Source organism: Danio rerio, chromosome 25, assembly GCF_052040795.2.
Source record: "Danio rerio strain M-AB ecotype USA chromosome 25, GRCz13ab, whole genome shotgun sequence".
NCBI lineage: Eukaryota > Metazoa > Chordata > Actinopteri > Cypriniformes > Danionidae > Danio > Danio rerio.
In genome coordinates, this window is record NC_141045.1 from 18,540,805 (window position 1) to 18,665,000 (window position 124,196).

Sequence of the window (124,196 nt, forward strand, 5' to 3'; positions counted from 1 at the left end):
AAATATATATATTTTCTTAATGATAAATCACATAATAAATTAGTATTTTAAAGTTTTTTTTTTTTCAAAATCTTAAAGAAAATGTTTTGGTACATCAAACATGACCAGCTATTTAAACAAAAAGGTGCTTAAAATATTAGAATGCAGTATTTAAACCTCATAATGAAATAGAAGATGAGGCGAATAACTGCAAAAGGACTTTATGAGGGGAAAAAAAGAACCATCGTTATCACCACCAGGCTGGCTATGGGCCTGCATTCAGTATACACTCGATGTATTACATCAATAAACTGTGTTTTTTAGAGATATGTTCTTGTTTAGTAGAAAAAAAATAAGCATCTTCTTAAAAATTTCCGTTGTTGTTGTAAATCCGTTCACACAGCAACAGGTGTGTGTTCGCATCTGCGCAGATCTCCGTCATTTTATAGTGTTTGTGCGCACAGGGAGAGGCGGGGCGCGGTGGCAGCGCGCATCACTTCATATGTTGCGTAGTCGCGAGCTCGTGCGCGAGCTCAATAAGCACCGCACTGGGTGCGCGCGCGTGCCGTGACAGTCGCCATTTTATTTTGAAAAATCCAAACCGAACCGAGGGAGAAAGCGACCTTTTATCCGTCAAGATCAGAACGAAGAAACACGACGAAAATGATCATCCGCACGTAATTTTTCCAGGATCGAGGTAACGCGTCCACTCTCTGCGCTCGGCGCTGCGCTATAATCCCCCAAAGCGCTGGGGATATAAATTGGTTATCATATGTTGTCTGCTCGGCTAATTTAACGTTAGCTTGTTAGCGTGTAGCTTACCTTGCTTGTTTAACGGCCAAAAACTCCTAAGAAGCTAATTTGCCCTACGCGCGGGATGGTGGAAATATCTGTAACGGCCTGTAGGAGTTCGGTTGGTGATATGGATAACATTAATTGTGGAAAGCCTTCTAGTCCTGACCAGGGCTCGTGTTGGTGCTTCATGATCACTGGTGTGATTTAGACTTTGGTTTCTCCAACCACATTAATGTGTTGAGTAAGGCCCAGTAAACAGCAGTATGGCTATATGCAAAACTGCATGGCTGCTAATGTTCACTAACACTGCTTTACACAAACTTCCATGTTTACTATCATGTAGTACACCACTAACGTTACCAGTGCATTTATTACGCCTTTACATGAGTCAGGCTGCCAGATATTCTTACTAGAAGTGGACGTGTGTGCCAGTGTTTTACTAACACTTGACTTGCATGAGATCATCATGGGTTGAAGATGCATAAGAATCATTTTTGTGTATTTCTAACGTTAATGTCCTAAACAAACCAGAAGCCAGGTTCCTGTCAGTTAGGTGAGCATGTCGGGAACAGGCTAAGTGCTCGTCACCGTTTGAAACAATGAGGTTTACGCTGTTAGCTTAGCCTAGCTGTTAGCATGCTCTGGATTAGCACGACTGTTAGTGAATCTGACAGAAATTGTGGTTTAAAATGCCGAGAGAGTTTGTTTTGAGATGATTAGAGCCATTGGCTGATAAACGCATGTAGATTGTGTGTTTTAGGGCATAACTGTGTACATTTTATATGTGTAAACAAAAAGTTTGGTTTAAGATGAGTTAGCACTAGGATTGCTAACAGTTAACGGTGTTTTCCACAGTCGAGCTGGGAGTGTTTGAGTTGAACTGAAATGTTAGTTACGAGCTTGTGAATATAACCTGATAATTTGTTATGCAGATTGATTTGTGTTTATATTATCTATTAAATGCGTTAGTTAGTTTGGTTTTGTGTTTACCTTTTGCAATCAAAACTATAACGCTAGCTTCTGCTGTTCTTAGCATTTATTTGAGTTTATTTGATTTTATTGCTTTTATAAAATGTTTAAAGGAAGTACTTTTTGTAAAAAACTCATTTGAGTTGTACAGTTCACACCTGCTTATATTACTTTACTAAACGCCACACTTCAGTTATTATACTCATTATTGTACAGCTGTGTGAGTTAGTGTTGCATGAACCACAAACACTTAAAGTTTATTTACTCGGTTTGTTCTACTTGAGGCCTGTGAGCGACTGAGGGGGTATGACTTCCGGTTTTGCAGCTGTATCGTTCTGTTCCTCCTAGCACGAGAAAAATAAAACAGAAAGTGACTTAAAAGTGAAAGGATGACATTTTCTGCAGTTGACTGTTTCTCTGAGATTTTAATAAATAATGTAGTATGTTGAGGAAAATAAATATTGACAATGTTTACTAACTCGCATGTCATTACATTTATGCTTTATTCTGTGCTATTTTTCATGTCAATAATGTTCACACTGGAAAAGTGTTATTTAAATGCTCTGAAGATGCACTTAATTAACTGAAAGAAGCGTGAGGTGTACTTTCTGAGTGTAGTAATGATAGACATGTAAAATAAGCATGTAAAATTTAACATGTATTAGACAGGGAATTACATGGTGCTATACTAAGAACAAATCCCAATTCTACCCCTTAGCCCTTCCCTTTACCCCTCGTTTTGTACGTTCCCGTGAAGGGGTAGTGGTGTCCCAATTCTCTTTAGCTTGAAGGCGAAAGGCTAAGGGGAAGGGGTAGATAGCCCTTCGAACGTAGATTTTTCAGAACCACCCTCGAAACCAAGGGGTAGGAAAATTTTCCAGAATACAAAGGATAACTGCACCCGTAAATAAGGAGATTTACAAATTTCGCTATCTATAATCCAAAATAATAACTCTTGTACAGCAGTCCTGCAACATTCTGTCACTCGATGACACGGATAGCCTCTCAGAAAAGTCTAGTGGTTTGGAATGGGCTTGCAACAGTGTCTGCTACAATGTTGTTTTTGTGTGTTTACGTAGATGAATATGGCCACTTTGTAAATGCGCAGTATAGTTACGATCTTATTGCCACATTAGATCGTTATGATAGCATAGTATACGGCTTCAGTGATTTCCTGAAGATAATTACCAAAAAATAACGCAACTGGAATAACTACAGCAGTTGCCATCGTCGATCTCATGAAGCAAAAGATCGCAATGATATATGATGACGTGTGCAGGTGCTGTAGTGGTGTCCTATTTCATGCTAGTAATTGCGTAATTAAATGTCAAATAATACTGCATGGTCTTTGTAGCATAAATAATTCAATAAAAATAATTGTTATTACGGTTACAAATGGTACTATTTCTTATGCCTAGATGCTTTTAAGCTCCTCATGGGGTCACAGGCATCCAAAACACATGCAATTGATGAATTATAATCCAGATATTACATATCCTACGATGTAATTTGCGAATGATCAAATTGCGACATTGATGCTGAAGCGATATAATATGCAGCCCTATCACTGGAACATTATTTTTGTTATAGGACAATAACAGACTATGTGTCGTTTTGGTGCATTCTGTCCATTTCTCAGCTGCCTTTGTCATGGGTGATTTAGCCCTCGTTTTTCTTCATCCAGTTGCATAATTTATACATCTACATAGCATGTATTCTTTTTTTCATGACATACAATGAAAACCCAACTCTTATTCTTCAGTTGTTGATTTTGTTGACTATCATACTTAGAAACATAATTTTACCTTTCATATTGCTAGTGGCAATGGAACCAGTAAAATGGGAAAATTTAGATTTTGGTAGACCAGTCTGCTGGCTAATTTCTATAACTACCTGGTGCAATTGCTTATTATGTTGATGACCAAATGAATTTTAAGTGTATTTTATTTTAATTTTTTAAGTGGAAAGATTAAGGGCTGTTTTATGGCTCGTTTCCACTGAGTGGTATGGTTTGGTACACATGTCCGTTTCCACTGTCATTAGGTACCAAAAAGTGAACCATATCATACCACCTTTTAGGTACCCTTTGCAAAAAGGTACTTGGCTTAACAAAAGGGTACCAAAAGGCAGAGCTAGACGCGCAGCTGAATTCTATTGGTTTACAGAGAAATGTCACTAGCACATGCACAAGCAGGAGAATGAAAACAAAGAAACTGCCATCTTTAAATACACAGTCGAGACATTACACCATAATATATACATATAATGACGAGCCATGGTCGATCGAGCTTAAACAAACCTTGTCTTTGTTTTGATAAACAGCCACAAAGCTAGGAAGAACAAAATCTACTGTGTGTAGTTTTTGTGTAATTGGAGACTATAAGGGCCTGTATATGTTCATATATTTTGCAATTATTTTATTTATATTGCAGACATTACAGTAGGTTATTTTGCACTGTCATTGATCTGCAGTTATAATCAAATTGTTCATAGAAAAGCAGTAATGAACATTTACACAAGTATTCATGTCACAAAACAGATGCTTTTTTACACAAGTGCTTCTCACGATATGTGAACGACTCATGCAGCTTTACTTTGAGCGAGATTTCCTCAAGCGAAAATGACTTCAACTGAAACTTTGTCATTCACCACACCATTGGTACCCTTTTGGCAGTGGAAACGCAAGCCTGATAACGGTGAACCGTACTGTACCAGTCAGTGGCAACGGGCCATTATACTTCTGCACTTCGTGCAGTCGCATAGCCCTCTCTTTGGCTTATGCTGACAGGCAAATTTAACTACACGTCGCAAAGACACGTATCGGAAGCTCTGTGATTGGTCGGCTTGGTGGCTTTAACGAGTGTGGGTGGTGCTGAGAGCCGCAAGACCGATGGAGTGACAGTTCATTCTTTCGTGGTGGGATTAATTAATCCCGCCACGGCTACATTACAGCTTCTTATTCAAAATATTCTGTAGTTTTTTTTTAAATAGCGGGTTAAGATTGCACCGAAAAGGTAAGTGAATAATAACAGCGCAAAATTTTCTGTGACCGTAGTAGTGCTGTGCGTTCTGTTTAGCCCTTCAAGGTAGGTGACGTACTGACTGGCAGACTGACAGGTGCGTGAGGCCAGCAAACATGCCGTAGCTTTCAGTTATAATGAACACAGTTTCCATAAATATACTTTATTTATAGGTTAAGGTCTGTGGCTCTGCATATAATGACTTTATCTTGCTGGAGTTTATAGCCGTTTCACTTTACTTCAGGACGCATTAATGCCGCGGCCCGCTCCGCAAGTCTATCAGAGACATTCTTAAATAGTTCTAGCAAATCTAATAAATGATGGAGACATACTCTGTACATAAACACACTAACACTTCAGCCGCGTTTATTTGAGGGCGCACAAGAAGTTTTGTGCACGAACAGAGGAAATCGGCGCTCAAGCAGAGATTGACATGCTCGTAGGCTATTACATGAATGCGATCTCAACTTAATACTGCGCCCATCACTTTTGTCAATAAAATAATGACATGACATATAGGGCTAAATCTGTGTAAAATGGCCAACAGTTTGCCACCACAGCTGGAAAAAATCCTAGAGAAAACACTGGTTTACAAATGTTGAGTCCCATGAAGGAGATCCAGATGGCAACTTTTGTGTTGTGTTTAGCCTATTGATTAAAGTTGTTGCACGTCCGCCTGGTTCCCACCTCTGAATAAGCGAGTTTTAGCAACTTGTACATTAAGGTAGCATTAGAAAAAATACACCACAAAGAAAACTCAACACAGAGGAATATAAAAACTTACTGCCAGCTAGCTTTTCGGAAGTGTTATTGCAGAGCAACACAAACAGCATGCAGCTGTATAAATGCATGACTAGGCGCAAGGCAGGTGCTGTGGGTCACGCAGATCACTCAAAGCAGAAGTATAAATCAGCCTTTATTCAGCAAAGGGTGTAGTGCTATGCATGTGACTGTTTAACTTACTGTGGGATATTGTACACTGACTTATTCTGTACTGTCTCTCACAGTTTCAAGTTTGTACTGCTAGAGTAACAATTTTTCCTTGGTTATTGTAAGCAAAGCAGCTGGTACAGGGCTTGATGTTTGCTTTTTTCAGAAGGAGCACATGCGCCAAGTTGAAAAATTTAGGAGGACAATAAAAAAATTTTAGGAGCACAGTGAAAATGAATAAAATAGTCTTTTTGCCTAGTAAATGTACACGAGGAGATCTTTATAAGCAAAGCGGTTTCATTCATTTGAATACAGTAAGTGCAATAGGTTTTGTTTTACTGTAACAACAGCTTAAATAGTGTATAAAAATTATTTATAATTTAAGCTGTATGGAGTTTAGCTAGTGGTTCACAGCAGGACTGGGATCAAATTGCTCTAATGAAGGCCTCTCTAAAGTGATCGAAATCAAGTCTTCAGTTGTGGACATGCCCAGTCAGTTTCTTGTTAATTTTTTGATCCAGTTTTGAGCTGGAAAATATCTTTCACACTGGCCAGCAGAAATAAGGATTTATTACTAAGTTAATAAAAATGTGAAGTTTGACCGATTCACGATTTTGATTTTTTTGTGTGTGTGTGTGTGTTACTAGTCTTTTCAAAACATTACATTCTCTTTAAAAGTAACTTAAAAACCCTCTGGTTAAGGAACATTGTATTTTTAATGGCCATGTCATACAAAAATCGGTCAAGGTGTAAATAAATGTAAAACAAATAAGAAAAATTTGTGTAAATATTGCAGTTGCAGGAATACAGAGGTATTTTTTGCAAGTTTAGCTGAGCCTAGGAAAGATTGGCTGTCAGCTCGGCTTTGACTTTGTCTTCTGATTTAATGACAGGTTGTAAAGCTGCTGCCTTTTTTCTTAAAAAAATACAGTGGAGGAAAAGGACTGAACATGGAAACTGTAAAGCCTAATTTAACCCAATTTGTGAAGTTGTAGACGTATAGCAGGAGCAAATACAAGCAACAGATATGTGTCTAATATAAAATAATATATTTAATCTATTTTTCTTTTTTCCCCTTTTAAATACCGATCATTTGACGCGCTTTGCTCCACCCTCTCTGGTTTTCAACTAGGTCCGCTAAATGACGTCACGGGGGCAGGTACTTTCATTTTCACTGCTACTGGCCCTCACCTCTGCTTGTGTTCAAACCAAAAGATCGGCACAGTTTTTCACATGGCAGGCGTTTACGTCCTTCATACATGTTGAGATCGAGTTTATCGACTTGATGAGGGAATGTCTTGACAATCCACACAGACATGACTCAGGACTCAGTCAAGCAGGTCGTACACCAGAAGCGCCGCGACATGGCGCGCACATGACAGTTTAAACTATCACACACCAAACAAGCACATTCGCATGATATTTAACATGAAACTAATCAGATGGCGCTCTGTGGCGAGGCGGCGCCAGTGTGAGTTTATAATCCTTTTTAGAATTCTAAAATCCATGGCGCTGCCTGGTGCTGTGCGGTGCGTCGCCGAGAGGCGCTTCTGGTGTGCTTCCTGCTTCATAGAGTAAACCAAAGCGCATTGGTGCCATTATAATGTATTAAATATATATATATATATATATATATATATATTTTTTTTTTTATAAAACGCGATTTCTCGATTTGATTCAAAATTAAATCGTCTTAAAACGTAAATTCGAATTAATCGAAAAAATCTGAAAAATCGCCCAGCCCTAGTGCAGTATAGTAAGTGCAAACATTCACATGACCAGAGCAGTTTAGTCTGTGTTTGTATCATAAGAACATTATGGCCATATCAATGATCCCAAACAAGCATTTATTTTATAAAAATTAAAATATATATTGCACATATTTTTATATATTTAATATAAATATACTTGTAGGAGCTAGATTGAAACCCATTTTCCCCACAGCACATAAAATAAAGTGACTTTTAAGAATGTTTATCAAAATTAATTTATTTGCGTAATATATTGCACAGATTCCACTCTGCTTCTCACATGGGAAAAGTAAAACAATGTAAAGGAAGACACAACTACAAACTCATGTTCAAAGCTGACACTGTTTATCAGAGCCCTTTATCTTTCTGGGCTTTTTTAAGATGAGCGGAATATGGGAGTCCCTCTACGAATTAAATTTTTCTTCTGACACAAAGTTATACCATCCTTTCTATTAAACTTTAATGGCCCTCAGCAACAGAATGATTTCTTATTCTTATTTAACAGACAATTAAAAACAAAAATGTTTAGCATTTAACACCTTTTACACATAGACTGTAAAAGATATGGATGATAATTTGTGACGTCACCCATAGGTTTATAAAGAACACAAAAGAAACTACCAGTAGGCCTGGCCAACTGCGACATTTTGTTCGCGTGTCATCGCACCAACCGGGGGATACTAAATAAGGGCAAAGAGGTGGAACGTGAGCAGAGCTATAGACGCCTATTGACATTCTGCTTAGACTGGCTTTCCTATGGGAGAAACACTTAATACTTCATTACCTGCGGCTCGTTTGTGTTCTGACCACATGTGATTGGTTGTACACTATATCAATAAAGTGTTTAGACTTTTAAAAACACTGTTGTAATACATTGAGCCGCTAAGCATTAGTCAAAACGTACAAATATTTCAGATGTAGTCTGTGTTAGTAATTGCAAGACTATCGATGAAATCCAGGCATAACACTGTATGACAACGCTTCAGATGACTGTTCTAGAGCCTACAGCTAATCAATCTGTCGGGTTCTAGAGTGCATTACAGCTCTAAAGAAAAATATAAATGATCTTAAATGAAACAATTACATTTATAGATATGGTATAAAATATATAATTTCCCTTACCTTCCAAATGGAGGCCACGTGAATGGTTTGTGGGCACAGTTAAATGCACACAGCATGCCATATCATCTGCTAATTGTAGGAAATAATTGCAAAGAGCAGCTGACTGTAAAGCCACATAAAACAACACAAAAATATGATGTAAATGCCGAGATCAGCGGCTAATCTGCCGAGTCAGCTGAGGTGAAATGACGGAGACCAGAGCGACCTGACTATAAACCAGACTATAAACATATTTTTTTTATGCTGTAAAGTTGGCCATTTTAACAGTGGGCTCAAAAGAAATTTGCTCCATATGGAGCCAGGACTAGCGGAATTTCGATGAATTGCAATTTCAGTTACTTCCGTATTTGCTTCCTGAAGCAGAGCGGGAGATTGCTGCTTGCTTTTACGTGACACTGAAAAAATAAATAAATAAATAAATCCACAATTTCACTCCTATCCATGTGAAGCGCTCTCTTTCTCTGTTGTAGTCTTGGTGCTGCTGAGAGATTGAGATGCACTGGCCAGTTTGCGTATAAAGTAATGCAAATATGCAGCTGTAGAAAGCGAAAACAAAATCCGGGACATTTTAGGCGATTTAGAAATCCTGGCTAAATGCATTTTTAAGTCCCAAATAGAAGACATGTCCAGGAAAAAGATGTATTGTCACCCAAAATAATGAGCTGGTCAGTCTATTTGGTAAAAAGCTTTTCCTTTCCGCGTGTCCTCATGCTCTTATCAAAGCTACTACCAAAGTCAGAACAGGTAGTTTTGTATCCGGCGTGTCTTTGTGGGTCTGCATCAGGAGAGCATGCAGGTCTGTGGTGGAGTATTCTGTTTGTCACGCACACAGAACCAGGCCACCCAAGTAAAGTTTTATGTATGGGAAGCGCTGGTATTGATCTGGGTATCACATTGGATGCACCACGATATGCCATGACCGAATTACAATCGTTTTCTATGAGGCTAGCATGTGCGACACAGTGCCATTCGGTGCCGTGCGTTGGTTAGCAGCGTATACAAAACAATGTAAAGACAGACTGACGTGAAGCAAAGAGCTTAGATTCTGTGCTCTTTGCATGAAGTAAATAAACAAGAAGAGACGTGCGATTGTTGATGGCGTCATCGTGTGCTACCGTCCCAATAGATTTCCAACTTAATACAACATAATTTAGTGTGAAAAGCATGTTGTTTTACCATGGCTGAGTGAATTAAGTCTTCAATCAGGCTTATTAAAAAAAAAATCGGACTTTTGAGACCAAATACATTTCCCAGTTCGCGCACATCTATTTTTAGTCACAAATGCAAGTGAAATGGTAGCACTGTTGAGACCTGTGGTAGTATTTAATATGGTTTATGCCAAAGACCATAGGATTAAACCATCTAAGGGCATACTCGCACTATGCTATATACTATGCTCGCACTAGCCCGGTGGGAAGAGGTGTGCCAGAGCGCAGTTCACTTAGGCTTTGGTGCGGTACGCTTGTAGTGTGAGTGCAAAGCGCGCCTGAGTTATTAAAGATGCAAACCCCTCACTGCACAACAGCTGCAACTTTAGCAAACCTCCTAATTCCTGCAGCACGAGGGCTTTATGATTGTTTATCAGCGTCAAAAGTGGCTGATCTGTTCGGCAAAATATTTAACTGCGTGTCACTGCATATCAAACGACTTAAACGTTATAACTGAAGAAATCTCCACTGTGCTGAGCGAAAGCACTTACTGAACAGCGCATCATCTATGACGTAAGCCTGTCCAGGCCCGTATGTAATGTAAGTGCAGGCTGTCGGGGGAGATTGAAGGGGGGCACAAGCTAGCTTTGGCCCGGTTCAAGGCAACTGTACATAGTGTGAGTACGCCCTAAAGTTTTATCATGTTAGTAAGTTTCATTCATAAATGCATTACAAAAATATTATAGATTTTCCTACAATATTTTACTCAATGTGCCAATGTGTTTTACAAACAATGTCTAATTTACTATAATCCATACAAAATAAAAATGTTTGTTTAGATGCACACTTACATTAAATGAGGCCTCTGTACATTAGGTATAGATGTTTTATCAAGCTTTACAATTTGAAATCTAAACTCTTGATCGCCTAAATGAGCTGTAAATAGAACGGGTCTAACACACACATGGCACACCGTATTTAATATTGAAAGTATTAGGGAATTGCGGAAGATTAAAACAAATATACTGTAACTAATGTTTGTTCAAATGATTGTGTTTTTCCATCAGTGTTTGGCTTTTTTTTTTTGAGCTGTCACTTGTACTCGTACATCATTAATATCATTAAAAAAAATTACTAGTTTTTATTATTTTTATAATTTAAGATAATAAAGATTTTTTATAACCATTAACCAAAATCAAACTTTGATGCATCACTTGCTTTTCTTCAGTTCAACCTTTTAAAGTTAAAATATTAATGACAACAGATCATGGGTTTCTCTACGAATATATTTTTTATTATGGCAAGAATAATAATAAAAGTACACTTGCTAAAAATATAGACTTTTTTTATTTAACCCACTCAACAATTCACACATTACTGTCTGGCTAGTTTATCTTCTACTAGAGTTGTGAATCTACACTAGTCTTATGGTTCGGTTATGATTATCATGCCATCGATTCGGTTCAATTCGATATCTCAGTGCATTGACGATGCTTTCCATACACAGTTTTATATTTCACAGCACAGCAATTCTTGTATTAAAATGTATAACTATATTTGTATACTATTTGTAATAAAATTTTGTCCTTTAATACAAACAGTCAGATATATAAACTGTATCTTTAAACAACACGAGCATTTACATTATAGCAAATAAACTAATATAAATATCTCGCTCGCTTTCTGAGTCCTGTCTAGCAAGTCTTTCTTACACCGCTTTGATTGGTCACACGCTCGACAGAAAGGGCTGGCGCTCTTCACAGATGAAGGACACAGATAAATGGCAGCGGCAATCACAGCTGATCCATGATAGACACAGTGGAGAAAACTCGCTCTGCAGACACGCACTAGTGTCTGTATCCAGAAGTGTCACTCTAACAGCCGAGAGGAGAGGAAAAGTGACGCCAGCAGGTCAAATGGGCCATAGTGAGAGAGAGAAATGGAGTTTACTTTCATTCTCTCAATCGCAGTGAAATAGGGGCTTCTGTTGTAAAAGTCAGTGAAAGACTGTCCAGTTAAATTGTGCACAGTTTCTGCGTGTTTAAGTAGTTAGAGCGTTGTGAATACCCCAGCTCGCCTCACTCGCCATAGTTAGCTACGGCAACATAGCGAATATGAGATAAATGACATCAGTACATAAAAACCGGTTATGATTATTACTGAACCGATACCGAATTGTCCGCATCTGCATCGCGTTGCACCGAAGGAACATTTAATTTTGACACCACTCAGTCTTCTACTGATATTCTAAAAAGGTAATAATGGTCCAACATTCCTGACCATTATCACTAATAAAGCCCAGAAAAAGGGCATCTGTATATTATAAACCAATAGGTTCAAATATTCCCTTCCAGTTATTAAAGAAATAATTTGTGACCTAATTTTAGTTTTGTAACTATTAAATTTTTTTTTCTAAATTGTAATGTATACATCAGTGTAAAACCTATGAATGGTGGAAAATACATATTCTGTAATATTAAAACCACCTGGGTCTCCACTTTTGCCATGGCCTGCCTTTTTCGTTTTAACAAATGTATCGCTCAGGTTTTTTTTCAAACTTTCAAACAAACTTTCCTCCTTTCCCACGGCTATAGCTATTTCTAGCCAGGTATAATTGGTCATCTGGTTAAAATCTGGTTTAAAGTTGTTACAGTGCAATTTGTATACAAATCCAGACATGGATAAAACCAAAAAAAAAAACTGCCGATTATTTGTTTTTAACAAAAAATGTCTGGTTTGTTTTTTTGGCTGGTTGATTGGTCCATTCCCAATCACAGATAGAAGTTCGACTCAAATTATGGCCCAATCCCAATACTATCTTTATACCCCTTCTTCTTGGCCCTTGAAACAGAGTGTGAAGTGGAAGGACTTCAAAATTTACCTTCTTAGAAATAGGACAGGATTACACCACTTGCACATGTCATGATATGTCATCATGATTTCTTGCTTCACATGAGATTGACGATCACGACTGCTTTAGTTATTCCAGTTACGTTGTTTTTGATGAAGTCTCCGAAGAAAACAATGTCATGTTATCATAAGGAAATAATGTGGTTTGTAAATGTACTGTGCATTTACACCATGGCCTTATTCATCTACATCAACACAAAAAAAACAACATTAACATACTAGACACTGTAAAAAGGTAATTCTCAGCCACTTGACTTTTCTGACAGGGTATTCAAGTGATCGAATGACATGTGAAAGTATGTTGTGGGACTGCTATACAGGAGTTATTATGAGTTATAGATAGCATTTTTTTTTTCAAAGCATGACGGTTAAACACAAATGCGGTTATTAAAACATATGCTTGTTTGTTGTAAAAAAAATTGTGATATGATAATGACAGCGATGCTGCATGTGTAGCTAATTTATTCCGGGAAATTTTTCGTACCCCTTGTTTTCGAGTGTGGTCCTGAAACATTTCTGTTTCTAGGGCTTCCCCTTAGCCTTACACCTTCAAACTAAAGAGAATTGGGACACCCCTACCCCTTCATGTAAATGAGAAAAACGAGGGGGAAGGGCTAAGGGGTAGAATTGGGATTGGGCTTATGAGTGCTCCAGTCGGTGCTTTCCTCAGTTTCATGAGCAACATTTCACACATACTGCAAACAAGTTAGCTACGCCCATTTATTTTCATGTCGCAGTATAGACCAATGACTGTAAAAAATATGGACGACGCGGCAGCCCTTTTCCCCATTGAACGCCTTGAGGGCAAAACGCCTGCTTGACGGGCACAAACTGACGCAAAAGACTGCTGAAATTGGAGCCTTGACATGCACAGAAGGACTGTCTGATGGAGCCAGAGGAGGAGCCGTGAAAATGAGCGGAGTAGAGCTTCCAACCAAACGCTTTATGTAAAATCAACCACGCCCCCCGAACTTCTCAGCATGCGTTTGCTGTCATATCAACACAAATGGATGTAATAACGTTAACAAATATGAGGGTTTTATATATTCAATTGCGCCAGCTCCGGACCGCAGCGCATAACCTACTCGCGGCGTCGCGGGCTGATTCTGGCTGCTCGCATGCGGCAGCGCCGGCTCGCTCGGCCGCCGCATCTGGCTCGATTGACTCAGGCTGGAATCGGGTAGTGAGTCCAGGCATCCGGAGTAGGTCCAGCAGAGGTAGTCAGTCTGAGCTCTAAGGGATAAGTCTCCGGCTGGCGAGAATCTAGCAGGAACTGTGTTTTGCTATCTGGGTGGTTAGGCGTGTATCAGCTAACTAATAAAGCCCGAAAAAAGCCCTGAACTTAGCGAATAAACAGTGTTCCACCAGGATCATGTATGTCAGAAACTATAGTTTACTGCTGAACTCATTTTGTCATGGTAAAATAACACAGAAATGGAATAATAACATTTCAGTCTCCTGCCGAAGCTCAGACGCCGCGCTTTGAGAAACTGTCAATCACAGCTGTCAATCACGATGACACGCCCAGCATTAAATTACTGCTAAAAACAAACTGTTTACAAAAATGAAGATCTGCACCTATTTCAGCACAATAACCAGTGCCTTAATTGACCAGAACCATCTTTCGGGACATTTTATTGCAAGTGTAATATTTTTTTTTTATTTGGGCTCAAGTCTCCTTCATTAACACGGAGGAGGCGGGCTTTATAACTTGTACTGCAGCCAGCCCCCAGGGGGCGATCTAACGGCCGTGACCTTTACTCAAACGCAGGCTTGCGGCACACTTGGTATAGACAGAATAAAAAGTTTATCTGGCTGTAACTATATATAGTCATGCTGCCCAGCCCTATTGTAAATGACTCTTCATTTGTTTTGAATGTTACATTTAATTAGACCAAAGCTCTCATCAGCATAGGTTTCTCTGGTGTTTGCAATCTTTAGTAGTTTATTTCATCAGCTTTTGGCAATTTCTCTTGACACCTTGTGGACAAATTAAGTAGTTCAAAGCGTACACTGTGTTTGAAAAATTGGAAACATCTGTTTGTGCATTTACTGTTCTCTTCAAAATATGTTCTAGCAATGTTGTCGAATGTTTAATGCTTCTTTAATGCTTGTTCTATCATTGTTTCCCCAGATGTTACACTAAGAATTGCACTGAAGGACCTTACTTGGAATCAGCATCTACACAGAGACTCAGCTTGTTGGACACCGGACACTTTTCACACCTTTTGGGGGGGGGGGACTGACAGAAGTAACCTATCACTGAAGTGACTAAAGGGGAATAATGGTGATTTTGCGCCGGGCTCGGCCGCCTGCTTCCGCCCCAACCAGCAATGAATCTTGACTCGCTCTCGCTGGCTTTGTCTCAAATCAGCTACCTGGTGGACAATTTAACTAAGAAAAACTACAGAGCCAGCCAGCAGGAAATACAACATGTAAGTTCAGTGGCAGCAACACATGCTTACTTTTTCACTTTAAACCTAGAATAAGAATTTAGAATTGCTAGTTTCATCAGCGAGCTGAAAGTGCTGACAATTTGATGCATGACTTTTTTTTCCTCAGATTGTGAATCGTCACGGCCCTGAGGCAGACCGGCATCTATTACGCTGTCTCTTTTCCCATGTGGATTTCAGTGGCGATGGTAAAAGCAGTGGCAAAGATTTCCACCAGGTTTGTGGAATTTGTCTTGAGAATATGTAGTTCTTTTATCAGTTTGAGGATTTGTTTAATATTATATTTTCCTTTTCATTTTCTTCAGACACAGTTTCTGATCCAGGAGTGCGTGTCTCTTATTACGAAACCAAATTTTATTTCAACGCTTTGCTACGCCATTGACAATCCCCTGCACTATCAAAAGGTATGTTCAAGTGTATTTAAAATGTTAAGAGAACTTGAACCAGTGACTTGTGTAGCTAATGTAAAGTGAACTGCAGCTAATAGTTTGTTGCTCATCTTCGCACTCATGCATGCACATTATACACAAGACTGGACATGATTCAGTAACCCATTATAGACAAGGCTAAAGGTCTTTGCACACTGAAGTCGGAAATGTTGGTATGCGTTATTTTCGTAATCATATGCAAAAAATTTGTCATGTAAACAAACCTTGCACACTGAGTCAAATGCGTATTAATCAATCCATTACGAGAAAACGCAAAACATTTTCGAAGTCAGTTTAAGCAGTGATACGTTCTCCTCTCTTCTCCAAAGTAGAAACAGAAAGAGGGATAGACTGCATATTGTGTTCATCCAATAGAGAAGAAGGAAAGTTCCGCACATTATTAAAGGGGGATTGTCGCTGGATTGTCCCGAAGTTTATTTTGGAAAATCAGTGGAATTTTGATACATTGCTAGTAATACTTCACACATTCGCGAATGTAAAAAAATCGGGCATGTTATATGACATTATAATTTATCAGGGTATATGCAGGAGTCCTAAAGATAATTTCAATACCTTTTTTAGACTTTTTAAAAGACTTTCTCATAATATTTTAAGACCTTATCACCACTTCAAGTTTTAATCAGTATCAAACCTTTAACTTTATAAACAGCTGTTAACAGTTGTAGTTAAATCAATGGAGTATAACCATAAAACAGAACTCGGATAAGCTTGGAAGAAACAAAGCTTGAAAGAATAAGTTACGTAGTTGTTTTCTGCAGCTTCAGCCATTGTTTAAACTCATCTTTTTCCAACCAGGAGTATGCAAACTTTCATTTTCCCATTTTGTTGTCTGTTTTGCTCTCTGGGTTCGCTACATGTGGAGAGCGTCACATTACCTTCCCTTGTTTGTCGCAAATTATGTGAAATAACCCAGGCGGAGGAGCATGGCTGGTCGCACCCTGGCCTCCTGAATTAAGCACGCCGTTGTTAATATTAGGAGGAAAATATATATTAGGGATGTCCCGATCCAATATTGATATCAGAAATTCGTCCGATATCTGTCCAAAAAACTATATCGGACCGCGTTAAAAATCTTTGATATAAGCAGTCCGATACTCTCTAAACTCCGTTACAGCTATTCTATCCAGCAGAGTCCAGAGCCAGCGTGCAAAGCCCACGTGATCACAACACTGCTTGCTAGCAAAGTCTCTTAAGATTTCACATGCTCTTTACATTAAGTTATGGTGTATTACGATAGAAATCTATTGTGACGGTAGCACACACTGACGCTAGCAACAACAGCACATTTCTAATGTTACTGGTTTATTTACTTCACGTCAAGCGATCTTTACATTGTTTTGCATAAAGTCACGCTGCTAAGCAACATAAGGCACCGAATGGCAACGTAGCACACATCGTGCAAGCCTCAATTCAGTCATGGCACATTGTGGTTCATCCAGTGTAATACCTAATTCAACACCAGCACTTCCCACACATGACTTTACCTCAGCGGCCCAGTTCTGTATGCGTGAGAAAAGTCTCCGCCACAGACTTGCGGGCTCTGCTGCTGCAGACCCACAGAGATGCGCTGGATACCTGCTCTGACTTTAGCTTTGAGAAGAGCGCGAGGACACGTGGAAAAAAAACCTTTTTAATAAACAGACTGATCATGCTCATTATTTAGGGTGACAATACATCCTCTTTTTCTCAGACATGTCCTCTATTTGGGACTTAAAAAATTGCATTCAGCCAAGTTTCCAAATAGCTGAACATGTCCCGGATTCTGCTTTCTTTAGCTGCGTGTCTACATTACTTTATACGCAAACTTTCAATCTCTCAGCAGCACAAAGACTAGAGAGGGAGCAGATTTGACCTGTCAGTGGTGCACATGGATAGTAGGAGTGAATTATTGGATTTCTTATTCTTTATTTCATTTTTTTTTTTACTTGAACACTCTGAAAGGAAACAGTGTCATGTAAAAGGTGTTAAATGCTAAACATTTTTGTTGTTTTAATTGTCTTTTAAATAAGAATAAGAAATCATTCTGTTGCTGAGGGCCATTACAGTTTAAAACAAAGAATGGTATTACTTTTGGGGCAGAAGGACAATTTAATTAGAGGCATTCCTATGTTTAACTGTTTTATTAAAAAAGCCCAGAAAGATAAAGTGCAGTTCTGTCTCGATTTACATTATCTAATTTTCCCATGTGGGCAGTAGGGTAAAATCTGTGCAAATATATACAAATATGATGAATTTTGATAAATAAAATAATTCTTAAAAGTAACATTATTGTATGGGCTGTGGAGAAAAGGTGCGTTTCAATCCAGCCTCTGCAAGTATATTTGTTAAAGATAATATGCAAAAATTTTGCATTCAGTGTGCAAGAACCTTCAGTTCTTAACTTTGTTTATTAAAATGTTATTTAATGCAAAAAGTGACTAATACGTGAAAATTCTTAAATATAGATACTTATGTTCAAGTTGCCATTTTTGTGCCTGTAATGCTTTGTTCATTGGTTGCAAATATCTGCTTGTTTGTAGAGTTTGAAACCGTCACCTCATTTATTTACTCAGCTGAGTAAAGTTCTCAAGCTAAGCAAGGTTCAGGAGGTAGGCTCAATTTTGCAGTATAATCAACATTTCTATTAAATCAGTGCAAGATTATCAGTTTTTGACTTTCTGGCTTTCACCAGGTGATTTTGGGCCTTGCTCTGAGCAACTCCAGCAACGCAGACCTTCGAGGGTTTGGTAAGTGTTCACTTCCTGACTTTTCATTTTGTGTGTTAGTTTCACTTCTGCAAAAAGTTTTCAACACCGCAAACCCTGGCTTGTTTCTTTTACAGCTGCTCAGTTTGTGAAGCAGAAGCTCCCTGACCTCCTCCGCTCGTACGTGGACGCCGACCTCGGAGGGAATCAGGAAGGTGGCTTCCAGGACATTGCCATAGAGGTTCTGCATCTGCTCCTCTCCCATCTTCTGTTCGGTCAAAAGGGCTCGAGCGGAGTCGGACAAGAGCAGATTGACGCGTTCCTCAAAACACTGTGCAGAGGTTAGTGGAAAACTCCACCAGATGATTGCTTCCTGCATGCTATATTTGGATTGGAATTGTTTCTCATTCTTGTTTTTATTTGTGTCCCAGATTTCCCGCAGGAGCGCTGTCCTGTGGTGCTTGCACCACTGCTGTATCCTGACAAACGGGACATTCTCATGGACAGGATCCTGCCAGACTCTGGAGATTTAAATAAGACCATGATGGAGAGTTCTCTTGCTGACTTCATGCAAGAAGTTGGCTATGGCTTTTGTGCAAGGTATTAACACTTTAAAATGAACTCAAAGTTTGTTGTTAATGTAGTCCGTGTATATGGATTGCAGTGTTTTTATCTGAATTACAACCAGAGTGTTGACTGATTGATTTATACTTGTTTCTCCAGTCTTGAAGAGTGCAGGAACATAATCCTGCAGTATGGGGTGCGAGAGGTGACAGCCAGTCAGGTGGCCAGAGTGCTGGGCATGATGGCCCGCACTCACTCAGGGCTGTCTGACGGCATCAGCCTTCAGGTATGTTCTCTTTAGCTGTTATTGGCAGCTATGATGACTACTAAAATAGTACTTTTCATTGTGAAATTAATTTAAATGAAGCCTAAAATCAATTTTAGACATTAAATGGAACTAAAGGGAATAACTACTTTGATCATTGTATTAAAAAATGTATACTAAGCTATTTGTAAACTACTTTATATAATTTAATAATATATAATAAATATGTAAAAGAAACTTAAGGAACAAATCAGCACTGTTTAAAGTGTGATTTGGTTTGAATGACTTTTTTTCTGTTTATTTGTAGACCATCACCAATCCAGTGGGCGGTGGTGGGATCTGGAGTGACGGGAAGGACAAAAGTGACAGCTCTCAGGCCTGGAATGTTGAAGTTCTAATTGATGTGGTCAAAGAAGTGGTAAGTTTCTGGTTATTTTGAGGAGCTTTCATGTTTAGTTTGTTTCTGAAGCTAAAACATTTTCTCAGTTTAGTTAGTTTAGAAATGCGAGGTATGCAAAGCAGCAGTGATCGTTTTGCTAATTCCTTTCAAAAGGAATTTTAAATTGTGGATTGACCTGGTCGCGCAAACAAAGCTGATGATGAACAAACATATTTCAGGACTTTTTCATTTTAGCTATGTCTGACGCTACTTATTCCCTTTAGAACCCTAATCTGAATTTCAAAGAGGTGACCTATGAGCTGGATCACCCAGGCTTCCTGATCCGGGACAGTAAGGGGCTTCAGATAGTTGTTTATGGGATCCAGAGGGGTCTGGGAATGGAAGTGTTCCCGGTGGATCTCATTTACAGACCATGGAAGCATGCAGAAGGACAGGTAAATAATGCACCACTCAGTTTTAAAATAATCAAATCAATTGTATGAATTTTTTAACTTTGCAGTGAAAATGAAGTAGCTTATTTACATTTGGCTGTAATTAGTTTTGTGTTTTATTTTCAGTTGTCGTTCATTCAGCACTCTCTATTGAGTCCTGAAGTGTTCTGCTTTGCTGACTACCCTTGCCATACTGTTGCTATTGACATCTTGAAGGCTCCACCTGAGGATGACAACAGGGAGATAGCCACATGGTAAGTCTCAAACCAATTAATGTTACATCTAATCTTTACAAAAATGCTCAGTCATGAATGGTTTTTATACCTCCTTCCATTTTGGTCAACAGGAAGAGCTTGGACCTTGTAGAGAGCCTCTTGCGCCTCTCTGAAGTTGGGCATTATGAACAGGTGAAGCAGCTTTTTAGCTTCCCCATCAAACACTGCCCGGACATGCTGGTGTTGGCGCTCCTGCAGATCAGTACCTCCTGGCACACCCTACGTCATGAGCTCATCTCCACCCTCATGCCCATCTTCCTGGGCAACCACCCTAACTCTGCTATCATCTTGCACTATGCTTGGCATGGACAGGTGGGTGAATTTGACATTGGCGGGAAGTTGTTATTGCATCACTGTGTACTGATATGTGCCTGGGTCACGTTTCTAGGGCCAGTCCCCATCCATTCGCCAGCTGATCATGCACTCTATGGCCGAGTGGTACATGAGAGGGGAGCAATATGACCAGGCCAAGCTATCTCGCATCCTGGATGTGGCTCAGGACTTGAAGGTACCAATCACATTAACTCCTGCACCTGTGGTTATTTGAGTAGTACATATTACGGTCTTGGTTAACTGGTATGCCAACATTTTGAATGCTATTGTGTTTGTGTTGCAGTCTCTATCGATGCTGCTGAATGGTACTCCATTTGCCTTTGTTATTGACCTAGCTGCACTTGCCTCTCGCCGTGAATACCTCAAACTTGACAAATGGCTCACTGACAAAATACGGGAGCATGGGGTAAGTGAGCATTCATGGACGTATTGTTTGTAATTGAACTAAAGCAATACAAGAAATGACATGTTCTATTCTTGTCCATTAGGAGCCATTCATCCAAGCATGTGTCACATTTCTGAAGAGACGCTGCCCCTCTATTATGGGTGGTTTGGCCCCTGAGAAAGACCAGCCGAAAAGTGCTCAACTTCCTCCTGAAACACTGGCTACCATGCTTGCATGTTTGCAGTCTTGTGCTGGGTATGTATACAGCCAGGTTCAGACTACCAGTCTGATTTTGGTTTTGTTTATTTTTCTTGGTGGTTCCTAAATAAGTGGCCATCAGTATGCAGGGATTGATTTTTATTTTTTTTTTTTTTTGTCATGTTGGGTGTAGGGCTGAACAATAAATCAATAATATCAAAGTTGTTAATTAGCAAAAGCAGCAATTTGTCATTTGAGAAAAATGCGGTGATGTGATCAACAGTAAATTTCCTCCAAAGGCCAGAGGGTGCTTTCGCAAATCTGAAAGAACAGCTAGATATCAGACCGCCTTGTTTTCAACGATCGCTAAATCAACAAATTTTCATGATCCTGCTAAATTTTTAATTTGAACACAAAGTTATTGCAAATAACATACATCTCATAAAACATCCAATTCCAAACCATATAATCAAATTAATATTTTTTTTAGCTTTCAGTTAGTTGTTTTTCATGACTTATAGACGTTGCATATGCAGCGCACGTGATGTATTTGAGTGTCTCAAAAAATGACATCTGACTTGCACACTCACAATCCAAACATTACATGAGAGTGGGGAGGAGAATGTTTTGCAGCAAGTGCAGTAAGCAGAAGCAGATGAAGTGCGAGTGATTTACATGTGAAATCAGTGCAAAGATGCGATTAGACATCCTACGTTTTGTACATTTGGCGTGCTTCAGGCTCCAAAAGAAAGTTAGAGCAAACCTCTAAACCCTTAACAAACTGTGCAGTGGAACAAATAAAAAGCAAGCAGCTTGCAATGATTATGGTGGATTCAAGGATGACAGCCGCTGGACAAGATCAAATTAAGGACATTATTTGTGCTTTATATGTATGGCTGGTGTTTTCGTTTGACTGCAGTTAATGAGAAAAAATGCTTCTATGCTATTGACGAGTTTCACGGCAATCCGTGTTTTAGGCGTATTAAGATATGGAAAGCCATAACACATGTCCTGAGTGAGGTACATGATGTCAGATGTTCCTGAAATCTCAAATAAAGTAAGATTGTGGATAAAAATAAGAGTTATAAAGCCTTCCTTTAGCCGCTTTCACACAGTGATACCGGTAAATATATGGAAAATTTCCGGAACTACTTTACCGGTAAAGTCAAAAAAGCGCTGTTCACACAGACGAGGACGTTACGGAATTTTTCCGGAAAAGAGCATTCACACATCCATTCCAAATACCGGTAAATTCTGACATCATTAACCAGAAATGAGCTCTAAAAGGCTACGCTTGTATTTGTAAACATTTGACTACATGTCAAACTCTGTGGATGGATCAGTATTGTGAACAACTTCGATGAAAACATATAGAGAAACACTTTCGCATGTCGAGATGTACATGATATGGGTGTGTGCTGGCGCTCATGGGCTGTTTCATGGGCACACGCAAAGCTTGAAGGTAAACAAACAACGGCTTATCATAAGCATCTTATCGATAATTACACAGTTGGCATTAAGATGAACTTATAAACGTTATCTGACTAATTTCTAGCAGCTAAATGTGTCTGGAAAAATATTCAAAGGCTATTATTCTCATAAACCACGCGGACGTGAATGCGTCTGACTGTTCTGATTGGCTAAAGCAGACATCTCACGTCAGCACGTTCTAGACGTGCACGCGCTCTTTCAGGTAATCTTCCTTTTGCATTCACACAGCGCAGCATTCCGGCAAATTATCTGTAATGTTACAACTTCTCTTTCTGGAAAATAGCCAGAATGAATTTACCGGTATTTTTAAAAAGAGCCTGTTCACACATACACACCTTTCCGGTAAATTTCCGGAAAGGTGTGTATGTGAGAGGGGCTTTTGGCTCAATCACTACCGCTTGTTATTATTTAGATTATTTATTTAATTTTTTTTATCGCAAATTGTCTGCAAATTTCTGGGAATTACCACTACAAAGGAAAAAAGCCAGGAAATGCCAGTCTGGAAAATCGTTATGGCGTTTGTAAGATAAGCAGACACAATCAAAATCAGACAATCAAACACATGAGCATGACAACGTGTTTTTTTTTTTTTTTTTTTTTTTTTTTTTTTTTTTTTTTTGAGTTCTTGTCATTTTTCTCATGATGTATGTAATTATGCAACGCTTGTCACTGCTTAGAATGCTTTTGTGAAATATGTTTATTGTATTCTGTGTAAGAAGATGCATCATTTCAGAAAAGCACTTATTTACTTTAAAGATGACTGCGCACAACAATCATATGTCATTTATTGTTCAACATTTATTGTGTGGTGTGTCATAGTAATCAACAATTAATATCTGTGGTGCTTCGCGTTGTCCTAAGGAGCACAGAGAGTCCTGCAACACAAGAATTGAGTTTAAATTGCATAATTGAACATGGTGACTATCATAACTGACAGAACACAGCATTAAGCATGTACACATTAAAAAAGTGCTTGGGTTGAGGTTGAACTTTTTTATTTTTATTTTGAGCAGGAGTGTGTCTCAAGAGCTGTCAGAGACAATCTTGACCATGGTGGCCAACTGTAGCAATGTGATGAACAAGGCTCGGCAGCCGCCACCAGGAGTCCTGCCAAAGGGACGAGCGCCCAGCACCAGCAGTTTAGATGCTATCTCACCTGTGCAGGTAACCATGCCTGTACCAACTGATTGAATATCGATATCAGTGTCAAGATTCCCTGATGGTGGTGTTCTCAAATCTGTCCTGTTGTATTCCAGATGGACCCTCTCTCTGCAATGGGCTCTTTAAGTCTAGGTGTCTCGTCCACCTCTCACACCCCGAGCATGCAAGGATTCCCCAGCCTGCAGGGCTCTGCCTTCAGTAACCCCCAGTCCCCAGCCAAAGCCTTCTCAAACCTGCCCAACCCAAACCCCAGCACAGCTTTCCCTGGAATCAACCCCCTCTCTTCACAGCTCCAAGGTACCATAAGAGCGCTGTGTATTAATGAACTCTGATTCCAATCATAATGAGGCTGTGTGTTATTGGAATTGAACACATTACTTGAATTGCTTCCTTAGGTCCTCTGAGCACAAGCTTGTCTGGGATTGGCTCAGGTTTGGGCATGCCCACTGTCAGCAGTGATGTCTTCAGCGCCAGGAAGATGAGCACACCGGGGCTAAACCCCCCAACCTTCCAGCAGAGTAAGATTAAGGCGTGCTAGTGGTGGTGTAGCTGAGAGAGGTCTATGTGCCTCAAGCTGTGTTTCCTTTTGAAAGTAGCTCACAGTCCTTATGACATTTCAGAGTCTGTTTATTCTAATTTTCATCTCTGCACCAAAAAAAAAGTAAATTCTAAGAAATCCAAGAGGAAATACAGGTCAGTCTGCATTACTGCATGATGTTCTTGGCAACTAGTTTGGATACTAAATTATGAAGGAAAACAGGCTATTAGCCAGGAGCTTCTTTTCTGAATTTGCACTTTATGCATTTAAAATCAGTTTATAAATAGATGGAGGTGTGGTAACCGGTTTTCCCTCCTCTGTTACAGCTGACCTCTCTCAGGTGTGGCCCGAGGCAAACCAGCACTTTAGTAAGGAGATTGACGATGAAGCTAACAGCTACTTCCAGCGCATCTACAACCATCCGCCACATCCCACAATGTCTGTGGACGAGGTGAGTGTGCTAATTGGAGCTTAATAAATGGAAAAGTTCACTCTGAATTTTCAAGCTTTTTTTTTTTTATAGGTCAGGCTTTTTAAGTTCATTGCTATTGTTTCAATGCAGGTGCTGGAGATGCTGCAAAGATTTAAGGACTCAAACATCAAGCGGGAACGAGAAGTTTTTAACTGCATGCTGAGGAATCTGTTTGAGGAGTACCGATTCTTTCCTCAGTATCCAGACAAAGAGCTGCACATCACCGCCTGCCTCTTTGGGGGAATCATTGAGAAGGGCCTGGTCACATACATGGCGCTGGGCTTGGCCTTAAGATACGTGCTGGAAGCCTTACGCAAACCTTTCGGATCAAAGATGTATTACTTTGGGATCGCTGCACTAGATAGATTTAAAAATAGGTACTTATTTTGGTTCAGCAAAAATAGAGCAGCTTTTATTTAAATTGTGCTTTTGATTTATATTAAATCTGAGGCACTTTCTTCCTCAGACTGAAGGACTATCCCCAGTACTGTCAGCACTTGGCATCAATAGCCCATTTCCTACAGTTTCCACACCATTTACAAGAGGTAACCTAGTTTTTCATTTTATTTTCCTATTTTGCACTGTGGTATTTAAACTTTTTCAGCTGATGAGTTCCTGTTGTCCCTTTTTGTGCGCAGTATATAGAGTATGGCCAACAGTCAAGAGACCCTCCTGTGAAGATGCAAGGCTCCATTACCACCCCAGGCAGCCTGGCTCTAGCCCAAGCGCAAGCTCAGTCTCAGCCCCCTAAAGCCCCCCAACCTGGCCAAGCCAGCACCTTAGTGACAACAGCCACCACGACCACCACCGCTGCCAAAACCACAACCATCACAAGACCTACAGCTGTTGGACCCAAGAAGGATGTGCCAGTGCGTAAACAAGTTACTTTTGCAATGTAGCAATGGTCTAAAATAAACTGATGTTTAATGTTTTAATTTCTTCTACAGCCTTCAATCAACACCACAAACATTGACACCTTGTTAGTGGCCACAGATCAGACCGAAAGGATCGTGGAGCCCCCAGAAAATGTTCAGGAGAAAATTGCTTTTATTTTCAATAACTTGTCCCAGTCAAACATGTCCCAAAAGGTGTTTATTTTCACTAATTATATCATTGGTATTCAATTTAATAACTGGTTTGTTTTTTGTTTTAAACATTCTAAACCATGTCTTTGTGTTTAAAGGTGGAGGAGCTAAAAGAGACTGTGAAAGAAGAATTCATGCCCTGGGTTTCTCAGTACCTGGTAATGAAGCGTGTCAGCATTGAGCCCAATTTCCACAGCCTGTATTCTAACTTCTTGGACACACTGAAAAACCCAGAGTTTGTCAAGATGGTTCTCAATGAGACTTACAGAAACATCAAGGTGAGGCATTTTAGAAATTAATCAATTTATAGCCATAAATGAGTTATAAAATCTTGATGTGAGGGACGACGCGGTGGTGCAGTCGGTAGCACGTTTGCCTGGGTCAGTTGGCGTTTCTGTGTGGAGTTTGCATGTTCTCCTCATGTTCGCGTGGGTTTCCTTCGGGTGCTCAAGTTTCCCCCACAGTCCAAAGACATGTGGTACAGGTTGAATTGTTTATGCTAAAATTGACCATAATGTATGAGTGTGTATAGATGTTTCCCATGGATGGGTTGCGGCTGGAAGGGCATCCGCTGCGTAAAACATATGCTGGATAAGTTGGTGGTTCATTTCTCTGTGGCGACCCCAGATTAATAAAGGGACTAAGCCGAAAAGAAAATGAATGAATGAATGAATGAAAAACTTCATGTGGTCTCTCTTTGTTATCGCAGGTCCTCCTTACCTCGGATAAGGCAGCTGCTAATTTCTCAGATCGATCCCTGCTGAAGAATTTGGGTCACTGGCTTGGAATGATCACCCTAGCAAAAAACAAACCCATCCTGTATACAGTGAGTTCATTTATTATTCATCACCTTTGTAAAATGTGTAGAGCATGTGTTGTTTTACCAGCATTAATGTACTGTGCTCATATAGGACCTGGAGCTGAAATCTCTTTTGTTGGAGGCTTATGTGAAAGGCCAGCAGGAGTTACTGTATGTCGTCCCTTTTGTGGCCAAAGTCTTGGAATCAAGTCTGCGGAGTGTGGTAATAATGAGTTCTGATAATCATGACATATTTTTTTATATCAGAACATAAATTAATTGGTGCTGTGTTTTGTAGATCTTCAGACCGCAGAACCCTTGGACAATGGGCATCATGAATGTACTGGCTGAACTCCACCAGGAGCATGACCTAAAGGTCAGTAACCTCTCTTTGACGCTAAATGTATAGTGCACAGGTTTTTGATGAATGGTTTTCACTCAGTCCCACAATTCTGTCGTTGCAGCTTAACCTCAAATTTGAGATTGAGGTACTCTGCAAGAATCTGTCTATGGACATCACTGATCTTAAGCCAGGGAACCTGCTGAGAGACAAAGATAAGCTGAAGACCTTGGAGGAGCAGCTCTCCGCACCAAAGAAAGAGACCAAGCCTCCTGAAGAATTGCTGCCTATAGTTACAACAGGTATTACACTAAACTGGACACATTGTAAATGACATGCTGTTTGCCATATTTTCCAGTTCTGGTTTAACCAGAAGCAGACTCTGTTCCTTTCACAGCTGCTCCCTCAACTCCGGCCACCACCACGGCCTGTACAGCCACTGGGCCACCTACACCTCAGTTCAGCTATCATGACATCAATGTGTATGCATTGGCTGGACTGGCCCCACACATAAACATCAATGTTAACGTTAGTTACTCACTCTACCAACCAATTCATTACCCCTTTTCAAATAGCGTTAATTAAGACACTAACAATTTTTACCTTAACGTTTATAGATCCCACTGCTACAGGCCCACCCTCAGCTGAAGCAGTGCGTGAGACCAGCAATCGAACGTGCCGTACAGGAGCTTGTGCACCCAGTGGTGGACCGATCCATCAAGATCGCCATGACAACCTGTGAGCAGATAGTCAGGAAGGACTTTGCTCTAGACTCAGAGGAGTCTCATATGCGTGTGGCTGCTCACCACATGATGCGTAACCTGACTGCCGGCATGGCCATGATCACCTGCAGAGAGCCCCTGCTGATGAGCATTGCCACCAATCTGAAGAACAGCTTTGCTGCAGCTCTTAGGGTACTGGAAAATTTAGCTTTGTTCTCTCAAATTGATATCCATTCCCAAACTTAGACTCACTGATCATGTCCTCTTCAGGCTCCCACACCCCAGCAGAGAGAGATGATGGAGGAGGCGGCTGCTCGCATCGCACAGGACAACTGTGAGCTTGCATGTTGCTTTATCCAGAAAACAGCAGTGGAGAAAGCTGGCCCGGAGATGGATAAGAGACTGGCAACTGTGAGTGCATGGTCACAGTTTAAAAAGCTCCAGTCAAGCAATATCTTCTGGTAAGGTCTCAGAGATTAAACACAGTTTTTCAACCTCACAGGAATTTGAGCTGAGGAAGCATGCTCGCCAAGAAGGAAGACGCTACTGTGACCCCATGGTGCTCACCTATCAGGCAGAGCGCATGCCTGAGCAGATCAGACTGAAGGTGAAAGATCTTTACAAATGTCTCAAAGGTCATTGATATACTATTCTGTATGACAATATTTGATTCTGTTTTGCTGCTCCTCTAGGTTGGTGGAGTGGATCCTAAACAGCTGGCTGTTTATGAGGAGTTTGCCCGCAACGTTCCAGGCTTCCTACCAAGTAATGACCTGTCTCAACCAACTGGTTTTCTTGCTCAACCAATGAAGGTATAAACCCCTTATTCTAGAAGAGATCTTGTTAGGGAATCACATAATGGAAGCAACTCACAGGTTCTTTTGATGCATTGCAGCAACAGGCATGGCCCACTGATGATGTGGCTCACATCTATGAGAAGTGCATTTCTGACCTGGAACAGCACCTGCATGCAATTCCACCTGCACTGGCCATGAACCCACAGACCCAGGCCATACGTAGCCTGCTGGAGGCAGTTGTCATGGCAAGGAACTCCCGTGATGGCATTGCTGCCCTGGGACTTTTGCAGAAGGTTAGATAATCTATAGCACATTGTATATTTCTGCTTCTTGAGAGCTACTGTTCTGCAGAGTTTAGCTTCAATTTAAATGAAACCTAATCGAAAAGATTACCTAAGGTCATGAGGATCACTTAAAAACCTTTTGGTTGATATGTTATGTAAGCAAAATGCGTAAGGACTGTCTCAGCTTAGATCTAAGAAACCTCTCATTCTTAGGCTGTGGAGGGTCTTCTTGATGCCACCAGTGGTGCTGATCCTGAATTGTTACTAAGCTACAGGGAGTGCCATCTGTTGGTGCTGAAAGCCTTACAGGATGGCCGTGCCTACGGTCCACAGTGGTGCAACAAGCAAATCACCAGGCCAGTACTACCACTGTGATACACACTTGTATCTCAAGCATACATGTGCCACAAAGACCCTAACCTTTTGTTCTACACACCCTGCAGATGCCTGATTGAGTGTAGAGATGAATACAAGTACAATGTTGAGGCTGTGGAGCTCCTCATCAGAAACCACCTGGTCAACATGCAGCAGTATGATTTGCACCTAGCTCAGGTGAGGATAGCGTCTCAAGGACTTCAAAAGGGATCATTATAAACAAGCAAATTCTTACACTCCTTTTTTTTGTAGTCCATGGAGAATGGCCTCAACTACATGGCAGTGGCATTTGCCATGCAGCTGGTGAAACTCTTGCTGGTTGATGAGCGCAGCGTGAGCCACATCACTGAAGCAGATCTTTTCCACACTATCGAGACACTTATGAGGACCAGCGCCCACTCCAGAGCCAACGCTCCTGAAGGGTAAGACCCACTTATCCTGCTGGTCATACAACTGAATGTCATTCCTGCTGAAAAAACTAACATGTATTACTTTTGTGTAATCCATAGTTTGCCACAGCTTATGGATGTTGTCCGCTCCAACTATGAGGCCATGATTGATCGTCACCATGGTGGACCAAATTTCATGATGCACTCTGGAATTTCTCAAGCATCGGAGTACGATGACCCACCAGGCCTTAGAGAAAAGGCAGAGTACCTGCTGAGAGAATGGGTCAATCTGTACCACTCAGCAGCAGCAGGAAGGGACAGCACCAAGGCCTTCTCTGCATTTGTTGGCCAGGTCAGAATTTTTTTTAGGAGCTCTCAATATGCAGAAGTCCCAAGTAAGTTTCTCTTTAGGTTAGAATTACCACACCTTATTCTGTTCCATCTGCTTTTTTCCCTGTAGATGCACCAGCAGGGTATCCTGAAGACTGATGACTTGATCACTCGCTTTTTCCGGCTATGCACAGAAATGTGTGTAGAGATCAGTTATCGCGCTCAAGCTGAACAGCAGCACCCAACCACCAGTCCTGCCATTATTAGGGCCAAATGCTACCATAACTTGGATGCTTTCGTTCGGCTTATTGCCCTTCTGGTCAAACACTCTGGAGAGGCCACCAACACAGTCACTAAAATTAACCTGCTCAACAAGGTTTGAATGCTTATATGGATTGAGATGGGTTAATGTTGAGTTGTTTCAGGGGACGTTTTAGTTAACGCTGTGCCTCCTGTCCTGCTGTAGGTTTTGGGCATTGTGGTGGGTGTGTTAATCCAGGATCATGATGTGAGGCAGACAGAGTTCCAGCAGCTTCCATACCACAGAATCTTCATCATGCTCTTACTGGAGCTAAACGCACCAGAGCATGTGCTGGAGACCATCAACTTCCAGACTCTCACTGCCTTCTGGTTAGTAACATGACTTTAGTCTTTAGGTTTAATCATATGTACCATTGTTTACCAGTGAAAATGTAGGATGTTTACCAACAAAGTTTTGAAAGTGACTTCAGCAAAGCTTTTGCTTCATATATCGCTACAGTATAGATGATGGACATTTGTCTCTTTTTAGCAACACCTTCCACATCCTGAGGCCGACTAAAGCACCTGGTTTTGTGTATGCTTGGCTAGAGCTCATCTCTCACCGCATCTTCATTGCCAGGATGCTTGCTCACACCCCACAACAGAAGGTCTGTATCTGCTGTGGGAATTGTCATTTGTCAGGGGTGTACAGTCATGCTTCAGGGGGCCATTTCTTGCTGGGGATTTTTCTGACCTAGAGAGAAGCCAAGGTCTTTAGAAACAACCAGCAGGTTTGCTGGAGCTTAGCTAAAAATGAAAATTGCCCCCCAGGAGCAATATTAGACATCTCTGATATCCCTGCTAATCTCATATCCATGTCAGTCTATTGCAGAGACCACCTTCTTCCTTTAACATCTGTGTCCTCTATTGCAGGGTTGGCCTATGTATGCCCAGCTGCTGATAGACTTGTTTAAATATCTTGCACCCTTCCTAAGGAATGTTGAACTCAACAAACCTATGCAAATTCTCTACAAGGTATGAACTTGACTTCAAAAGCATGTCTAGCATTTTTGGTTCGTTTTGTGACTATGCATTTTCTTTCCTCCAAGGGAACACTTCGTGTGCTGCTTGTCCTGCTACATGACTTCCCAGAATTCCTGTGCGACTACCATTACGGATTCTGTGATGTCATCCCACCCAACTGCATCCAGCTGAGGAATCTGATCCTGAGTGCCTTCCCCCGCAACATGAGGCTTCCGGACCCCTTCACCCCTAATTTAAAGGTAGTGATAGTGATGCGTTGATGTTGTTGTAATTTAGGTTCAAAAGACTTGCTTCATGTAGACTTGAGCATGTCCATTAAGTCCACGAGACAGTAGGGTGTCCAAGACTTCAACACAACAGTGAATGTAGCATTTTGTGTCAAGTAGTTTGTGGTGTCAACTGGGACTGGGTTGTTGTGGAACCTGTAATAATTTCTACATGTTCTCTAGGTGGATATGCTGAGTGAGATCAACATCGCTCCCCGCATCCTCACAAACTTCACTGGTGTGATGCCGTCCCAGTTTAAGAAGGATCTTGACTCCTACCTCAAGACCCGCTCTCCTGTCACCTTCCTCTCTGAGCTGCGCAGCAACCTGCAGGTAAGAGATTGCCAAGGTATCTCGATACCTCTGTTTAGTATTCTTTTTTTGAAATTTGTTATGCGGTAATGCCACTGATTTCCTGAAACAAACTTTGCATTCCAGGATAATCCCATGCAGCTCTTTTACAGAGATACCTTTTCTTTGCTCTCCTTGCAGTGGATTGGTTGAACAAGATATTTTCTCTTTAGTTTTAGTGAATAATTAATAAGAATTATTCCAATAATTTTTCCAGGTGTCCAATGAGCCAGGCAACCGCTACAACATTCAGCTGATCAACGCTCTGGTGCTGTACGTTGGAACCCAGGCCATTGCCCACATTCACAACAAGGGCAGCACTCCCTCCATGAGCACCATCACACACTCGGCACACATGGACATCTTCCAGAACCTCGCAGTCGATCTAGACACTGAGGGTGAGTTGCAGAATGTGATCTTCCTTTTTTTTTCTTATTACACTTCCTCTGGCTTTAACTTACTTGTGTCCAAAACAGCCTACTACTCAGTAGGTACTGCATTTGAATTTCTACTCGACCGTTAAAAAAGTACGTTCTATACAGTATGAATGAGAGTAGTATGAATGAAACTCGGACTTACTACTTCCAACATTTTGTAATGATGACCTACCTGTGAGTTGCATTGCTCCACTCCTATTCACGAATTCTCTCGCGGGGCATCATGGAATAGCGCAGCCTGCATCGGATGCAAACTTCAGAGTCTCTCAAGAAGTAGTAGGTCATCCGAGTACTTCTTGCATACTGATTCATACCTTCAGCCTGTTTCACTGGAACATACTACTCAGCTCGCATAATGATTTTAGCGTGCTATATTGTATGAAAGAATGTGATTTTGGATGCACCCATAGTGAATTGCTCTCCTCCTCCCAGGTCGCTATCTGTTCCTGAATGCGATAGCCAATCAGCTGCGTTATCCAAACAGCCACACGCACTACTTCAGCTGTACCATGCTGTATCTGTTTGCCGAGGCCAATGCTGAAGCCATTCAAGAGCAGATCACCAGGTATATTGAGTTACCTCGATTTTGAAGTGCTTTTAAGTACTTGTCTGTTAGCTAACGAGTGATGGTGTCATTCAGGGTCTTGCTGGAGAGGCTGATTGTGAACAGGCCACACCCGTGGGGTCTGCTCATCACCTTCATAGAGCTGATCAAGAACCCTGCCTTCAAGTTCTGGAGCCATGATTTTGTGCACTGCGCCCCAGAGATCGAGAAGTAAGGGGTCTAGCATGACATGTTCACATCGTTTGTATTTTATGAGACAAGAAATACATTTTGTTGTTGGTCTGTCTGCAGGTTGTTCCAGTCAGTGGCTCAGTGCTGTATGGGGCAGAAGCAGGCCCAGCAGGTGATGGAGGGAACCGGTGCCAGTTAAGCTGCAGGACTTATTCTCGTGCCCAGAGAGAGAGATCTCCCTCTTCCCAACCCTTCATTTGCCCCCACCAATGGCCCTGCACGTCTGATCGACACACAGCCAGCACTGGATTCTTGCTTGCCTGCCACTGGGTGGTATCCGAAATGAGGAGTTTTGTTTTTGGTTTTCTTTTTTCCCTCCCTCAACAAGTTAAAATGTTCAATGTAAATATTAAAAAGGGACGTGTAAGAAGCAGATTGAGTTATTTTGTTGAAACTGAGGCACAAGCTTGAGCACATTTCACTCCTTGCTCTTTGGCTCCCCCTAGCTCTCCATAAATTATTTTTGCCTTCAAGACTGATTGACTTTTGTTTGGAAGCTTGGTAGTAGTGGCTGAGGAAAGCGGTCTTGTTTTATTTCCTTTTATTTTTCCTTTTGTGGTTTGGTTTTTAAGGGGAGAGCTATCAGTGTGGTGAGCTGATAGGATCGGACCGACGTCCTGGACTGCAGGGAGGGGGTTGGGGGGTCACTGGTTTGCACCTGTGATGAAACAAATCTTGGGTTGGAGGTTCTCCCTGGCACTTGTACAATTGTGGAAATATTCAATTTGTTGGTAAATTGGATCTTCGGAGTTTGTACAAAGATTCAACTTGCAGAACAAAAAAAAAGGACCAATACAGCTCATTTTGTAAGGATTTCGAATGTTTTGTAAATGTATTGGTCCGCGTGTTGTATTTTGTAGTACTTTGTAGTTGCCTTTAGTTCCGCTACTTATTTCCTGTATGTATGCATTCTGTAGTTACTGCATTAAACACTTGAACTGCACATTTGCTTGCTAGTTATTTGATTTTGTTTTCTGTGCTATGGTTTTGAACAGATCTTGTAATGCAGATTACAAAAAAAGATTGTGATGGACGAATTATAGATTCGGGCAGTCCAATGCACTTGTTAAGTGTGATGTCATATGAAGCAGCTTCCAGGTCAATGCACTCTATCAATCTCTATGGGGAGACTAAACAAATGGTAATAATAAACGTTTACAAAGTGATCTAATACATCCAAAAGTCAGGATCGACCTGTTGCTAATATTAGATGCCAGAAAGTGAATTGTTTTTTATAAATTGTTAAAATATTGGTCCAGAACATATGTTTTGACATAATTATGTCGTGGACAATTTTATATAAAATTCACTTTTATGTGTGATATGACTAAAAAGTCATAGACTAATATTTTCTCAATTCAAATGAGTAGCGGCTTGGACCCGGAAACAGTACTCCATACGTCACGACTTAACAAGCAGATAGGAATTTATATTATTGTGAGTTTCTCCTGTGTTTAAGGAACACCTTTTTTTCCTGTAATGGGCTAATTTTACAAGTTCCAAAGAGTTAAAGTTAAGATTTACCATTTTGTAGCCCATTCATCTGATTTCAGATTTGGCGGGATCACTTTTAATTTGGCATTAATGATTGAATCACATTTGACCAGTGGTCTTAAACTCAATTCCTGGAGGGCCACAGCTCTGCATAGTTTAGCTCCAACCACCTCCAACTTAAACCTGCTTAATATTCTCTTGTAGCCTTGAACACTTCGATTATTCGGATAAGCTGTGTTTGATTAGGGTTGAAGCAAAACTGCAGAGCTGTGGCCCTCCAGGAATCAAGTTTGAGACCTATACATTAGACCAGGAGGGTTTAACCCAGGTGTGACCAACCCTGTTCTGGAAGATCGACCTTTCTTCAGATTTCAGTTGCAACCCATATCAAACACACCTTGCCTGTAGCTATCAAGTGCTGTTCAGGTCCTAATTAATTGGTTCAGGTGTTTGATCAGGGTTAGAGCTTAACTTTGCAGGATGGTCGATCTCCAGGAACAGGGTTGAGCACCACTGGTTTAACCCTATTCCCAAAGATCTACCTTCCTGCAGAGTTTAGCTTCAACGCTGATCAAACACAACTAAGAAGGATCTGAATGAGCACTTGGTAATTATAGACAGGTGAACTCTGCAGGAAGCGAGATCTCCAGGAACAGGATTGAGCGCCCCTGCATTAGACTATTAGCATCTCACTCAAAGTTTGATCATTTTCCAATTTAAGGTTTGACACTTTTGTATTAAAATTGTGTAGTAAGACACAGAAAGAAATGAAAAGTTGCTTTTTTCCAAGTTGACATGGCATGGAACTTTACTCTCATTCCAGCGTAATAATCAAGGGACTTTATTGCCTTACTATCATATGATGACAAAGTTCCTTGATTATTACACCACAATGAGAGTACAGTTCCTAGCCATAACCACTTAGAAAATAGCAATGTGTCTTAGTACACAATTTAAATACTGAAGTCAACCTTTAAATTGGAACATCATTATTAAGAAAATATTGCAGGATTGTATTAGTCTAATTAAATTCAAAGCTCTAAGCTAAGTGTTCCTGCCAGACCCAGAGCGGCTGAATGGATTCATATTTCTAAAATGGGTGACTTTATAAAATGTAAATTATTTCCCCCTGAAAAAAAATTAGTGTTCCTTCACTTTACATCAGGCCTTCTTGCATTTGTAATGTTGCTAAAATTTTATTAATGTGTCAACTCTTTTCAAAAGGGGTAAAATGGTTGTCTTGATCACAACAGTGGAATTTTACCAGAGTTCATCTCAAGAGTTCACACTTAGCTGATGATTTATAATATGCTTGTTTGCAATACTGTCCCGGGAGAGCCCTGAGCTCCATCCCGTTTGCAGGGTGAGAAGGGAGATTGAGCTTGGGTAAATGTTAAAGCTCCCCCGCTGATGTGGGTATAGGTGAACTGCTTTGAGAATTAAATACTGATGCTAGGAGCTAGACTATGGTGCCAATATAGCCTAGTCGGTTTGCGAATAACACGTCTTTGGACGGTTGGAGGAATCTGGGGGAATTGGACATGGGAAGAACATGCAAACTCTGCCCAGAAAATGAAGACGAAGATGGTTGTGGAGTATTCTAGAATTATAGTGACTTAGGAATCATCTGATTGGAGAATCATGTATTAGCTACTGCAGGACCGGCTGTGGTCAATCATAAGCATGTGATCCTCTCGAAATTAGTTTATAAATTTCACTTTAATCAATCCAAATCTGCCAAGTGTGAACACCCTTATTCCCCACAAAATACAGATCTTTTTTTATTTTTTAACAATGCCTGCCAGATGTAGATGTAAATGGACTTTAAGCAAATTTTATGCTAAATATGTTTCACAACAGCTCAGAATTATTCAGCATTTGCAATTGTTACAGTAATGTTTCTCCAACACGATGTTTCCCAGAATGCAGTTTCAGCACTGTATAAGAATGTTTGTGGAAAGCATACTTTAAGATGCAGGTTTGGTGAGCTGCTGTATTCGCTGCAGGATGTTCTTCTGACCGAGGCGCACATACAAAGCTCTCCTCTCTCTACTGCTGAGTTCAGCCAGAGCTCTCTGATCCTCCATCAGCCTCCTGTCTGTCTCGACATCCTCATTATAAGAGTCCAGCGTCTCAGTAGCTGCCACATACAGGAGACGTTTCCACTCCACAGACAAACTGGCCAGTCCTTCAAAACTCAGATCCTGCTCCATTTTATCATCGTCGTCCTCATCATCCTCCTCCCAGCCTTCGTTTTCACGAAAGTCCTCAAAAATGTGTGAAGACATACACAGGACCTAGACCAAAAATGTAGCATTACAATTTTGCAATGGGATTATTTATTATGTTATAACGTACACTGACTGGCCACTTTATTAGGTACACCTTTCCAACTGGCTATGACAGGAGCGCAAGCACAAAGCGCATTGAAAATGCTGAAGGAAACGGATTTCCACACGATCTTAGACACATGAACGGCCCCTTACTGTGTTCTTCAAACATTTATTTTTATAAGAATAATCTTCAAAATGAAACGCTAATTAGCAAAGCAATAGTTTGGTGTAACTGTATGTAATTAATAAAGCATTATAATTTCAGTCTCATTCTGTGCAAAGCCATTTTAGTGTACAGAAGAAAGTTCCAATACTTGATTGAACATTTAAAGTGAGTGTGGAGTAAAATATGTCTATTGTATTCTCATGCTACGCTAAGCTATAAAAAGATTAGCATTTTAGCTTTTATTAAGCGTTTTTTGTTGTTTTATGGATGCAGATTTAAATTGTTGGCCAAAAAAAATCGATCAAATTAAAAATAATTTAATAAATGGATATTTTTGTATCTCTGAGTATATTTTGTAGTTTTATTAATAGTATGAATGTATTTAAAGTTCAAACGTTTTCTTGAATTACAATTGCATCCAAAGATGCTTCTCCTCCATTCACTTTTTGTGAATGTAGCCTTGGCCAGGAATTATCCAATGATCATTGGGTTTCTCAATCCTAAACCGCAGCACCCTCAATATTGTTGGGTCAGGAGTGGTGGCCAAATCACTGCCCATCAACTCCCTCTGGCTTCCAGCTAAGCTCCTCTCTCCTGCTCCATTTCCAGCAAGAGGCTGAGCTCTCTCTTCAGCCTCTTCCATCCTGAGAACATCTTTCTCTCCCTCCCCATCACCCCAAACGCTGTAAGCATCCTCCATAGCTGGGCAGGGAATCCTCTACAGCTGACCTCTACTGGGATAACTCATGCCTGCCAACCTTCAAGAGGTTCTGGTATTTGGCGCTCTTCCTCTCAAACGCTTGCTCACAACCCTCTACCCATGGGACTGTAAGTTCGATGAGAATGATATTTGTCTCTTTAGACCACAGTACTGCATCAGGCCTCAGGGTTGTCTGGACAACCGGGGGGAATAGCAGTCTTTTCCTCAGGTCTACCTCAGGTCAGATTGGTTCTTGAAGTTATTGTGGTTAGTGGCTTTTAACCTGCTCTTACAAACTTGATTAATGGTATTGCTCTCCCATGTGGTTGGTGTTTCTTGCATCTCTCTTGCTCCAAAGTGTTAGCGAGCATCTTGACATGGCGCCACCTGTCTCCACCTTGGGCAAGTGCTGTTTTACACCCTGACAAGATGTGTGCCATGGTAGCTCTCTCCCCACAAAGCTTGCACAACCTTTTGAATGTCATCGCTGTCTGTTGTAACAGAATGAAATGTCTGTCACTTGAGAGACACCTATAATGTATAATAGGTGAGTGGGGGAATGAAGAAGTAGATTCAGTTGTGGTAGAGGGAACACATGGGCTGTGTCCGAAACCGCATACTTCCATACTATACAGTATGCTAAAATCAGTATGCAAGCTGAGTAGTATGTCCGAAATCGTAGAATTCGAAAATCAGTATAAGAGAGGTACCGCATCCCATGTATGCTGCGCTATCCCATGATGCCCCGAGAATTTATGAATGGGAGTGAAACAACAAAATGGCGGATGTAGTAAGTCCGAGTTCCATTCATACTTTTCACGTTCATACTGTATAGAACATACGGCCGAGTAGTACGTTTAAATTCCAATGCAGTACCTACTGAGTAGTAGGCGGTTTCGGACTCAGCCATGGTTCTTTGGAGCTACTTCAAACTGTAGGTAATTGTGAAGTCTTAGTTGGGAAACCTTGAGTTTTTAGCTCAGCCTGTGAGTATGTTTAAATTATTTCTTCTTTAAATATGTTTGAAATTCTTATGTTTGTTTATGGTGTTTTTTTGTTTCTTTTGTTAGAAGGACTTTCTTATTGTCTTAATGGTATGCTGTCTGATTAAGATTATTTATTGTGGATGCCATCATGAAGTTTCATTTATCCATTATCTGCAAGTCTGCAGGTCTTTCAACACACTCAAGGTTTTTTTTCTCGCTCAGAATAAGTGACCATCATCCAAAAGCTAAGACATTTTTTTTTTGTTTTGAGAGAAGTTTCAAAGACATTGGGGATTTCTTCATTTTATTTTTTCTACATTATTGATTAAGGGTCGAGGCAATGGCGCAGTAGGTAGTGCTGTCGCCTCACAGCAAGAAGGTCGCTGATTCGAACCTCGGCTCAGTTGGCGTTTCTGTGTAGAGACTGCATGTTCTCCCTGCCTTCGCGTGGGTTTCCTCTGGGTGCTCCGGTTTCCCCCACAGTCCATAAACATGTGGTGCAGGTGAATTGGGTAGGCCAAATTGTCCGTAGTGTATGAGTGTGTGTGAATATGTGTGTGGAAGTTTCCCAGAGATGGGTTGCGGCTGGAAGGGCATCCGCTGCGTAAAAACTTGCTGGTTAAGTTGGCGGTTCATTCCGATGTGGCGACCCCGGATTAATAAAGGGACTAAGCCGACAAGAAAATGAATGAATGAATGAATTATTGATTAATCCAACATATTTTCCATTCAAGAAATAAAATATACATATATGCATAGAACAGATATTTGTTGGTACTGGTATTTCACTGTAATCCTAGTGGTTACCCTTTTTAACGTGACTACTTTGAGTAAAATAATGAAAAGTTACACAGTCTTCGCAACCTTTCATTCAATCATTCATTTTCTTTTTGGCTTAGTCCCTTTATTAATCCGGGGTTGACACAGCGGAATGAACAGCACATAGTTTACGCAGCGGATACCCTTCCAGCTGCAACCCATCTCTGGGAAGCATTTATACACACTCCTTTACACTCATATACTATTGACAATTCAGCCTACCCAATTCCCCTGTACTGCATGTCTATGGACTGTGGGGAAAACCGGATCACCCAGAGGAAATGCAAACTCCACACAGAAACGGCAACTAACCCAGCCGAGGCTTGAACCAGCGACCTTCTTGCTGTGAGGTGACAGCACTACCTACTGCGCCACTGCGTCGCCTCTTCACAACCTTGTCTATTTAATGTCTTAATTAGGTTAAATCAAAGTGATTAAGTATTTTGAACAAACAAATCTTGTTTCAAACTAAATGTAATAACTTTAAAACATGTTAAATGTTTACCTTCAGTGTGGTGTAGAGCTCATGATATGTTAAAGAGCCAGACTGGCCAAATATGAAGACTCCTTTCTCTCCCACAACCTCCATCTCACACAACATCTTCCATTTGTCCTCTAAGAGCTGCTGATTTGCTTCACTTCGTGCCACTGCAATTGTAATTAAAAAAACATTACGCTAAGAAGCTTCATTCTGTGCTCTAAACAACTTTATTAACATTTGAAAGCATCACCTTGCGCTGCAGCTTTGTACACACTGGCCATCTTAATATCTGCTGTCTCGTTGATATTATTAGGAAATGGCTCCGCAAATCCATACATGTGGAGGAGCTGCCAGTTTGCCATCTGCCCGTATGTGTTGAACACCTCCTCGCCCTTCCCAATACGCCGTATTGACACCATCTTCAAACACTCCTAAAGACATGAGCTGTGAGAGATCGAAGCATCCACCACAATAAACAAACACAAAGATAGAAAATAATAATACAGGAGTGTATTCCAGATTGGCATTGTGCTTGGAAATGTGATTCAGCATGTCGGCCATTGGCACCATCATTGGAAGGATTGGCTTTTTTTCATCATCCTCTTCATCTTCATCATCATCTTCTACAGGCTCTTGGAAGCTGAGTTGAGGAAATGTTAGCAAACATGATGCCTGCTAATGTTTACATTCAAGCTAATTCTGCTGCCTGCTGCTGATTCCTCACCTATAGGCCATAACAAATGCAACAAGGCTCTTGTAGAGCTCCAGGTTGTGCTTCTCAGGGTCCCACAGGTCAGGATGGGACTTCATGAAGGGGAGGACCACGCTATTGTACTCATCCTGGAGTTTTCTCAGGTCAGTGATGACTGACTCAGGAATTTCTGTGCCTTTTAGGAGTTTATCACACTCCTCTTCAGACCTTCAAAACATAAGCATTGTGACTCCAATGAACTGAATGTGTTTTAGCATATGGCTAATGTGTTTAGCTTGTTTAAAGACATGTTAATTAACATGTTAATGACAATCATCAGACTTTCAAAGCAGTCTATAGAAATTTGAACCTGTTTTAGCAACACGTTTCTTGTTTATAGTATGATTAGCACATTGCTAATGTGTTTAGCATGTTTCTATCTTAATTAACGTGTTATTACCAATCCTCCGGCCTTTATAACACAGTCTGTAGAAGTTCTAGCAACATGTAGCAACGTTTTTAGTATGATTAGTATGTTAAGCATGTTTCTATGTTAATTAACGCGTTGTTACCAATCCTCAGGCCATCATAACAGTATATGGAGATTTGAACCTGTTTTAGCAACATGTAGCAACGTTTATAGTATGATTAGCACATTGCTAATGTGTTTAGTATGTTTCTAGGTTAATTAACGTGTTATTACCAATCCTCAGGCCTTCATAACAGACTATAGAAATTTGAACATGTTTTTAGAAACATGTAGCAACACGTTTTAAGTATGATTAGCACATGGCTAACGTGTTTAGCATGTTTTGAGGTTAATTAACATGTCATTATTACATTTCTAATAGGTTTTAGTGCATCGCTTTTAAAAGTTGCTGGAATTGATCACACTCCTCCTCTGACCTTTTCTGTTAAAGGTCTAAGCATAGAGGCACAGGAATTCTAACAACATGGTAAAACATGTTAGCCATTCATTGAAACCTGCAAGCAAACAAGGTCAGACAAGAACTGTGACAAATTCTAGCAACTTTGTTAAGAGAAATGCACTAAAACCAGAACTAGAAATGTGTAATTACATGCTAAACATATTAGCTATGTGATACAACATGTTGCTACATGTTGTTTAAACATGTTCAAATCTCTTAAGACTGTTTCGAGCATCTGAAAATCAAGACACATATATTCTAACAACATGTCAAAGCATTAACTTTTTGTTAAAATCTACAGGGTGGGCCATTTATGGATACACCTTAAAAAAACTTACTGGAAATTTCACAAGAAAAACAATGGTGTGCTTGGTTTTAACGTAACTTTATTCTTTCATGAGTTATTTACAAGCCCCCTCACATATACTAATATGCCACAAACAGGACGTTAATATCACCAACCATTCCCATTTTATTAAGGTGTATCCGTACAAATGGCCCACCCTGTAGATTTATGTACATGTTTTAGTAAGATATAGCAACACATTTCATTCATGTTTTAGCATATGGCTAACATATTTCACCATATTGCTGGAATTCCTATTAAAACGCAAATATCATGACTAAGAATTGAACGTTTCAGTATTAACATGTTTTGAGCATGTTCAACAAATGGCTTACATGTTTTGCTAACACATTTCTAACATGTTTTAGCGCCTGGTTCAACTTAAACATGATGACCATAATAATCAGTAGGATCCGTGAAGGATATCTGAAAGGTCTCACCAGAACATGGGTTGATCCAGAGTCCTAAAATCTGGCCAAAGAGACAAATATGGTTTCCAGTGGGATGTTGAAGAGGTGTACTCATACATGAGACTCAGAAGAAGAGGTACCCAGCCTGACGCACTCTCCAAACACTTCTTTCCTAGAAAACACACTTGAATTCAAGATATGGAGGCTACAAAACTGCTACAGAAGGTGTTTTTTGAATACATCTGAAAGTTTCCATACCTTCTTCCAGCACTTTTTTGACTTTGGTAGTGCCCTGATGCAGAAGAGCATCTCTGGGAATGGTGAACAGGACGTGTCCCTCTTCAATGTCCTCTTTGGCAAGCATACCATATTCTGCTGCTGTACCCTCTTTACTTAAGTACACCTATAGAAATTAAAGTAGACTATGGTGAGTAAATATCTTAAGTTTATCATCTTGACAAGAGCTTGTATAATCAAGCATTTTATACTTAAAGTGGGTTCACAATCCCAGAGATTAATATTGCCTCAGCATTTACTTGTTCCAAACATGGTAAAAATCCACAAAATAAGTAATTTTGAAAAATGACATCCATAGTAGAAAAAGAAAATACTAAAAAGTCAATGGCTAGTGCCATCCGGATTCCAACATTCTTCAAATTATATTCTTTTGTGTCCAACAGAAGAATGAAACTTGAACATGTTTGAAGTAAGTGGATGGCGAGTAAGTCATGAAATACTTAATTTTTTTGGTGAACTATTCTTTCAAGGAATAAAAGAAAGAATAAAAAAATAATTTAAAATTATTAAGATATAAACCTTACATTAAAAAAGTATACAATTGTATACAAAAAATTTAAAGTAATTTTAAAATAATAAATATGAGTAATATTATTATTTATATTATAGCAATAAATATTATATAAACACTAAAATAGCCCGGATTAATAATAACATTTACATATTTAAAAAAAACATTTAAACTTTAATATATTTGTTTAAACTTTTATATACATTGAAATATTAAATTACAAATATAAAAAAACTATTTAAAAATATTAATACAACACAAAATTTACAAATAAAGCTAAAATAACTCTGACTATTACAGCGTTTTACTAGCAATATTTTATTATAAATTTAATTTTGTTTATTTAATTCATTTTAATATACGAAACAATATGAAAAAATAATATTTTATAATATAATGTAAATCTGAATAAATATTAGGTATAACGTCCCAAGAATCGACATAACATTAACACATGCATAACATCATACATGCACACAACATTATGATATGTATATCAAATATACACACATTATATTATTTGTGTATTTAATTTAATTATAATAATTATCAACACACACACACACACACACACACAAACACTTACCTTATCGCTGAGAGTGAGCTGCACACTTTCACACCACAGCAAGAAGTTGTTCAGGGGCTCCAGCACACTCTTTTCATCACCTGTCTAAAGGCACACATTATAATAAACATAGAAACTCTAAAACATCTGTGTCCCAATATCAAGTATATATTAATAACTTGTGAACTGTCACTATACTGACAACTTAAGAAAAAATCTAACTTACCTTTGGTCTTTTTGCTTCCGTCGCCATTTCTTTAAAACGCAAACCCGTCGGTGAGTGATAAAAGTCTATATTGTTATAGTGACGACTGCACGGAAAAACAACATAAAAATATAATAATATATTTTCCTATAATGCCTCCATGTGATAAGCAGCGCTGGTCACTTCTTCTTCTTCCAGTGTGTGTAAAAACAAACACAGTACTGTGCACGAGCGCCCTCTACTATGCTTGCATGAGATAACCGCAGAAAAACTAATCAAAATGAATAGATACAATCCGCGATGTTTTACTTAATATTAAGGTTTTAGACTTTAAAATCAACGTACAAATCGAGCTATCGGTACATTTTCGACAAGAAAGTCAATCTATCAGTCCTTAGTGTTTGTAGCACGTTCCACATGTTTTTTTTTTTGTTTTTTTTTACCATAGCCTACTTCAGTACTTAAATTAATCTGTTGTTGGGATTATATAGATGCTGTAGTAACACAACTATAGTTATAAACAAATAGCCTAATACGGTAGTTTTCTATTGGGTATATTATACTACAATACACCACAGTTCTGTTGTAAAAACTAAAATGTATTACTGTATTTATTATAGTTTATCATATGCCTCATACTAGAGCACACTGGAGTTTTCATTAGCTGGAAATCATAACATGCTTTATAAATCATTTTCAACTGTACTTTTGTTGCTATATAACCTTGAGCAAACAACATTGTTAGCAATTTCTAATTGCACAGTATTTAACTTTAATATTAATTGTATTTTACTGTATTTTGACAGGTATGCAGTGACTGTATTTTAAAAATGCATTGTGGGAAATATGTTTTTGGTGCCGTTAAAACAGTATTTTTTTAATTTGCTGCTAATCGGATGACCGTAAAAAGCAAATAAATAAATGAGTGTGAAACCTGGCCAATCATAGGAAGTACAGTAATTTACCATTTTAACTGTTTTACAGTAAATAGCTAAATAAAAAAATTACTTAAAAGTAATTTTTTTATTGTATAGAAAGTTTTACAGATGAGAAAACTAAAAATAGTGTATATTTACTGTAAAAATATACAATACTGAAAATACACGAATTAGCAACCTGCGTCTCACGGGTTCAGCCGCGCATACCAATTGCAAATAAGACCAGTTGCAATAGCAAACATGTCGTGTTTTGCTGTAAAATGCCAAATTTGAAAGTCCAAAAATAGAAAACTTAAATTTACTATGTAATGTAAATTTACAATTGTACTAAATTTTACTGTACACCTCACTGCTTTAATGCCAACTGCAGAAATCTTTGGCTGACAATCATGTGAATGGAGTGAGGGCCTAACTAAAAATGCTGGACTGTGCAGTTCTCATTTCATATCAGGTAAGTTCACACTATGCTGAATCATACAGCATAGCATTCATAACATTTAGCAAAAACAGTTAAATATGGTTTTTAAACTCAGGACACTGAATTCTAAGAATGAAAAGTAAAAATGTAAGTTCACACACCCTGCCGTACAGCTGCAGTTCGATGTCAGAATGCAGTTTTGCTTGTTGATGATTACCCAGGCCTTGGACAGCTCCCTCTTCCTTTCTTGTCTTTGGCTAGGCAGAATCTCAGTTTTTAGCACTAGTACATAGTTTTGAATGTGGCAATCATGGAACATTATTTCTTGCACATGATCACGCAGAACAACATTGTAGGCATACAAAGACTTGTTGGCCTTTAACTTCTCTTGTAACATCACTTGGACTTTCAATGAGTTTTGTATTTGGGGCTGGATGCTTGGCCATTTCATCTTCTCCAATATCCATTGGGAGGATGCTTTCGCAAATGGATCTGTCAGATGAACGCCGCTCACTTTAACATTAATTTCGCAGAATCACTGTGCTTATCACTAAGTGACAAGCTGTTATAATACGCTGAAAGCATTATGTAAATAACATATATAATATAATATAATCAATTTAACTCATCTCTAATACAACATCAAACTCTGTACCGCATCAGATGTCATTCTCTCGCTGTAAATGCTAGCGCTCCCGTTTTTTTTCTGCAACCTCGCTGCGCACATCCTAAATGTTTACAATCTGGTAATTCATCTATAGCAACATATGTAGTACCGTAAATGTCATTACAGTATTTTGCTGTAAGTTTGAGTAAATACAATTTAAAGAATATTTCTGAAAAAATAGGCCTGTTAAAGTGAGAAGCATAAAAATGACAAATTATATTTTCTTATTTTTTGGAGCAAAAGAAAAACATTAAAAAGCATATTTAAATCAACTTGAGCAAACATCAGAAGCAAAATGCAGAAACACAACAGGGTTGATCTCCTTCCTCTGCAAGACAAGTATGAAGAGATTTATGACATTCCATTACTCGCGTCTCTTTAAAAGATTTGCAGAAGCAACACAAATCGTGTGTGACATAAATCTACAACGACAAAACAATAATGCATGTAAACACAGACAAAGTTATCTTTTCAAACAGAATTCCTGCAGCTGGTCCTGTTTATTCTGGACGTCTGCTGGATTCAACACGAGGAAGTTTCCACTTGTCCTTGTCGAACAGCACTAAAAAAAGTTGTACCCACACACAAAGTTTTAGTGAGATCATTTCAAAAACAACAAAAAGAGCATAATATTGTTTGGGCAATATCTCATCAACTTAAAATTACACTGCATTACACAAAAGTCTAAATATATGTTTGACCATACTAAACTAAAAAAATAATTAGGTATTGTAAGTATACCTGGCTTGTAGTTGTTTCTTTTTATACCATTCTGTCTATTAGTTTAGATTATTAGTCGTCTGTTAAAGGGATAGATCACCCAGAAATGGAAATTCTGTCATTATTTACTTCCCCTTGTTTCAAACTTTTATGAGTTTGTTTATTCTCTTGAACACAAAAGTATATATTTTGAAAAAAAGCTAGAAACCTGTAACTATTGACTTTCATAGTAGGAAAAACAAATATGGATGGTTGCAGGTTTCCATCTTTCTTCAAAGTAGCTGATAAAGAAACTCATGTGGTTTGGAACCACTTAGAAGCCAGTGTTAAGTGAGTTCATTTTCATTTTTAGGTGAACTTTTAAAAACTAATCCTAAGAACTGTTTGGGTGAAGTAAATAAACACATGCTAAATTTTAATTGATAGTGTACAGGTGTATTAAGGATCATATTTTATAATCCTAACTTAGGACTTAGATCAGGGAGGGGTGTCCAAACTCGGTCCTTGAGGGCCAGTGTCCTGGAGAGTTTAGCTCCAACCCTAATCAAACACACCTGAACCAGTTAATCAAGCTCTTACTAGATACTTCCTGGCACGTGTGTTGAAGCAAATTGGAGCTAAACTCAGCAGGACACCAGCCCTCCAGGGCCGAGTTTGGACACCCCTGATTTAGACAATATGTGATACCTTAAAGAAACAGTCCACTCAGACTTAAAAAAAGAAAAAGACTCATTTTACCAGTTCCTCAGAATTAAAGAGTTTTACCTTTTTTAATTCCTTAAGTTGATCTCAGAGTATGGCAGGAGCACTTTTAGCTTAGCTTAGCATAAATCACTAAATCAGATTAGACCATTAGCATCTCACTACTTAAAAATAATAATAATAATAATAATAATATATATATATATATATATATATATATATATATATATATATATATATATATATATATATATATATATATATATATTTGAGAGGGTATATTTAAAATATTAATTTGAATACCTATGAAAACAGTGTACTTGTGTAATTTAGTGGTTTCTGGGACTCACCAACTTTCATAGTAGAAAAAGGTACTATGGAAGTCAGATACAGGACTTTTCAAAAAATCTTTTGTGTTCAACAGGACAAAAAGATTTAAAAAGTTTCATTAAAAGAAAAGAGCAAATGACGACAGATTTTTTTGTGCCTTTATTGCTTTAATATAAATGCGCATTTCAAACTGAACATCTGAGATGTGCAAAAAGATTTATTTCACAAAACTGTGATGTTATTTAGAAATGACTCAAAGAAATGTCTCAGATTGATTAAACTTTTATGGTGTTGGTGGAAAAAAGACAAAAATCACAAAACTATATTTGAATGCCACATCCATTGTCTTGAAGTTCACGGTAAATCCATTAAGAAAGATTACAATTATTAAAAAACAAAAAAAGTTTCTCTATAGAAAAAAGTCAACAGACTTTATATACAGCAGCACTGTCAGCATCACGATTCACTGTTTAACTGTTTCTCTCCGCCTGATGTGCATTCTGTAGGGTTTGGGTGTCAAAGTGAGCCCAAATACAGGGGTGTAATCTGGTTTCCCAGCATCTACAGGCCACTCAAACTGAAAACGCCTCAACAGAGCGACAAAAATCAAGAAGAGCTCCATACGGGCCAGACCTTCACCCAGACACATACGGAGACCTGGAAAAAAAACAAAGTTGCATAAACTAAAGGTGTTCAAGTACTTAAAGGCCTCATATCAAGAATTATTTTTAGCCATATCTGGTCATTTCCAAAAGAAATACACCAGACCCTGATTTTGTGAAGTTTCGTTTAGGAATTATAAGTATTTTTTGATATATTTGGCCACAACAAATTGGCAAATGATCATTCTCAAAGCTGTCCAATTGGAAAAGGTTAACTTTTCAGATAATTGTTGACCTACTAGAAAGCCGATAGCAATGCAGTGGTGTTATCAAGTTTGAGTGACAAAATTAAGATTTAAAAAAAAAAGGAGGTTTCAGAAATCATCTCTGATACTTCACTGGGCGATTTGACTGATGTCTGTGATCCTAAGTTCGATATGGTATGAACAAATATTCATGTGAGGTACAAACTTTTAGAACATTTATAAAAATTGGTGGCAATATACACTCACCACCTACTTTATTAGGTACATCTTACTAGTACTGGATTAGACTCCCTTTTGTCTTCAGACCTGCCTTAAACCTTTGTGGCATAGATTCAACAAGATACTGGAAATATTCCTCTGAGATTATGCTCCATATTGACATGATGGCGTCACGCAGTTGCTGCAGATTAATCAGCTGCACATCCATAATGCAAATCTCCTGTTCCACCACATCCCAAAGGTGCTCTATTGGATTCATCTCTGGTGACTGTGAAGGCCGTTTGAGTACAGTGAACTCATTGTCATGTTCAAGAAACCAGTCTGAGATGACTCATGCTTTATGACATGGCGCATTATCCTGCTGGAAGTAGCCATCAAAAAATGGGTACACTGTTTATAAAGGAATGGACATGGTCAGCAACAATACACAGGTAGGCTGTGGCATTAACACATTGCTAAATTGGTAGTAATGGACCCAAAGCGTGCCAAGAAAATATCCCTACACCATTACACCACCCCCACCAGCCTGAACCATTGATACAAGGCAAGATGGATCCATGCTTTTATGTTGTTGACGCCAAATTCTGACCCTACCATTCAAATGTCGCAGCAGAAACCGTGACTCATCAGACCAGGCAACGTTTTTCCAATCTTATATTGTCCAATTTTGGTCAGCCTGTGTGAATTGTTGCCTCAGTTTCCTGTTCTTAACTGACAGGAGAGGCACCCAGTGTGGTCTTCTGCTTTTGTAGCCCATCTGCCTCAATGTTGGACGTGTTGTGCGTTCAGAGATGCTCTTCTGCATATCTCGGTTGTAACAAGTGGTTATTTGAGTTGCTGTTGCCTTTCTATCAGCTCAACCCAGTCTGGCCATTCTCCTCTGACCTCTGCCATCAACAAGGCATTTGCGCCCACAGAACTGCTGCTCACTGGATATTTTCTCTTTTTAGGACCATTCTTTGTGAACCCTAGAGATGGTTGTGCATGACAATCCCAGTAGATCTGCAGTTTCTGAAATATTCAGACCAGCTCGACTGGCACCAACAACCATGCCATGTTCAAAGTTACTTAAGTCACCTTTCTTCACCATTCTGATGGTCAGTTTGAACTGCAGCAGATCGTCTTTACCATGTCTACATGCCTAAATGCATTGAGTTTCTGCCATATGATTGGTTGATTAAACTAGGACAGGTGTACCTAATAAAGAGTGTATAAAAATGATAGCAACTACAACAGTTTCATGCTGTGCTTGAATACTTAAAACTGTTACCTGTGGAGAAGGGTATGAAAGCCTCAGGCTTCTCAAACTGGCCCTGCTCATTCAGGAAGTTTGCTGGGTTGAACTCATAAGGAAACTTCCACTGACCTTCTTCTTTTAGCACCCTGGTAAGGTTGGGAATGATTATAGTTCCCTGACAAACAAGAAACAATTGATTACAGTTTATTTTGAAGTATAATAGTCTTTAAGTCGCTCCAAATGTTTCCTCACCTTTGGGATGCTGTAGCCCATTAGCTCTGTGTCTCGTGTGGTGGAGTGAAACACACTTAGCGGTACAGTGTTAGCGACACGCTGAACCTCATGAATCACAGCCAGTGTGTACGGCATATTGTGTCTGTCTTCATACATCACCTGATCTTTACCCTCCAGAACATCATCAATCTCTTGCTGGCATTTTACTGGTTAGAAAACAAGGCTGTGTTTGAATGTTCAAGTTTCTTTTGACATGCTAGCTTTGCTAAAATGCTAACATCCTTCTGAAAGTTTTGAAAACTTAACATATGCAAAACAGTAATGAAAAAACATCACACATTTAGCTTCTTCGGTGCAAAGTACACATAAAAACTGTATTTATTTATTCATTCTTACTTTGTCTGGTTAAATTCAATTCTGATTTAAATTGACAAAATGAATGTGTGCTTTTTAATCACAAACCTTGCACCTCAGGGTGGTTCATGAGGTAGAGGAAAGCAGTGAGGAGGGTGTTAGAAATAGTGTCAGTCCCTGCAAAGTGCAGATCCATGATGCTCATGAGGAGCTTGTCTTCGGAAAAGGTGGAAACACAATTTTTTCCCTGTAGAATGTAGAATACATTTCGGTCTGAAGTGGTGGTATAAGCATTTATCAATTTCGGCATTAATAAATGTACAATTCAGATGTGCAAATGTACAGATGTGTTTGTCAGCAGAAAGTGGCACCTTATCAAGCTCATCCAGATAGCAGTCAATAAAGTCTCTCGGCTCTCCTGGGACTCTTGTGCTCTTATGTTCATCAATCAGCTTCAGATTCATACTTTTTATTACTTTTACATGATCAAATGCTTTTTTAAAAGGCAGGGGCAGGATTCTCAATAAAGGAAATGTGTCGTATATCTGGTAGAAAAGAACATACAAGAAAAAAGTTATTTTTTAAGGCAAACTAATATCTTACATTTTTACTTGTCATGTTTATTAAAATAGAATAAATAGTATTTATTTTGAATAAAATTTAGGTTTCTATTAAATCCAAAGGTTAAAGCTGAAATGGCATTTTGGCACATAGGCCCTATCATACACCTAGTGCAATAAGGCGCAAGATGTGTTTGGCGCAATTTGTTGCTATATTCAGAACAGGGCAACAGTAATTTTCACCTTTTGCACCATGTTGTTTAAATAGCAAATCCATTTGCGCCAGTTTGTGGACTCATGGGAGTGCTGGTCTATAAAGGAGGTGCTGCTAAGGCACTTTCTTGGCCTGTTGTTAGTTATGCGCCTGTCCTAACAATTACACATTGCTTAATACACACAGAATGTACAGCAGGGGTCAAACTTATTTTAGCTCAGGGGCTACATGGAGGAAAATCTATTCCCAAGTGGGCCGGGCCGGACCGGTAAAATCACGGTATACATAACTTAAAAACAACAATTTCAGATTGTTTTCTTTGTTTTGATACAATCAATATAAAACATATGTAAATATCTTTTCATGTGAAAAAAAAGGATTAAAATGTTACATAAATTATTATTTTCTACATAAATATAAATACCACTACCTCCATGCTTATTGAGGGACTTTTTTCAGTTTATTCATGACAATCTGCATTTTTATAATGTTATTATAATTATCAGTATTATTTATTATATACATATTCATATTTGTTTTAATAAAAACAAGTTTAGATTCGTCCCTCTGACGGGTTTTAGAGACGTATGCATCACCATAGGGGGCATAAGAACAGGATGTGTGTTTGGATATAAATCAGTTTTTTGACCACGTTTTATTATTAATAATTTTTTTCGTTTGCTGGAAATTAGAACTGAATTTAGAAACAGTTTTGAGACCTATCTTTGCGCTTAAAATTAAATATGTAGGCTAATGAATGTCTTCAGTGGAGAGCATACAATACCGTTTCCTTATCCACCAAACTAAAGGAGTAAAGAGAAAGTAAAAAGGCTGAATGGAGGAGACTCATTTTTTATCCTTGTGCTGCATATGGTCTTTTTAACTGTTTTTTCGCTAGTGAAGCATTCAGTCTATTCACTTAAAAAGTCAACCATGTAAATAGCAAATGCACCATGTCACTAACTGAATAGGAGATGCGACTCTGCTTGGTTTAATGCACATTATATTCAAAGCACACACGTAACTCATTAAGAGAATAAGCACAACCCTGTTAGACCATGCACCGGGGTGCAAAGCTTATTTTTCCAAACTTAAAATAGCAAAAGTGGATTCAGACACACCCTTAATGCTTTTACGCCATGGCTTTTAGACTTTGTGTCTAGATCGTTAAAATAGAGCCCTATATCTCACTGCAGCTGATTGGTGGAATGTTTCTAACTCATTATAGGTAATGTAGTTTTTTCAGTATAGATACCACTACTGAACATGGCTGTTTTAAAAAATGAATATGAACACCTCAGAGCTCACTACAACTCGTCTTTGGGTAAAAAAAAGAAAACTACAGTGTCAAATGATTTCATAAGCTCTTTTGATCTGAGACCTTACCATGTTCCAGGGTCCATTGATGATCTTTGAAATCTCATTAATGAGCTGGATGTAGCACTGAAGAAATTCACTGTTGTAATCAAAACGGCATCCAAACAGAAGCAGACTGATAACATTTGAAGCAACATTGTGGAACATAATGTGAGGATCCACTCTTTTTCCTGTAAAAAAAAAAAAAAAAAAAAAAAAAAAGGTAAATTCTAAAAAAACTGAAATCTAAAAGAAAATGTTCTACACCTTGTGCAAGAAATTGAAATCACAAATGAATACCTGCGTTTTTGTCAAGGTAATCAACAACATGTGAAATTTCCCCCAGAATTCTCTCCTCCATGGACTGTTTGCCAAGACCAAAATTTCTCATGGTCATGAGAGCAAAGCGTCGATGGCCCTTCAAAACGGGTCCATAGTCAGCCAACACAATACCTTAAAAAATGATGAAGTCATTAATGATAATTGTCCGTAAATTCATTTTCTAACAGCTTCTAATCTGCTTTTTACTCATTTAATAGTCAATGTATAACGTACAAACTGAATTAGCTATGCTGCAGATTTGCATTAGCGCTGATAGTCTGGGAGATCTAACTCTTTTGTTATTCTGCTTGTCGATGTTTCCAGATAAATAATTGATGACTCTTTAAAATAAAGGTTACATCATAAAAACTGGCTTGAAAAAGAGGGTTCAATTGTGTTTTCTTCCTTCTAAACATTGGAAGATGACCTATTCTTTCATTTCTGTGCTTTTCTATTGGTTACACTCGGATGAAATCACAGGATGGTCATGCCCACTCTTTTCCTCTACTGGTTTATTTTATTTAAATTAATTAAACTATTGCGTTTTTCGTATTTATTTCTTTTGAAATGCAATTTGTGGGGAATTATGTTTTAACTTAAATGTTTTATGTTTAATCCACATACATTTGTAAAAACTAAAAGGTTAACTTTATTCCTTTATGTTGGCTCAACACAAATCGATTGTGTGCAACCCAGTATTTTTTACAGTGTTAAATCAAGGTAATTAGCTTTAGGTTGATGCAGCTGTTTTAGTGAAAACAAGTAAAGTGGAATCACAGCTCACACAATCAAAGTGGAATAAATATATTGGGTAACCTTTGATACAATTATCACTAATCAGCTACGGGTTTACTTTTGTAGAACCTGATTTCCTCCATCTTGACTTCACTGTCTTGAGTCATTCATTAAACGATTCTAAACTCATTCAGAAAGCACATTTAATATTAACCTTGCTTGAACTTTTTTCATTAGCAGCTGAAATGTCAAAAAAGCAATTTTGTTGTCTAAGCAATTTAATTTCCTAGATTGCAATTTTAATGCCGATTTGACATCTGGGACTGTTATTGGGAGTTACCTTTATTCTCTGTGGCGTGACTGATCATGAAGTCTTGAGGTCGTCCTGAAAAGTCTTGAGCTTTGGTAACCAGAGCTTCTTTAATAACTGCAAAACTGTTCAGAATGACTGCTGGCCTCGATCCAGTATACAGGCTGAATATTTCCCCGTATTTTTCTGCAAACTTTAAAAAAAGCGGACAATTATTGTACAGAAAAAAATAGTTTTGACTCAAGATGAGAAGTAGTAAACCATACTTTTTCAAAATCCTTTAAAGGATTAGCTAGGTTGAGCTGAAGCAGATTTCCAAATATAGGAACTGGAGGAGGTCCTGGAGGAAAATTCTTTGGCTTCTTGACCCTTATGAGGAAGAAGATGAGCAAAATGCATATTACAACAAGAAGAGAAGAACCCAACATGCTTACTGTTGTCCAGCTGCAGTCACAAAACAAGCTTGAGTAGTAGACAGGTCTTCCTGGAGCTTTTTATATAGCAACACCTTTCTCTTAGATCTTGCTACATTCTCTAATGGCTACAACCACCATCTGATAAGGTGATTGGTTCAATATCTTGAAGATGGTAAGGCTTTTTACAAAGAAAAACAGGTAAAACAGGACTTTGGATTGGCCATTGTGTTATCCTCCCATCACCCATCTGAAACACAACTCCAAGGCTTTGGCCATTGGCCAAAATAACAAATTATTTATCATCTGCAATAACTAAAACAAAGAGAGACCATGATGCTTTCTGATATATTGATAACTATAATAATGACCAGTGCTAGAACAGGATCTCAGCTTGAAATTTGAATTATGGTTTTGTATAAATAGATTTCTTCAAATGTCACCTTTTGGTAAGCAGGAGAAGGGGGTTGAAGTGAAACTGTAATCTCAGAAACTGATTTATTCTTTGTTTAAGCTGATAATTTGATAAGGTCAGGGACAAAAATGTCAGTATCCTTTGCTCATCAACTGATCTGATCACCCTTATTGAGCATGAAGGTGTGAAAAACCACTGATTCAATAAACTGGTTCTCAATTATGTGGATAAAACCACAAACAACAACACATACACACACACACACACACACACACACACACACACACATATATATATATATATATATATATATATATATATATATATATATATATATATATATATATATATACATATGTGTGTGTGTGTGTGTGTGTGTGTGTGTGTGTGTGTGTGTGTGTGTGTGTGTGTGTATAAGTGAGCAATTTCAGCGTTATGGATATGACATTTGCAGTAAAGGCTCAAAACATAAATTCACAATCACATAGAAACTATATGTGAAATCTATATTGAAACTTTTGTTTAGATGTTCTAGAACTAACCACAGAGCTTAAAAAAACCCAAAAAACAACAGAAAAATATCAACCTGTAAACATGTTTTATACTTGAAATGAGGAAAATAAACATGCGTTATGGATGTGACAAAAAAGTCTTACAGTATACAACATACTTTGTAGAAATTCTGTGAATTAAACTGCACAACCAAAAAAAACATTTTTCATCAAAAGGATAGGAGTCGGCTCACTATAGAACAAAAACAATTGGCTTCATTTCATTTAATATTTTCATATTTATGAGGAAAAAGCGTTGTTACAAATGTGACATCTCTAAGTTATGGGTTTGACAGATGTTAATTTGCCACTTTTGTGACTTTGGTAAATCAAAAAGAATAGTTTGAAAACATTGACATATGCATTCTTGATTATTTCTAAAGTACTGCAAAATACTTGCTTACAAAAAAAAAAAAGTTTTCGTATTTAGGTGAAAACTTAACTTTTTTCATGGCAAGGTTGACATTTGCACATATATACACACACACACACAATTGAACATTCATATAAATGCTTAGGTAAAGTTCAACATTAGTGTTTGGTCATTGGTTGTTTTTAGCACAGAGTTGAAAATTGGTTTTGAAATTGAGTATTGCAATAAAAAAGATTTGAGACTTGCTAACTGTGAACTTTAAGTATGTATAAAATATGTTAAAATATTTTTTAAATGTTAGCACCAGTAGCCTCGTTCGAATCGTGACTTGCAGACCTTTCCCTATCCCACCTCCAAATAAATATATAATCTTTTTAAAAAGGATACATTTTTACCAGTGTATGCATGCAAAATTGTGTAGTCAAACGTGGCAAACTATATAGGCTTATTACATACTTAATAATTTAGCGATATTTCTCAGATGAAAGAAGGCAGTTTTTGTGACATGGGATATATGGTTTTCAAAAGTTAGATTGCTGTCTAATATGACACCCAGATCTTTTATACTAGAGCTAATGCTAACTTTGTATCCCTCTAATTGTAGATTGAGTTGCGAGATCTGCTGTGTACAAGATTTAGGCCCAATAAGTACTAATTCTCTTTTGTCTGAGTTTAAGAGAATAAAATTGTTGGTCATCCAGTTTTTAACATCTCTAATACACTCAGTTAGCTTAGACAGTTCAGATATCTCATAAGGTTTAGTTGAAATATGTAATTGAGTATCATCTGCATAGCAGTGAAAGCTGATCCCATGTCTTCTAATAATGTCTCCCAGTGGTAACATGTAAATTGTAAACAGCAAAGGGCCTAAAACTGATCCTTGAGGCACCCCATACTTTACTGGGCTGACTTGTGAAGGCTGTCCATTAATATTTACAAACTGGTAACGATCAGTTAAGTATGACTTAAACCACTGTAGAGCCTGTCCCTGGACACCTGTAGACTTTAAGCGATTTATGAGGATATTGTGGTCAATGGTGTCAAATGCCGCACTAAGATCGAGTAAAACTAATAGCGAGACGCACCCTTGGTCAGCAGCTAAGAGTAAATCATTGGTTATTTTCACTAATGCAGTTTCTCTACTGTGATGAGCCCTGAAACCTGACTGAAACACTTCAAAAATATTGTTCGTCTGCAGAAAAGAGCATAATTGAGTGGAAACAACTTTTTCTAGTATTTTAGACATAAATGGAAGATTTGAAATAGGCCTATAGTTCGCTAAGTTGTTGGGGTCCATTTGCGGTTTCTTAATAATAGGCTTAATAACAGCTAGCTTGTAAGAGTTTGGAACATGGCCTATAGATAAAGAAGAGTTGATAATGTTAAGAAGAGGTTCTCCTATAGCAGGCAGCAATTCTTTCAGTAATTTTGTTGGAATTGAGTCCAGCATACACGTAGCTGGTTTAGAGCTATTTATAATTTTATCTAGCTCTTCCTGTTCTATGATTTTGAAGCACTGGTTATTATTAGTATGATTCAGTGAAATATTTACAGGATTTGGAGTATAAGCCGGTGCAGAAAGTTTGGCATCTCCTATTTTCTGTCTAAAGCCTTCTATTTTATTACTGAAAAAATTCATGAAGTCATCACTACTAATTTGCGGTGGAACATTTTGTTCCAAGGATGACCGATTATTTGCTAATTTAGAGATGGTGTTAAATAAAAATCTAGGATTGTTATGGTTATTTCTATCAGTTTGCGGAGGTGCTCGGCCCTGGCAGAATTTAGAGCCCACCTATAGCTGGACATACTGTCTTTGTACACAATTCTAAAGACCTCTAAATTAGTTTTTTTTCCATTTACGTTCCAGGGCATGGGTTGCTGTTTTGAGAGCGCGAGTATGACTATTATACCATGGTGTAGTTTTATTCTCTCTAGCCTTTTTTAATTTGATTAGTGCCAGAGTATTTAGTGTGCTAGTAAAGATGGCATCCATACTGCTGGTTACTACATCAAGTTCATTTGAGTTTGCGGGTGCATTACGAAATACAGAAAGATCAGGTAAGTTATTTATAAATTCATTCTTGGTTGATGGGACGATAGCTCTATTAGGGCGAAATATTGGAGCGGGTTTGCTAATTTCAGGTAAACACAGCTTATATAGTAAGAGGTAGTGATCTGTAATATCATCACTTTGTGGTATAATGTCTACATCAATGACCTTAATTCCATAAGACAGAATTGGATCTAATGTATGCTTTAAGCGATGGGTTGGACCCACAACGTTTTGCTTTATCCCAAGTGAGTGTAGTAAATCCATAAACACGAGCCCTAATGTATCGTTAGCGTCATCTATGTGGATGTTAAAGTCACCGACAATTAGTTTTTTATCAGTTTTGACTAGTAAGTCAGAAATATAATCAGAAAACTATTTTAGAAAATTGACATAGGGTCTTGGGGGTCTATATATGGTGATTAAAGCGAGAGATAACATGTTTTTGCATAGTATCTGGAAGCTGAACATTAACCGATAATACTTCAAAGGAGCTAAACATAAGTCCGTTTCTCTGATTAATATTAAGGAAATCACTAAAGATTGATGCAACTCCACCACCACGACCAGTTTGACGAGCCTCATGTTTATATAAGAATCCTGGAGGAGTTGCTTCATTTAAGCTAATATAGTCATTTTGTTTCAGCCAGGTTTCAGTGAGACAGAGTGCATTAGGATTGTTATCTGTTACAATATCCATCTGTTAGTAAAACAAATTCAGTGTTTCGTAAGATTTAACCATTTTTAGCATTCTTCTGAAGAGCATTTGGTCTAGAAAATATGTAGAGTACAAAGATCTGATGAACTTTTGAAAAGGTCTTTTGAATGATCATTTTAAATAAACATCTTAAAGATAAACGATCAGTGCATGTTTAAAATAAATGTCTAATATACCAATTCTCCTAATCCTATAGATATTTTCAACCTCTAATCTGATTAACAGATTTTGTTATGCTATAGTCTTGTATAGACTCGCTATCGGTCATAAATCTTCTGTTAAAGAGCCACACTTTAAATGATGTGAACTTAAAGTGCACATATTTCCTGTATGGCTGTTTAAGTCCACTTCTGTGTGGAAGGAAATTCAGCATTGTGACTCTTTAGAAAAGATATTTCACTTATTATTATTATGGTATAATTTAATGATATTTATCAAAATTGAAATGTTTTCCCTTAAAATATTCTCTTTAAAATGAGCATCAGAACTGTGCAAAGGAGATGTTGTAAAACTGAGATGATTTTAAGAATGCATCAAAGAGAATTGATTAGACCTTTATTGTGTTTGTAGAAAAGACAGAATATCAAAAGTACATTTAAAAGATTCATGATATATAAACATTGAATGATTGATATGTTCTTGTTAGAAACAGCGTCTGAAGAAATGTAAATGCATTTTTACCTCCAGAACCTGACTGTTATTTATTTTCTGGAACTTTATATACAGCATTAAGATTCACTGTTTAACTGTGTCTCTCCGCCTGATGTGCATTCTGTAGGGTTTGGGTGTCATGGTGAGCCCAAATACAGGGGTGTAATCTGGTTTCCCTGCATCTTCGGGCCAAACAAACTGAAAACGCCGCAACAGAGTGACAAAAATCAAGAAGAGCTCCATACGGGCCAGACCTTCACCCAGACACACACGAGGACCTGGAGAAACACAGTGAATGCAGGATTAATTACAAAATACAGCTACAAGCATAAACTACTAGGGGTTGATAACTGCATAAACAATAACTTATTCAGTAATGCTACAATCACAGAAATCAGGGATGGAGAAGGTTACCATTTACATGTATACATGTTTGTTTGAATGCATTTTACATTGGTAATGGTGGGCTGCAATGTCAAGCAATTATACACACAACACAATCTTACATCGTCAAAAAAATGGAAACAGCTTCAAATGGTCCTTAATATATCAGTGATGAGGACAAAACTCAAGCTGAGAGCAGTGTGTGGTGCATTGGTTTAGCTCCTCAAGAATGGATTGGTAGACTAAAACATAGCTGTGTTTATTCAGCCTTTGAAAGTGTAGGGGAGCAGCAGCCATTATAGCATTTAAAGAGAGAAGAGTCTCCACTGTGGTCGGATGTGTTTTGGTAGGGTAAAAAGGATGTTTATTTAAACTCCCATTTAGAGATTTAACCAAAGCAAGACTTTTCATTAAGACCTTAAAGCAGGGGTGATCAACTCTATTCCTGGGCCCAGTTATTAAAAAAAATTAATCTGGATCAAATTGGTCCAGATTTGGAAATCCCATGTTTTGCTATCCAGGATTAACCAATCGATCTTACTTTTATGACAGTTTTTTAAAGGAACATTGAGTTGGATCCTGTTTACTAGAGCCTTAAATAGAACCAACGTTGTGGTCTACTGGCTTAGGAATGAACAACAGGTAGGCAGAATAGCAGTAATGGTGTTGAGCAACCCTGCCTCAAAGAATCTGATCAATCTGTGTAAAATTGGCATCTAAAGCACTTCTAAAATCCAATGATGCCTCCCAGTGGCTGATTTTTTTAGTCCTCTTATCAAGATAAATAGGAAATGCAAAATGCCTGAATTTAGCTACATTGGCATATTGGTATGAGTGGGTGTGCTTTTGATCATTGTGGTGCTACTGTCAGGGTGACATTAAAGAATGGAAGAAACCACCCCATCTGTAAACTTTTAAATTGGAATGACTTACAGTTTAGTCTGTTTTATAGAAGCATAAACACAAATTAGCGATTAAAACAGGTAGGGTTCATACACATTTTTGCTACTAAAATTCCAAGATTTTAAGAGTTTCAAATAAATATTCATCAATGGCACTAGACAGCGTCAACGCTCCTGATATCACCTTTAAAGAGAATGTAAGAATATTTGAAAATGGAGAATTTGGCATCATTTTGTAAAGCATATATCTTTTAGCTTAACTTATAAATGATAAGTTAATTCATATGGCAATCAACCCAGTTGTAATTTCTGCTGAGGGAGAGTATCAGGGAGTATGTTTTCATGGACAGCAATACTCAATACACAATACTCTGATTAAGAGTTTACCATGTAAACAGCGATTTTTGAATAATTTAATCCAATTAAGGTCATAATTGAACTACACAGAAATCAGATTAAGACATGTGGAGTATGCCGATTTCAGTCGTATTATCGAAGTGCAGTATAGACATGCAAACACCACAATCAAACCATTGCCATAGTGTAGGATTTTCACTACATTTTGAGACAGGATATTCCATACACACACAGCTGTGTGACACTATTATTTGCATCTACCAAGTCAGTGAAGGGCTACAGACACCTGCACCACAAAATGCGGAGGTTTTTTTCCATATGGCTTGCGTAGTAGGTTACATATTAAACCAATTAAGAAAAAAAATTATATATATATATATATATATATATATATATATATATATATATATATATATATATATATATATATATAAAATTATTATTATTATTATATAAAATTCTATTCTCTGCTTTGATTTCCTAAAAATAAGGCAGAATTCCTGAAGATGGCAAACAGAAAGTTGAGCACTTCTATTCACCCCACTAAATTTAAAATTTTAAATATTACCAATGAAGCATATTCAAGTATATTTGTTAAACAGACATCATTGACTTTTTCAAAACTTCTTGGGTTTACTTTAAAGCCTGGAAAATGCCATGTCAAAATTCCATGACTTTTCCAGGTTTTTCATGACCGTCTGAACCATGAATAAGATTTCAGTGCTGTGCTAGAACCCCTAAAACTGTTACCTGTGGAGAAGGGTATGAAGGCCTCAGGCTTCTCAAACTGGCCCTGCTCATTCAAGAAGTTTGCTGGGTTAAACTCATGAGGAAACTTCCACTGACCCTCTTCTTTTAGGACAACAGTGAGATTAGGAATGATTACAGTTCCCTGACAAAAAAAAGAAAAAAAAAAGGTTAAATTTGTTTTAAAGAATAAAACCTTTAGTCTCTTAGAAGTTTTTCTCACCTTTGGGATGCTGTAGCCCATTAGCTCTGTGTCTCTTGTGGTGCAATGCAACACACTTAGTGGTACAATGTTAGCGACACGCTGAACCTCATGAATCACAGCCAGTGTGTACGGCATATTATGTCTGTCTTCATATGTCACCTGATCTTTACCCTCCAGAACATCATCAATCTCTTGCTGGCATTTTACTGGTTAGAAAACAAGACAGTGTTTGAATGTTGCTGTCCTTTTGAGATGCTAGCTTTGCTAACATACTTCTGACAGTTTGAAAACTTAACACTTCAAATAAAATTCAACCTGTTTAAAATAAAAACGAATTTAATGTGTGCTCAAACCTTGCACTTCTGGGTGGTTCATGAGGTAGAGGAAAGCAGCAAGGAGGGTGTTAGAAGTGGTGTCAGTCCCTGCAAAGCTCATATCCATAATGTTCATGATGAGCTGGTCTTCAGAAAAAGTGGAAACACAATTTTTTACCTGGAGAATGCAAGATATCATTAATCTGAGTCTCAAGTGGTTGTACACAGAACATTTACAGAGTTTCAATGTATTCCCAGAAAGTTGTTTGTCAGCAGAAAGTTGCACCTTATCGAGCTCATCCAGATAGCAGTCAATGAAGTCTCTCGGCTGTCCTGGGACTCTTGTGCTCTTGTGTTCATCAATCAACTTTCGATTCATACTTTTTATTATTTTTACATTATCAAATGCTTTTTTAAAAGGCAGGGGCAGGATTCTCAATAAAGGAAATGTGTCGTATATCTGGTAGAAAAGAACAAAAATCTCAAGTTATTTACAAATGCACCTTACAGCACCAAACAAAAAGCATTAAAATGGTGAGAAAAATGAAGTTATCAAGTGATATTGCAAGGGCTGTGTTTGAAATGCCATACTATCATACTACTGTTAGCATTTCTTCAGTATCCAGAATATATGCTGTGCATAGTATGCATGTGTGCAATATACTATGAATTTTATGCACATTCTTTGTATGTAATTCCCAGATTACCTTTTACTTTTGCTGAAATCTGATGTATGCATCCCAGGACTGTGCGCGATATACACTACCTAACAAAAGTCTTGTCGATCCCAATTACAAGAGCAACAAATACTAACTTGACTTCTAGTTGATGATTTGGAAAAGTGGCGGAAGAATTTTTTAGATGAATCATCTGTTGAACTGCATCCCAATGATCACAAATACTCCAGAAGACCTATTAGAACCTACATGTACTCTAGATTCCCAGAGAAATCAGTCAAGTTTGATGAAGGAAAAATCATGGTTTGGGATTACATTCAGTCTAGGGGTGTGCAAGAGATCGGCAGAGTGAATGGCAACATCAACAGCCTGAGGTATCAAGACATTTGTGCTGCCCACTACATTACAAACCACGGGAGAGGGCAGATTCTTCAGCAGGATAGCGCTCCTTCTCATACTTCAGCCTCCACAAAGTACCTGAAAGCAAAGAAGGTCAGGTGCTCCAGGATTGGCCAGCCTAGTTACCAGACATGAACATTATTGAGCATGTCTGTGGTAAGATGGAGGAGTCATTGAAGATGAATCCAAAGAATCTTGCCTTTCTAGATGACTTTATTAATAAGTTATTTGAGTCTCTGCAGAGATGTATGGATGCCGTCGTTCAAGCTCATGGGAGTCAAACACAATATTCATTCTGTTTCCATAGCACCATGACTTTGTTCTATACTGTATATCATTTCTGTTAAGTGACAAGACTTTTGACTAAGCAAAGTCAGACATTACCGTCCTAAGTACATAATTAAAAATCAAGGCTTGATCACAGTTTATTTGGGTAAAATAAATGTAATCTAGAGGCCTTTGCCTTTTATATAAGCTACTTTTGATATCAAATGATCAACTAGAAGTCAAGTTATTTTTTTGTTGTTAAAACTTAAACAGGCGACAAGACTTTTTGTCGGGTAGTGTAGTTTCCCCTTGTGCATATGATGTTTTAATTTTAAAAATATGGTGGTAAAGAGCATGCATGTGAGTTGAGTGGACTGGAGGCGGAGAGCACTTAAGAATGTAACATTTATAATTATCTGTTTGTTTGTTTGTTTGTTTGTTTGTTTGTTTGTTTGTTTGTTTTTTGTAAATACGTGCATGTTGAGAAAACAGTGTATCCACACTACTGCTTAAGCACAAATTACTATATTCACTATATTCAATTCAGTTGTCCAAATTAAATAGTGCTTTATAACGAATGTTCACCAAAAGTGTTTGGAAATATAATTGCTCATAAGTTAAACATGACTTGTTCTTATTTGTTAAAGTTACTGTAGCAATTATTTGAGATATTAATCCTAATTACAGACCACACCAACATTTCTAAGCATTTATTCCAGAGTTAATGAAGTTAATGGATTAAATACTTTAATGCATTTTATAATACATTGCAAGGTCTCATAAAGAACTGTCATAGCAATTGTAATATTAATCTATATACAATGCATTATTTTGTGGCTTATATTATGACATACTATTATAATGCCCTATACATAATTTATATAACCACAAATATAGGTGCCAACCACATAATTATGTAAGGTAATTTGATCAGCTGTACTGAATAACATCTAGGTGTTGGTCATGTCAAACATTATAACACATTACCCTTTAAAAAATAATTAGCATAGGATTTATTGCCTTACACACTATTCCTAAAAATATGGTAGCCAATATGCACTGTATACTGTGCAGTTCTGTGCAAAAATTTTCATTTTTGAGATCTCACCATGTTCCAGGGTCCATTAAGGATCCTTAAATTCTCAGCAATGCGCTGAATGTAGCCCCGAAGGAATTCGTTGTTGTAATCAAAACGGCATCCGAACAGAACCAGGTTTATAACATTTGATGCAATATTATGAAACATAATCTGAGGATCGACTGTTTTCCCTGTACAAATGTAAATAATAATAAAAACATTTACTTGCCAAAATCTCAAAGAAATGGTCTTCAAGAAATAGAAAAATCACATATAAATACCCGTGTTCTTGTCAAGGAAATCAACAATGTGTGAAATTTCCCCCAGAATTCTCTCCTCCATGGACTGCTTCCCCAGACCAAAATTTCTCAGGGTCATGAGAGCAAAACGCCGATGGTCCTTCCAAAGGGGTCCATAGTCAGCCAACACAACACCTTAAAAATGATGAAGTCATTTATGAGATCTAGCACTACTCTTTTTTTTACATCTAAAACAGTTTCTACTAGGAGTTATTTATTTATTCGAGTCAGGGGTGTAGCAAACAATTTAAAAGTGGGGGGACAGCTAAATAAGATCCAAAATTTTACATTTATGTTATTATTAATCACCTGTTTCTATGATCTGTCTCTAAAAGTGAGGGGGTCGTATGTCCCCCATCCCCCCGGTTGCTACGCCCCTAATAGGAGTTATACCTTTATTCCCAGTAAGATGACTGATCATTAAGTCTTGAGGTCGTCCTGAGAAGTCTTGAGCTTTGGTAACCAGAGCTTCCTTAATAACCTCAAAATTATTTAGAAAAACTGCTGGCTTTGATCCAGTGTACAGGCTGAAAATGTTGCCATATTTTTCTGCAAGCTAAAAGCAAAACAAAAAAAATATTTAAAAATTAAAAAAATGAAATGTTAAAACTCAAGATGAGAAGTAAGCCATACCCTTTCAAACTCTTTCAAGGGATCAACCATGTTGATCTGAAGCAGATTTCCAAATATAGGAACAGGAGGAGGTCCAGGAGGAAAATTCTTCGGCCTCTTGATACGAATGAGGAAAAAGACGAGAAAGATGCATATTAAAATAAGAACAGAAACCTCTAACATCCTTACTGCTGTGCCCTTGTTTAACACGAGCGAAACGAGCTTGTAAAGCAGACAGGGCTTTCTGGACCTCTTTATATCATGGACTTTCGGAGATATTGCAACATTCTGGCAAACAACTTATACAAACTTTTTTGAGCGCAAGCGGAAACCACGTCACGCCGGGTATTCAACCCAGTCTGTTGCGGGATCGACCGAAAAATGGACCCGAATATTTTAGAAAAATCATTATATGTACTTTGTACTGGTTTAATAAGTGAACATAATCAATAAAATCATTTACATAAACCTAATAGGCTAGTACCTACCAAAAGTTTGATTATTTGTTCTTTGTTCTGCAGACTATATAATTACACGTTTCAGTCACTTGAGGATCAACGTGAGAGTTTTGCGAGTCACGTTTTATTGTATTGCATACAAACAGGCGCACTGGTTTAAATATAAAGTAGACGTGTGATCAGTTTGTTTAGTCACGTCTGTCGCTATAGACTGTAAAATGCAGGTTTTTTTCGGTGTGTGAAGCAGGTATGGCAAATAAAGCAGTAGAGAAATGTTATGGCTCACCATAGCTACACAAAGTTTACAATAATTTTTGCGATCAATCTTTGCGAACGCAAGTGGTTGGACTGTGCTACTGAAACCTGCGTGTTGCTGATTTCTGTGTGTCGCTCTGATAGTAAACTGTACATTTGCGTGAGAACCTTTTATAAAGGCCCGTAGAGGGGTTCGGTTGGTTTGTAAGACCCTCACTGACAAATGTCCAGGTCCAGAATTTAAAAAATAGTAAAGAATATTGAAACTAACCCATTGATAAAGGCTATAAGATTAAGCGGAAGTTGGATGTAGCTTCGGTGTGACCAGTGCTAAGAAAGAGGAGAAAGAGCCCCAAGTGGTGCTCGCTACAGAGCCATTTGAGGAGAGCTGAGCTCCAGCGAGGGGGAGCTTAAGCTTGAGCTCCACCTTTTTTGCACTTCTTCTACGAGTGATGTCACAAGAGTCCAACATCCAGCTGTGCAAGAGAACACACAATCTGACGTAAGAGTTATGACTGTAGTGTTTTTATATAGAGAAAACATTTTACAAGTAACTTTCAATCAAAATCTTGTAATTATTTTTATTGAAATGGCTAAATTCTAATTGAGGAAAATTGAACTTGCTGGCCAGTTTGTTATTTACTTTGGATGTACTTTGGTATATCAATAAGTGTGGTTATGATAACCATCCAACAAGCCAATTCAGCTGAAAAAATAGTGCTTAAATTGTCATAAAAATGCCATATTTAAATCTCATAATTAAATAGAAAATGAAACCACCTCAAAAAAAAAAAAAAAAAAAGAACCACCTCTTTCACCAGGTGCCTGTGGGCCTGAAATAGCCTATTAAACATTACTAAAATGTATATCAAATTTCATTTATTGAACAACACAGTTGTCTTATTATGATAAAGGTCATTTAATTATCGTTAACTAATTTGAGATGTTGAGAGGACAGCAATAAGGTTGCTGGTTCGACCTCAGCTGGGTCAGTTGGCATTTCTGTGTGGAGTTTGCATGTTCTCCCTGTGTTTGCTTGGGTCTCCTCCGGGTGCTCCTGTTTCCCAACAGTCTAAAGACATGCGGTGAATTGGGTCAGCTAAATTGTCTGTAAAGTTAAATTTTTATGTGACTGTAACGAAGTAACAAAAATACATTTGAAAGATGCATCATTCATCCTCTTGAATTCATAGAAGATCCATATTGAAACAGTAGGCCTATAATGTTCTTGATATAAATAGTTTATATAGTAAAAATTGTTTTGTAAATGTGTAAAAACTAAAAGTTAAAAGTTTAAAAAGTCAAATCAACTTTTTGTTATCACTGTCAGCATTAAGATTCACTGTTTAACTGTGTTTCTCCGTCTGATGTGCATTCTGTAGGGTTTGGGTGTCATGGTGTGCCTGAATACAGGGGTGTAATCTGGTTTCCCAGCATCTTCGAGCCACACAAACTGAAAACGCCTCAAGAGAGTGACAAAAACCAAGAAGAGCTCCATACGGGCCAGACCTTCACCCAGTGTATTTACTCACCCATTTTGTGATTAACCCAGTTATAGCTATCCCATTCAAAAAGTTACACTTTCTTTGATTGATTTGTTGACCTAGAGAGTCTTGACAGTTGCACTGTAATGGTTTCTGATACTTTTGGAATAATCTCATATATTTGTTAGGTGATATTTGTCTGATGGCTGTAACTTTGGTATCCCATGTTATCTTTTAAAACACCTTACAAAATGCATCATTGGATATTTATTGAACAGTTTAGCAGTTATGAGCAATTTGAGCAAAACTTATGATTGCTGTAGCGCCACCATCAGACTGATTGGGGTGAGTTTTAGTGACACTATAGAAGGGGTGAGGACTACTGTGATTTACAGTGTTACAATTTATTGTTTGGGCTGTCTGGTCAGGGCAGAATGGTGATCTGTGAAAATCCTAATAATTACAACCGAGTTTCAGTACTGTGCTTGAATACTTAAAAATGGTTACCTATGGAGAAATTTATGAAAATATAAAAATTAACAAATAAAAAACTCAAACTGGTTTAAATTAAGACAGATTTAATAATGTGCGCTCAAACCTTGCACCTCTGGGTGGTTCATGAGGTAGAGGAAAGCAGTGAGGAGGGTGTTAGAAATGTTGTAGGTCGCTGCAGAGTGCAAATCGTAAACGGTCATAACAAGCTGGTCTTCGGAAAAGGTGGAAACATTGATTTTTACCTGTGGAATGTAAAATATCAATAATCTCAATTAAAGGCACACTTCATTTATATATTGTAAATTGTGAAATGTATACTTAGATGTTTGTCAGCAGAAAGTGGCACCTTATCAAGCTCATCCAGATAGCAGTTAATAAAGTCTTTCGGCTCTCCTGGCACTCTTGTGCTTTTGTGTTCGTCAATCAGCTTCTGATTCATACTTTTTATTGTTTTCATATTATCCCCTGCTTTTTTAAACGGCAGGGGCAAGATTCTCAATAAAGGAAGCGTGTCGGATATCTGGTAGAAAAGAACATAAAATATCAGGGGTTGCCACAGTGGAATTAACCACCAATTACTCTGGCAAATGTTTTGTTGGTGAATGCCCTTCCAGCCACAACCAAGCACTAAGAGTACAACCCTCAATGCTGAGAAACACCCACACACTCTCCCATATACAAACTATGGTCAATTTAGTTTATTTCAGTTCATGTAGTTCTCTCTAGAATGAGAGAGTCCATGCCCTTAATAGCATACTGCATTTCCTCCCTCTAATTATTGATTATTGATTTTCTAGAAATACTTGAACTCCATTCTAACAGCATTGGTATTTCATGTGAACAGAGTAGTTCTGTATAACATTATGGGAATGTAAGTTGTCTGTGCAGATTCCACTAGTAAACATTGGTGTTTTAAAATTAAAATAAATGTGTTGACAGATGGAATCAGCTTAGTACATGAATAATGATGTACTAATATGTAAATCAAACGCTGCTTCGACATGAACTAATGATGTGCTAAGGTATGCGCTAATCAAGAACTAACTTTAATGAGTCACATGAATTCATTTTGAATAATGGCTATTATTTCTTGTTAGTCCATGTTTGTTAATGTATTAACACTTTAGATTTAAATATGTCATGCCATGGCTTTACTTGAAGGGGCACATAATCATTCACTCTTTCTTAACTACTCATGAACTCTTATGTTTAAACCTAACAGTTGTGCTCATCCGTCTAGTGCATGTTTAAATTGAAAAATAATAGAAAAGTGTTCTGCCTAAACAAATAAATGAACAGTTTAAACCAACTCAGGCTCTTTCTAATTACGTTCCTCTATTTACATTTCTGGAGAAAGCTAAATAAGTCTCAGGAGCTACGTTTTTTGCAGCTGTGGATGCTTTTTCAGGTCTAAATTTTTCTTGTGAATGCAATTTGTGCCTACTGTTCTCCTGTATCCACCAGAGGTCACTGTTGAGTTACTGACTCCCCAACTGACCGACCACCCAGACCTTCCCCCTTCCCCAAACCCAACCAATAGTTTTTTTAAAAGCACCTATTGACCCGCCCACCCCCTTCCCTAAACCCATTTGCAGTGTTTTGAAAAGCCATCAAAAAAAAAAAAGAAGCGGTCAGCTGGTAAATGCAAAAAGCAACAGCGTCATACCACCCTGTAGCGTTTGTTTTAAAGATAAAATGCAGCCATACATACTTCTGGCTGCATAATTCGCAATCTCCAAAAATGTATATAGGGCTACATTTTCAGAATGAGCCTATGATTATTTACACAAAGGAGTTCATAAGTAGTTAAGAATGAGTCAATGATTATGTGCCGCTTCAAGTAAAATTATGATATAAAGAGCAGGTCAACAGTAACAACCCCTATTTTTAACTCTCCAAAAAATGAAAAAAATTTGCTTTTACTCTCTGATGGCCAAAGCAAGTAAAAAAAAAAACATTATATATGCTTTAAAAAATTCAGGAAAAAGTGTTTTATGTAAATTCGGACCATAGGTCCACATGTCTGGATATCATTTTTCTCTAAAAGTACATCATGTCAAAAGGTGATACTTAGATTTTTATTTTAATTAGGTTCAAATAAGCCCAAATAGCAAAGAGAAATTAAAAATGCATGTAAAAAACACCTTGAGCCTTAAGAGGATATGCACACAATCTTTTAATTTCAGTCAGCCAGCCTGGGCTTCCGGTTTATTGTCATCTCATACAAAATCACTGCATTCAAGATCTGATTTCTTTAAAAAAAAACAGTGATCTTCACTGCCTGGCTGAGATACGATATAAAGTGGGTGTCAGATAAAACAAGAAGCATTAAATTATATTTTTCCTTGCCATGTCTTAATATAATATGAAAATAAATTTTACCCCAGTATTTTCAATGGAGTTTCTGCGCTGGTCTGCTGCTATTGACGGCACCTCCGTTTAAACGTCTTTCATGTCTTTTTATGCTTGAACAACTAAATGAATGCTTAAGTCTATTTAACTGAATGTATTGTAATAACATTACAACATCCATGCGGTATGAGGAACCTTATGAAATTAGTCACATAAAGCTTCCACCAGAAGTTCACCATTGGCTGAAAAACACTATGCATATGTAGCCCATTCTAAGGTCAGGAAGCTCCCAAATGAGAATCAATAAAAGGTGTACAAGTGCATTTAGGGAGTTTGGAACAGCAACGAGATCAATGACCACAATTTTAATGCCTCGTATCTCCAAAAACCTTTTCAGATTCTGTTACTGCAGCACATCAGCATGTGATTTTCCCTTTCAAGAGTTCACACTTAGCTGATGATTGATTATAAGCTAGTTTGGCATGCTGTCCCGGGAGAGAGCCCTGAGCCCAAAGGTTCTTGAGCCCTGGGCTCCCTCCCGTTTGGAGGACGAAAGGGGAGCTTTGAGCTCAGGTAGATCTCGACAACTCCCCCTTGATAAAAACTGATGACTAAAAATTGAATGCTATGAAAAGATATGCTGCATGGTGAGAGATTAACTGTAGTGCAAAATTTAGATTTATCAATTTACTTCTTGTGCATGTTTTTGGAATGTGGGAAGAAACCGGAGGACCCAGGGAAAACCCACGCAAGCTCGGGAAGAACATGCAAACTACACACAGAAAAGACCACCGGCCGGTTAAAGGACTAGAACCGGCAGCTGGATAGGCATCCATTGTGTAAAACATATGCTGAATAAGTTGGTGGTTTATTCTGCTGTTGCAACCCCAGATTAATAAAGGGACTAAGCCGAAAAGAAAATGAATGAATGAATGAATGAATGAATGAATGAATGAATGAATGAATGAATGAATAAATGAATGAATGAATGAATGAATGAATGAATGAATGAATGAATGAATGAATGAATGAATGAATGAATGAATGAAATGTAAACGAAAAAGTACTGGCAGTTTACTTCCAGGTTTTTGTATCGTAATTTAAGACACCAAACAAGACAATATATCACATCAAACCAAACTAAAATGTCAATAAAAGTCACTTTCTCAAACTTTTTAACATAAAAGTTGTTGGAAGAAAGATCAAGATCTCACAATGCAATTAAAAATCATAAAGAAAGAAAGAAAGAATACATAATATAGAATACATAAATCACAAAATATGGAAAACTGTTAATTTACAGATATTTTTACAGTGTGCATACAACTTTTTAAACACTTATTTTCAGCCATAATTATTCAATGCATGTCTCCTGAGGAATGTGCATGCATATTAAAATTAGACAACAAATGAAGGGTTCTTTATGCTCAATTATGGCAACAGTTAAAAACAAAACTGTGTCTATGAGAGTGGCAATTTAAAAGGAAAAAAAATATATGTTAAAATATTTCAAATAAGCCTATTTTACTGGCCCCCACCTCAGTGCTTGAATGCGTTTGCATAAAATTTTGGTATCACTCATTTTTTGAATCTTAAGTTACATTGCATCTACATGCTAACTAATTCTCAATATAAGTAGAGTGTTAGGTTGGGTTTAGGGTTAGTGTAAGTTGACATGTACTTGCAAAGTTTCTTGTAGTCAGTTAAATGTGTTGAAGGAGCGGTATGAGCAGATGTCAAGCAGACCTTCTACTAATACTCAAATGAGAAGTAGTTGGCATGTAGCTGCAATGCAACTTTTAGTCAACAAAAATGTGCAATAGGGACCATCAAAAGTCTCACCAAAAATGTTTATTAAAAGAAAAGGCTAAGGTTTTGTGTTGTCAAACTGGCAAGCTTGCATTATAGGCTTATTATCCTACTGGTTATGATGGAAAATTGTGAAAAATGTATAATTATTCTAAGGAGAAATATTATGAATTAATTCTTGACAAAAACAATACCGTCCTCACAAAGATAATACAGATGAATAAATAGCTGCCAATATGAATCCAGTTTTTCATAAGATTTAGGCATCTTTTCACAGTTAGTATGTGTATTTTAAAGAGTCTTGAAAATATCTGCTGTGTTCAGCAAACTGATAAACTTTTAAATGATAATTTTTTTAAAATAAACATCTTAAAGAAATATTGTTGATGTCAATGTAATGCATTTGCATTTGTTGTTTTAGTGATAATATAATGAGCAGTTGAAATCAGAATTATTAGCCCCTCTTTGATTTTTTTTTCTTTTTTAAATATTTCCCAAATGATGATTAACAGAGCAAGGAAATTTTCACAGTATGTCTGATAATATTTGTTCTTCTGGGGAAAGTCTTATTTGTTTGATTTCGGATAGAATAAAATAAGTTTTAGATTTTTTATAAATCATTTTAAGGTCAAAATTATTAGCCCCTTTAAGCTATTTTTTTCGATAGTCTACAGAACAAACCATCAATATACAATAACTTTTCTAATTACCCTAACCTGTCAAGTTAACCTAATAAACCTAGTTAAGCCTTTAAATGTCACTTTAAGCTGTATAGAAGTGTCTTGAAAAATCTTCTCTCTGTTAAAAAGAAATTGGGGGAAAATAAACAGGGGGGCTAATAATTTAGGGGGGTTAATGATCCTGACTTAAACCGTGTACTTGTTTCTCATTCTCTTTGTTGGAGTACAACAAGAAAATACACATTTTTTTTGGTCTAATTGTTTATGACATGTGAAAGAGAAATGAAATTAGTGCAGCCTTAATTGAAACCTGTTGGAGACTTTGTGTAATATTATAAACTTGGAGTACACTTATGTTCTGTATATTGGTGTTTAAGTTCTCCTCTTGGTAGAAGACATTCAGCATTGTAACTGCTCAGAGAAGATATTTCAGGTATTATCATGACAAAGGTCATTTAATTATAGTTGAGATGATTTCTCTCAATGATTTAATTCAAAGTGAACATCGAGGCTGTGCAAAGAGAAGATTTGCTTCACAAATATGTGATGTTATAGGAATGACTCAAAGAAATGAAGATTGATTAGACCTTTATTGTGTAGGCTGAAAAATCAAATCCACAAAAGTATGTTTGAAAGATGTGTCATTCATCCTCTTGAAGTTTATTCATGTTGAAAGATTACAATGTTATTGTTACTGTGTACTGAAAAATAATTCACTGAATTTTTACCTCCAGTACCTTACTGTCATCATTGATTACCTGCAACTTTAAATACAGCAGCACTGTCAGCATTAAGATTCACTGTTTAACTGTGTTTCTCCATCTGATGTGCATTCTGTAGGGTTTTGGTGTCATGGTGATCCCGAAAACAGGGGTGTAATCTGGTTTCCCAGCATCTCTGGGCCACACAAACTTATAACGCCGCAACAGAGTGACAAAAACCAAGAAGAGCTCCATACGGGCCAGACCTTCACCCAGACACACACGTGGACCTGGAGAAACACAGTAAATGCAGGATAAATGAATATAAAATATATAGCTACAAGTTCAAGTGCTTAAAGGGCTCATATAAAATAACTAATTTAGCAATCGCTAAAATCAGGGATGAAAAGATTTTTTGGCCATTTCTAGTCATTTGCAAAAGAAATACAGCAGTTTTCAATTTAAGACTCATTTTTGTTTAGGAATATAAGCATTTTTGGTATATTTGACCATACCTCTTTTGTAAATGACCCTAAATATAAATGTTGACCTAGACAATTGCACTATAGTGGTTTCATTTAGACTGATTAAAAAAGTCTAGGACTAAAAAATGTAGGTTTCTCAAAGAATGTCAAAAATTTGATAGGCGATCTGTCTGATGACCAGAGACAGATTTAACCAATAAGTGAGGTAAGAGGCTGTTAGGGCCCCAGGAAATCTGGGGGTCCCCAATAAATCTAGAAGTATAATTAGAAAAATAAATTATACCTATAAACTACATATATGTAATGTGAAGTGGGACGCTGAAAAGTGCATGCAAATCCAAATGCAGGGTTTGATAATGGTCAGGTAAGCAATGGTCAACACAGGGGCAAACAGATGTATGTAGGCAAATCAAGATTTGTGGTTAAAATAACAGGAGAGTTGTCAGAAGGCAAGCAGCAAACAGGGACAAACAATAAAACAAACAAAACAAAGCAAGGGTCAAAACCAGCAAGACAAGGCAAGGGAAATGTGTCATAATGTTCACAAACAGTATCACAAGACTCAGCAAAGGTTGTGTGTTAGTGTGCTGTTTAAACAGTCCAACTAATCAGTCTTTGAGCAGCTTCAGGTGTGTTAGTTAGCAATCAGCCAGGATTAGGAACCGGTGTGTGTGTGTGCAGTGCATGACTAAATCTTGTAGTCCATATAATGGTAGATTTTTAGTTCTATGCGATACTGTGTGTTTACCAGCGATCTACACAGGCTGGATCTAAAATACAATTAAATATAGTATTGTTATATTATATGTATGTATTTATAATATTAATAATATTTAAAAAATAAAATATCCATTACGCAGCCGTCCAACAGTAAAATTTATAAAAAAATATATATATTTATTATTATTTATTTTAGCTGTAAATTCATTTTAAGAAAACTAATAATTTAAAATGTAGAGCTTACATTCATTTAAAATGTTAAAGAAAATTGAGCGCTATAAAAAACAGCAATATAAATAAAAATTAAATAAAAGTAGAAAGGGTGCAGTCTGTATGGCTAGAATAGCTTAGGGCCCCAAAATTACTAAATCTACCCGTGCTGATTGCAGTGATTGCAGTTTGGTATCGCATGAATAACATTTTTAAAATGCATTGGCGTCCCAAGTGGTTACTGGGTTGTTTAGGAAATACAAAGTATGTTTATTTAGCATTTGTGAGCAATTTCATGCTTATGATTGTAGCGCCATCATCAGACTGAATGGGGTGAGTTTTAGTGACATTGTAGAAGGGGTGAGAACTACTGGGATTTACAGTGTTCTAATTTAGAGTTTGGGCTGCCTGATCATTGTTAGGGCAGAATGGTGATCTATGAAAATCCTATTAATTACTACAGCATTTCAGTGCTGTGCTTAAATACTTAAAAACGGTTACCTGTGGAGAAGGGTATGAAGGCTTCAGGCTTCTCAAACTGGCCCTGCTCATTCAAGAAGTTTGCTGGGTTGAACTCATGAGGAAACTTCCACTGACCTTCTTCTTTTAGAACAATAGTGAGGTTGGGAATGATGAGTGTTCCCTGACAAATCAGAAACAGTTTATTACAGTTTGTTTTGAAGTAAAATAACCTTTAGTCTGAATGTTTCCTCACCTTTGGGATGCTGTAGCCCATTAGCTCTGTGTCTCGTGTAGTGCAGTGAAACACACTTAGCGGTACAGTGTTAGCGACACGCTGAACCTCGTGAATCACAGCCAGTGTGTACGGCATATTGTCTCGGTCTTCATACGACACCTGATCTTTACCCTCCAGAACATCATCAATCTCTTGCTGACATTTTACTGGTAAGAAAAAACAAGGCTGTGTTTGACTATTCAAGCTCCTTTTGAAATGCTAGCTTTGCTAACATAACATACTTCTGAAATTTTGCAAATGTCAAAACAGCAATAAAAACATTACACCAATTCACATATTTGGATTATTCAGTACGAATTACACTTCAAAACTGTATTTATAATTTCTTATTTTAATGTGGCTTAACAATATAACAAAGGTTTCCATTCCTGTTGATACTCCTCTACTTTCTCTGGTTTAAACCTGGATTAAATGAAGACAAATGAATGTGTGCTTTTCAAACTCAAACCTTGCACCTCTGGGTGGTTCATGAGGTAGAGGAAAGCAGTGAGGAGGGTGTTAGAAGTGGTGTCGGTCCCGGCAAAGTACAGATCCAGAATGTACATGAGGAGCTGGTCTTCGGAAAAGGTGGAAACCTCATTTTTTCTCTGAGGATTGTAAGATATCTCTCATTTGAGTCTCAAGCAGTGGTGCATAAACAGTATTTACAGATTTCAGTTATGAACATTTCAAAACCATCCAGACCATTGCATTACAGAAAAATGATGCACCTTATCAAGCTCATCCAGATAGCAGTCAATGAAGTCTCTCGGCTTTCCAGGGACTCTTGTGCTCTTGTGTTCGTCAATCAGCTTCAAATTCATACCTTTTAATACCTTCACATGATCAAATCCTTTTTTAAAAGGCAGGGGCAGGATTCTCAAAAAGGGAAGTGTGTCATATATCTGTTATAAAAGAACATCCAAATTTAAGTACACGTAGCTTAGAGATACCTTTAAATATCAACAAAATACACCCCACAAAATATCTCTGGCCCAGACAATCAGCTTGTACTTGGCCCACATGCCGCAGTGAATTACATTACATGACTGCACCAAGTCTGGCTTTCAGACAAGAGCCAAACATGGACCATATCTGGGCCAAGTCTCAGCCAAGTTAATAACCCTATCTGATCCTGAACTGGGCCAAATATGTTGGTGTGTCATGACTGCAATGAAATTGATAAACCCATGAATCATTGCACTTTAGGCATGCTATGGGTGTGCTTTTTGTCAAAGCGACTTGATTAGTAGAATTTTTTTTTCTTTATTTAAAATAGAAATTGATTTTAAATATGGGTCAGGACAGGCCAAACTTACATGGCCCACATATCAGTTATTAACATCTGGGACAAATACTACAATTTACATCTGGCCCAAGTATTGTGTGCCGCCCTAAAGACGGTGCCACCTCTGCTAAACCAGGCCACATGCTCTATGCCAGTGGCGGATGAATGCCTGCTGTGTCAAATTTATGGCAAATCTGGGCCAGAATTTTTTGCTACCTTGGACTTTTTGCAGATATTTCTAAACTGTAGGACAATAGATAAAAAATATGCACTACAAAGATTTTTCACCAAACAGACCCTCTCTCTCTATAATGATATTTCAGTAATTTGAACGCTAAAGACCTTATTTGGCATACTTTTCTAACTTTTGTGCACAGCATTATGGGTAATGTAGTTTCCCTGTACACATTTCATTATTAAATATGATTGTCTTTTAAAATAAGATGAATTTATATTAACAGATGGATTTAGCAAAGCATTTACAATTTATTAACAACCTTAGAGCTCACAACAGGTTGTTCTTTAAATATTTATCATTTATTGTTTTTCCTTTTGGAGTGACACAGTGGCTCAGTGGTTATCACTTTCACCTCACAGCAAGAAGGTCGCTAGTTCGAGTCCTGGCTGGGCCAGTTGGCATTTCTGTGTGGAGTTTGCATGTTCTCCCCGTGTTGGCGTGGGTTTCCTTTGTGTGCTCCAGTTCCCCCCACAGTCCAAAGGCATGCGGTATAGGTGAATTGAATAAAATAAATTGGCCTTGGTGTATGTGTGTGAATAAGTGAGTATGGATGTTTCCTAGTACTGGGTTGCAGCTGGAAGGGCATCCACTGTCTAAAACATATGCTGGATAGGTTGGCAGTTCATTCCACTGTGGGGACACTGATGAATAAAGGGACTAAGATGAAGGAAAATGATAGAATGAATGTTTTTATTTTCCAGTAACCACCGAAAAGGGGTGAAAATAGAAAGTTGTCAAGTGATTTTATGAGGTGTTTTGATCTGAGATCTCACCATGTTCCAGGGTCCATTGAGGATCTTTGAAATCTCGGTAATGAGCTGAATGTAGCACTGAAGGGTTTCACTGTTGTAATCAAAACGGCGTCCAAACAGAACCAGACTGATAACATTGGAAGCAACATTGTGGAACATGACCTGAGGATCCACTGTTTTCCCTGTACATATGTGAATTATTTAAAGAAAACATTAAGACATTTTATTCGGTATCTGAAATCTAAAAGTAAATGGTCTCCACCTTGTCCAAGAAGTAGAAATCACATATAAATACCAATGTTTTTGTCAAGGTAACAAACAACGTGTGAAATTTCCCCCAGAATTCTCTCCTCCATGGACTGCTTTCCCAGACCAAAATTTCTCAGGGTCATGAGAGCAAAACGTCGATGATCCTTCCAAAGGGGTCCATAGTCAGCCAACACAACACCTTCAGAAAAATTATAAAAGCAATTGAGATTTGTGGAGATTTTAGCAATATTATGATTAGTTACACATGCAAACACAAAATTGTTTCCTTAACATTCCCATGTGATGTATACAGGGGCAAGCACATGCATACAGGAAAACCAAAGTCGTGGTCAATAAACAGGCGAATGGTCAGTTCTGGCGGTAAGCATCATAAACTAGGAATGGCTAAAATGAAACAGACGTTTCCACACAGTGTCGAGATCTCAAATTGCAAGTGTTTCGAAACACTGCACCAAAGAATGAGCCGAACCACCCAGGTCATGTGACTAAGGTGATTCAAAACACCCAGGTCACATAACTAAAGCTATTCAAAGCATCAGTCATTTCAGAAGCGTTTCGAGACCTGCCGAATTTGCACTTGGAAAAAAACATCTCATGTAGCCTTGTGGACGGTGTGTGGGTGCAGAGTAACTGTGCTGCAAAAGGCCCGAGTTTGAATCCTGACTTGTTCCAATACTTAAAATTGTGACAATGTATTTTATTAGTTACTTTTTTATGATCAAAACAAAATAAATATATTCCCAAAGTGTTTATTCGGACGTCAGACTAATGCTAAAACAAAACAAGTTACAAGAACAGAGTTTTTAAAAACTTACATCTATAGCTGCATCACCCTGGATTCAAACACATTAGCTCTTGAAGCTAGTCAGTAACTCTCACTGCTTCACTAAATCACTTCAAAAGTCAACTTGCTAAACTGTTTCTTCGCTGAAGCTGTTCCAGTGCAATACATAAAGATGACCACAATGCGTCACTGTAGAGACGGGTTTAAAACGTTTCGAAAGCTTCGACACATGTGCTTCAAATGTTTTAGTGTTTCATGAAGCCTCGCTTTGCCCACAACTAACGTAAACAAAGCAACGGTCATGTACAACACTGCAAGTCAAGGCAAGGCTAGGCAAAAGAAATGCGTCATAATGGTAAACAAGTTAAACAAGACTCAGCAACTGGTGTTTGTGTCTGTGCTGCTTTTAAAGTCCATGTAATCAGTTCTGAACAATTTCAGCGGTGTGCGTTAGAAATCAATGGTAAACTGGAACAGGTGTGAGTGTGTGGTGCATGACAGGATTTGTTGTCCATATGGTGAGAGATTTGAAGTCCTGGTAATCCCTAAAAGAAGAACATTCTCCTGACTTAGAGAGAATATTCTATTTACATTTAAGACAACTTTCAGGTTGGCCAACAGATAACATTCTGGGAGTATTTTAGGAACTAAACAAGTTTTTAAAAAGTCAAAAAAGTTAATTGTTGGAGCTTGTGTTCACATACTCCTAAAATTAACTATGCCTTTTCTTTTACTCAATTAAATATTCAAACTACAATAATTAGATAAGGTCCTTGAATTTGACTGGTAATGCAGTAGAATTGTAAGTGTTGATGGGTGGCAGGGGTGGACTGGGACAAAAATTCCTCCCTGGCACTGTATCCACACCAGCCCACATTACCACACAGACACAGCCCCACCCACGGACACGCATATTTACTACTTATATTGGTGTACAGATGGTGAAATAATATAAGTAGTACCATATTTAATAGGTTTTTAAACATTTAATGTTTGTGACTGGAACAAAAACAACCCATTGTCATTCTTTGCACCTCTGCTTAAGGATTAAATTCATACTGTAATCTATGCATGTATTTAATGCTAACTATGTATTCAAATGCCTATAGTACTATAGCTTAACAGGTAGCTATAGGTTTTTTTGCATGTTAGACTATATTGCTAGTACAGTAACATACAACAGTTTGTATACGCTAAATCCCAAGTTATCTGCTGATAATGACCTTTAAAAATGTTCAGGAGTTCTATGCTAAGCTTACAACTGTTAAACAGTGTAGGTTACTGTCAAAAACTGTCAGAAGTTCTGTGAATGATGTCAAAATTTCTTAGTATATTTTAGCATAATGACTTAGAAGTATATTTTCTGTTTTCTTCTTACCTCCCCAACCGCGCTACTGTCCTTCGATGCAGCAGCCAAATTTAAACCAGTCAAGATTATTTCAGTTCATTTTTTGCATTTGGCAGTATCTGATTTTAGAGCCCTTTTTTTCGGTTTCTTGGAGCTTTTCGGTGCTTCCTTTCCCCTTTTTTACGGGCCATCTCTGACAATTAGCTGTTTGTTTGACATTCTTGCCAGATTTTGATTACGTTTGCGTTAAGTTTGATTGGGTCAGCCACCTCTCAAAACCAGCTGGCCGTCACCAATTTGGCCAAATGCTTAACATTTAATTATAATAATGATAATATTAATAATAATAATAATAATAATAATAATAATTATTATTATTATTATTATTATTATTATTATTATTATTATTACTATTATTAGTATCATCATCATACTATTCACATTTTGCAAGAGATAAAAGCTGCCTGCATGTAAAAACAATACATATTAAGAAAAAAAAAAACTGACCGGTCCACATTTAAAAACTGGTCCGGCCCTTCTGGCATTTGCCAGATAGCTAGTCCGCCTCTGATGGGTGGTGAGGATTTTTCAATAGCTCTAAAGCAATGTTTGTCAACCACGTTCCTGGAGGACCATCAGCTCTGCACATTTTTCATATCTCCTTAACCAAACACACCTGATTCATCAGCATCAGCTCATTAGTCCTCTAGAAACATGGTTGGAAAACACTGCTCTAAACGTTGCAAATTGAATTACACGTTCAGCCTCTGTTATTTTCAACTTCTGTCTTGTAGTTTTTACTCACAGATGTCTGCACTCCTTGGACTAAAAAAAGTAACCCAATGTACATGTCAAAGAAGGCGGGGCTTTAGAGCCACTCTTACTTATTAGATAACTACCACTAACCTAACATTTGGAAGGTGTTTACCAGCCAAAGCAAACTTTTCCGAAGAGTTCAGTTTGCTTTGGCATGCTGTTTTGAACAATGGGGGCACATAGCACAACAAGTTTATTTTGACCTAGTTTGGCCAATTTATAGAATGGACAAGGGAAACTTTTTTTCTTTACACCAGCAGATGGCGACATGTCATGAGTCATTCATTCATAATCATAATTCAAAATGTATTTAGAAATTACATGGTTAATGTAACAGTTAATCCTGCGTCAACCCTAGTGACTGTAAAAACCCCATTTGTTTCTATTTCTAAAATGCAAGTCACCCAAACAACTACTTACTACTTGCTACTTATAAAAGGAATATTACACTCATTAGATTGTGATTTTCCATTTAACTATCTAAGACAGCTTTTTTTAGGAATTACCTTTACACTCTGTGAGATGACTGATCATGAAGTCTTGAGGTCGACCTGAAAAGTCTTGAGCTTTGTTAACCAGAGCTTCCTTAATAACCGCAAAACTGTTCAGAAAAACTGCTGGCCTCGATCCAGTGTACAGGCTGAAAATGTTCCCATATTTTTCTGCAAACTTAAAGTGGAAAATTGGTTTACAATCAAGAAGAAATGTTGGAACTCAAGATAAAAAGAAGAAAGCCATACTCTTTCAAAGTCCTTCAAAGGATTTGCGAGGTTGAAGTGAAGCAGATTTCCAAATATTGGAAGAGGAGAAGGTCCTGGAGGAAAATTTTTTGGCCTCTGGATACGGATGAGGAGGAAGACGAGCAGGATGCATATTAAAACAAGAACCGAGGAACCCAACATGCTTACTAATGTCTAGCTGCGCTCCCTCTGTTTCACTCAAGCAAAGCAAGCTTGTAAACCTATTACCTCCCAGTCTCTTGGTACATTGCTATCTGCTATCTGAACAACATTGGCCATTTTCCAAGAAAGATAAAGCGACTGGAACAAACAATCTACTCAAAAGTTTAAAACTTTTTTTTTCACCTGTATTTTGCTGGTTTGTATAATTAAACACAAATCCATTCAGTATAGAAGAAGCTGTGCCATATGCCATATGTCATAGTCGCTGGTTTGATCCTCGACTCGTTTCTGTGTGGAGTTTGCATGTTCTCCCTGTGTTTGCGTGGGTTTCCTCCGGGTGCTCCGGTTCCCCCCACAGTCCAAAGACATGCAGTACAGGTGAATTGGGTAGGCTAAATTGTCTGTAGTGTATGAATGTGTGTGTGGATGTTTCCCAGAGATGGGTTGCAGCTGTAAGGGCATCCGCTGCATAAAAATGTGCTGGATAAGTTGGTGGTTCATTCCGCTGTGGCAACCCCAGATTAATAATGAATAAAAAATAATGAATGAATGAATTTTTAGGGGTTTTATAGCTAGCAGGTTTTTTAAAACGAAAATAATGTTTATTAATTATTTCTCATTGCATGGTGGCTCAGCAATTAGCACTGTTGGCTCACCATAAAAAAGGTCTCTGGTTTGAGTCCTGGCTCAAGCTGGAGACCTTTCTGTGTGGAGTTTGCATGTTCTCCCCATGTTCGCACGTTAGTCCAAAGACGCAGTACAGGTGAATTGGATAAACCATTGTGAATGAATGTGTTTGCTCATGTCTGTGGGTTGTACGCAGTGTTAGGTTGCAGCAGGAAGGCCATCCGCTGGTAAAACATGTATTTATAGTAACTGGTGGTTCATTCTACTGTGGTGATGCCTTATAAATTGGTGAATAAGCCTAAGCATAGTGTGAAATAAATGCTCAGGAAGGATGAATTAAATGTATCAAAAACAACACTCACTGGCCACTTTATTAAGTTCTTAGCATAATGACACAGCCTACCAGAGTATGTTGCTGACCATGTCCATCCCTTTATGACCACAGTGTACTCATCTTCTGATGGCTACTTCCAGCAGGATAACGCACCATGTCATAAAGCGTGAATCATATCAGACTAGTTTCTTGAACATGAAAATGAGTTCACTGAACTGAAATGGCCTCTACAGTCACCAGATCTCAATTCAATAGAGCACCTTGGGATGTGTTGGAATGGGAGATTTGCATCATGAATGTGCAGTCGACAAATCTGCAGCAACTGCGTGATGCTATCATGTCAATATGGACCAAAATCTCAGAGGAATATTTCCAAATAATCATATTAGAGTTATTTCAGATGGATCATGCAACAATGAAGACTTTATTTTCAGTTTTCTTCAGTTTGTGATAGCACAACAAAACCATACCATGCATGCACACTTATCAGCTAAGCTTTTATTCAAGGTCTGTTTTCATGATACATTAAAATTCTTTTTTATAATGTTTTCGACCAGTCATGATGCATACAGTTTTTTTAAAATACTGACATCAAAGCATTTGTGCAACAGAAATTTAACATACAAATCATATTCTGACAGTCTCTCTGCGTTTGATGTGCATTCTGTAGGACTGGGGCGTGAGGGTGACCCCATAAACAGGGGTATAATCTGGTTTCCCAGCATCATTCGGCCACACAAACTGGAAACGGCGCAACAGAGTGACCATGACAAGGAAAAGCTCCATACGTGCAAGACCCTCACCAAGACACACACGTGGACCTGTTCACCAAAAAAGTTTGTACACAATTAGCAAAATACACTCAAATAACCAAAAACTACACCTGCATCTCTTTCTGATTCTGAATGGTTACCTGCTGAAAAAGGCACAAAGGCTTCAGGCTTCTCAAACTGGCCCTGCTCATTCAGGAAGTTTGCAGGGTTGAACTCATGAGGAAACTTCCACTGACCTTCTTCTTTTAGTGCAGAACCGAGGTTAGGAATCACAAAAGTTCCCTTGAGAAATAAGGGTAAAATTAGGATTTCAAACAAGTTATACTCTTGTTATTGAAAAGTTTCCTCACCTTTGGAATGTTGTAACCCATTAGCTCTGTGTCTTTTGTAGTGCAGTGAAACACACTTAGTGGAACAGTGTTTGCAACGCGCTGAACCTCATGAATCACAGCTTGTGTGTACGGCATATTGTGTCTGTCTTCATATGATGCCTGATCTTTATCCTCCAGAACATCATCAATCTCTTGCTGGCATTTTGCTGTTAAAAAGAAAAATGTTTAATATAATGCTGTTAATTTTAGTTTCTTCTAATTAGTATTTTCTTGGTTTGCCTTTGTACTTTGTTTCTCTGGTTGTGTATTGGTTGGTTGATTACATCCAACTTTGTCTTGATTAGTTACTCAATATTTTGTGTTTATATGCACTGCATTCATATAGTACACTTTTCCAGTAAAACGGGGTTAATGTAATGGTTTTAATGAAATCCCCACTGGTAAAAGCGGTAAAAATCATGCTTCTTGGATTTGTCCAAGGATTCCCTTTGTTACAGTGCACTTGCCAGCAATGTTTTGTTGCATTCTTTTGGTTTTGCTTCAATGAGAATCCAACAGAATGACATAGATGCAAAAATAATACTATAACAATAGCCTAACCTGTTTGAACGAAGGGCATATAAGCAAGATGACATGTAACCAGTGCTTAATTTGTGAATTGCAAGGACCCGGAACAGATCGGGTTAACGAATCCATCATGTTAACCGAGGATGGAGGATGGAGTAGTGTCGCGCACAAAAGTGTGGACCAGGGGTGGGGTGGGGTTATTAGTGTGGTGTTTGGCAGAGAGGTGTTGTGGACGAAAGTGAGTGGGATGGGGGTGTTGCGGACGACAGTGAAATGGGTTGGGGAGTCGCAGAAGAAAGTGAAAGTGAACATTGGACGGGGGAGAAGGAGGGGAATCTGTAAAATGAGGTGTCAGATCAGATTTCAGAGGTGCCGGATACGGATTCGCATATTCCGGCACAAATTAAGCCCTGCATGTAACTAAACCAGACACAGGTGAACATAATCAATGAATCAACGACTAACCATAGAAACAACCTCAAAATGGGAACAATGGAATCAGGAACTTCCATTAATCATTCAATCATTTTCCTTCGGCTTAGTCCCTTATTTATCAGGGATTGCCACACCGGAATGAACAGCATATGTTTTATGCAACCCAGTACTGGGAAACACCCATTTACTCATTCACACACACTACACTACGGCCAATTTAGTTAATTCAATTCGCCTATACTTTATGTCTTTGGACTGTGGGGAAAACAGGCGTAACACAAGGAAACACAACCCATGCAAACACAAGGAAAACATGCAAACTCCACACAGAAATGCCAACTGACCCAGCTGGTACATAAACCAGCAACCTTTTTGCTGTAAGGTGACAGTGCTAAACACTGAGCCACCATGCCACACAAACTTATATTGATACAACCTAAAAGTCCAACAAGCAAGAACCAAACTTGACTCAGCAATGATCAAATTGATTAATATGCAATCAAAACACAGACCTTGAACCTCTGGGTGGGTCATGAGGTAGAGAAAACCTGTGAGGAGGGTGTTGGATGTTGTGTCAGTCCCTGCAAAGTGCAAATCCAGAACGTACAGGATAAGTTGAGCTTCAGAAAAGGAGGAGCCATCATTTCCTCTCTGGTGAAGTTAAAATAACCAAAGGTTAGATTCTCATTCAGTTAATAAAATACTGGGGACACACTGATATTCAAATTCTGACCAATACTGATAAAGCAATAAACAATGGTGATAACTGACTGATAAACAGATAATAATGTTTAATAACCATATTGGGGGTTAAGGAAAAATCTGGGTCACACTTTAATTTGATGGTCCATTTGTTGAATTTAGGTTACAATGCATCTACATGCCAATTATTTCTCATTAGATTATAAGTAGGCTATCAGGTTGGGTTTAGGTTTGGCGTTAGGGTTAGTGTAAGTTGACATGTACTTGCAAAGTTTCTTATAGTCAGTTAAATGTCAGTTGAAGGAGCAGCATCAGCAGATATTAAACAGACAGTCTACTAATACTCAAATAGACCATCAAAATAAAGTGTTACCAAAATCCATAATATCTGTAAAAAGCAACATTGTTCCAATATATAGTGCTTTTACAAAAACAATACAATAACAGATGTCCACTCACCTTATCCAGCTCATCCAAATAGCAGTCAATGAAGTCTCTGGGCTCTCCTGGAACCCATGTTTTTTTGTGCTCCTCGACCAGTTGTGTAGACAATTCCCTGGCTTTGCTGGCATTTGCAAAAGCCTTCCTAAAGGGCAGGGGCAGATATCTAAACATGGGAAATGTATCATATATCTGCAATAAAACAGAGACAGTTTGTTATGAAAGGTCTGAATGTTTCAAAAACAATTGTTGGTTCTCCAGATGCTGCTAAAACAGCTAGTTATCAGCGAATATATTGAAGTCTACAAGACTCCTGAATGTGTCCTGAGGGATCTAGCTTTAAGACCTCAACAGCAGATCTTTCAAGTCTTGTAGGTTGCAAGACTGAGTTGCAATGGATTGAACATAAGAATCAGATCTCAACAATGCTCGGTTGCATTGAGATCCTCGTAATTTGTAGGTCAGGGCAACACCTTCCATTCTTCATCATGTTCTTCAAATCATTTCTGATCAGTGTCTGCACTGCCAGCCTGATCTCATGAGAAAACAAAACTATTTTACATTTTGTCAGTTTAGTGGCTAAAATGTGCAAATTAATACGAGTTCAGTTGTACAAAAATGTACAATTTTAGGCCACCTAATCTTGCCCAATTGCCATTGGGTGATGAGCTAATCATACAAAATTGTACAAGTTAGATTGTATAATTTCATACGAATTAGCCACTAAATCAAAAAGTGATTTTGATTTACGAATTGCCATGAAATTGTGTCTAAAGAGGCCCCTTCCACCAGGGAACCCCACTGTCTTGAGGTGGTGTACATGGTCTGCAAAGCCAGACCCAGGGTTTCCCAGCAGAGCTTTGATCAGAGGATCACATATTAGCATCCTTGTGCCATACCTTCCTTGGGTAACTGCTGTAGACATACACAATGGTCCATTAGACTCATCTGACGAGGCAATCTACTTCCTCTTCTACAAGGTCCGGTCGAAATTAACATAAATATGATTCCGAAATTGTGTGACTTGTGCCATAGCATATCATCTGCTTCATGTTAAATTAAATGGTTTGATGAACATGATGAAGAATTAACCCTTCTGACGTGTTCACATCCTCCCCCTTCCTTTAGTGTTCCTGGTCAAATATGACCGGTCCGTTTTAAATGCTCTTATAGTAGCACAAAAATAATTTTTCTCCACCAAATTTTTATTCAACATTTTTTAGCTGTAAGCAATGTCTCAAAGTAGTGTTTAACATGAATTTACAGAATTAGACATAAAATAACTGCAATGAAAATAAAAATAGGGGCTTAAATATATTGCAAAATGAACAATAGATGACAGAAATCAAAAAACTTTGTTTCATTACTAATAGACAGCTAACTAAATAACTGTCACAGGGTCTGACTAAAGAAGTTGAAAAATGATTCATCAACCAGCAAAGCACAAACAAAATGCTATCCTTTACTGTGTTCTGAGTGATCGAGTATTCAGTCCTTCAAGTGTACTAATATAGGGAATAGTGACTGAGGGTATATATGGTGAGCATGGACACAGAACTAGCACTAGTTATACTTTGGTCATTTTTGAGGGAGATAATAACAGTCTAATATAATAAAATATTTGTTGCTAAGCTAAGCTGAAAGTGCTCCTGCTACACTCAGAGATTGGCTGAATAGAGAAAGAAAGAAAGAAAGAAAGAAAGAAAGAAAGAAAGGGAACAAGATTCCTTTTTTGTGCTCTTTACAGAGAGAGAAATAAATAAATAAACAAAAAGAATAAAATACGGAAATTAATTCGTACAATTGTATTCATACAGTTTTGTACAATTTGCTTTCACAATGATGGCTGGGTTTAGGGGTGGGGTTGGGTGCCACGCCTCCTTATGAATATCGTACATTTTTATACGACTGAACTATGAATTATAAATAAACTATATGAATTAGCCACTGAAGAAACGTAAAAAAGTTGTTTCCTTGTGAGATCAGGCGAGAGAATCAGCACATAAGCACGTAAAAGAGATATGTACCTGCAAAAGACATTGTTCAGAGTGAGTGAGTGAGTGAGTGAGTGAGCGAGCGAGCGAGTGAGTGAGTGAGTTGGGGTAGTGTGTGTGGCGATGTTTTCTGTCTGATGGATGGAAGAATATAGTCTGGATACCCGTTCATTTCTTATGGCGGTCACTTTTGACTGGGAACACCACAGGTGTAACAAGGATGATTAAAACAAATAAAAAAATCAATAAAAGAGGTGATCATCACTTTTATATGTTCAAGTGCATAGTGTGGAGAATATTATAAGGCCTTGAGGCAATCAGATGTAAAACACAATATTTATGAATGATTTAAGTTGTAAATCGGTCAGATTTGACCCGAACACGACAGGAAGGTTAAAGGTATTGCCCTGACCTACAAATTCTGCAGATCTCAATCCAACTAAACCTTGTTGGGATCTGATTAATTTGTTCTATCCATTGCAGCTCAGTCTTGCAACCTACAGGACTTGATTAATCTGTTGTTACTTTCTTGGTGCCAGATCCCTCAAGACACATTCAGGTCTCTTGTAGACTCAATAACATGTTGTTGGGTTGTAGTTTGCCAATTCTTGACCAATATTTGTGAATTTTCACCACTACAGACTGGGAGCAAATTACAAGCCTTGGCATTTTTGACATACTCTGATGCAGTCTCTTGCCTTAACAGTTTGGTCTTTGTTAAAGTTTGGTCTTACTTTGGTTACTCTCCTGCATTGTACGTTTCAATTACAAGAACTGATCATAATTTTCTGAACTTTGAATGAGTGGCTGTCTATAGAGGATCTCTTGGATTTAAGGACTTGATGCTTTGGAACAACATAAAGGTCAGTAATTATTAATCTTTTATAGGGGTGGGGATGGATGCAACACCATTGCATTCTTTGTGTACTTGATTACATTAACTGATGAACTGATAAATGTCTCACCATGGCCCATGGTCCATTAGCAATCTTTGCATTCTCTGTGTAGAGGTGAATGAAAAGCTTGAGAAATTCATCGTCGTAATCATACCGGGATCCAAACAGAACAATGCAGATAATATTTGATGCCGCATTGTGGAACATAGTTTGAGGATCAAAAGCGGTTCCTGCATAGACACAGTTTACATTGACCTTAAAGTAATGTCAGGCTAAAATAAAAACAAAAATATTACAAAATAAACACATTATTACCAACTCTCTTTTCCAATTTATCAATAATGTGTGAAACCTCTCCCAGAATTCTCTCCTCCATGGATTGCTTTCCAAGGCCAAAGTTCCTTAGGGTCATCAGAGCAAAGCGTCTATGTTCTTTCCAACTAGGTCCATAGTCAGACAGAATGACACCTGTGATATTATATAAGTCATTTATGGGTCTGATTAGTACTAAGCTTTAATGTTAGATAAGACTCAAATTGCTCTTTGAGCTCTATGTAAAGAAGACACCTGCAATCTCAAAAGGATATTGATTAACTAGAGCCTGTGTAGAGGTATAAGAGTAAAGGTTCATTTTTAAATAGACTCACCGCCTCCTTTTGTAACACGGTTGACCATGAGGTCCTGCGGGCGTCCTGCAAAGTCCACAGCCTTAGTAACCAGAGCTTCCTTCAAAGCCTCAAAACCATTCAGAACCACCCATGGTTTTGATCCGAAGTACAGACTGTAAATATTTCCATAGCGATTGGCAAGCTAAAAAGTTTAGCATTAAGACATCAGTCAGGCTGAAATGTACAGTAATGATATTATAAAACTGTCAGCTCTTGAAAGCAATGCTAGAATGTTGTGCAGCTATTTTAATGAGTGTGTGTTTTTTTCTCCAGATTTAACTAACAATAGGCTAAATAAAGAATGTCTTACGGTACCCTCTCAAAGTCTTTCAAAGGATTGTTGATATTGAGCTCCAGCAAATTCCCAAATAATGGCAGAGGACGAGGTCCTGGAGGAAAGTTCTTTGGCCTTGGGATCTGGATGAAGAGGAAGAGGAGGACGATGCATATCCACACCAGTATCAAAAAGCCCAGCATGCTGACTGCTGTCCGGCTGTTAACTGTGCTTGGTTTACACACAAACTCAGACACTAAAGCACCGATCCCTCCCACTAAATTGCTGAACACTCAGATGGCGCACCTTGCCTGACAGCTCAAAATAAATATATTAAGTAATAATGACCAATCCTACACAGTTACAGTGTAGTTATGTCATTTGCATGGTCAAGATGAGGGTTTGTACAAATATGTATGTGCCTATACTTATTTTAGATGTTTAAATATCTATCGGTTTATCCATCTGTCAGTCTCAATGTTTCTCTTTCTCTCTCTCTTTGTCCATCCATCAGTGCATCTATTTCTGATCTATGTCAGTCATTCTTTCAGTAAATCTGCTTGTCTGTGGATCCATCCATTCATCCATCCGTCTATCTATCTATATCTGTCAGTCTCATTGTTTCTCTTTCTCTCTCTCTTTGTCCATCCATCAGTCTATCTATCTATCTATCTATCTATCTATCTATCTATCTATCTATCTATCTATCTATCTATCTATCTATCTATCTATCTATCTATCTATCTATCTATCTATCTATCTATCTATCTATCTATCTATCTATCTATCTATCTGTCTTTGCATTCAACTGTCTGTCTGTCTGTCTGTCTGTCTATCCATCTATCTAACTATCTATTTATCTATCTATCTATCTATCTATCTATCTATCTATCTATCTATCTATCTATCTATCTATCTATCTATCTATCTATCTATCTATCTATCTATCTATCTATCTATCTATCTATCTATCTATCTGTCTTTGCATTCAACTGTCTGTCTGTCTGTCTGTCTATCTATCTATCTATCTATCTATCTATCTATCTATCTATCTATCTATCTATCTATCTATCTATCTATCTATCTATCTATCTATCTATCTATCTATCTATCTATCTATCTATCTATCTATCTATCTATCTATCTATCTATCTATCTATCTATCTATCTATCTATCATCTTTGCATTTAACTGTCTGTCTAACTATCTGTCTAACTATCTGTCTAACTATCTATCTATCTATCTATCTATCTATCTATCTATCTATCTATCTATCTATCTATCTATCTATCTATCTATCTATCTATCTATCTATCTATCTATCTATCTATCTATCTATCTATCTATCTATCATCTTTGCATTTAACTGTCTGTCTAACTATCTATCTATCTATCTATCTATCTATCTATCTATCTATCTATCTATCTATCTATCTATCTATCTATCTATCATCTTTGCATCTATCTATCTATCTATCTATCTATCTATCTATCTATCTATCTATCTATCTATCTATCTATCTATCTATCTATCTATCTATCTATCTATCTATCTATCTATCTATCTATCTATCTGTCTTTGCATTCAACTGTCTGTCTGTCTATCTATCTATCTATCTATCTATCTATCTATCTATCTATCTATCTATCTATCTATCTATCTATCTATCTATCTATCTATCTATCTATCTATCTATCTATCATCTTTGCATTTAACTGTCTGTCTAACTATCTATCTATCTATCTATCTATCTATCTATCTATCTATCTATCTATCTATCTATCTATCTATCTATCTATCTATCTATCTATCTATATATCATCTTTGCATTTAACTGTCTGTCTAACTATCTATCTATCTATCTATCTATCTATCTATCTATCTATCTATCTATCTATCTATCTGTCTGTCTGTCTGTCTGTCTGTCTGTCTGTCTGTCTGTCTGTCTGTCTGTCTGTCTGTCTGTCTATCTATCTATCTATCTATCTATCTATCTATCTATCTATCTATCTATCTATCTATCTATCTATCTATCTATCTGTCCGTCCGTCCATTTAGTGATAAAACAATCAGGCAAAATAAAAATTGATGTAAAATGCAACAAAAAACAGCAAATATGTTGTTTTAATTATATTAAGGGTCAATTATTCAAATACGACAACATCTGTGAATGGAAAACTTTGCATTTTTCAATTTAGCACACGACAAAGAGAAAAACCGGTGTCTGTAGCCCCCACATGGTCGCTTCAGTTCAACGTCGCCGCTTTTATCGCCCCCCTCAGGCCGCTTTACGCAATGCAGGAACCCTCCAATTTTTTTATCAGGTCATCCCATGATGCACTGCGCCTTCAACGGCTTCAGTCATTCAAGCAGCTCAGCACTGGTGCTCGTAAGACCTCCTGTTCTGTTAGGCCATCTGGGTTGGGGTGATCCGTGTCCCAAACCGGACCAGACCCCGAACGGCGGTCGCAGCTCTGTCATTTTGTGGACAACTTTCCCGTCCATGGTTCGCAAATCGCCGGTCGTTGACGGGAGTCGAGCGTTTACGCGGCAGGAGCGGTGCTGTCAGCGATATAGCAAGCAAAAAGCGTTATTTATGCAACCATAAACACAACTGCGGGGATTTATTAATACTTCAACATCATCCTGATGGATTTAGAAACCGGAAGAAACGACCTGGGAGCGATGGGAGAGTCGCTGCAGCCGCAGACCCCCAGTCGCCACGAGAAAAGTCTCGGACTGCTCACCACCAAATTTGTGACTCTACTGCAGGAAGCGAAGGACGGAGTGCTGGATCTGAAAGCTGTAAGCACGACATCAGCTCATCACCATCACCTATACATCTGTACAATATCACACACGCGCATGCACCGCGTTTATCTTTTAAAATGTGCATGAATACAGATAAACTGCAGATCTTGTAAAAGTTGCCTAAAAGTTGCTTTGCTAAGGGAGGAGGGGGTCGCGTGCACGCACATCCCCTCACTCAACTCCCACGACAATACACTAGCTCATTTACTAAATTAGACTAGTCAGCTAACAAGTTGCAAATGTAATGTCACTGCAGTCGGCAGTTCTATAATCCGCTCCGGTGTTTGTTGTTGTACGCTGGAGTTTATTTGCGGTGGAAAAGTAGTTTCCATCCGGGCTGAAAACTCAAACAAAAGCCTTCAAAACAAGCACGTGCTCTGAAGTTTTGGGAAATTTAGGCCTATGCAAATGGTGGAGTTGCAAAGCATGCTTTAGAGTTTAAACCTGGTTTTTGTATGTATAAATATATTATAATGCAAATATGTTGTTTTGAAATGTCCTATGTTGTTTGGAGTTTAGATTTGCGCAGGCGCTACTCGAAGTGGACCGCATCTAGTTCGGTTGCTTGTCAAATCTGATTTTTTTATCTCTTAGATTAGTTACGGTACATTTTAAAGAAATTAGCATTTTGTCTATATATTCACTCTCATATTTGTTCCGAACATTAGTTTTTAGTGGGACCACTAAAAGAGATGTTAGGCTGAATGACAGCCTCGGTCACCATTCACTTTCTTTACACTGAGTTAAGATGCACTTCTAGTGAATGGTGACCAGACAAGTCTTTCACAATATGACTAACATTTAAAAAGAATGAACATTTGTAAATGATCAAGTGTTTTTAAGTCAACTGTTGTGTTTAGTATTGCGTATATAAAACATTTTCAATATGCAATAAAAACTTTATATTTAATCATCTGTTCTGTTGGATGTGGTTTTAGGCTGCAGATACTTTGGCTGTAAGGCAGAAACGGCGCATCTATGACATCACCAATGTTTTGGAAGGGATTGGACTCATCGAGAAGAAATCCAAAAACAGCATCCAGTGGAAGTAAGATGCAGAAGCTTTCATGTGGACATATCGTCACCTTAGAATTATAAGGTTCTATCTGCCATTTTTGTCAAAATTAAGTTATTGACATATTCTTATTAAATGACAACTTATTTACATTATGGGATATTTTTGTTGTTGTTTACGTTTTAATACTTTTAATAAAAATAAAAACGCGTAGATAGAACCTTATAATTCCAAGGTGACAATATACTGACTCCTATATTTGTTGGTCACTCCTCTATTAGCTTTTTGCATCAATATATTTATATATTTTAGTAGGCTCCTAACAAACATGAGACAATAAAAGTTTTCAAGGTTAACTGTGGTTAATTAGGTTAATTACGTAGTCTGGCATGTTTACTGCTAGAAAATATTATACATTTTTCTCAAAATAAAATATTTTGTGCTCAAGGGTAAAAAAGTTGGGGCCCCATTACATTGTATTGGAATATTAGAAAATATATTTTTGTGATAAATATTGCAATATAAATACAGTTTTACCAGATGGTTTGAATTCTCTACTTGACTTTTTTATAGTCTAATAAGTGTTTAGGTACTGAAATTCGGTAATCACAATGTAAATTACTTGGGATTGCCTTGTTTCTAGTCCACATATCTAAAAACATAGATTTATTTTCACTTTCAGAAATAATAAGTCAAAATTAAGTGAGATTTTCCTTTAAACAAGCTAATTAATCTGCCAGTGTGGTAAGCAAAATAATGATTATTGTGGATACATACATCGATGCTGAAACGATATATTGTGCAGCCCTACTTCCAATTTCAAAGAACCTGAGCTGTCTTTTTTTTCTGTTGTGTAATTTTAATGTTAATTATGCAAAAATATGCTGCTTTTTAAGATTTATTTTGATATGGTCAGTGGTTTTTATTCAAACATGTCTGCTTATTATTGCATAGCTACGGAGATTTTATCATTGTTAAAAAATGTGCTGTTTGGTTTCGCATTCAATTCACAAAAGTGACGTTGTTTTAATAGAAAGTAGAGCTGGATGATATGGCAAAAATGCTGTCACGATATTTAAATTCTACATTAAACGATAACTATATTAAAACAAGTTGTTAATGCTTCCACTTTTAAAAAGAGTATCCTAAAAATGACTGAAGACGGATACTGCAGGCAGGAAAGTGAACTGCTGGTGGGAAAGTGAAACGAGAGTGCTAAACAATACTGGGTGACTCAGCAGGACCTATTTCCAGCCGATAATTTTCGGCGACCAAAACTTCGGTGAATCCAACAAAATTATAGATTTCTGTTGTTGCATATATCCACTGTGTGATTGGCTGATCCTTGGTGATTAGGATAAATGTTGAGTAAAAATCCAGAGCTTATCATCGTTATTGACATGAATTTTATTGTGATTCAATATAATATTGTTTTAGGCCCAGCCCTAATAGAAAGCATATTGAATGCAAATAAAGTGTTTAAAATTTTTTAGCTGTAGCTATAATATTTGTGAAATAAATATATAAACCAATGATTTAAACTTTAAAGCTAATTCAAACTTTCAGACGAGACTTTGTCAAGCCACCATGAAGTTTATCTACGAACTTGTCTATTTTACTGTATTTTTGATCTGATAAATGCAGTCTTAAAATCATTTCAAATTTGAATGGCAGCAATGTTTATATTATTATTATTATTATAATTTGAAATATTACATAAAAATTGGCCAGTTAAATGATTAAAGGTTTATTTTAGTAGACCGCCACAAAAGTACTTCTAATTGCTCTTGCTATTTATGTTTTAGAAACACGTCTGCTTCAATGTCAACTAATTCATCTGATCTAAATGTCTGTTTCTATTTTTGTATGTTTGTAGGGGTGTTGGTCCGGGTTGCAACACGCGCGAGATTGCAGACAAGCTGATAGATCTCAAGTTGGAACTGGAGGATCTGGACAGAAGGGAGCATGAACTGGACCAGCAGAGAGTTTGGGTTCAGCAGAGCATCAAGAATGTGACCGACGACTCGCTAAACAGCCCATATCCTTCTAGATGCCTCAATCGTTTTTTTGTTTTCTGAGTGGTGTTCTCACTGTGCCGTGTTTAAAGGAACAGTTCACCTAAAAAAAATAATTAAGTGTTAATTTAATCACGCTTATGGTGTGCCCAAGATGACTGTGACGTTTGATCTCTTCAGTGGAACATTAAAGATTATTTTTAGCTGAAACTATGGTGATTTGTAAAATGCATTTTAACTTTGAGTCAAAAAAAAAAAACATACACAGGCAAAACAATATTAATGTATGTTACTATGGATGAGCAATAGGGATGCAACAGTGAACAAAAGTATCGACCTGTTGTTCTTCTAAGGTTAAGTGTGTCCTGTGATCCGCTGTTCAGAATATGCATTTTTATACTGGTTTGTCAATAGAAACAACTGAAAAAAAGCAATGTTCCACCTTTGTACTCTTCCAATTACCTTTCCCATCCATTGCACGTGCAAAGACCTGTCCAATCACCTCTTAGTATGTAAATGTGTTGTTGACATCACGTTTCCTCACATGTCGGCGTGTGCATGTGGAGTTTCTGTGCGTTTCAGCTTGGCAAGTGAAGGAGATAAAGCACAAATGCGCAGTGTTGCCAACTATTTTCAATGAAAAGTAGATAAAGCCTGCCCTAAAAATAGCTAAATGTTGCCAAATAACGTCACACACTAATTTGCATATCAGTGACATCATCACATAGTATCTGACAAACGTAAGCCTGTCATGTATCTATTCTCTAAGGCACTGTGTATTAGATTGTTAAAACAATACATTCAAATGCACAGTACATAGGTTCTTATTAACAAATTACTTTGCGTGATGACATTGCGTAACCGCATCTCAAAACTACATCTTTATGCAATATGCAAAATTATGAACGTTTTCTCAAATTGACTGGCCATCTCAGCAAAAACATTATTTGAAATATGTCCATTTAGATTTGTATGAAAAATAGAGTTGACTATTTGTAAAAGTATTACAAACACTTTTTGATAATTTAGTTTTATTTTTAAATAAAACACTGATAATGAACAGTTACATTCTTTTAAACAATCACAGCTTGTGTACTTTTTTAACTTGTGAAATTAACACATTTGTGAAAGTGAAGACAATTGTAGCACTATTGAAATTTATTGCTAAATAAATTACCAACAATTTTACATGTTAACAAATATCAGTAAATTAACAGTTGAGCAGCTAGCAGCTGAGTGAAGCCTGCAGCCACTGCTCTTTTGAGTCACTTTTTAAAATTGCTAAAAGTAGCCAAATGATTGTTAAAAATTGCTAAATTTGTTGCTAGGTGCTTATTGAAAAAAAGTTGCTAGGGTAGTATATAAAAAAGTTGCAAAATCTAGCAACAAAATTACTAAGTTGGCAACATTGCAAATGCACAGGTGAGACCAAATCACAGCGCGCTGCTGTCAGCGTTTAATCAGACACTCAATATAAATTCAGACAGACACAAAACCATAACGATTGCCATTTTTTGTTGTTGTTGCAAAGATAGCCTAGATCAGTGGTCACCAACAGGCGGATCGAGGTCTGTGTCCAGACTCAGAAGCATCCTTTTCGGACATGGACATACCACAGGTCTGTTACTTCATACCCACTCCTTCTGGGTGTTCTTCCACACCTGATCACTCCCTCTACTCTGTTTACCCGCTGCCTGCTAAGAACAGTTTTCTTTTCTATGTACCGTTTCCGTTGAAATAAGAGAGAAGAGCCGAACACTCTCCCTTTGCTTAATGCGGAATTCAGACTGCATGATTTTCAAAGTAGTCGTGTCACGGATGTTTTCACACTGCATGACTATCTGGTCTAGCATTTTGCCGCTGCTTTGTTTACACTGCAAGATGGAACGGCGACAGGGGGTTTCACACTGTATGACTTTACGATAGGAAGAATCGCAGACAACTTTGTCCAGACTACATCTCACAATCAAAAACACGCTGTATATCTTTATTTATTAACTACATAACCAGAAAGAAGCCTTTAATGGGGTAGAAAATGTACATATTGGCTGACTTGGGTTTGAAGGTAATTAGCAATTTCTCCTCAACTTTTTTTCTTTTTTGACCTGATTGTGATATTGTTCAGATGACATATCAAACAGACACGGGTGCTCCTGCCAACTTTCCACTAGTTTTTCCTCCATTTCTTGAGTCCAAATAAACTGAAAATGAGTGCTTTTTACTTCTCCCCTATCCTCTCGCTGGCCTGCAGGTACCCACATTAGTGAATGCTGCTCTCTCATTAGCTGTATGTGATCGCTGATGTATTTTCAGTCTAAACTCGTATCACATGGCATGATTTGAATCGCTACGGGCATCGGTGACTCAGCAGCGATTCTCTCAGATTCATTTTGGATAGTTCATGTTGTGTGATTGTCCCTTGCATGAACTAGCACCATTTTGCCTCTGATTTCAGGCATTTGTCGGCAAGTCAAAATCAAGCTAAAGTCGGCATAAGTTTCTTTCACTACGATGGTGCTAAGTGAAACAGCTCTCTGGAATCATAATAAAATCATAAATAACGATGCGCTGTTGCCTCGGTAATGCAAGCATAATGTAAACAGAAGTAATCAATACTTTAAAAGTGCTCAATTATTAAGATGTGTTGACATAATTATTATCTGCATAGTTGGTTGAGACTGTTGAGTAAAAATGTAAAACAGAAAAAGGGGAAATATAAGCTTATTTTCTTAAGCAATTTCCTTACAATTTTCAAAATGCCCTACTTTAATTAATGCGAGAACATGCAAATCCACAGTCGTGTGTGAAGCTGTTGCATTGTCAGGTGTTTGTTAACAAATAAATGTGTTTATTGTTCTTTGAATTGTTCTGTAGGCATGTTTTTCCTGAGCATAGCACAGACTGTACCTTACTGAAATTGTGACTCTAAAACAGTGATGCATACTGGACCGTGAGTAAATTGAGCTGTTGCACCCCTAAAGAGCAAACTGTTACTAAGGCTGTGGATTTAAAGTAAAAGTGGCATGAATAGTGTTATCATTTCAATTCATAAGACCATAGTTTTTTATCAGGTGCCCCGGATATTAATTTCGTTATGCCTGTGTATGTTGCCTGTAACTGCCAAAATGCCAGTAGCTGTTGATTTACATTTTATTAATTACCAAGGACAACATTTTAAGTGAATAATCTTGTTCTACTCAAGGAAATAGTCGCCTGTATCTTAGATGGCCTGAGGGATAGTAAATTTACACAGCTAATGTTTAACTTTTTATATATTCTTTTTCCTTTTAAGCTCTTTCAATACATTAAAATGCCTTTATTAGTGAAGTTTCTTTTTATTTATAGTAGGTTACATTCACTGTATGTCCTTAACTTGACTCACTCTGGCATATGTAACACATCAAGATCTCTGCAATTGCTTCAAAGGTTGGTTTTTCCATTTAGACACTCAAAAAAGCTGCAATGTTTCCTGAACGATAAATATTGCCCCTAATAATGCTTCATATATTAATGTTTTCTAATGAAAGAATGAAGAAAGTCTTCTGTATTTTTTGCCACTAGGTGACACTCTTCTTGCAATTAGAGCTCCTTCAGGAACACAGTTAGAAGTTCCTGTGCCTGAATCGGTAAGTTCTGTGTGTTTTTTATATATATTTCACAGTTCTCATCAGTTCATATTCATCATTGTCTTTATAAATGTCACATTTCTTTTTTTAGTTTAATTGCAGATTAAAGAAATCAGTTAATTATTTTAAACTACACATTTCTTGTTAAAACATGAACAACTCGTGCTGAGAGGATGAGCAATTCACAGATCTAGGAGTATTTATGATGAAAAATATTTATAAACGGGGCTTCAAATTAACTTTTTTGCTTGGAAGCACTGGTGCTCCTAACTTTAAAAATGTAGTCGCACCAGCCAACATTTAGTCGCACCCATCAAGAATTATGTTACTACAAATTTAATATTAACAGGTGTATTGCATATAAAGTCATCCTGAAAAAAAAATTAGGAATTAAGCAGAACACCCCACGCTTAAAATGTGTAGATTCAGTAGCAAAAACTGTTACCTGAAAACTCTGTCACACAGATTTTACAGTGAGTGGCTTTAGTAGTCTTATCCACTCTTCGAAAAGTGTATGTCTAATCAAATGTGCTATTATTTGTACCTTTAGGTGGTTTCTAAAACAAAATCTGTCAGAGTGATTTTCATTCTCTCATCTTCAGCGCTTTACATTTTACATGGTGGAATGCATTGTATCCTAAATCTGTGCATGCAGTAAACATTTTGCAGTGAAAAACAGTTGCACGGCAACAATTTAATGCACTCGCACAAACGCTCCAAAATATATTTTGAGGTCGCAAAGATACAATTTCGGGTGCATATGTGACCAGAATGATCGAAATTTCGAGACCTAATAAAACTGGTATTGAAACAGTTTTTTGTTCTCTGAGGACACACAATGCAGGTGCAGATTTAATGTTGAGTAAAACAATTTCTAAAATATTCTTTGTAAATAGTTTGAAATAATTATATTGAAATTAAACATGGTCATCCATAATGTCCTGCATTTAGATTAAACAAAAATTCATAAGTAGAACTACACAGCACCTCATTTCCATGTTAAAATGTAACTTTCTATGATAATTGTATGAAAACCCACTGAATACTTTTATGAGTGCAAGATGAAATATATTATCCTACCAATAATTACTGTAGTTATGATCTATTGTTTCTTTAACACTTGTGTATATATATATATATATATATATATATATATATATATATATATATATATATATATGACATTTCATTTGCATTTCACATGTTGTTTTAACAACAAGCACGTCACCTTTTTATTTTATTAGCATGTCAATGGACAAAAGAAGTACCAGATTCACCTGAAGAGCTCTGCAGGTCCCATCGAGGTGCTCTTGGTGAATAAAGACCCCTCTAGTTCTTCTCCAGTGGTTCTGCCTGTGCCTCCGCCAGACGACATGCTTCAAAACCTGTCCACTCCCGCTTCAACTACCTCTGCTGCTGCTGCACCCACCAAACCCACAGCTAACAGTACACCATCTCCCGCCTCCACCTGCCAGAGTCCCAGCACAACCACCACCAGCAACACCGCCATCACCACAACCACCGTCCCTCCCAACACAAACTCTGGCCCTCCTGCTGTGGCAGACACAGGTACAATGCAGGATATATTTTGATTAAATACTGTGATGTAATTTGTGTTTCTCTGCATATATATATATATATATATATATATATATATATATATATATATATATATATATATATATATATATATATATATATATATATCTGCAGTGTATTTTATAATACATATAAAACCCACATTTAGAGGGGTTTGACAATGAAACTGAAACACTGGCCAATTTAGTTTTGGAGGTTTCATGAATAAATTTGACCATCCTAGTGGCCAATCTTTATGAATTGCACATTCCACCAGTAAGAGCAGAGTGTGAAGGTTTAATTAAAGTAATAGCACAGTTTTGCTTAAAATATCGCAATGCACACAAGATTGTATCCAACAAACATAAAACCACAGCTGCCCAATTCACTGCAGAATTGCACCTCAACTTTCCTGTTTCCACCAAAACCGTCGGGGGCTCCACAGGGTCATGGCCGAGCTGCTGTAGCCAAACCTTTAGTCACTTGTGCCAATGCCAAACATCGGTTTCAATGGTGCCAGCAATGAAAATTTTGGGCTGTGGTCAATTTGAAACATGTAATGATCTCTTGAGTCCACCTTCACAGTCTTTCCCCAATCTGGGAGAGTTACGGTGTGGAGAAGCCCCAAAGAAGTGTACACCCAGATTATTGCATGCCTGGAGTGAAGCATGTGGTAGATGAGTGATGGTTTTGGGTGCAATATCATGGCATTCCCTTGTCTCAATACTTGTGCTAGATGTGCGCGTCACTGCCAAGGACTACGGAACCATTCTGGAGGACCATGTGCACCCAATATTTCAAACATTGTATCTTGAAGGCTGTGCCATGTACCAGGATGATAATACACTAATACACACAGCAAAAATGGTGACATTAAACATGATAAGAAAGTTGAACAATCCCTATGGCCTGCACAGTCACCAGAACGAAATATTATTGAGTAAGTTTAGGGCGTTTTTGGAGGAGCGAGTCAGGAAACGTTTTCATCCACCAGTATCACATAATGACCTGGCCACTGTATATGCATCATTCCATTTAAAGAACTGGGAGAATAAAGTTGAGAGAACATGCAAATTAAACATCGGTAAAGAAGTGATAATAACCTTTTAAAATTTCATTCACTTTCAGTAATTCAATAAAATTTACATTGTAATGTGAATAATAAATGAGGCAGCATAAAAGAGTGATAGAATGTTTAATTCCTCCCTCCAAAATTAAACTTATAATTAGTAAATATACAAACTCATCATATCAATTGGACAATGATGCTCCACCAACTTGTAACCCCTGTTAAGCCTCTCAATGTTTAATTACTATACGTTCACACTGGAAACGTCGAGAGCGTCAAAGCAGTTACTCATTTTCAATCTGAGTCGGTGGCGATAAGTGACTAGGAGCAGCACGGCATGTCTTCGCCTGTGTGGGCATTGAGGAGAGTTAAAATCAAGTTAATTTTATGGTAATGAGCTATGATGCAGTTTAGCGGCAAGAAATCGGAATGTAGAAGTCCACTGCTGTAGAGGATTCCAGAGGACACAGTAACTGCACTGTGGTTCCAACCACAGTTGTTCCCAAGGGTTCGGTTATTGCGATCGCCGGATTTCCAATTATTTAAAATGTTTTCTCACAGGAACATAGATTTTAAAAAGTTACTGGCGAGTTACTGATGTGCTTAAATGTTTTTTTTTTTTTTCATTTAAAAAAGCGGTAATCTCATGTGACAACACAAAACAGTATTGCTGCTTCAGAATATTTCAGACATATGGACACATATTGGATATTTAAGTGGTGCAAAATCCTCGCCACATGCAACTTGATTTTCCATTGCTAAATTAATTTGATAAAAAGTTTGCAATATTTAGCAAACACACTAGAAAGCATGTTTTAAGCAGGAATGTAACTGATTTGCTGATCTGCGGCAATGGCTCCTTTAAATACAAGTTTAATGTACTGAATTTTGACGCTCGTGCCACCGGAGCTGAAGGCAGACAGCATTGTTGATAGAGTGACCTTTGACTAACTCTTCGTCTTTGGTGTAAACAGTTAAAATGTGAAAAATTTATACTAGACAAAAATTTTATACTGAGAGCACTTTGATATATATTTTTTAAGTCTCTCCAGGAAAGATTAAAATATTTATCATAAATCGAACTGGAAAAACAATTGTTTTAGTGTAAAATTTGTTTTTGTTAGTGTTATATAGCAAAAATATTAATTCTGATCTATAAAAAAATGTTGAAGAATAGTTTTAACTCTTCTAAAGTGTAACGTTGGTATTGTCTAAAATTTTATTAAAAAAAATACAGAATAAAACTAGTTATGCTTGAGTCATGCTCATGTAAGAGTTCCAAAAATGTTATTACAATTTACAATCATGAAACAATCATAATTGTAATGTAATTGTACATTTAATAATAAATTTAATTATGATGTTAAACGATGCATAATTTCTTGAATTTTAACGTTAATATATGTATTCACTATTAATTCTATTCAATTTAATTTGACTCTGGGTTTGCAGACATTTCAAGCACCTCCACCCCAGATACAACAGCCAATCCAACACCTTCAACAGACACCCAGCAGCTGCAGTCATCCGCTTCATTGGACAGCTCTTCACTTCCTGATTCCTCAACGCTTTTTGAACCAATCAAAACCGACCCTTCAGATTGTAAGTACCTGTAAATTCGAAAACAATTCTGTCAAAACAAAAAGTAAACTCTAATCTGAATTGTTATATTTGCTTGATTTTCCTCGTTTCTTTGTCATTTTATATATTTTTAAAATCGATTCTAACTTGGTTTTCTGTTTCACTTTGCTTTTTTCTTCAGTGCTAGACTTCCCCAAAGAACTTTCAGAAATGTTTGACCCTAAAGGTGAGAAGCAGTTTAAAGTTGACTTTCTCTCTTCCTTCTCACGTTTATCATAATCATCTCCTGCTAATGTGCGTGACTGAAACACATAGGTGACGCAAGAAAGAATCACTTTCATATTTCTCACATATTTCCTCCTTCCTCCTCAGAAATAATGAGTACAGATTTGCTGGAGGAGCTGATGTCATCAGAAGGTAAACCCGATCATAAGTCAGGCCTTCTGTACATGCTCTATTACTAAACCAGAAATGAAAAATGCAATGATTGTGTACATGGCAAACAATGTCATGCGAACACTATTGTATTATATCATAACCAATAAAGATAGATGAAAAGCGAGCAACGGTTTCAAGCCTAGCCACAATATCACTCCTCTCTTTTTTTTTCGTAGTTTTCTCTCCGCTCCTCCGTCTTTCCCCTCCTCCGGGTGACCATGACTACATCTATAACCTGGATGAAACGGAGGGCCTTTGTGACCTTTTTGACGTTCCCGTTGCCAACCTTTGACCTCCAAACTCACCGTAATATGAGCATAGTGTACTGAAAAGACTTTCTTTTTTTTTTTTTTGAAAGGAGAAAAAAAGAAAGAGTGGCTCTGTGTCAGATCCATATGTATTATAAGCTGATTCTGTGTGTATATAAAGCTTTTTTATATGTGTATATTTACTCCAACCCCAAAGTGGCTGGCTGCAAATGAACTTTTCCCTGCTAAATTTTGATCTGATGAAGATCAGACGTCCATACGAAGCATCTTTCTTATTCCGGAACTAATGTTTTTATACTGCTTTTGTATAGAAGTTCACGTTCAACACACAAATAAGGCGAAATTCACCAGCAACTGATTAGTGGTTCGATGCAAATACCAGCTAGATGTGTCATTTTTTCTTGTTAAATGGTCTTCCTGTCGTAAAGTAGCACCTTTTTCCTCATTTTATTGTTTTTATTAGTGTGTTTACTGATCTAGACACAACCGGCATACAGATTATTAATGAAAAGTGAGTAATTATTATGCTTTTGAACAAAGCATTGCTCCGGTGCATAGTTTAAAGCAATCAGCCAATAGGAAAATGTAGTTTTCATCATGCAGAAGTGATTGTTAAAGGGATAGTTCACTCAAAAATTACATTTTGCAGTTGATTTACTCACAAAAAGTGATTCTTTGGAAATGTCACAGAAAACATATTCCTGCAGACAAAGCAGAATTAATGCCTATTACTCTTAATAATACATTAAACAACTGGTCTGTGCAAGAAACTGAGTTTTTACAACGTTACTTGCTACGTAAGACTTCAATCTATCATTAAGATCTATGGGTATTAATTTAGTGTTGCCTGTATATAAATGTTTTGACTTTTAAAATGCTGTTAGCATTACATTTTCATTTTATAAATGATTGACAAATTTTTTACTCTATAAAAAAACAAGTAATCTACACCTCAGATAGACAATGAGTGAGTAAATGAACACCAAATGTTCATTTGTTGGTGTACTGTGTCTTTAAATTACACTAATAACTGCAAAGGTTGCAAAAGAGGCTATAATTGAAATCTTTACAGTGGTGCTATACGACAAAAAGTAAACTAATCTTAGCATCAGTAAAAGAGAAGGAATGTACTTTTAAGTGCAGTGGATTAACCATTCCTACTATATTTTTTTGGTGTGTTTGCATATGACTTTAATCTTGTTCAATGCTGCAGAAAGGTCGCACGTAAAGTTCTCTACAAAAATGTTCAATCAGATGCCCTTCGCTATTTTTGTATATGAAAACTCCCGACGTGTTTTCAGTCCATTCTGTCCCCCCTTTATATATATATATATATATACACGTGTATAGATACTTTAGCAAGTAAGTTGAAGTCTTCATAATGTTTGTATATGAGAATAACTGTCTAAAGAAGGATGTGGGTTTGGGGGGGGAGGAAGTAAAGACGACACGATATGACAAGAAATAAAGTATCAAAACGCGCTGTCCAAACTGAATGTCATGATGTGGGTGGTACTAATAGTTGGCCCTGCTGAAAACAGTAATCATTTCCTGTTCCTATCTGTGAAATAATATTTTTGTGCTCGGGCGCTCTAAGTATTTAGCATTTATTTTTGTACTAGATGTCAGACTGCTCTGTTTTTCAGTAGATGGATAGTCTGCGTTTTTTTTTCCCCTTTGTTGCTTAATTCAGCAGTGCACTTTACAACAGTTTTGTCACGGAGGTCATGTTCAGCCCTGTGCATTAAATGGCTTGGCGAATCACTCTTACAGCATCCAGGGAATTTCAGTAATGTCATTATACAGCTAAATACCGGAACTGTTCTTTACTGGAATCCAAATGAAATAAAGGACTTTTTTTGTAATTGGGATGGTCTTTAACTCATTTTTTTGGTGTTGTGAAACGAAAATGTTAACTTTTACTCACTATTTGCTCTCTCAGAAGTTGTACCCTATGGAAGGTAATTCTTGCCAATTTAAAATAAATCAAATAAACATTGGAAATTAAAATGAAAACCAGATTAACACTTTTATTATAAAACACTGTTCGCAAAATATCGGGCAAAATTAAAAATGAAATGAAATGATTTAGTTTTCATTTTCATTGTGACAACACATTGTCCGTCAAATTGATAAATAAAATTAAATTGCCGATTTAACAATTCATTTTTACGTCAAGACTGACAATATTAAAATAAAAAGTCAAAATGCAAACACAATTTTTACGAAGCTTGTTATTAATGTTCACGCTATAATAGTGACACAATTCAAATTTGAATGTATATTTTAGTTTTCCTTTTATTTGATGGTTTTTCAGTTTTCATTTTTGATTTCGTTTTTAACGTCAACCTGTATGCAAAGCCTATGCTAATCAGTGAGAGGTGCTGAAATTTGCAGAAAAAAATGGCGGTCATACACAGTGTAGCTGCAGAATTACACAAGTTTTCAGATATATCCGACAACCACGATTTCATTTTGATTGAAGTTGAAGCAATACTGGATAAACTTCTACACTTTACAGCTCTCACAAACTCTGACATAGAGCCATTAGTTACACGAAATCTCCATGAGGTTGTACAAGCTTTGTAAAAATTGTGTTTGCATTTTATAAAACAAAACATGAAATTAAATACATTTTTACTGTTGACAACACATTGTCCATCAAATCGATAAATAAAATTAAATTGATGATTTAACCATGAATTTTCACTGCATTTTCGTGTTAAGATTGACAATATTAAATTAAAAAGCCAAACAAAAAAATGAAATGCAAGCACAATTTTTGCAAAGCTTGTTATTAACGTTAGCGCTATAATAGTGACACAATTCAAATTAAAACGTAAATTGAAGTTTTTTGTTTATTGACACTTTTCAGTTTTCTTTTTTTTTTTCCTGTATGCAAAGCCTATGCTAATCAGTGGGAGGGGCCTATTCAAGCGACGTCGAGTGCGCGGTTTTGATGGATGGGACTGCTTGAGTTACATAGCTTGTTATTAACGTTAGCGCTATAATAGTGACACAATTCAAATTAAAACGTAAATTTAAGTTTTCCTTTTGTTGACGCTTTTCAGTTTTCATTTCTTTAAACTGTATGCAAAGTCTTTCTTTTACTTTGTAAAAATTGTGTTTGCATTTTATTTTTCAGTTTGGCTTTTCATTTTAATATTGTCAGTCTTGACGTTAAAATGCTGTGAAAAATTAATTGTTATATTTGCAGTTTAATTTTATTTATCGATTTGATGGACAATGTGTTGTCACAGTGACAATTAAAATGAAATAATTTCATTTGCATTTTTGGCAGATATTTTGTGAACGGTGTTTTATAAGGAAATTGGTAATCTGGTTTTCATTTTAATTTCCAATGTTTATTTGATCTTAAATTGGCAGGAATTACCTTCCATAGTTTCCATCCTTTTTTTTTTGTTATTGAAAACTTGATATTTTGAACAATGTTGGTGATAATACATGTGGCAGTAGCTATTATCTTTCATAGTAGTACGGATATTGTATGGAGGTCAATGGGGTCCATCAACACTCTTTGGTTACAAACACTATTAATATAAAAAAATAAAAATAAAAACGTAGTCTGCCTGAAGTGGATCCAAAACTTTGAGTTTCCTTTTTCTGTTAATGTCAATGATTACAGATTTCCAGCATTATTCAAAATATCTTCTTATGGGTTCAACAGAAAGAAATAAAGCCGAGACATGTTTGTGAGGATTCAGTTAAATAATGACAGAATTTTCAGGTTTGAGTGAACTATCCCTTTAATTCCTTAGGAATCTGTCATGCTGCTTCTCGGTATTTGAGTCATATCCTGCATATGGCATTTCTTTTCAGCTTGCATTTGAATAAGGCTGTAGTTAATGTAGTTATTAAAAAACTTGAGTTGCATAGGCCTGTCAACAATCAATATAACAACTAATCGCACAATATATGGACAAGACCTCAATCATTTTTAGTGATGCAATATATATCACCCACACATAAAAAACAATTCTATCACCATTTTAGCCCAGGATATGCATTTTTTTACATTCTTACATTCTGATTACAATTTTTGATTATTAAATTGTTAAAATGACTACATTTAAAGGAAATACTCTTAAGAATTAAATAATAAGTGTTCTTTGAAGAAGTGTACTTGTCATTTCGGCATTATATAACAAGTGACATAAAATGATCCTAAAATGACTATTATAATTTATCGCAATTTAATTTGGTGCAATATTTTGTATGACAAAAAATAGATATCTTGACAGGCCTAGTTTGAACATATTTACTGAAATATTAGTATTCTAAAGGCAGCAATATTGAGTTTTTGTTTTCAATGTCATAATTGTTCATTTGGGTTAATTATTTTATATGCATGTCTAAAATTAAACAAACCAAATAATAGTTGGGTCTTGCCTGAACATTCATTCATTTTCTTTTGCGAATGCCCTTTCAGCTGCAATCCATCTCTGGGAAACATCCATACACACTCATTCACACACATACACTATGGATAATTTAGTCTACCCCAATTCACCTGTACTGCATTTCTGTGGACTGTAGGGGAAACCAGAGTACCCAGAGGAAACCCACACGAACGCAGGGAAAACATGCAAACTCCTCACAGAAACTTTTCCAGCCGAGGCTCGAACCAGCTGTGAGGCGACAGCACTACCTACTGCACAGGTGTCAAACTCAGTTCCAAAAGGGCCGCAGCTCTGCACAGTTTAGTTCCAACCCTAATTAAACACACCTGATCAAACTAATTGAGTCCTTCAGGCTTGTTTGAAATCTACAGGTAAGTGTGTTGGAGCAGGGTTGGAACTAAACTGTGCAGGGCTTCGGCCCTCCAGGAATTGAGTTTGACACCCCTGACCTACTGCGTCACAGTTTGCCTGACATATGCATGTTTAATCCAATCCTAAAAGTGTTATATGAGGATAATGATCATGTATAACTTAAAAAATATATTTATATTTCCTTCATTTAAATCAATCCCTATTAATTATTTTATATTATCATTAGTTTTAGGGCTCTTTTTGGTAACGCAAATGGCTTAAATATTGTGTGAGGGTTTTAAACTTGAGGTTTTTAAATTTTTTTTTACTTCCTGCAACTAATTTTACCTGTTTAGAAACAGCCATAGCAAAAGAAATAAAGATATTTAATTTGGTAAGCAAAGAAAAAAAATGTAAATAAATGGAAAATGAGACATTATGAGTACTTTTTAATATTGAATTTAAAGTATGTGTTCTACAGTTTATGGTTGTATTGTTTTTGAAACAGTAATAATATGTTATGGCATTACCCTTAAATCAGCATTTATAGACAATAGAGATCCTACATCAAACTCTTAACAGGTGTTATATGAGGGTAACGGTCAGGCATAACTTTAAAAAATATGTTTCCTTCATTAAAAACTATTCTTTTTACATTTGCACTAACCTCCGTTAACCTTTTAGTGGTGGTTCATTCCGCTGTGGTGACCCCTGATCGAACTCAGGAACTCAGCCCAAGGAGAATGGATGATTCTTTTGGAAAAAAAAAACAGCCTTTATAGTGTGTGCAAATTTTATAAAGGATTTTTAATTTCGTTCAGAAGCAGCAATAGCAAAAGAAATTGCATTTGGTAGTAAAAAAAACAAACATTTTTAGTAAATGAACAATAGACATAATGACAACTTTTGTTAAGTACTAAATTTCTAGTTGTTTCTACAGTTTATGGTTGTTTTGTTTTTGAAACAGTAATTATGAAACGTGTTATGGTATGTCCCTTAAATCAGTATTTATAGACAGTATCAAACTCTAAACATGTGTTGTGATTTTAACAAGAAGGTTTTGCTTAATCTTTAGTTCGGGTCTCCTCTTTTCGGTCCCATAATCCCATAATCTTTTTGGAGTATGTCGGGTCTCCACTCCCTCCTCCAGGGGGCGGGAGGGACATTATTCAACCCGGAAATGTGAATGTGATCAATTAGAGCTAGAACTCTCCGAAAACTTTGAACGAAATGTAACTCCGGATCGCTCGAGACGAATCAAATCACGGTCGCCGTTTAGCGCAGACAAAAACGCAAATGTTCATCCGCCTCGCCGCTCCGTGAACTCCCAGAGTCTGATTTTTCTTCCCGCTTTTAACAGGTAAGACTAAACAAAATCACTTTTGTTTGCAACTTCCCTCGAAGGTTGAGCAAATCAAAACAGCTTAAAACTTATAAACATTTGCTTTCATCAATTGTTTTGTGTTTAAATCTCGAGTTAAACAAGAAGCTTCAAGCGCAAGTTTGTTTGTGTTGTTTCCTCAGGGTTGTAAAACAGTTTCAGACTGATTATAACACAGAAAACTGTCGAGTTTATGTACTATGGGTTCTTAAATGTGTCCCTGTAAGTGTTTTGACACTGGCATACGTTGTTAGTGCACAATATACAAAACAATTCGCATGAAATCTTAAAACATGTGACTAATAATCTTTTCCAGCACTTTTGGATTTACAGAGGTGGGATTGAGAAATGCAGCAGAAATGTTGGAGGTTGTTGGTCTGGCAGAGAGTGGCACGGATGAAATTCCTGGCATCCTAAATTCCTCCATTCACTCCCACTGGAGATCAGACCTGCACATGGGTCAAAGGGCATGAATTTGTTTTGGGATTCCTGTTAGTGGCCCCTCAAGTAGTCGGTGTTGATTGTTTTGACCATTCTAACTTCGACAAATCATTCCCTGAAGCAAAAAGTAGACTGAGTAGCAAGAGAACTGTGCTGTCACAACTTCTCTCTAAAGCGTGCTGAGGCATGCTGGGAATGGAGTCTGAGAAACACAAACATTCAGTCTGTGTCAGCAGCTCTTACACCAAGCCTCGGATTGAAGGCTGTGACCTAGAAGTAGTCGAATAGGAGCTCATAGATATTCCAAATCACCTGGTTTAATTTAGTGTCAACACTAAAACAGTCAACCTAACTGGTTAACAAGTGAATAATCAGCATAGATCCTGAATATATGAGGAGTTTCCACTGATTTGTTATTTTGAGTTCGTTTTGTGTTTCAAATTCACTGAAACCCAGCTTTCATACTTTCAGTGGTAAGTCTTGTTGAGCACACATATGGAAGTACTTGAGTCTGTTTAACAATTCGGCAGAGGCTCCTTAATAAAGCGGCTGTGTGTGTGTGTGTGTGTGTGTGTGTGCGCGCGCACAGAAGTGGCCTCGGCCTCAGATGGCACCACAGTCTTTTCATCGACTCTGACTTTCTGATCATATCTTGTAGAAAGAAGGAACAGATTGACATTTCTGATTATTTGGGTTTAAGTGTAATTTACCACAACATGAGACCACTTTTTTGTTGTTCAGAGGATATTATTTCATATTATTTAAGAAACAAAAAGAGAGAACTTTATTAATTTGTAGTATGATTTGAATGGAACGTATCAAAATGAATGTGTTTTGTTATGTGTCTGTGTATTAGGCTATTTCTTGTCAGCTGAGAACTTCTGAAGAGTTTATACATAAAGGTGTAAAACCGCCCAGCATAGTTTTCGTCTGACACAAATGAGGATCTGCTGCAAAGCGATCTGCAATCTTTCTTCTGCTGAGCAGCATAGTTTCATGTTTACTCATTGTATTTAGATGTGTTTTGGGCGATAGGATTACAGGTAGAGGAGAGAGACACATTCCCTTTTATACCTGCCTTTGAAATCCGTCTGTTTTGTTCACTTTTAATCACTTTTCTGATGAGAAACGGTCCACAGGTGGGTGTTTGTGTACACTAGGGCTGCATAATGTTTGAAAAATGTAGCATTGCCAAAATTTTGTAGTTTGCAATATACATTTGCAGCCCATTTTATTAGGTACACATTACTTGTACCAGGTTAGACCTTTCTTTTGCCTTCAGAACTCCCTTAATCCTTTGGCAAAGATTCAACAATGTACTGGAAATATTTCTCAGAGATTTTGGTTGACATGATAGCATCATGCAGTTGCTGCAGATTTGTCGGCTGCACATCCATGATGCGAATCTCCCATTCCGCCACATTCCAAAGGTGCTCTATTGGATTGACATCTGGTGTCTGTGGAGGCCGTTTGAGTACAGTGAACTCATTGTCATGTTCAAGAAACCAGTTTGATATGATTCACTGTTAATGACCCAGCACGTTATCCTGCTGGAAGTAGCCCTCAGAAGATGGGTACACTGTGGTCATAAAGGGATGGACATAGTCAGCCACAATACTCAGGTAGCCGGTGGCATTGACACGATGCTCAATTGCTACTAATTGGCCCAAAGTGTGCCAAAAATATCCCCTACAACATTACACTACCAGCAGCAGCCAGAACCGTTGATACAAGGCCATGCTTTCATGGTGTTGACTCTACCTTCTGAATGTCACAGCAGAAATCGAGACTCCTCAGACCAGGCAACATTTTTCCAATCTTCTGTTGCCCAATTTTGGTAAACCTGTGTGAATTGTAGCCTCAGTTTTCTGTTCGTAGTTGACAGGAGTGGCACTGCTGCTGCTGTTGTAGCCCATCCGCCTCGAGGTTGGACGTGTTGTGCGTTCAGAAATGCTCTTCTGCATGTCTCGGTTGTAACAAGTTGAGTTACTGTTGCCTTTCTATCAGCTCAAGCCAGTCTGGCAATTCTTCTCTGACCTCTGGCATAATCAAGTCATTTGCGCCCATAAAACGGCCGCTAACTGTTAATTTAGTTTTTTTTCGGACCATTCTCTGTAAACCCTAGAGATGGTTGTGCGGTAAAATCCCAGTAGTTCAGCAGTTTTTGAAATACTCAGACCAGCTACCTAATAAAGTGTGTACCTAATAAAGTGGCTAGTGAGCGTATGTGTTGTGATATGAATACAGTTTCACCAGATGACTTAAGTTAAAATCTCTCTTTATAATGTTTGATCAACTGGGATGATTTAGCAGTGGAAGTCTCCATAAAATCTAATAAGCATTCTGTAAAGCTTTTCGACACATTTTTTTTGTGGTCTGCTTATTTGCATGTGTTGTGAGTATTTTCATCATTTGTTTTGTCAATGATTGATGAATTCATGTTTACTATTTGCATCTCCATAAAATCTAATAAACAATCTAAAAACTTTTTGGACACATTTTCGTTGTGGTCGGTGATGTAGACCATTTTGATGGATGTAAACAAAAACTATGGTCCCAACGTAATTCTTGTTTTTTATTTTTTATTTTCATTTTTAATTAGCTTCTGAGAATCCAAAAAGAGCCTAGAATCTAGAAGTGTGTTAATATTAGAGATGTACTGAATTCTTGTCAACCAAAAATGTATCAGCCAAAAATACGTTATACCGTTTAATGGACCCTGGATCTGGAAGCATTAACAAATTAAATATATATCGTTATCGTACATTATGTAAAAAAATTATCGAGATTGCATTTTTGCCAAATTGCCCAGCCTTAGTTTTAACCCTTTACTAAACAATAAGAACTCCCCGATGGCATGGGGCCAGCGTGAGAGACGCTCGGGACTGTAGACCGGCTCGTTACTGGCCTGATTGGCTGCCTTGTCACTAAAGTTAAATTTTTCTGCGACTACTTGTCAATAGTGTGTAAATGCAGTCTTAGAATCGAGAAACAGTTTGTTGTTTTAAGCTTTTATCTTCAATGTAAAGTTGCAAACACCTTATTGCTTTTCAGTTCCTCTTATCTGATTGGATGTTGTGAGCATGTTTTTTTTTCTGTAACCTGGTAACAACCAGTTTAGGTTCAGAGATGGCAACATAAAATTATGAGGCTAAACGTCTTTTCCTAATGTCTTTGAAGCAAACATTTATGAGGGTACATCATTGCGAAAAAAATATTGTGATGTTTTGCAGTTTGCCATCAGTTTGGCAAGGCAGCCACTTTTTTGTTTTGAAATAAAATACCTGCACATTCTCCATACTGCTATTTTTGTTTGCGTAACACATTGAATTCTGCTCATTATACATTTATTAGCATTTTTAAACATTTAAATTCTCGATTCACAGACATTTTTCTTGACAATTAATTGTGAAATTTTTTTTGTTTTTGGTTTTGGTTGAGCCAGTAGAAAAAATCCTTAGCCTTGAACCCTGATTTGAAATGCAGAGCAGAGTGAGTTTTGGATCGACAGAACCAAACAAATCCAACCTGGTTAAGATCAGGTTGAGTTTTTAAAAATGTGGATTTAACGGCACTATTCACACAGGACACAGAGTAATCTATTTTAACAATCTAGGTGCAAAAGCATTAAGGATGTGTCCGAATCCTTGTTTGATATTTTAAGGATGAAAAAATATGGTCACGATCAAGGTGAAATGGTCTAACAGGGTTGTGCTTATTCTCTTAATGAGTTATGTGTGTGATTGGAGTCTCATTACCCATTCCCTTTAAGAGTCAGTTGCGTCGCACCATGGCGCATTTGCTATTTACATGGCGGTTTTTGTAAGTGGAAAAACTGAACACTTCACTAGCAAGAATAAATGCTCCGGTAAAACAGAGCATCTGCACGAGGATAAAGAACAAGCCTTCTCCATTCGGCCCTGTTACTTTTACTCTTTACTCCTTTACTTTTGTGGATGAGAAAACGGTGTTGTATGTAGCCTACCATTTCAACTGACCCGCATGATGTTTGTTTTAATCATAACCAAATCATATATAAAATTATACACAAATTACAACCTGTCAATCACTTTTTTACGCGGGACTCCGGCATGAAAAGGCAGAATGATCTGTGCCGTTATAATGGCGTCAACAAACTTGGATGGTTAAAAAAAAGGTGCACAACCAACAGTGTCTGAGGTTTTCCCTAAAATGACAAAGTACAAGCGTGAAAGCAAAAGATTAAAGCTGTGTACCGATGTTGTGACGCGTTACCTGATAGATTTTAAAAGACCGAAGAGTCATTAAATAGAGACAAGAATAATTAAATATTATGTTTAACAACTATGGTGAGAATAGTTGACTTGCACTGCTTTCTGGGATTTTGTGCTCACAGCACCTGTTGACTGCCTGCAGCTCATGCCAGAGAGTGTGTGTGTGTGTGTTTGTGTTTTGTTTGTTTGTTTGTTTGTTTGTTTTTGCGGTCACGTGATGTGCATTTTCAGCGGTATAGTGTGGATGGAGATCTGTTCAGAAATGCTGGTTGAAACACCAGTGTGGATCGTTTTTGTTATAATGCCATTTGAAAACTAAGATGTATTCGTGTAAACTTGGCCTAAGTATGTATTTTCGCAAGCGGGTTGCTGCTGCAAAGGGGGCGGGGGATCGCGATGCCAGCTCAGCATTGTGATGAGTCATTGACCAAACCATAGTCAATGGCGCGGTCTATTTTAAATCCTCAAAATAGCAATGCGCCAACAATGCGCCTTAACACAACCTCTTTTATAGACCAGCACAAACATGAGGCCACAAAGTGGTGCAAATAGATTTGCTATTTAAACAACATGGTGCAAAACGTGAAAACGCGGCTTGTGCCTTATTGCGCTGGGTGTATGATTGAGTCCAGAAAATAATGCAATGATTGGCTAATTAATAAAAAAAGGTAGGATGTATTGAATGCCACTTTTGCTTTAAATGCAACTTCTCATATCTAAAGTGCTGGAGTAGATTTAATGCTAGTAGTCTGCAGTCTAGGAAGGAATGTGTAAAAAGCGAGAGCACATTATTCACTATTAGTATGCCAGCATGCATGCTCACTTAATGTAACAGTAGCACAGAGAGAAAGAGGCACACAAGTTCTCGTTAAAAAGAGGAAGACGGTCGACACAAAACACAGTCAACCTGAAAATAGAAATGGTGACATACTTAGCATCCCTCGTAGCACACCTCAGTGGCATTTTGGTCTGTTTCAAAATGTGTTTGTACTCTGCTTGTGCCAAAATGCACTTATAAGAGTGTTTTGATCAGCTTAAATCAGTAGATTGCAATTATAGTAGATATTTTCTCCTGCATTGAGCTATAAATCTCCACTTCAGCACCTCTGCCTGACATTTACCAAACTTCACCTTTTTATTCATATCTGAAGTTTTTTTTAGGGGGATTTGTTTATTCATATTTTGGCACATACATACAGTATCGTGTGTTTGAATAAGTGCTGTCACGATTACCAGTATCAAGGTAAACCAGTCTATTTTTCGATTGTTTAATATTAGGGTTTTAGATTTATGTTATTAATAAAACCATGAATTGATTGCATTTTGAAAAAACTCACTGTAAATCATATAACTTTGTGATCAACTATTGTGTAAATACATGTTCATATAAACAGTCTAAAGAAGTTGTTGACATGGAATTGAACCAGATTTTGGTAAAACCCAAACAATACAAACATAAAATACATGGAAATGTATTAATTACTTTATATTAAAGGCTTTTTAGGTGATGGCATCTTAAAGACGCCTATCAGGTGGAGAATGAAGTCACATGTATTGCTCAGGTGTTTTTTCCACTGACTTCAGCAGAATGTTAAAATCTTGCTGCTTCTGTGAGTCTTGTATATCAAATCTGATCTTTAATTTGTATTTTATATTGGATTCAGGTCAGGTGATTGGCTGGGCCATTCATCAGCTTTATTTTCTTTCTCTGAAAGCGTTTGAGAGTTTCCTTGGCTATGTTTTGGATCATTGTCTTGGTGAAATGTCAACCCTGGTTTCATCTTCATCATCCTGCTAATGTAGATGTTGGAATAAAGCACCTAATATCATATAAAATGATGAAGGGCAGATGGTTAATGAAGAACTACTTAGAGATTTCAGCTGCTGTCTGGGCTTTCACTTCCTTTCTACACCTCCCTTTCTTCTTGTGTTCAATATTTTTCCTAGTGTCATTTAAATTTATAACGCATGTCTTAGTTTGTAAAGTAACTACATTTATTTTCTTTGCATATGTGGATTTCTTTGGTTGTTAGCAACATCCAAGGAAAATTTCAAGTCAACAGCACCTTTAGATATGTTTTTTTTCTGAGAAAAATGGTGACGTGTTCAGTACTTCTTTTCCCCGCTGTATATATTTATAAATTCAGTTAAAGTATGTTGAATTCCTTTCATTTGAAGTGTGTGCTGCACAATATTTAGAATAATGAGCTGAGGATTGACTTCACAAAATTAAATATCAATTAAAAGTATTGCAATTATTTTTTTTTATCAATTCACAAAACCCTTGTCTTTTATAAAGCAGCTTTATGCAGTTTGTAAAGCAAGGTAAACATGGACATCTGAGTCTGAGGTAGTTGTAGAATGGCTGTTTAAAATACAGGAAAAACTGACATTGCGATTCTTTTAATTTTCTAAGATGTATATAGTGACATGGAGTATAAATTCACCAGATGAAATGTATAGGTCTATTTGAAAAGAATATATAATTTTAGATACATTGAGATGGTTTTGTAAGTGAGAGCAACAACAAAAAATATAATAAACCAATCACTGACAAATGAGAAATACAGTAGAGCAATGCTGTACGAATAATATGTGCAGTGCTGTATGATTTTTCTGGACGTCTAGTAATATTCAGATACACAGTTTAATAATCAAATGAAAAATAACATTTCTTCATAGTATAGCCTATTTCGATGTGATGTTGTTATTGACCCACAAACATTTCCTGCTTGTTGTCAAACTATTTCGTATTTGTAACAAATGGCAATTTAATCATAACATAACATTAAAACAGCCATCATAACATTGTTTATCGATATGTGAGCCGTTTTGGACTCTTGGAAGCTAAGGAAAATAAAAATGTAAAACAGAAAATATGTTAAGACCATTGTTATTGTTTACATTCCTCAAAATTGTCTATATACATAAATAGTTGCATTTTTTCTTAAAGTTAGAAATGTAATGTCTTATGCCTGAATACTTTAAACTAGGGCTGCACAATATTGGTTCAGCATCGATATTGCAATGTGTGCATTGGCAATAGTCACATCGCAAAACATGCAATGTTAAGTATGAATTATAGTTGACCAGGAGATACAGAATTGTATTTAACGAAGTAGCGAATTTATACAATTTATGCCAAAAAAAATTTTGTCTTGTTTTTATTCCAATTCTAGTTCTAGGGTAAAACTCTTTTAAATTTGGCTTATTTCTTCTGAAGTTGAAAGCAAAACAATATTTTACATTTAATATTTAAGATTAAGAAATTTCACATATTTGAACTAGTAACAAGACAAATCAAAGTAGGAAGAGCATTTTTTTGCGGTTATTATTCAATTTCTGTACCTAACTCCCTAGAAAACTAGTGCTATTCAAACTATCTAATGAAACTGTATTCATATAACAATATCTATCGCAGAAAAATAAAATGTTGCAATATCATTTTATTCCAATATCGTGCAGCACTACTTCAAACTGACTTGAATGATAAAACATAAATGTATATGATAAATATAATATAAATGATAAATGTTTTAGTGACTTTGTTTAGTGTTTTCAAATGGGGCTCCTGGACAATTATAATATCGATTCGACATATTATTGCGATCTGATTATGAATGTCCTCATTGTGATATAGATGCTGAAGCGATATATTGTGCAATGTGTAGCATTGCCTTAAATAATAAAATCAAATGTACAAAACACACAAACACAAACAATATCCATGAAATAATAAACGAATCCCTAATGCACAGATTCTTGATTATCTAGCATATGTTTTAGGCAGCGGATAGCCCCATACACTTTCACATGCACACACATGCACTACGGCCAATTTAGCTTATTCAATTCACTTAAGTGTGGCTTATTTATAAACTAATTTCAAGGTTCACATGCTTATGATTGAACACGGCTGGTACTGGTTCCGTATATTGCAACAATCAGATGAATACTGAGACACTATAAATAACCAGAGTTTTCCACTTCAGTTATCTTCTTCTTGAAGAATCCCCGATAAGGCGGCACGGCACGTGGCCTAGCGGTTAGCACTGTTGCCTCACAGCAAGAACGCCACTGGTTCAGCCACTCACCAGGCCGGGTTTTTATGTTCCGGGGTTTCCCCCAGGTTTCCCGGTTTCCTCCCACCATCCAAAGACATACACCATAAGTAAACTGACTACTCCAAAATAGCATATTAAGACAACTCTTAGCCAGATATATCTCGGCACGTTCACAAGCAGGGGAGTTCTTGAGACCTACCTGAGCTCAAACTCCCTTCTCCTAAATGAGACAGAGCCCCGGACTTGAGGATATTTTGAGACCTGGGGCCTCATGTATGAAGACTTGCGTGGAAATCTTACTAAAACATTCCCACGTTCAGTTCATTGTTAGTAAATCCAAACGTGAGCGATTCTGAGCGTGAAATCTGGCGTACGCAAAGTTTTTGTTTTTGTTGATACATGAGGCCCCAGGTCTCTCTCATGGGACAACATTACAAAATGTGCTTTATTATCAATCATCAGCTAAGACTAAACTCTTGAAAGCGCATGTCTTTGGACTTGTGGGGGAAACCGGAAAACCTGGATAAAACCCACGTGAACAAGGGGGGAACATGCAAACTCCACACAGAAATGCCGACTGACCCAGCCGGGGCTCGAATCAGCAACCTTCTTGCGGTGAGACAATCTTGTGACATTAATTTTTTTTTAGTGTCATTTGATTTAGGGCTGCACAATACTGGAAAAACTTGATTTTGCACAATTTTTATTTATTTTTTGCAATATATACTGCAATATGAATACAATTTCACCAGATTGTTTAATGTTTATCTGGGAAGTCTTGGTGCATTCACACCAGATGCGGATGAAGCATCAGTCGCGTGTGATTTACATTGTCAATGCAAAGACACGAATAGACATCCTGCGGTGTGATTTGTGCGAATAATCTTGAGTGCGTATCGCTCGTTGGAAAATCTGAACTTCATCAGACATTTGCGCCGTGTTAACCAATCAGGAGCTTGCTCTTGTAGGGGTGTTGATTATGACGCAGTGCCTGTTGTTGGTGTCCCGAGGGGAATCCTCTTGCCGACACTGGCAACGGTTCATCAAACTGGTCTCAGCTCAGTCAGAAGCACCGCTGAAAGCCTTCATCATCAGGTATAATTTCTGGAGGAGTTGATAAACTCACAGAGCTGGGTGCACCTCTGAAAGCATCTTGTTGACTCAGACACAGCGCCTGGTCAACAATAATTCAGACCAACAATCATTGCAGACTATTGCAGACAATCATTGTGACTATTGCGTGCCATTGCATTTGTAGTTTGAATGCATTTTCTCAACACTTTCTTGTGTGTATTTCCTGTATTTCTTCTCCTCATCTATCTCTCTCTGTTTTCCAGGCTCTCAGACCTTCATCAGTCAAAATGCCTCAACAGAAGGATATAGTAAAGATCGCGATCCAGATGCCAGGGGCGTACCCGCAGCTCATTCAGCTGGACCAGGTGAGCCGTCCTGCACTTCCTGTCATAAAGAGGATGTTGAGTTCATAAAACAGAGTGAAACTGGCCGCCTCTCAGCATTTGAGGAATAACAGCACTCCTCATTTAGTGCAATGCTGAAGTTCATGCAGATAATTTGAAGGGTTTCACGTGAATGAGGAAGTTGTGTGTTTTTAAATATTGTAGCTGTGTTTTTTGGAAAGCTTTGAGTTGCATTTGTGCTTACAAGTGGAAAGTATTTTCTGGAAAGTTTTAAAATAGTATGTTTCATTTTGCCTTTACTTTGAATTTGAAAGCAGGAATGATTACTAGACATTTTACTAGACAAATTAAACAGTGAATTTTTCATTTTCTCTGGGTTGTGACAGAGTTATTATATTACTCATTTGTCAATCATTAACCAGCCAGCCCAAAGTCATAGATAAACACGTGTTAAACTTGAGAAAGGCATGGATATGAAGGAGAAATAATAAAAAGACAAAATTATTAGTCCTTCTGTGAATTTTTTTTTTTTTTCAAATTTTTTGCAAATAATATTTAAAGTGGTGGTCCAGGGTGTATTTTAAGGCTTGGTTGTGTTTATAAGATGCAAATCGTATACAGCTACTCAGCTAACATGAAAACGACGTCATATTTCCTAGTTCCTCCGAAAACCTGCCCTCAGTAGGCTCTGATTGGTCAGCTAACATATTGCGATGTGATTCGTGGATTGTTTCTATGTCACCAGGAAGGGTCATGCCTCTACTAGCACATGCTTTGCCGTTGTGTAACTACTGTCAGTCAGTGTAACTGTCAGCCTTATCAGTTTGAGCCTGAATCAAACAAAAATGAAGAGGACACAGCTGAACCTCATGCCTGCTATTATAGTTGGAGCTGTTCCTTTGAGAAGTTTTTAGCTGTATCCACCAGTGAACTGTGAGAGATTATGGAAACTGTCCTTTGTCAAATGCTAGCTATGTCTTTTTATAATTCTCTGGAACATGATAAAAAATTTTACTTGTAAGCACTTGTCTCTTTGCGTCATGTACTTTGTAAGCCCAAATACAGAAACATATGAAGCTCTGTGAAAATAGCACTTTTTGGATGGCATTTTAGCTTTCTTTGCTATAACATCACAGTGCCCCTGGCCACCTCCCTTCGCTGTACGTGGTGTATGCATGTGGTAAATGCACGTAACCTGAAGCGTTTGTGATCTCACTAGCCCGCATGTATTTTTTTGTTGTACCCAAACTTTGTTCGCTGTAGGTTTTGCTAGGCCAATGTCTCTCTTTGCATTGAACTTTTGAGCGACTTGCATTCAGAGATGTTGTTTATGTTTACACAGCTACATTACACATCAACTAAAGTTTAAAATATGATATGGTAGTGGACCACCCCTTTAACATGCCAAGTGCTTTTTTACAGTATTTCCAATTTCCAGTATTTCATTTCTTTTAGTTTTGCTGGAATAAAAGCACCTTTAAAAACATAAAAAAATAAAATAAAAAACAGATGCGCAGCTCAGCACCACGACATGACAGTTGGAAGAATTGCCCATCAGACACGCACATAACTGGGCGCCACAGACAGCTGCTGACTTGCGGCACCGATGTGCATACCCTGATAAAAAAAATCCATGTTTGGAATTCTAAAATCCATGGGGCTGCATGGTGCGGTGCATCTGGTGTGCGACTCCCTTTACCCGCCTTAAGAAATTATTTTTTTAACCGGCTACTGACCAAACCGCTGTTATCCTGTTATAACCTAATTAACCTTTTCAGCTTTTAAATTGCACTTTAAGCTGAGTTTGCAAAATAACTAGAAAAATATTATGTACTGTCATCACCAATTAAATTATTATTCTAAATTTATTGTTAAAACTATTATGTTTAAATAAAAATTAATAATAATTTCTATGTATATTTATACATGGAATTTGAAGTCAGTTCTGGTTTTAGATCTATTTCAAAATTATTAAAATGACAAAAAAACAAAACAAATAAATGACCAAATAAAAAATAAACTGGTGGTGTTACACATCACAAATCTCTTGGTTCAGATCACACTATGGTTTTTCGGATCAGCAAAAAAAAGAGGAGACAAATGTAATTTGCTTTCCATTTATTACAAAAACAGTACTTCAAGACACTTTTGGTTTTAACAAACTGAACTGAGAACTTGTAATTTCATTAAAAATGAAATGAAGAAATAATCAGCTGAATAAAAACAAATAGTAAAATATTCAGTACTGTGAAAAAATTACTGTTACTGCTCTTGCTGATAACGCTTGATGCAGAAATCAAAGATTATAATTTGTACAACCCATATTTATTTTTAGTCTCATTTTCAATAAATAAGTTATTTACTCATAAAACTTCGTTTCATTGCTAGATGAGCATTTTTGAATAATTATTCAGTGGCATATTTTAATGGCTGGTTGTCACCACCTATTGGTTAAATAATTTAATGGCTGCCTACAACTTTCATTTTTGAGCATCAAGTTAATGCATATGATGATGATTTTTATCTTTACCTTAAACGTCAGTGGTTTTATCTAAATTATAAATTGTTATCCCAGTATTTCTGTGTTGTTTGATTGTTTGTAAACTAAAGACTGAATCTCTTTCTTGATTTTTGCTTTTTTCAAACACAAATTTGAATGCAGCGATTCGAAGGATAAATAAATATCTGCAAATCGCCATCATTAATAATTTGTTGCAAAGTTTTTGAGATCCCGATCTTTTAATGATTAATCGTGCAACTTACGCGGAATGCATTAATATAGGCTTAACGAGTAGTGACAGAAAACACCTTTAATAACTTAAGAAACCCACCACATCCCGAATAACCTACCACAACGTACTCCGTCATTATTATATTTTACAGGAAAGCCTAAATGCTTTTTCATACATGTGATTTGAATTATTTGAGCCGATCTCTCTGTGACCGTTACGAATTTAGGATTAATCTACGTGTAAAAAACAAAAAGTATTAATCTGCGAATCATGTGTGTTCCGTACAGTGATTTGTGATCTGTTACACCCCTACACATTTTTAGATAATTAGAAAATGACATGTCCATATGAATTGGTATTTGTATTATTTATTTATAATTGTACTTGAATAATTGTT

General features: G+C 37.5%; 8 protein-coding genes across 21 annotated transcripts in view; 3 read left to right on the forward strand and 5 right to left on the reverse strand.

The window, feature by feature from the left end:
• The first annotated feature begins 568 nt into the window (after positions 1-568).
• Positions 569-33,921, forward strand: cnot1 (CCR4-NOT transcription complex, subunit 1). Its single transcript, NM_001079951.2, is given in 49 exon segments — positions 569-676; positions 14,759-15,059; positions 15,187-15,294; positions 15,383-15,481; positions 18,046-18,114; positions 18,198-18,252; positions 18,348-18,551; positions 18,642-18,810; positions 18,934-19,060; positions 19,347-19,457; positions 19,703-19,873; positions 19,997-20,124; positions 20,217-20,457; positions 20,534-20,653; positions 20,762-20,884; positions 20,967-21,118; positions 23,566-23,716; positions 23,809-24,010; positions 24,109-24,231; positions 24,578-24,702; positions 24,814-25,100; positions 25,190-25,268; positions 25,362-25,592; positions 25,671-25,811; positions 25,907-26,086; positions 26,518-26,634; positions 26,720-26,830; positions 26,906-26,983; positions 27,072-27,249; positions 27,327-27,475; positions 27,565-27,861; positions 27,940-28,080; positions 28,172-28,276; positions 28,362-28,481; positions 28,565-28,759; positions 28,964-29,106; positions 29,194-29,302; positions 29,378-29,547; positions 29,635-29,866; positions 29,975-30,220; positions 30,311-30,474; positions 30,635-30,752; positions 31,018-31,119; positions 31,194-31,367; positions 31,578-31,727; positions 31,963-32,143; positions 32,615-32,747; positions 32,823-32,957; positions 33,039-33,921. Coding segments are annotated over 48 exon segments (7,125 nt in total). The 5' UTR covers positions 569-676; positions 14,759-14,957; the 3' UTR covers positions 33,118-33,921.
• Positions 33,922-36,256: 2,335 nt separating this feature from the next.
• Positions 36,257-44,124, reverse strand: setd6 (SET domain containing 6, protein lysine methyltransferase). Of its 3 annotated transcripts, none has more exon segments than NM_199600.1 (9): positions 36,257-36,769; positions 39,982-40,124; positions 40,208-40,388; positions 40,462-40,597; positions 40,682-40,876; positions 42,364-42,505; positions 42,592-42,736; positions 43,728-43,811; positions 43,933-44,124. In NM_199600.1, coding segments are annotated over 9 exon segments (1,383 nt in total). In that variant the 5' UTR covers positions 43,960-44,124; the 3' UTR covers positions 36,257-36,439.
• A 2,003-nt stretch (positions 44,125-46,127) lies between these two features.
• Positions 46,128-54,563, reverse strand: cyp2x6 (cytochrome P450, family 2, subfamily X, polypeptide 6). 4 transcript variants are annotated; one of them, XM_087310729.1, is made up of 10 exons: positions 54,529-54,563; positions 54,361-54,463; positions 54,125-54,287; positions 53,029-53,181; positions 52,759-52,919; positions 50,970-51,143; positions 50,707-50,845; positions 50,263-50,450; positions 50,044-50,185; positions 47,833-48,343 (listed from the first exon to the last, which is right to left on the reverse strand). In XM_087310729.1, exons 3-10 carry the CDS (start codon positions 54,150-54,152, stop codon positions 48,150-48,152), a joined length of 1,179 nt encoding a protein of 392 aa, XP_087166855.1. In that variant the 5' UTR covers positions 54,153-54,287; positions 54,361-54,463; positions 54,529-54,563; the 3' UTR covers positions 47,833-48,149.
• A 4,586-nt stretch (positions 54,564-59,149) lies between these two features.
• cyp2x7 (cytochrome P450, family 2, subfamily X, polypeptide 7) lies at positions 59,150-66,576 on the reverse strand. 4 transcript variants are annotated; one of them, XM_087310600.1, is made up of 10 exons: positions 66,494-66,576; positions 65,531-65,626; positions 65,291-65,453; positions 64,880-65,032; positions 64,629-64,789; positions 62,464-62,637; positions 62,217-62,355; positions 61,882-62,069; positions 61,662-61,803; positions 59,156-59,546 (listed from the first exon to the last, which is right to left on the reverse strand). In XM_087310600.1, the coding sequence occupies exons 2-10, from the start codon at positions 65,558-65,560 to the stop codon at positions 59,353-59,355; spliced, it is 1,344 nt and encodes a 447-aa protein (XP_087166726.1). In that variant the 5' UTR covers positions 65,561-65,626; positions 66,494-66,576; the 3' UTR covers positions 59,156-59,352. The 4 variants fall into 4 exon arrangements, with proteins under 4 accessions (NP_001243106.1, XP_087166726.1, XP_087166725.1 ...); XM_087310599.1 differs by having other exon boundaries at positions 66,254-66,576; XM_087310601.1 differs by having other exon boundaries at positions 65,998-66,576.
• A 7,038-nt stretch (positions 66,577-73,614) lies between these two features.
• cyp2x8 (cytochrome P450, family 2, subfamily X, polypeptide 8) lies at positions 73,615-82,379 on the reverse strand. Its single transcript, NM_001441459.1, is given in 9 exon segments — positions 73,615-74,033; positions 75,660-75,801; positions 75,874-76,061; positions 76,364-76,502; positions 76,626-76,799; positions 78,194-78,354; positions 78,468-78,620; positions 81,897-82,059; positions 82,131-82,379. Coding segments are annotated over 9 exon segments (1,476 nt in total). The 5' UTR covers positions 82,293-82,379; the 3' UTR covers positions 73,615-73,839.
• A 1,352-nt stretch (positions 82,380-83,731) lies between these two features.
• Positions 83,732-90,565, reverse strand: cyp2x9 (cytochrome P450, family 2, subfamily X, polypeptide 9). Its single transcript, NM_001077453.1, is given in 9 exon segments — positions 83,732-84,074; positions 84,167-84,308; positions 84,377-84,564; positions 85,873-86,011; positions 86,522-86,695; positions 89,463-89,623; positions 89,709-89,861; positions 90,041-90,203; positions 90,377-90,565. Coding segments are annotated over 9 exon segments (1,476 nt in total). The 5' UTR covers positions 90,539-90,565; the 3' UTR covers positions 83,732-83,880.
• Positions 90,566-92,675: 2,110 nt separating this feature from the next.
• Positions 92,676-106,603, forward strand: e2f4 (E2F transcription factor 4). Of its 2 annotated transcripts, NM_213432.2 has the most exon segments (10): positions 92,676-93,141; positions 94,086-94,195; positions 96,039-96,200; positions 99,560-99,603; positions 99,739-99,803; positions 101,048-101,372; positions 103,903-104,052; positions 104,213-104,257; positions 104,404-104,448; positions 104,646-106,603. In NM_213432.2, coding segments are annotated over 10 exon segments (1,218 nt in total). In that variant the 5' UTR covers positions 92,676-92,985; the 3' UTR covers positions 104,762-106,603.
• Positions 106,604-110,704: 4,101 nt separating this feature from the next.
• Positions 110,705-124,196, forward strand: part of elmo3 (engulfment and cell motility 3) — a 55,330-nt gene continuing 41,838 nt past the window's right edge. For all 5 annotated transcript variants that reach the window (XR_015526404.1, XR_015526406.1, XR_015526405.1 and 2 more), the window contains exons 1-2: positions 110,705-110,870; positions 120,987-121,088. Coding sequence is in view for 2 of the 5 variants with exons in the window: in XM_087312052.1 (XP_087168178.1) it covers positions 121,011-121,088 (78 nt within the window). In the remaining 3 variants the exon portion in view is untranslated. The remainder of the gene's footprint in view (positions 110,871-120,986; positions 121,089-124,196) is intronic.

Bases quoted from the DNA above. Each gene is read 5' to 3' on its own strand.
- e2f4 (XM_087310612.1), top strand. From the start codon at position 92,986: ATGGATTTAGAAACCGGAAGAAACGACCTGGGAGCGATGGGAGAGTCG. The intron at 93,142-94,085 runs GTAAGCACGACA...ATGTGGTTTTAG, and splicing joins GAGTGCTGGATCTGAAAGCT to GCTGCAGATACTTTGGCTGT. The intron at 104,053-104,212 runs GTAAGTACCTGT...TTTTTTCTTCAG, and splicing joins CAAAACCGACCCTTCAGATT to TGCTAGACTTCCCCAAAGAA.
- cyp2x6 (XM_087310727.1), bottom strand. From the start codon at position 54,522: ATGTTGGGTTCTTCTCTTCTTGTTGTAATATGCATTTTGCTCATCTTC. The intron at 51,144-52,758 runs GTAAGGTCTCAG...CTTTTCTACCAG, and splicing joins TCAATGGACCCTGGAACATG to ATATACGACACATTTCCTTT. The intron at 46,497-50,043 runs GTAACAGTTTTA...AACTTTTTTTAG, and splicing joins TTTCATACCCTTCTCCACAG to TGCTGTTCGACAAGGACAAG.
- cyp2x7 (NM_001256177.1), bottom strand. From the start codon at position 65,692: ATGTTAGAGGTTTCTGTTCTTATTTTAATATGCATCTTTCTCGTCTTT. The intron at 62,070-62,216 runs GTTTGAGCACAC...TTTTCTAACCAG, and splicing joins GAACCACCCAGAAGTGCAAG to TAAAATGCCAGCAAGAGATT. The intron at 59,547-61,661 runs GTAACAGTTTTA...GTGTTTCTCCAG, and splicing joins CTTCATACCCTTCTCCACAG to GTCCTCGTGTGTGTCTGGGT.